The sequence below is a fragment of the Ciconia boyciana genome, chromosome 14, assembly GCF_034638445.1.
Source record: "Ciconia boyciana chromosome 14, ASM3463844v1, whole genome shotgun sequence".
NCBI lineage: Eukaryota > Metazoa > Chordata > Aves > Ciconiiformes > Ciconiidae > Ciconia > Ciconia boyciana.
In genome coordinates this window covers 10,080,324-10,191,873 of record NC_132947.1, presented here as the reverse complement: position 1 = coordinate 10,191,873, position 111,550 = coordinate 10,080,324, and the positions used below count along the sequence as shown (strand labels likewise).

Genomic DNA, 111,550 nt, shown 5'->3' with positions numbered 1-111,550 from the left:
TTTTATCTTGTTATGACTGAACTCATAGCTTTTCAAGAGACAGGTCTTATTTCCTTACTATTACTACTTAGAATAAAAACTTAGTGGAAGCTATAACACTCTGTCACGTTCCCAACATGACTATTTTCCACTCAAGTCTGACTACTGGTTCACCTGTATCAGCCAAATCTTCCCTTATAACTTGGCCATCATGTTCTCCAAGGCATATTCTTACCTATACCGAGACTGTAGATTGCAGCGCAGAAAATAAATGACTCTTGAGTCCAAGCACAATCAGTTTGTCTTTTCTGAGCTCTCAGTGTCAGTACTTGACTGTGACAGGTGATCCTGTTCTCTTTTTTTTGTGTACTATTTCTCCATCTCTCCCTTTCTAATAGACAGGCATTATTAGGGAGACATATTAAACCTTTTCTTATTTTGGATGTGCTAAATTAAACTAGCCAGAAGAAATTTGATATTGTTCCTTTTTGTCATTTTTTTGGTCAGTAATGAGGCTCTTTCTTAAGGTTTATACTGAATTTCTTGGCCTGAACAGAGCAAATTAAATTAGATGTTGCCTGGTCAGTATGATAGTCAGTGAGATACCCTGTGGAGAGGATTTGAGAGCCTTAAGTATAGCAGAGCTACAGTGGAACTGGGGGTAGGAATTAAAGCAGGCAGCTGCATCATGAGATGCACAGCGAGCCACCTTCCTAATTCCCTCCCAGAGACACACTGAATTAACCTGAAAAGCCTGTTTTTCAGACTTTGCCTTTTGGGAACTAGGTTTTGAAAACTACAATTAAACCCCATTATACTATCTGTATTTTAGACTTTAATGCAAATGAATTCAACCACCTGGCATATAAACTGTCTCTCAACCCCCTGATACCCAAAGTGGTTTACTCAGAAATGGCACACTTAAGTGATCACAGGCATACAAAGATATACAAATAAGGTTTAAAACCTTAATATGTTCACAAGCCCAAAGGCTATCATGAAATATCTCATCGAACTGGATACCCCCTACAAAATACTAGACCATGTAATGACTTAATACCTAACACTTTTAGATGTGTAACACACTTTATAAATAAATAGCAAATATATAAAATGATTACATAGCTGGTACTATTTAAAAATAGTAGCATACTGAATCCTGTTAGGAAAACACCAGGAAAAAATATGGGCTGCTTCAGCATTCTGAAATCAGCTGCATTTTTCTAAATATTTAATGGAGTTAGTTGCTACTAAAGAAGCATACATTACATGTTTCACTATATTGTGCGATGACATTAATACACAAACTATCAGCACAAAGCTTGAGGATGAAATCTACTCTTAGTGTAAAAACAATTATGTTACCGAGGGTACAAGAAGAGTGAAATCAGCACATCTATATGATAACAGGAATGAATGTCTTTTGAATAGGAGACCAGAAATTCAAACCAAATACAGGAAGAACCAGACTGTAAGACACTTTTAGTAGAAAACAAAACCTATAGTCACAATCTGAAAATATCTTCATTTTAAAAAAAACATTTAATACCCTGATTTCTACATTATTTGTCTCTATTTTTCTGATATTCCCATCACCATGATAATAGAGTCCTTCCATCTGCTAATGGATAGTACTTAACATCCAGACCAGATATTAGGAAGAATTTCCTAATTGGATAGTTAGTGAAACACTGGAGGCAACTAAGTGAAAAGCTGTTGAATCTCCTCTATTAGAGCTTTTCATGAAGAGGCAACATTCTGCCTTTGTGCTTGGAGATGGACTAAGTGATCTATTGAAGTGCTTCCCAGCCTCGCATTTCTGTGATTCTGACTTGGAATAGCGATTCATTCTGAACGTACATTATTCACTTAACGCAGAGGAAAGTTCAAGTCAGTTGCCTTATGACAGCTTCAGCTGACAGACTCTCAGAAGGACTTTAACCTTCCAACAGTGTCTCACCTTTATTACGTGGTACATTTTCTGGTAGCAGAAGAAGCAGAACATACTATTACTGTTAAGAGAACAGATATAACTAGCAGATTTTTGAGGCAGTTACACCGTGATAAATTGTGATTTAATGACAAGCCATGAAATCACACTCATATCACACCCATACTTGAACTGCTGATCTTCAAGGAAAACCCAAGTCTTCAGATACTATCAAACCTTAAAAATTGTTTCCAGTTAGAGGCCCTTCCCTGCTTCTTATCCGGCCTTGTTATAATTTCTGATTTCCTATCCCCTAACTCATATTTTTCCATACAATTGGAGTCCTCAGCTCAGCTCTGTGTGAACCAGTCCACAGAAACCTCTGGACAATAAAGGTGATCACAAAGCACCTGTCCATTTTCCCTGTGGAATAGTACTAAACTAATGCTTTGCACAGGTGTTTTGGGTTTGGAGCCTTGGTTAGTGGTTTCTAGGACAAAAACTGCAGCTCTTGACAACTTGATACTGAGGATCCATTAATGACATTTTAAAGAATTAGAGTCTTGCTGCTTGGGAAATAAGGAAATAAAATTACAATCTAGCCAATCTAATGTGCCCCTGTATTCTCAGTTAGATGTGGTTGTCTTAATTTGATGACGTCTTAATCTGATGTGGAATGACATAGAAGAGATGACTGTGTTCCAGTAATGGTTGCCAGGTTATGGTGGAGAGTGTCAGTGGAGTAAATTACCTCTACAGATTATTTCCAAAGATTACACGGGCTTTCATGGAGTCCAGAATTTGATTTTGGGTATAAGGTACCCTACCACGTAGGCCAAAGGGTAAAGGGAGAAGATGCAATTGGGCACAAGGTTATAAGAGGAGATTCAATTTCTGGGACTTGAAATTTAATTTTTAGCGATTAGTCTTTAATATACGACTTTGTCTGGGCCTTTCACATGTGTACATTCTCAGTGCCTCTTTACAGGACTTGTTCTGTGAAAGTTAACGGTGATAATGCAAATGTTGAGATGCTTAGATTAGAAGCATTATAAAAATGAGTATAAAATGCGACTTCCCTTTCAGTAATTATAACTTAACCAATATGAGTATTTGCAGCAGTAACTGTACTTGCAGTTCTTACTGATACTGAAATTCGTACCCGAGACCCAACAGACCAATTTCCACTTAAGCATTTTGCATTACAGCAAGGAACTTAATCGGGTTTTACCCCCAGAAAGTGTAGGGACAAGAAAAGGGGCCAGTTTTTTTGAAAACGCCGGGAGGAGCCCAGCGCGGGGTGTGCGGGAGCCCCGTTTCCCGGGGAAGCTGGTGATGCAGACACCCGCGCAGAGAAGCGCGCTGACGGCCATAAACAGCTTAGCAGCTCGCCAGCAGCCCGAAGCTGCGGGGCGGTGCCGTTAATTACATTAATTCCAGCCCGCCGTTGGGTTCTCCCCGGCGCGGCCCGCCGGCACCGCCCGCACCGCCGCTCCTGTCACGGCCCGGGGACGGCAGCGGGCCCCGCCCCCTCCGCGAGCCCCGCCCACCCCTCGCCGCCTGTCACTGTCGGCACCGCGGAAGGGGTCGGAGGTCACCGCGGGGAGGCGGGGGGGAGGGGGTGGTGGGGGCCCGAGTCACGTGACAGTGCCAATATGGCGGCGCCGTGGCGGTGGCGCGGTGGCGGCCGCTGAAGGAGGCGCGTCTCTTCCGGGTGATGGGGCCGCAGCGCGGCCGCAGGCTCTGAGCGCCGGCCCCGGCGACCCCCTCCCTCCCTCCCTGCCCCGCGGCGGGGCCGCCCCGCCATGCAGCCCCCGGCCCGAGAGCAGGACGCCCGCACCAAGAGCATGTTTGTGTCGCGGGCCCTGGAGAAGATCCTGGCGGAGAAGGAGGCGAAGCGGCCCCCGCACGGACAGCTGCGGAGAGCCTGCCAGGTGGCGCTGGGTGAGTCGGCCCGGCCCGGCCCGGCCCGCGGGACTCCCCCGCCTCCGCCGGCCTGGGAGCCGCGGCCCCTCCCCGGCCCGGGGGATGACAGAGGGCCCCGTGGCGGCGGGGGGACGCGATCCCGGCTCGCCCGCTGCGGGGGGGCGGGAGGCGGCGTTACCGCCCCCGCGCCCCGGGTGGTGCCCTCTGCCACGCCGGGTCCCCGGCGGGGTGCGAGAGAGTCCCGGGCCCCCAGCTGCGAGGTTGCCGGCCGGGGCCCAGGCTGAGCTCGGCACTTTGGAGTGGGGGGAAAGTTCTCTCTCTAATGCAATGTGTGCAAATACGAGGGGAAAAACCCCAGATATCTAGCTTTTTAAGTTCTGGTCTCGATATGAAATAAAAGGGGTTTGGGCTTGTCACTGTAGCACCAATTTTGAGAAAATTAATTATAAACTTTTAAACTAGGAAGCAGGCTGTTTAAGGTCCTTGACTTGCAGAGTCTGAAATCTTCCAGGGCTAGTCATCTTCTGATATCTTATCTCCAGCTCATGGCTGGACTGGCTATAAACTGCTAGCAGTGTAGCCAAATACATAGAATGTCTGTGGTGTCTTGCAGAACTGAAAATACTTTTTGTGAAGTTGGTGGACTGGTCCTGAAATCTGCAAGTACAAATTGATGATCTAGATCTCTGTGTTAAAGTTCTGAAAACATATGGTATGTCATGAAGGAGGAAAAATTAAGCTGGGTAGAGCAGTATAGCTCTTACAGTTGGAGTTCTCTATGGCCTTTCTTAATTTGCAAAAGTGACGTATCTCTTACAGTTTTGGTTGCTTTGCGCCAACGCTTTCCCTTTAATTTGGGAACATTTACTGTACCCAGAATTCTGTCCAAGGGACTGTGAAAGCAAGCTTGAAAAATAGCTGTCATTTTTATCTTCCTTCCCACAGTCCTTGCCTTCAAGAAATTTGTAGGAGTTAATTGTAGTGATAGTACATCCACAGAAAGGTAACCACACAGAAGGGTATTTTTTATTATTTAAAGTTGACATTGTGAGCAGTAGTATAACATGTGTGCCCCAGCAGGTAGAGACTACTTTTCCTACTTCCTTTTCCTGATTTCTTCCCCAACTCCCCCAATACACACTCAACCCATTTACAGGACTGGAAACCTGTTTTGCTGCTATGTAAATATATTTAGAGGGTGAGAAAGGGAACTTTCTTGAGAGATTACTAGTGAAGGTCTCTATATTTGCTAACACATCAAAGATTATGATTTTGGGAGGGGTGTATTGTGTGATAGCTACCTACTAGCATTTGCATGTTGGATTATAACTATTCTATGTCTGCATATTTTAAGGCACAGAACATTTGAGGGTAGTTAATGCTTCTGATGATGGACATTTTTTTGCTAATCTTGCTTGGAAAAAAAGGTCCATGTGCTTTCCAGGACTAAAGCAGAGGTCAGCATGAATAGATAACCTTCTGTTGCTCAACTGTCCTGCCCTAGCAGGGCCTTGATTACTGTACTAAAGGATCTCTGTTGTATTTGGTGAATGTTGTTGCATCATTTTAAGTTGCCAACATGAATGTGATTTCTTTTACTTACATGTGATATCCCCCCCTTTGTTCTGTTTAGGTTAAGCTCTTTTTTACTCAAATGAAAAAATCAGTTTTATTTACATATACTTCAATTTAATTAAGCTTATACTTTATACTAAGACTATGACTTCAGTTTCAAAAGTGTTAGCTTAATTATCAAGCCCTGCGCAATAGCAAATATGCTAGGAAACGTGGGAAGAACATTACTTGCAGTCTGAAGAATTCAGGCCAAACTTTGTAATCTACACAAACTGTTATGGATGAAAGAAGCTTCAGTGTTTTGAATAATAATAAAAAAGTCCAGTTAACTCTGAGTAAAATTAATTCAGTTTGAGAGAAATGTAAAGTTAACTTTTATGAAACTGGTAATTGTGTCAGCTGTTGTCATCTTTTTTTTCTTTTCTCCGTGTCATACTTTGAGTAATCCCTTTCTACCTCTTACTAAATTCCATTTGCTGTGCTGTCTTATTTATACAATGGTCTTTTTAATGGAGTCTTGTCTCGTACCATTTCTAAACCAGTCAACACAGGCATGGGTCATGTGTAAATGATACCTGCTCTTGGCACTAGGGAAGCCTATGATGCATCTTTTTTCTAAATAGAGAGGAACTGGTGTATGCTACAACTACCTAATATAAATTAACCTGCAACTATTCCTACAATTTCTGCTGTAGTTTTACTGCAGTAGTGTTTCTGTTAATTACATATGCTTTAAATTTTTTGTTTGGTGAGACAGAGGAAGATATTTCTAACTGTGGGAATGATGCTCTTGTTTTCTTTTACATGAGTTCTTTATTGTTTTGAATGTGTTCAACTCCTGAGAACTTAAGTAATTTACTACTGAAAATTGCTGTCATTCTTATGTAGGAAATTCTTATGGAGGTATTCTTTCATTCTAATTTTAATCCGTTCTAATTGTTTTAATCGTTCTAATTTTAAACTGTTCTTACCCTTTTTTCTCTTCCTTTCTCAATAATATACCTTTCACTGGACTAATACTATGCAGTTTTGGACTGCAAAATATCTTAATGACTTTGTAGAAATGAGAAGTAACATAGGCTCAAATAGGACATAAACACAAGAAGTGTGTAAAAAAAGGAACAAAACCAGTTCCCGGTGGTGTTTTTTGGGGTTGTTTTTTTTTTTTTTTCTCTGTCCTCCCCCTCCTTTGAAATAAACAGTGTTAATGTTGAGTAAGCAGAGTTTGAATAAATTCCTTCATTCAATCTCTTGCTTCATCAGTAGGTGTAACGGTTGTATCCTGTACTCTCAGTGCCAGTAAGCCCCAGGAGAGACTGGGAGAAATGGAGCTTTTTAAACAGAGAAGCTGTTCTGCTCTGCTTTAGAAAACTGTGTTTTTAAGAAAACTTGTTTTTAACAGACAGGCAGTGTATTGTATAAAAATAGTTGCTTAATAAGCATTTACATGGAGCTCTAGGTACACATGGTTCTTAGTAAATCTACTGAAATAATCTCTATCCTGAAAAATTTACAGAGACATTATGTATCACAGCAGTTCATACTGGACTAATGCTAATTGTGCGTTTGGGTCTCTTGTATAAACTATTACTCTTGCCCTATTAGGACTGTTTTTAATGACATACTGTGCAGACAACCTGGTTATGTGCCCTTCTTTGCTTGCCTAGGCACCTCCACATACATATCTTTGAGCTTTGTAAACATCAGAATTTGTTCAGTTAGCTTGTTAATGACTTTAAAAAAAAAAAAATCTCTTAAACCATGCCTTCACTTAGAAATCTGGTTGTGTGTTTAAGAAGTCTCTGGGTATAAATGACAGATGTCTAAAATAAGTTTGTGTCTCTTATTTTAGTAGCCTCTTGGCTAGCATGTTTTGAGAATGCTGGGGTAAAGAGGAGGTAGTCTTGCTTCATTGTGGCAGCCTTTTCTAAAGGGTTCTCTGTAGATCGATAGAATCAATAAATGCAGGGTGTTGGGTTTTTTTGATTTAAGTTTAAGGCAGCCTGGAAGACTTTACTGGGTTGGGGGGAGGGAAGCTTTTGCTGCTGATCCATGTGTTTGTATCGGCACTGCTGTCTGGTGTTCTGACAAGCTATGGAAAGGCATTGCTTGTGTCCTTGTGCTAATGCAAGCTACGCCACTTTCGGCGCAGGAACTAATTTGCTTCCACTGAGACAAACTTGACTGTATATTAACATAGGATGCATCTAATTGCAGGCAGGCAAATTTTTCCTCCATTTTAATATATAGTTTTCAATACAAGCGAACTTAAACCATCCATCTAATATAGAACAGTAGTTACTCTCAGCATGAGCTTCACCCTGCTTTTATTATGGCCAGAAGCTCTGGAAGGAATTGCTGCAAGGCCTTGCTTGTTATTCCAGTTGTGTTGCCTGGTAGGAATGCTGAAAGGCTTGTGTTGAGTGGGCAGCACACGCAGTGCCCGGAGTTGAAGATGTTTCTGACTGAAGTAGGTGCAATGTATGCCGATACATTCTGGCCTTGAAAGTAGCAGGCAGCTCTGGTACCAAAAGCACCGAGTGAGGGGTCGGTGTTGTGCTGTGATGACCGTACGCTGACCAAAATTCAGACTGTGTTCTGTAGCTGTGGAAGGGAATTGAGCTGTGCCCCTTAATCCCGTGACTGGAAGAGGAGAGTGATGGTGCAGTAGGTTTCTGGAAGCTGGCGATGCCTGGTTGGCGCTTGGCAAGCTGTTCGTGGTAACAGACTTCTGTTAGGCAACAATTTCTGTTTCACTCACTTTTGGTGGTCAGACCACCAGATAAGTGCTTCAGATGTGGAGATTTCCAAACTATTTTGATGCAATCAGTAGCAGAGGCATGCCTGTATCTTGCTTTTGTCCTTTCACTTATTATTTTCTGCCAGCATTATCTAGTAAAATACTGTTGTGGTGCAGATGTTTTTATATGGCTTTAGAAAAGCCTTTATATAAAGAAAAATTGTGGGGAACTTGGTCAGGCCTTGGTTAGATTTTTTTTTTTTTAATTCATGGGGTATTTCTGAGAGTGAAATTGTCATTGCTCTAATATGGGAAGCTATTCTTACATATTTTTCTAATGCACTATCTAATATAACTATCACTAAAGATGGGCATGATCATGTCTCCTTAAGGCTAAAATCTTTATGGAGTTTTGATTCAAAACTTTTTTTGCTATGCTGCTTTGCTAACAAACAGTATGGGGGAAAGTGATTGCTCTGAAAGAAAGTGAAATTATTTCAGTAGGATATAGAGATTTGGAAAAAAATAGCATTACTTGGTTACACCTTAAGTGTGGAAGTGAGCACTTCTGTAGCTGAGTATATCATATCCTAACAATGAAACCTTTTTTCTTGTACAGTATTAAATTTTACAAAATAACCTTTTTATTTTCTTGGGTGGACCCATTGCTATAATATTCCTACTGTAGTTTGAATTATTTTTTTTTAGAAACAATTTTTAGGTGAGGAATTTTTATTTTGGATCCCTTCCCCTTGCTCCAAGGGGCCCCCCAAGAAGCCCTCCCTGTCCACCTCCCACAAAATAGTATGGCAGAATGAAGATGGTGTGTATGACCTCCAGCTTTCCTTCTGCCAGCAGTTGGGTGCAATGGGAAGAAGGATGCCAAAATTGAACTGGATGAACTGAGACAAGTTTTGAGTAATAGGCTGGCCAGACTAGTGGACATCAAACAAGTTTCAGTTTCAGCTCGAAGATCACAAGTTAGGCTTGTCCACAACTTCTGAAGTGGCAGCTGCTGAGGAGGAGTGGGAAGCGGGTAAGTGTGCAAACAAGGAAGCCCCTAAAGAAAACTCACATTCACTGAGCTAGATGTATCAAATATGGATTTTTTTTTCTGTATCTCTGATATTCACTTTATTGATCTGCCAATGGGAAAAAAATTTGCAGCAACTCTTTTATACGTAAAATAGCTTTCTATTTTATGTGCTGTAGAAATACCTGTGAGTATTCAAAAGGTGTCTAGTTTGACTTGACCAAAACATCAAATCAAGGAAGACTTTTATTTCCAAACTACACAAATTATCATTTTTTAGTGCAAGGAGAACGACTTGTCTAACTTGGGCAGTCTTTCTGCTTTGGGAAAATAAACTTAGTTCAGAGAGTGTTGAGTTTTTGCAATTTAAAAAAAAAAAAAACAAAAAAACCAAAAAGCAAAAAAAAAACCCCAAAACAACCCAACCTGTAAACCCTAGTTCTTCAAAGTTTCTGAAATACAGAGTTACTGGTGGTATAGCTGACCACCCTGGCATCCTGTTGTACTTGGGATTCTGGCTGTAGCTAAAATATGCCTTTCTCTGCCAAGACCTGGAGGCAGGACTAAGAGTTCTGAACTTGTAAAGCTACCCAGAAAACTCTGTGTTTTAAGCAGCCAGTCCCTGTAGGCAACAGGAGTACGCTGCTGTAATAATAAGATAGATCTAAATAGGGACACAATAAATTGGTGGGTCCTTTAGTGTATGTTATTCTCAGTAGCTATGTGGATCATAATGTGGTGTTAAAGATAGGGAAAATGAATAAAATCAAGAGGACTGAATTCAAGTTTTGCTGAATTCAACTTCTGACTAGCCATCTTGTTGATAAACCAACTGGATAGTGGAATGAAGAAAACAGCGATCCAAGAAATGGTGCTGTGATAAGATTTACACTGTCTGTCTGTGTGGCATGGGAAACCTTGGTTATTTGTTATCAACAGTCTCCATTCTGTTGACTCTCCTTTACCAGTTGAAGCCTGAAGTATTAGGGGACAACAACAGTGGGTTTGCACTGTTGCAGAGCTGCAAAGTTACTTGTAATTCTGAAATCCCAGGCACCAGGGCTATGCGCTTGTCTTGGCTTGTTGCCTTGCCACTGGCTTGTGCAATATTGGCAAGTGAAAATTGTCTCTCCTTTAAAACTACTGGGCGTGGTTGTTGCATGATGGTCTTGATTAGAAAATGGTGGGCTTCTGAACAGAGCCATGATGCATTGTAGGCCTGTGACTCTTCAAATTTTCAGTCGTCTGTTCTTTTGTTGACTATAGGGTGGATAATGTTCCTTCAGTTCTTGTTACATCGCTTATTGCTAATGGATGTCATACTGCTGCTTTCTTGACTGCTGACTGTGCTGGCTTTCGTTAATGAGAGAGTATGGCAGACAGAATAGCAAGTCCCAATCCTGGATGTAGCTTATCTCTCACAGGTTGTAGATATATAGGTTTCCTCTGCATTTTGCTGCCATTTTCCCTATAAAATAGGGGTAGTAACGTTACAAAATAGGCATGCTCTGCAAGGATTAATTCTTGTAACATTCATTGAACAATAGGACTGTGAAAAACCTGTAATATGTGTTTGTTGCAGTCCTTGTTCATTAGTATGTTTTGTGTATTGATACTTCTGAGACAAAAGAAATTGAGGTTCACAGATGGCACTGAAATCATCTGAACTCTGAATGCCTAATCCCGAACAATGGTGCCTCTCCAGAGCTGTGGAGAACAAGTATTGACTGAATGATCCGTTTCTGATAACTTTGCAATTGAAACAAGTTTTGTAGGCGTGATAATTTGAAGGTGCATGAGATAGGGTGGGATGGACAGGATTCAATGTGGTTTTACAAATGATTGTAGCTGTGCAGCCTTACTGTGTGTGCTCTTTTTGATATTTTTTTGTCAGTGTTCACAGTATGCGCTTATGCTGTGTCTGGTGTAGTGTATTCTGGTCTGTATTGTGCATCATGGTGATATGTTAGAAATCCTCAAAAAGCCATACTAGGATCTTGGGGATTTGCTGCTGCATACAAGAGGAATGAGAGAAACTTTTTTTTTCCTTCTGTATTTAATTTTATGAAAAGCTCCCTAAAAGTGTAATTAAAAAAAAGCTCTGCTGGCAAAATGACATACATTTAAGATTTCTTATCTTTTGGGAGTTTGTTCGGCTGATGTCATATCGTGAGGTTTAACAAAAGCAGGCTAACTAGCATTGTAGTTAACAGGAAGGTCAGAGGCATTGAACTAATGGTTTATGCAGTAGCTTAAAGACTTCTGCAGACCTGAGCTCTCTATGATGTAGACTTACTCTTGAATAAAAATTGCATGCTATACCTGTGTTTTCTAAAGATATCTTCTGTTAAGAATGTTTGGAAAATTAGCTTTTTCATGTAGAAGTTGAGAGATAGGCCTTCCAATAAATGGTGTAACTGTCTACGGTCTCTGAAGCTGAAGATGTTACAGGAAAGGAATAGCAGATACTGAAGTGTAGTACTTCTGGTTTGAAACAGCTTTGCCTTATTACATTTTCCTTATTTGTGTTGTTGACAGTGATAAATGGTGTTGGGTGTTAAATGCTTTGACTTTTTTTCTTTCTTCCAGATGAAATAAAAACGGAGCTGGAAAAGCAAAGGTAAATTACTAATTGCTGTAAACTATGCCAGAAAACAGCAAATCAAATAATTTGATAGTGGCATTATAGCAATGAGTTTGTGAATATCCAGTTACACACCTTTCTGCCAAAAACATGATATGGCCCATGTGTTCCAATTATACAATGTTTGTGGCTATGGGTACTCAAGCCATAACTGCCTCTGAATTTCACTATGAAAAAATTGCATAACTTCTAAAAGGTGCTAGTTTTTCACTTCCTCTTACTGGGCTTAATATAGTCTGATAGGAAATCATAAAGAGCAGTAGGTATCCTCTGTTTGACAGTACAGGCTCTTAACTAGCTAGATCAAGAATACCAATTTAAATATTACTTAAATCCAAATTTTAAAACACTTTTCCAGCACTGTGCTGTGATTTAAAATGAGCCCCCAAATGTGTTTCTCTTTGCTTAGTATTCCTCATACGGGCCCTGTTTGTTTAATTTGGAATAACTTTGATAGATTTATCATCACGAGTTCCCCAGTATTTCAGGTAGTGGGACGGTGTTGGAGTGTAGTGAGGGAAGAGTTAAGTTGAAGAATATATGAAAAAGATCAGATGCAATATAAATACATGTAAAGTGTTTTTTGTGTGAGTTTTAAAGAAGATTGAACTTTCTTTAAAGAAAGTCTCTCGTGTGAGAGAAACTTGCATTACATTTGTATGCTGCTATGTACCACACAGCTTTAAATTTAGAAAAGGAGGAAGTGTAGTTTGCTGTGAAGTACATGTTTAGAAAAATTAATAACTCTTCTTAACTGACCTAGAGAAGGCACTGCTGCTCCACCAAAAGCAAACTTCATTGAAGCAGATAAATATTTCCTTCCATTTGAACTGGCCTGCCAGTCAAAGTCTCCACGCATTGTCAGTACTTCACTGGATTGTTTACAGGTGAGTGTTCTGTTTAAACTTGGACAGAGTGAAATGAAGAAACCTGCAGTTACAAAAAATCTGGTGTGCTGTTGGCATTCTTAGAGTGAAGAAGTAATACTGTCCTGAGTACATATAGCTGTGCAGATGCATAACCATGCAAAATAGGTTATTATCAGACTTGGCTGAAAGTGCATCTTGTCAAAGTCAGAAGTGTGTGTGTGTGTGTTGTTTTATAGTGAAGCAAGCCTTTACTGAAGCTCAGGAATGTGTTTACATTGTTCAGTAAAGATTTTTTGCCTCTAAAAGGAATATTTACCACTGTGTTTCTTGTAGTACTGATGTGATGGGAGGTCAGACTCTGGAATCTTTCTACCTTGTTCCTCCTTAGATTCTTACAGAAAAAACAAATGCACCTTAAGGGCAGAACCTTTCTGCTGTGAATAGGTACAAAGATTGATGTTAAAAAGTTTTGTCTCGTTATGGTAGGAAGAAATGGTCTGGGTGGAAAAAGCTTGTGTTACCACTTACTAAATCTGTTTTGTCTAGATGTGTGACCAGTCCAAGTATTTGGTAGCTAGACTATTGAGGGTTTGTGTTAAAACTGGTTAAGTGAGGTATGCTGTCTAAAACCCCCTTTTTATGCTGTACTTAACAGTATATGGTTGTCTAACCTGCATTCTTTCTACTTAGAAACTCATTGCATATGGACATATCACTGGCAATGCTCCAGACAGTGGAGCTCCTGGGAAACGACTGATTGACCGAATAGTTGAAACCATTTGCAATTGCTTTCAGGGTCCTCAAACAGATGAAGGAGTACAACTGCAGATAATTAAGGTATTTTATTTGGTTCATTTTGGTGCAATATTAATTTGCTTTCTCTGTCTTTGATTTTGTAACTGAAAAAAGATTAATGCGAAGCACTACTTAGGGCCCAGTTTCTCCATTTCTTACACTGTTAGATGTGTCACTGAATTTAGGGAGGCTGTCACCAGGTCAGAATTGGTATGTGAAATGTATTTCCTCTTGGTGAAGCAGAACATAAGGCAATACTTTATAAATGTTTGTACTTTCTGGGATGAGCCATGGCCTGGATACTTTATCTTGCAGACAGGTCGATGTTCATCTTCTAGGCTAGTAATGCCCACATTCATTAGGCCAATGAATTGCTATCAGCCTTCAACTGAAGGCAGCGTAACTGATGCAGTATAATGGCTTGCTGCTCTAGCCTGTCTGCTCTTATGTCCATTTTTCCAGAGAGATCTGCAGTATATGTTCTCAACAAGGCATAGTAGTACCAGTGGTGTGTGTTCTGGTTCTTAAATCTACTTGGGCTAACGTAGCTGAGGTTAGAAGTTGGTGAGCCTTCTAGTAGTCTGATTTGATGGCAGTGTAGACCAATTGGCCCTTTCATAGAAATGAAGCTATAGAATATAACTGTTTCATTTGGAGGTGGAAGTCTCCCTTAGTGGTAGAAATGAAGCTATAGAATATAACTATAACTGTTTTGTTTGGAGGTGGAATATCTTCCTTAGTGGAAAACTGGTTGTGATAAAACACTTTAACAGCTCAGGAGAGCACAGAGATATGTGGCAGTTCTGTTACTCTCTTTGATTTGAAATGTTGTTTCAGAGAACTAGAAGTTCCTTATAACATCTTATAAACAGATACATGTTTCATAACAAACCCACTGATTATTATGGAAGACCTGCATGAAGCATATTGCTGCCTCCTTGCTTAGATTTCATTTTTTACTGTTATGGGCTTTTTCAGGCTCTCCTCACTGCAGTAACATCTCCGTATATAGAAATTCATGAAGGAACAATTCTTCAGACTGTTAGAACCTGTTACAACATCTATCTGGCCAGTAAAAATCTTATTAATCAGACAACTGCCAAAGCTACCCTTACGCAGATGTTAAATGTCATTTTTACACGGATGGAAAATCAAGCTGTACGTAACTATTACTTTTGCTCATCTCAAATGTTTAGGCTTGACAAATTAACAAAACTTTTTAATTATTATTTTTAATAGGTCTGTCATTGTAACTGGATATCTTTTGATTTGTAACTTTAAAAAACTTCTCAAATCCTGCAGTGAAGCATACTGAAGCATACTGACTGATTAAAATATAAAGCTTATTGCTGATAACAAGGTTTCACACTGTAGTTTCTGCCAAATGGCTTTGTATAAACAAATGATGGGATGCTTTTAAAATAAGCTTGAAGCACATCTTTTTAATTTGACTGGCCAAGTGATTATATTTTCACTGTTTCTTTCTTGTTAACACGTGAATTCACAAAGGAACATCATAGACATCTGTTTTCCCTTATCAAGGTTTAGGCCTTAGATTAACTTTTTCATATTGGTTTTTCAAGATACAGGAATCCAGAGAAGTAGAAAAAACAAATCAGCAAAAATCCCAGTCTCCTGCAATTCAAGTGGTGACCAGGTCTCCAAAGACTGGTCAGTTAAAGCACAGCTATCAGGAAGGCAAATCCACTGCTCCTGTAAATGTGGAATTAACAAACGGTGAGCCTGAGAGGGCAGAAAACGGAGACGTGAAGTTGGAGCAGAATCTGACTCTTTCAGCATCAGGTGAACAGGAATAGGTTGTGTCTATTGCTTTTGGTTACAAATGTTTCTATTGGAAAAAGCTCTTTTAGGCTGTTTTGGGGAGAAGTGAGTGGGGTTATTGGCTCAAATCATGCTTGCATTTTCTCAGTGGTTATTCAGAGTATACAGGCCATCCTTAGCTCGTGTCTACAACATTATAACTGTTGAAGAAAGGCTTGTGTTTTCCCGAGAATTCTAGTAAAACTATTTCTAGTTTATATATAGAGAATTATAATGGAATTTGACTTGACTAAGTTGATAAAGGGGAAGGAAAGGAAGAGAATAATTATGGTATATGGGAAGTGACAGAATCACTTTGAGGTAATTGAAGTCCTGTGGTAAAAATAATGTGTATTATGAAGACCTTATCATAAGCATATACTGTATCCAAATTAGGAATGTAGGATACTCCAAAACTAAAAGTTTGTAACAGTTGATAAATATAAATGACAATCACTGCATTAAAAATATCAGTGCTTTGATTTAAATAATGGAAATAACATAAATGAGTATTTTTGTATGACTTCTTGGAAATGGCTTTAGAGGAGAACTACTAAAGAAAATCTATGATTTGTAATCCTTCTACCTCTGTCATGTTTGTCCTTTTAATCTTCTTCCTAAACAAAAGTACTAAATTCAGAATTGTCTCTTTGTGTGTTTCATTAGAGGAAACAACTGATGGAGGAAAGGAAATGGTTAAAGGCATTTTGGAAGATGTGGTCAAGTCAGCTGTGAAAGGTAGCGAAATCTTCTGAAGTAGAATAGATGCTTGTGTATTGCCAAACTTTTATTCCTGTGATTATAAAAACATGATGGTATTTTTTTGTCACTAAGTATCTTGTCACGAACACCTACTAAGGCAGTAAGAACAGGTTTTTATTGTCTCACAATGTTCTTTTGTTGGTAGCTGAGAAACTTTCTAGTTAACCTGTGCTGCTTCCATCCCACTTGGTTGTAGAGCTTCACAAAGTCATGGGATAAAAAAAGCTCAGTAGGTGATTTTAATCAGTTTTCCTTTTTCCCCTTCAGTGGCTGAAGAAAAGCGGGTAACAGAAACAGTTAAGGCTCTACCTGCATTAGAGACTGCAGATACAGCTCTTTCCGGCTCTAGTAATGAAAATGTACAAACAAATGGGATTCCAGATGATGGGCAATCAGTTTCCTCCACTGATAATCTGGTAAATAACTTCACTGAATGCTAATGTATATTTAAAAAAGGATAAATGTTTTTATCATGCCAACTAATACAGTGGAATTTTGGGGAGGGAAGGGACAGAAGCTTTAACGTATGTGTCCTGCTCAGCTTTGAAAAGGAAGCAGCAACTGCAATTTAAGTAGATATTGAAAACAACTGTTCTAAAACTGATTATCTTAGTTGTATTTTAATACACGGTGGGGGTAGAGGGGAAGAGTTGGTCAACATGCGTGAAAAGATCCGGATCACTTGTAGTCCTGTTTAGGTTTAGTTTTAAACTTTGCCAAATGTACCATTTTTTTAAATCTGTAGCTAATTCTCAGAGGAGCTGTGGAATCTTCCTAATTGCTCTGTTCCTTTGTCTCACTGAGGATCTAATGTTGTGTTTCTTGCTCTCAAGGAAACAGATGTATCTGGACATCAAGCTGCTGCCAAATTTTCCCATGTTCTACAAAAGGATGCCTTCCTTGTATTCAGGTCGTTGTGCAAGCTGTCCATGAAACCGCTTGGTGATGGACCACCAGATCCCAAGTAATGAGACTGTAGTTATTACACTGGCCTCTTCAGGTAGCTTTTGGAGAAAGTTAAGTAGCTGCTGTATAGCAGCTGCAGGTATTCAAAACTCACCTGTCAGGGTCTTGTTTCAGTTAGCTTGATGAATCTAGGATTGAAACTTGCTTCAAATTATTGCAAATTTAATACTTGAGGGGGTTTTTTTGTGTAACGGGCTTATTAATCTTATCAGTTGAAGTGGCCTTGACTATAGTATTTGTGAAGCTTTTGGTGGGGGAGTGGGGGGATGCTTCTTAGTAGCACTGAGTTGCATCTATGATCCTCATCTAAGATGTTAGTACTCCTGGAAAATCTCCGAATTAAGATGGTAGATGTTGTCCAAAATCAGTTGCAGGCTGATTTCCACCCCTCCTGCCCCCCTGCACTGAAATGAATTAAAATAGCAGTTATTTCTTCTTGACATGGAAGTAATGCTATAGTGCTCATGTTGAATACAAGCATGTATTCAGAAATACAATAAAAATATATTTAATGTTGAATTTTTTCTAGATCCCATGAATTGCGTTCTAAGATAGTGTCTCTCCAGCTTCTTCTCTCAGTACTGCAGAATGCTGGTCCAGTTTTCAGGACACACGAAATGTTCATCAATGCAATCAAGCAATATCTTTGTGTAGCATTATCTAAAAATGGAGTCTCTTCTGTTCCTGATGTATTTGAGCTCTCTCTTGCCATCTTTCTCACGCTGCTTTCGAATTTTAAGACCCATTTAAAAATGCAGATTGAGGTGAGAGACTTTTTATCTATCACTTCTACGGTGCTCTAGTTCTCGAATAAAAATACTTCAGTGATAAAAAGACAGCTGGAACTTAGATGTTAATGTCTTAGTTTTGTTTGCTTACTAAACTACTATATTACTACTGTAGTCAAATCCTAATATGCATGAGATGATACTCTTCAAGAGAAATTACTGAATAGAAATGAATTTGTACATTTGACATGGTTCTAATAAGCTTCAGATCATCAAGACCTTTACCTCATTTATTTTGCAGGTGTTCTTCAAAGAGATCTTCCTGAATATTCTAGAGACTTCTTCAAGCTCCTTTGAACACAAATGGATGGTGATTCAGACTTTAACTAGAATTTGTGCAGGTATTTCCATTGTTGTGAAAAGCAGCCACTTCCTCTGGCAGCAGATAAAAATTATTGTGCAGACAAATGCCACATATAATGTTTAAGTGTGAAAAATTGAATTTGATCCCATAGTGCTTGGGTTAAATGTCTGGATTCATCCCCATTGTGTGCTCCACCTGGCTGATTTCTTTTAAAAATGGTATTACACTGAATCCTAATACTTGCACTTTCTTTTATTTTCAAGATGCCCAGTGTGTAGTGGATATTTATGTTAACTATGACTGTGATTTAAACGCTGCTAATATATTTGAACGCCTTGTAAATGATTTGTCCAAAATCGCACAGGGACGAAGTGGGCATGAGTTGGGAATGACGCCTTTACAGGTAAGAAAAACAGCTTTGAAGATAAGGTACTATTTTTTCATAAATGGTGCTGTCTCTGCATCATTATTAATACTTCCAGTGGTTCGTGTTGTCTGTAACCTACTGATGTTACTTTTTTATTAGTTAGCTAATTAGCAATTGGATGCTGAAGCAGTATGAGTAATTTACTGGGTGATTTTCTGCATATTTGCATTGTAGCACGGCTTGTTCTGGGCTCTTTTGTTGGGCTGCCATGGGAGAGAGAATCAAATGAGCTTTCCTCTGCCTTACTCAAATGACTTTCCTTCTGGGGCTTATGAACCAGCAATACTTTCAACTTGTGTTTGCTTTGCACAAACTTTTTATGCTGTATCTCCACCACAAGTATTTTATTTTTAAAATTATACTTTCCCAGTCCTTAGGGGGAGGGTGGAATATAGACCGCTTTCAGCAAGAGCGGATATTTCTGACATTGGCCTTGCCTATAGCACTGTTTTTTCTAGCCCAGCCTAATGGCTTTTGGGGCTGAAGTGAACTTGGTGCCAGTGTTGATCTTGGAACTGAGAGCACCTCACACCTTCAATTAGAATTGTATCAATGCTTGCTTGATTATTCCTGCCCCCCCCGCCTCCGTGGTCCTTTGACCAGAAAATGGAAGTAAAAAACAGCAGACCTTTGTTTCACATTTTGAATAGAACCACCTACTGTACAGCTAAGGTAGTGAGACGCTTGTCTTGCTTGTGGAGAGATCTGACACTATAGAGGCTTACTGTGGATGGTCATAATTATTCCTACAACAAAGGGGCTGCATTTAGGATTTGGTGTATATTGCCCCTTGGTTGTACTCATCAGTTGTCAATAGACCATCTGCTTAAAGCAGCTGGAATGTGTTCTGGTGTCAGTTATGGTTGCTTTTGGCCCGGATTTATCCAACCTAAATAGTCAAGGGGCAGAAATTTTGTATAACCAAGAGATTTCCCCCTAACTGATGAACTAAGATTTGAGTGATGTAATGTAATGCCTTCTAAAAACTTACGGCTATACATATATTGGTTTTGGGTTTTGGTGTTGTTTTAGGTTGTTGGTTTTGTTTGTTTGTTTTGTGGGGGTTTTTTTGTGTTGGTTTTTTTTATTTATTTTATTTTTTAGGAACTAAGCCTGAGGAAAAAAGGACTTGAATGTTTGGTTTCTATTTTAAAATGTATGGTAGAATGGAGCAAAGACCTTTATGTGAACCCCAATCATCAGGCTAGCTTGGGTAAGATTGTTTCCTTACGGAGAGACTAATTTGTTTAATAAGTTTGTCCTTGTGTTTATTCAGTGTTTAGAAGCTATTCATAAGTGTGGATGCTAGGTTTTTACATAATGATTTGTTTATACAAGTGAAGTATTTTTACAAACAATTGTTAATGCTGTTGTAGTAACGGACTCTCCAAGTGTCCCGTTTAAATAAACGGGTTCTGTTTAAGAGCTTTAGCCAGGCCATTGTCTACACTGTAAAAGCTGGCTTATGTAGAACAAGATGTGACAAATCTTGTAGTTGCTAAGTTGAAGTGCAGTAATTTCTCCATAGCTGTTGCTGCTCTTCTGCCTTTTGTTGGATTATTTTAGAATTGCATTAATATAGCATCTTCATGTAGTATAAACTGCCAAAAAGTACACATGGTAATATAAGCATATTGACTTGTGAATTTCTATTTAAAAGTTTCATAACTAAAAGTTTCTGACTAAACAGGATAACTTAAGTCTCACCCTGTTTATAAACAGGTTCCTATAAACCATCTGAACAGGAAATGGCTGAAGGTAAATGCCTTGAGAGTGGAGGGAGGCGGAGTAGCGTCAGTTCCTTGGACTCCACTGTGTCATCAGGAGTTGGAAGTGTTGGCACCCAGACTGCTGTCCCAGATGATCCTGAGCAATTTGAAGTCATCAAGCAACAAAAGGAAATAATTGAACATGGGATAGAACTGTAAGTCCAGTATGACAGGAAAATAAATGTTCACTATAAAAAAACCAAACAAACAAAAAAACCCCCTATGTGTACAACCATATTGTTTCTTACGGTCTTACACAGTCAAACCTGCAGAGACACTTACAAATTGATCTTAATGCTGAAGACTCTTGCCTGCTGTTGTCAAAAGCTAAAGCTGGAGGCTATCGTAGTTAAAAGGAATTCATTAAAATCTTGGGTGGAGTGGAGGGTGGTTTCACAGCTTTCCTTTGTGCTAGTTCAGCTGCAGAAGAGAGGAAAGTGTGTGTATACCTAGAGAAATTCATTTGAGCGAACAGGCTTAATGTTGTCTTACAGCTGTTACACCATTTGTTGTCTTTTATTGAAATAGAGTTTGGATAATTAAATCATTGTCCAGCTATGCTTTACTTCTTTTTCATTAATTTGAAGATCTTGATGTCTGTAAATGCTATAAAAAGGTCTTTAACAGCAACATTTTTAACATTTCATGGAAACTCTCTAATTTTTAATATTTCAAAAGGGTCAGTTTTTAAGTGAGTTTTCAGGAATAACTTTTAAGCTTATCAGCAACTGAATGTACCTTTGAGATGTAGCCTGAGATGTGATACAGTTAATACATTTGTTGCACATTCTTTGACTTTTTTTTCTAACTGGAAAAAAAGATACAGAGCTACAGCACAGAATCTTTGGTTTAGAAGGGCTCTGTAAAGCTAAAATTTTATAGGCCGTGATATTTTCCAATTGTATGTCTCAATTTCCCGATGTTTTTGTTTGAATAGGTTTAACAAAAAACCAAAGAGAGGAATACAATATCTACAGGAGCAAGGAATGCTTGGCACTACAGTAGAGGACATTGCACAATTTTTGCACCAAGAAGAACGCCTCTGTTCTGTAAGACTACATGCAACATAAGATAATTAATATCCTGTCTTCTCCCCTGTCTTCTGATGTCTGTATGCACTCTCTCTTTAGTTCATATTTCATTAATAGGTGACTGAAAGTGTAAGGGTTCTAATGAAGGTACTTAATACCAATGCTACTTTCTATGTACTTGCTGTCCGAGGCTTTTTAGTAAAGTAGCTGTGTTTACAATAAAGTGCTGAAGGAATTCCCCATAAATGGGAACATGCGTTTTATCTGCATTAACAGTATCTTGCCAGCAAAGGAATATCATGTACTGCAGTGGCAAAGCATTCTCCGCTGCATGTGAAATTGGGCACAATTCAGCTTTCCTTGGCTCTACGATAATGCAGATCTTGCCTTGGGGAGTGAGGGAAGCAAGAATATGCAGACTAAAGGCATTTTCTAATGACACTGGTTTCTTGTCGTCCCTCTAACGGTTGTTCTGCCTGCTCAGTGAAGCATATCAGTCTTACAAAACTGACAGCTGTGCAATTCTTGTACTATAAACTTTCTTGCAAAGCTGGCAGTTGGATTACACAGTAATAACTGTCTCTTGTGTTTTTAGACTCAGGTAGGGGAATTTCTTGGGGAAAGCAACAAGTTTAACAAGGAAGTGATGTACGCCTATGTAGACCAGCTTGATTTCTGTGGAAAAGACTTTGTCTCTGCTCTACGTATATTTCTGGAAGGTTTTCGTCTGCCAGGTGAAGCCCAGAAGATCGATAGATTAATGGAGAAGTTTGCTGCTAGATATATTGAATGCAACCAACGGTAATTCAAAACCTTTGTATTGAATAAGTGCCTGAAGAATGGCTGTGTTTGTGGCCCTTAGGGGCAAGGTGCAACTCCTATCAGGTCAGGAACTTCTACAGGCTTGTGTGAGAAGCAGATCTTGTCGCTAATATTGGTGCTGAACCTCTTCAGCAGCTAGGCAAAATGGAAACTGTGGATGGAAAGTATACTGATGCTGGCATTTCATCAAATCCCAAATACTTGCTAGAAGGAATTGTTGGAAGAGGGAAGCCCTAATTATGTTAAATTGTCTTTGTGTTAGCTGTTCTGTTTTAAAACATGTAGATCAGTCAAGTGTAAACAACAGTAATAAGCGGCAGCAATTGCTAAAATTAAAAATACATGGCATAAATAGCTAACAAGATGTTACACATGTTTTTGCTTGCCCATTAGATGTTGAACAAAATGTATATATGTTAGTTGACATCAAGTAGGCAGTGTTGCTATTGTTTCTAATGCAATAAATTAGCACTGAAGTATAGCTAGGTGTTCAGGCTTAATTGGTTCCCATTCCTTAGTCCAGTTGGTGCATCACTGTGTTGGTTTTGTGTAATTCTTTATGAAACCCTGGGAGTGAAAAATAAGCTGTTCTTTAGCTTTTGTAGGATTACCCAAAGAAGGATAATGTATAATCTGTTGGGAATGTACTTGAAAATTCCAGTCATCACTAGTTTTCAACATTGTGAAGAAGATGCTTTAATATTTTTCCCCTTTTTATTTGCATTTTAAAACACTTGGGGCTTCATGCATTTCTGAAGACTAATTTTAGGCTCTAGTAGCTCTTTGGTTGAATGCATAGCCCTTCTGGGTATTTTTCTTGCATGTACAAATAGAGCTAATGGATTGAGGAATTAGGGCTCTAAAAACCTGTTTTGGTTTTTTCCCTCTCTTAGGCAAACACTGTTTGCTAGTGCTGACACTGCCTATGTTTTGGCATACTCTATTATAATGCTGACTACAGACTTGCACAGTCCACAGGTAGGAATTAAAAAAACAAACTTGTGTAAGTTCAAATTTCCCTGCAACTTGCATTCGAAATCTGATATCCAATTTCCATTCGTCCTTACAGGTAAAGAATAAAATGACAAAGGATCAATACATTAAAATGAATCGAGGAATCAATGACAGTAAAGACCTGCCAGTAGAGTATTTATCCACAATCTATGAAGAAATAGAAGGAAAGAAAATTGCAATGAAAGAGACAAAAGAATACGCAATTACAACCAAGTGTAGTAAACCAAGTAAGGAGGAACTAGAAACTGGAAAGGTCACAGTGCTTTTGAACTATTGCAGTAACTTTCAGGATGGTATAGTGGAGTTCAGATCCCTTTTTGAAAACATCTTTGTGCAATACATAAGTTACATTTAGAATGGCTAATATAGATACTTGGAATGAAACTGGCTCAGTTATTACTTAATACAGCTACTTCTGTGATGGAAACATAGTAAGTGCCTGTGGCACCATTGCAGAGAGGCACTGGAAACTACATTTGGGGTTTTTTTGAAACAGAATTGTGGGGAGAAAATGGTAGAATAACTGAAAGTGGCACTTACTTTGCAAGTTAACTTCTTGGTTTTATGTGCTAGACAACACGTGGGTTTTCGGTTTGGGTTGGGTTTTTTTTGTCTGCCTATCAGTAGTAGCATGTCATAGTTCAGAGGCTGGTAAGTGACATAGTCCTTGTGATAACGTTTGAAAAAGAGAGAGATCAGAAAGTTTGTCATGATCTCTGTAGTCACCTGTCCTCATCTAGACCAAATGAGGACTTCCGTGTGTAGTGTGCACTAGAAACCAGTATCCCCAGCTGTACTCTGCTTTTACTCAGAATAGCTGGTATTAATTTAATTCAAATTGGTGAATTCTGAATCTTCAGCATACTGGTTTTTTCAGTGTTTTCCTGCTATTTGCAAGTTTCCTAGATCAAAATTAATTTGCTTGAAAACTGAAGTTGCAACCTTTAGTATAAGGGTAAAGAAACACAAAGTTATTTATTTATGAAATTGGTGAGGGCTCGTTTTGTTTTGAGGATATCAGCCTAAGATGATGAAGGCTTTTCCATCCGTTTTGACAGGCAGAGTGACTTAATAGAGTATGCTTCTCTGGCTTCCAGTGATTAGGTCATAATGTGTCATATAATAAAGGGCTGAATTAGTTATTTTGTATAAAATAAAGTCTTAAGTTGGGGTGTGGGTTTTAGTGCTGGAGTTCCTTGCTTGCAACCTATGACAGCCTCCTGAATTCTAACATTCTGGAAGATTTTTATCTTTAGATTTCATTTGCAATACCTTTATTTAACGTTTTGTGATGCTGAACGCGAAGACATGGAATATGCTCTTATAAAAAAGAAACCGGTGCAACTTTGTGGTGTTCCCCTTAGGTGTAGCTAATGAGAAGCAGCGAAGGTTGTTGTACAACTTGGAGATGGAACAAATGGCTAAAACAGCTAAAGCCCTCATGGAGGCCGTAAGCCACGCAAAGGCTCCTTTTACTAGCGCCACTCATCTGGATCATGTCAGACCCATGTTCAAAGTGAGTGCAAAGTTCTCCTTGTCTCTTCGTTGCTAAGAATTTTAAGCATGGCAAAAAAGTGGAAAATTTACTCTGAAGAGTTGGGTAATGCAACAGGTGGACTCTTTGTATATATCTGGTTTCAGTTACTTAGTGTTTTGGGCTAAAATCGTAATAGACTTCTGAACTTAGTTTCTTCCTTTCTTTAGCTTGTATGGACTCCATTGCTGGCAGCTTACAGTGTTGGCTTGCAGAACTGTGATGACACAGAAGTTGCATCCCTTTGTTTGGAAGGAATACGATGTGCAATTAGAATAGCCTGTATCTTTGGAATGCAGGTTTGTATAAGACTTAGCATGGGGCTTGCTAAGAGCAGTGTAGGCTCTGGGAAGGAGATGAAGAATTACAAACAACTTATACATAGAAAATGAAGCGTCTCATCTACTTTCTTGAAATGGTAAAATAAAAGATTACCATCTTGTTTTAGTTTAAGATCTTGATATCATCGAGCTTTTCTCCAACTCTGCTTTGCTTTTATTGCTGAGTCTTCTATTAAGAGCGTTTGTGAACTTGCCTCCTACTCTCCTTCAGCTGCAAAGTGCTCTAATAGTGCCAAGTATACACAGAATGAAAATTGTGTAGGCATGCTGGACGAGTAGCACTCTCTACCTCTTCAGGGACTTGATTACAATGCTTGTTTCTCTGTCTTGTAGCTTGAACGAGATGCTTATGTACAAGCCCTTGCTCGTTTTTCCTTGTTGACTGCCAGTTCCAGTATTACAGAAATGAAACAGAAGAACATAGATACCATTAAGACACTTATTACAGTCGCTCACACAGATGGCAACTATCTTGGGAACTCTTGGCATGAGGTAAAAACTGGATTAGTTTAAATAGTGCAACTGCATTGTCCTCTGAAAACTTGCACAATTTTGTTCATCTACTACTTTCAGTCTTTAGTAACTGCATTAGCTCCCAGCATGTCAGAACCCTGTTTAAAATGTGGATTCAAGTGCATTATTTTTAGTGGTGTTTTTTTAATATCTGTGTCTGTGTGTGTGTAGGTATATATATAAAATAATGCACTGCATTTTTTTGGCAGACCCTATAGACACTGTGTGACCAATATTGTAATTTTTGTAAGTGCTTCTGGTATGGAATTAAAACCATATTAAAATTGCATTTAACTTCAGAGAATTCTGCATAGAAACCATTGCATTCTTGTTCACATAAACAAAAATATTCTAGCTCACAGGTCCAGACTTGTCTCTGCAGTGTTTGGCAACATTTATACCACGATCACATGAAAAATTAGGGCTAAGATAGCTTATCCTTACCTATCCCCCACCAAGTTATCAGGATCATATGTATTTTCTTAAAGCATATTTTCCAGGAGCTCTCTAATCAGATCTAAATCTGTGCTGCTAAAGGGACATTCCTGCTGCATTATGTTCTCTGGCAGTAGTCTTTGGCTACATGATAATATGAGCCAAAACGTTCTTTAACTGACAAATTACTTGGACCTGACTTACAGCATACCCTCAGAAATGCTTGTGCCAGTCCAAAGGATCTCACCGTAGGGGAGCAAGAAAGAAGAGATAGTCAATTTTGTGCTGATTGCAAGGCACGATTTTGGCGTTTTCACTGTCTGCATTGGAACATCGTTACCCAAAGTAGTGGCTGCAATAATTCAGTCTTTTTTCATCTCTCTGGGACAACGAACTCTCCAGAAGATCAACTCCAAGTTGTTTATAGTTTTGAAGGTTGATGCTGTGAGAAGTAATAAAGGTTTCCTCTAGTAGTTAGAGATCCAAGTTAGACTTTTGGGTACTGTTTATTTTTTTTCTCATGTTGGAATGATTTGTGGCAGCTGGTGATCTTGAATGAATCACTCAACTTTATTTCCCGTTGTATCGGTAATGTTTCAGCTACATCAAAATTACTGTTGTTGTCAAAGTTGTTTTAAAGGTTAGAGAACCTGGCAAGGTTATAAATATTAAATATGAATATATGTTAGGAATAAAAATATAATGGTGTCCAGAACACAGTGTTTAAATATATTTTGGTTTTAGATCTTGAAATGCATTAGCCAGCTGGAACTAGCACAACTTATAGGAACTGGAGTGAAAACTCGGTATTTATCTGGCTCTGGGCGTGAAAGAGAAGGAAGCATTAAAGGCTATGCATCTGGAGGGGAAGAGTTTATGGGCCTGGGATTAGGTAAGATTAATAAACTTGAACCTCACAAAGATGCACGTATAAGTGTGATGTATGGCTAAGAAGTATGATGGCTAAGAAAGCTCAATGTTGTAAGACATTAAAACATATTTACTTGCTTCCAGGGGAAGCTATATTGGATTAACGAAACTTTAAAAAATGGAACTGTATATTTCAAGATGTATTAGTAATTACCAAATATGTTCTAACTTTGTAATTAGGTTAAGCTGTTTAACAAAACTCCTCCAGATTTATTTGCTGGAACATGTTGTTGTCAGAACTGTTTTGCCATACTTACTAAGTCATGGTTTTGTTACCAGTATTATCAGTTCTTTCTTTTTACACTTGTTTTTAATAGTAAAAACATAAACCATTTACCTTTAGGAACTAATAGAAGTTTCAATGATCGATAATTGGTTTTCCAAAGGAATTTCTTATCTCTGCATGTTGGGCTTGCTGTTCCAGTTCCTATTGTTCCTGCGTTATGTGCAAGAAACAAACCTTAGATTTTAAGCTGTAAATTAGAGGGACAAAGAAAGTTGCCTTAATCTTTGGAAAACCATCAAGGAAACCTTTCATTTTGAAAATACTCTGGAGTTGACGCTATACATGATGATGATGCTGAATATAACAGAACTGTGCCCAGCATTAACTACTTGTATCTGACTTAGAGTTAATAGTTTAAAATAATATTTTATCATTTCCAATTTTTATTAACAGCATTACATCATCTTAACTTAATAAACATGATGGTCGAAACACAATGCCCTAAGGGGGAAAAAAAACCATACTTACTGGATGTTTAATTTTGTAATAATCTGGCACAGATCTGGCAAAGACACCATCTGCTCCATGTAAATTACAAGCTAATTGGAAGCAGTAGTCACTTGTCTTTGTCTACTTGTATAAAGTTGGGGTTCATATAAAGTCACCATTTCATGATGCTAAATACTGGTTTTAATGGCTTTTATTGCAGGTAACCTCGTTGGAAGTGGAGCTGATAAACGGCATATGGCGAGCATTCAAGAGTCTGTGGGAGAAACCAGTTCACAGAGTGTAGTGGTAGCAGTAGACAGGTACTGACAAGATAATCTCTTTCTGGGGAAAATGTGAGCTGAAGTTACTGACCATCCTCACTTTATCTGCAGATTCTGACAGGGACTTTTGTTCTTGAAGCCTATTTCTCTTGTGAGAAAGATGCTGATACTTAGATGCTTTCTCTGGACCCAATAAGTATATCTCTTTAGGCATGTAATATTCACAAAAGAAAGACTGTCATTAAATAGCAGTATAACTAATGTAGCATATTGTGAGAAGGGGCACTGTATGTATGTGGTTTTATGCCTTTTCTTTGGAGTAAGTCAGTGAAGACCAGAATTAGGGTGGTATTACCGTATTTAGCTATTTTTGTTTTACAAATCTGTCTGATAACTGTCTCTAACTTATGTGTGTGTATTCTGTGTATTTGGGTTCCCCCCCCCCTTTTTTTTTCTTTGATTTAGCCTGAACAGGACAGGTATCCAAAATGAATTAATGCCCTTATTCTATTAAATCACCCAATTTTCTTTGGTCTTGTGAACTTCAGTATTTCAGCATTTCTTTAGTTGCCGTTCTTCAGCTCTGTATTCATTAGTCACTGCATTGTTGTCCAAATAATTATCTTTCTCATCTTCCTTCTAAAGTGTTGTCTAAAGAGATGCTTCTATCATAAACCATGTGTTGGAGGGAGACATTTTTATAATTATTGAAACTATTGGTCAAGTCTGTAGAATCATACATTCAGACTTGTGGTATTTATGGTAACATAAATATGTCTATTACCATATCAAAGTCTAAAAGATTTGGGAACATTCTCCACTTATCAGTGTTTTGTATGAACCATGATCGGTGGTCTGAAGTCCTCTCAAGACTCTGAACAACTGAAGGGGAAGAAGGGACAATGGTGCATCCATAGTCTTTCTGCTATCTGTTTTGACGGCCACAACTTACAGCATTCTTGAACGGAGTAAAGATCAAGGAGGTGGCTGGCATCCAGTAAAGTCCTGCAGCAAAGCTTTCTTAATGTGTTTTTATTCTCCCTATGAAATTTAACGTACTGTCACCCAAATGAGTGTTCCAGCACCACTTGCCCTAGATAAAAATGTGAGCCTGTGCCCATTTCCTGCAGTAGGGAAGGAGCGTAGTAGACTGACTTGCAGCAGGGAAGAACATGCTTAGACTAGGAGAAGGACACGAATTGCTGCCAAGGAGTAAGAATAAAACAGTTGTAGAATTCATGGCATGGAGGATTGTAAAGTACCTCCAGGAGATGTGCTGACATTTGACTACAGCACTAAGATGTGATTGACTCTTATGGATGCGCAGCTAAAACTGCAACTCATTTATTTGTTCCATAGGATATTTACAGGATCAACTAGGCTGGATGGAAATGCCATAGGTATGTATGCTGGCCATGTGGTGGGTTACAGGAACTCTTGCAATGCAACATCCTGAACTTACAGTAGTGTGTTTTAATGTTCAGTTGACTTTGTCCGATGGCTGTGTGCTGTTTCCATGGATGAGCTGGCTTCCCCACACCATCCACGCATGTTCAGCCTGCAGAAGATAGTGGAGATATCGTATTACAACATGAATCGCATTAGGCTGCAGTGGTCAAGGATTTGGCACGTGATTGGAGATCACTTCAATAAGGTATTTTTTAAAATCAAGTTACAGAACATACATGAACAGCAGAACTTCTTTAATCAGCTTTTTCCTTTTATGTTCTTAGTGGTGTAGGTTGTGATGTTTTTTAAAAAAAAAAAGATCCATTAAAGGCACCTAAAGGAAACACCTATTTAGAAATCTAAAGTATATAAATAGAAATGGAAATGTTTATGGGAATGATCTTTAATCACTTCATTAGATGATTTTGTATTTGTAATTTTTCTTTATGCCATTGTCTTACCTTTCTGATCAAATGCCAAGTTAGTTTTCCTCTAAAAATATACAGATGATTCTGGAACAACAAAGTTATGTTCCTTAGGAAACTGGCCCATGTTTGGGTGTGGTTTTTAACCAAAGATTTTTTGTGTGTGTCTAGCTTGCTATTAGTTCTGTACTTGTTGCATACTAAATCCATGGGTCTGTTTAGTTGGACCAAATGACTGAGAAAGCCCTCTCTGGAAGTAACTCCCTATCTTCTAAATATCTGAAAACTAGAACATCCTAGTGATTTTTAGCAGACTGACATGAAACTTGAATGATGAATTTGTTACTCATGTAAGTAATAATGCTAGCTGGTAAGTGTTTGAAAATGTGCTTTTCTTCTAGGTTGGATGTAACCCTAATGAAGATGTCGCCATCTTTGCAGTAGACTCATTAAGGCAGCTGTCAATGAAATTTCTTGAGAAGGGAGAGTTAGCCAACTTCCGCTTCCAGAAAGACTTCCTAAGGCCTTTTGAGCATATTATGAAGAAAAACAGGTGTGATGCACTGCAATTTCTGTTAGCTTGCTTTAGTCCTACTTAAAGATGTTACTTGGTGTGGGTTGGATTGTCATGTAAGTGGAAGTGGCAGTTACTTTGTGCCAGTGTAAAATTGTGCCACTTGTGAAAGTCTTACTTGCCTTTTTTTTTTTTAAGATCTCCAACTATTCGGGACATGGTAATACGCTGTATTGCTCAGATGGTGAACTCTCAAGCTGGTAATATTCGTTCAGGCTGGAAGAATATCTTTGCAGTCTTTCATCAAGCAGCATCAGACCATGATGGGAATATTGTAGAGCTGGCCTTTCAAACTACAGCACACATAGTTAGTAAGTAATGCTTGACAGGTGCAAGTACCCAAATTAGCTTAGCTGCTGTGATTCTGGTTTAAAAGGCCCATCTGAATAAGACTTTTGTATTTCCAGGTAAATAAACACAAGATCTTGCAGCCAGACTGTTTAAACTCTGCAGCTAGGTCTTACCCGTTAAGTCTCCTGATTGCTATGGACAGGAGAAACTAGATATAGATATCCTGCTATAGAACTTTGGAAGTTTGGAATAGATTCAGTAAGTTTGTATGTTGTCCCATCTGTCACAATAAGTTGTTCTGGATTAAGGAACACATTTCACAAACTTCCATGCTGATTCAGTATCATATGGTGGGGATCATAAAGCTTGTGATGCTGATATGTGACTGCTTGTAGAGTTTAGTTCATACAGCCTACCTGCTCTAAAAGTACACTTGAACAACATACTGCTGCCACTTTTGAAGGAAGACAACCAACTCAAATATTCTTGACATGGACCTTCAATATTGATTGTAGCTTTCTTAAATGTCCTGAAACTGCCCTCTTCCCATTAAATAGCATGGGGGAAAAGAACTATGGACAGAATTAATAAACACAAATAGTAACAAAACCTTTTTTGCTAACTTGAATTGCACAGATCTTGGGAGTTGTAATTTTTTTCAAAAGCTTGTACATGTTGGATTTGTTTTGTATTTAGTCTGTCCCTGACGTCTGAAATCTAACTGCTTTTTCCTCTCTTGCTACAGAATAGGAATAATTACAGGCTTAGATAACTTAAGTAAATTTAGGTAACTTCATTCACAGCAGGGAAACTAACATCAAGCTTTACTCCTGTTATTTCTCAAAATATTTTAAGAGCTTTGGGTTGCATATGCTGTGGGAGGAAACTGAACCATGTAAGAAGCCATTAAATAATTACCTATTTTATAATCTAGGATTATCCAACCTAAGAAAATGTGATGCTGACAAATTTGGGTGGTGGGGTGGGATGGGGAAGAATGCAAGACAAGACAGAGAACCATATTTAATCTAGAAGATATGTTTGTCCATTTGGTAGTGGTATACCATGGCTGACATCTATAGATCAATGCCAGTTTATCTACAGATTTTAATATCAGTAAATTTTAAAAAGTGTATTTGTTTGTTCTTCACAGCAAATATTTTTCAACAGCACTTTCCAGCAGCAATTGACTCATTTCAGGATGCAGTAAAATGTCTTTCTGAGTTTGCCTGTAATGTTGCATTTCCGGACACCAGCATGGAAGCTATTAGACTTATTCGGTATTGTGCAAAATATGTTTCAGAAAGACCACAGGTATTTTCTTTTAATTTTTACCCTTGTGTATTCTTACACTATCTTCTACTGTTAAACTGAGACTAATCTTGTAACTAAGAAAGAGCTTTCAGACTCAAACTTCAGTCTCCCAGCAGCAAGTGTTTGTATTAAAAGCTTATTCAGAATTAGGAGTCATTTGGGTATTATGTAAGCAGTAAACTAGGACTAATTAAAAAATTAAGTCTCATCAGTCCAAATTGGGAACAACTGAATGAAATACTCCTTTTTTTTTATAGTGTTAGGATGACCTGGAAAACAATACTACTTGTTCTATCACCCTAATTATATCTAGTTAAATTGGTTACAAACATGCATATTTTTCTACATCAGTCTATTGTGTGAATACTTAATATAATAATCACTTTGCTGAAAAGAGCCTGGAGTTAGATTGCAGTTGCATGTTACCATTGCAAGATGTGCATGCGGTATCTAGTATGCCAGAAAAGTGTAGAACTGGTTTATGCCAAACTTATATTTCCTTATTACCTATATTTATATAACTGTTGCTTGTCATTGTTAAACTTGCATCCTAAAGTCCAAACCTCTGCAACTTGTAAAGCCTTTAGCAGTCCTTAAGTAAAATGAATTTAAGTATTTATTTTCCATATTTTTCTCTCAGTATTTTAACGAATAGATGTCTCATACTTACATTTTACAGGATTTGAGTGTTACGGTAAAAACTAAGCTGACTTTTCAAGTCTGTCTGTGCCACTAGTAGTATCTAAATCTGTCAGAATTAAATATTTTTGAGATTTTTTTAAATTTTTTTTTTGTCCTGCCCATCTCCAAGGTATTAAGAGAATACACGAGTGATGATATGAATGTTGCTCCTGGGGACAGAGTATGGGTCAGAGGATGGTTTCCCATTTTATTTGAACTTTCTTGTATCATCAATCGTTGCAAATTAGATGTTCGAACAAGGTAATAAAGCTTTTCTTTTTTTTTTAATCAGTTAGTTAAGAGATCACAGGTATGCATTTTAACATATTTTTCTTTATTTGTTTGGGTTTATTTATAGAGGCTTAACAGTGATGTTTGAAATAATGAAGAGTTATGGCCATACCTTTGAAAAGCACTGGTGGCAAGACCTGTTCAGAATTGTGTTTCGGATTTTTGATAATATGAAACTCCCTGAACAACAAACAGAGGTAAAAACAAAACCAACAACAACAAAAAAAAGCAAGCAAATGTTAGAGTTGTTTTTTAAGAACTCAAACAATCAAGGCAGCAGTTTGTATTGTTTGTCTTGTCAGTGTGTTTCCAACCCATGCTGTCTCAAACGTAATGATACGTTGTTGTATTCTGTGGCATGGATGAAACTTGTCAGAGTATCCAGTGACCTGTCTGTCTGAATGTTTTCAAGGACAATATTTACACTTTGTTGTGAAAATGTATAGTTTTCTGGACAGTATTCATGTGGCCAACTAAGTGCTTCTGACAAGACATCTGCAGTAGTGAGGCTCTTTAGCTTTATCTAAATTCTACTCCTCTCCTCAGAGGCCACGTCCTTTGTTGAATAGCCATGCATAAGCCAAGTGCTATCATCATAGAGAAACCCACATAAAAACAAAGACTCTTCATTTTTTTTCTCATAGAAATCTGAATGGATGACCACTACATGCAACCATGCACTTTATGCAATCTGTGATGTATTTACACAATTTTATGAAGCTTTAAATGAGATCCTTCTTCCTGACATACTTGCACAGTTACACTGGTGTGTAAAACAAGGTAGCTTATTTACTTGTATCTTTTGATTAATGTATTTTTTTAGATGCTCATTACTTAAGAAGGAGAAAGTTAACTGAATTTTGGAAGAATAAAAACTACCATTAGGACAATATGCTATGTAATAGATGAATGCAGTATCTTAAATATTTGAGCATCATTCTGTTTAATCAGTTAGTTAATGTGTTTTATAATGTGTTTATGGTGCTATTGTGACAGAGCAAAAGCTTTTAAAGAGTTGCGTTAACCTTCTGCCAACAACCTTTCTCCATTTAGCTGCATGGATAAAATACCTCATTTATTCACATACACATGCATTCTGATTTCCCCCCCCAGTACTTTTTTATATATGATTTTCTGAAGAATGTGTTTTCTTTTGGGTTCCAACTCTTATGCCTGAAATCCTGTATATTGCTAGCATGGAATGTGGGGGGACTACCTTGCAGGAAATCATAAGTCTCTAATTGGTGCTTTTGCTTCCTTTGTCTTGCTGTATGCTTCCTTTTTGCTTCTCTCCTGTCCTTATTCTTCTCTGTTTGGATTTCAATCTCATTAAGTCTATTTTTAAATACTATTTTTATTCAGTAGGTTCCTAAGCTTGATATTATTGTAGTATACTTTATAAGTAGGCTTTGAGCTAAGATTTCACAATATTGGTAAAAATGTTTAATGGAGCAGTAATAGAGAATGCTTAATTTTTCATTGATATTGTAGAAGTTGATAAATATGGAACATTTCTTTCACAGATAATGAGCAGTTGGCTCGATCAGGTACAAACTGCCTAGAAAACCTGGTAATACTAAACGGGCAGAAATTCAGCCCTGAAGTCTGGGGCCAGACATGCAATTGTATGCTAGAAATCTTCAAAACTACTATTCCTCATGTGTAAGTTCATAAATTTAATTCTCATACTAATACCCGATTCCAGAGCACCAATATTTACCTTTTTTTTTTTTTTTTTACTTTATGAAGCTTGCTGACATGGAGGCCTGTGGGAATGGATGAAGATTCAGCTGAAAAACACTTGGTAAGAGTTAATTCAGTGCAGCAAACTAACTTGAAGGGTTGTGTGTTAGGTTAGCTTTCAAAATATTTTATTGTAGTAAGTTACACTTGACAACAAATACTGGAATTGTCAGTAGCTTGTATTTGATGTCATTGTAAAATAAGATATAAAAAATGGATGCAGGAAGCCTTTGAGTCTAAGATTAATGAAGCCATCTGAAAACAGCTGGTTCACAGTTAGTGTTTTGGATTGCTAGAGTTGTTCTGCATTCTCTTCTAGGATTTAGACCTAGATCACCAGTCTTTAAGCAGCATGGATAAAAATGCTTCAGAAAGAGGACAAAGCCAATTTTCAAATCCAACAGATGAGAGCTGGAAAGGTGGTCCTTATACAAGTAAGGAAAACATGCAAGTTTATTTAATAAACTTTTATAGCCTCCCTTAGTCCACTGCTGTAGTCTTGTAGAGAAAGTTTTTGGGCACTTAAACTTGGGGTACATCTTACAACTTGTGTTTATGCCTTGCAGAGAAATTTGTCTTTATAAGATAATTCACAGCATCACTAAATATCAAAATGCTAATAGTAATGTAGTGTTTTTGCTAGCTTGTTGTACGTGAATTGTTATAAGTTGCTTCTGAAACTTGTGTTACTCCATTTCATTAGACCAGAAACTATTTGCTGGCCTCCTTATAAAGTGTGTGGTACAGCTGGAATTGATACAGACCATTGATAATATAGTGTTCTATCCGGCAACAAGCAAGAAGGAAGATGCCGAGCACATGGCTGCAGCTCAGGTACCATCAGACTTATTTATAACCTTGTTGAGGCAGTAAAATACAATGACTATCGAATGCTTTGAAGTTTGTTTACAAAATAGAGTATATAGCCTCTTCCTTTTTCCAACTCTCAGCACTACACTGAATGTGTCATTACTCTTAAGCTGTGGTTTGGGTTTTTTTTTTTACTGCCTCCAGTGTTTCCTATCAGTCTGCCTGTGGGATTATTATAATTCTATTACCATTATTTTTATTATCAATATAATATATTATGATTGTTTTTATAATGAATACATACTCATCAAGAATGTTTTTTCTTTGTTTTGGAGAGAGCATTCTTTTCTGTTGTTTAGCCTCAGTGTCTTCATTTAGCCACAGTTGAGGCTTTGCTCAGCTTCTAGGTGTTTACCCAGGAGGAGACGCAGGGTTAACAGTCAAGATTTAACTCATTACCTGCCTCGGGGAGGTCCTTGTCCCTGAAAATCCTGATTCTAGGGAATAGTGCAAGGTAGCTCTTGCTTAGCTATGTTAATAAAGCCCTAGGCTAGAAGTTTGGGCTAGCGCATTCAGGTAGTGTTTTGGGGATACTATAGTTAAATTCCTAATGGAATTAGCTAAAAATATTGACCAGTTTTAATGAAACTTGATATTAGCCAAAGATGGTCAATTTCTATGCTATGCAACATTTAAACTTGCACTATTTTTGTGGTTCATTTTGATGTTTTTCAGAATTCAGCAGACCTACTCAGCTCCTAGGGGAGAGGAAATGTTCTATATTGTATTGCTATGACTTTTATGCCTTAATAAGGAAGGTTCTTCCCTTGTTGTTCTTGATTTTTTTTTTCCCCTCTTATCAATAACTAGGATAGATCATAACTTCTCTCTTTTAAAATATCCTCCTGAAAAGAGTACAACTCAGATATTTGACAAGACCATTCTGCTGTGTTGTATTGCACTAATATTTCACTTGTACCTAAAAATGGAATCTGGAGTTAGTGGTATATGGTCTGTGAAGTATCAAAGTCACTTAAGCTTATATAAAAAGAATATGTTATTGATGCTCTGCTCCCTCTCCCTCCTCCTTTAGCGAGATGCATTGGATGCAGATATCCACATTGACACAGAAGACCAAGGAATGTATAAATATATGTCTTCACATCACCTCTTTAAGTTACTAGATTGTCTGCAAGAGTCTCATTCATTTTCAAAAGCCTTTAATTCAAATTATGAACAACGAACTGTGTTATGGAGAGCAGGTGAGGCTTTTATTAGTTTGATAAAAATACTGAGCTCCATTTATAGCTTTTAGCTATCGAGATACAAAAGTATACCATTGCAATAATTTCTACAGTTAATCTGACAGTGTTGCGTGCTTTTATTACTTGTCTCCTTCCTGATGACTTGAATAATTCTGTTTGCTAAATTATCTGCTTTTTTGATTAAAGTAGAGCTACACAGTTGGTACTACTGTAGTTAAATATCTTTATAAATAGATTAGGTCTCAGTCAAATTCAAGGAGGAGGAAATACTATCTGGACAAGAAATCATTACTGTTCACTAGTGGAGGTGGTGTTGATAAACTTTACCTCTTGGCTAGTAGCTACAAATGTGAATGTTCCCTCTCTCCCTATGTGTAATTGATTTCTAGGGTTCAAGGGTAAATCAAAACCCAATCTCTTAAAACAAGAGACCAGCAGCTTGGCTTGTTGCTTGAGAATACTCTTTCGAATGTATGTGGATGAAAACCGCCGAGACTCCTGGGATGCTATACAACAACGACTGCTTAGGTAAGAGTATCAGCTTGTTCTGGTGCGTTCTGTTTTCAGCCAGTATGGTGTGTCCCTGGATACAAATGTTCTGTTTTAACTTGCTGAGCAGAGCGAGCAAAGTATAAGAAGATATAGATTTATATATAGAGAGATACATATATATGACCACTCTTTATTAAAAGGTAATTTAGCAATAAGGAAGCAATCTACAATAAGAAAGCTTTCTTGCCTGACATAAGCTTTTCTTTACAAAAGTGGTGGTGTATGAATACTTTTCACATTTGAGTACATAATGACATTCAGAGGCATAATAGGATATAGTAATCTAAACAGAGTGCAGTATAAGCTGCTGTATACCTGGAACTTAGGTAAATGTAGAAAATGATGCTAAATTAATCTAAAAAGGTACTGGGGTCCCCTGTATTTGAAAAGTGAGTTGTTGGTACATAAAAGTTCAGAGTACTAATCTCTAATCAAATGTGAAGAACTCTTAAACTTGCTGTTGGCACTAATGTGGTGGATTTCAGTAGCATTCTGATTTATCAGCATCTATGGACATATTAATCTTTTTAGTGTGTAAAAGGGGAGGTTCCATTCCTTCTTTAAAATAGCGCCCCAAAAAAGCCATGGTAAGTGGTACAGTTTGTACCTGGTGTTGACAGTCTACAGCAAGTACCAAAAACTTATTAATACAGTAGTAATCCCTCTTTAATCTGTGATACTGAGCTCTGCAGATCTTCATTAAAGCAGTCTAGATTTGGACAGAGAACTCTTTCATGTTGCTGTTGCCTAAGCTGTCCCAATGTAAGGATCAGGAAATAATGTTTGCAGGTTGAAGGTGACGACACTTTAATTACAGAATGTTTATGAGGAAGATCAGACGCTTCCAGCTCTGACTCCATGGTTCTTTGTTGACAACATGAAAACTATTTCAGTTCAGTTATCTGTAACAACTGCTGTAACAGAAAAATCGAGACCAATTTGTGCAATTAATGTCATTGCATGTGATTGAAAACTTTCCCATGGAAATGCATCTTACTTCAAAACAAAATACACTGAGAGGACGAACGGTGCACATTATGAAAACATTTTTGTGGGTTTTCTTTGTTTTTTCTGAACTGTGTCATCTCTTTAGTGTATGCAGTGAAGCCCTGGCGTATTTTATTACCGTGAACTCAGAAAGCCACAGAGAAGCTTGGACCAATCTCCTGCTGTTGCTTTTAACAAAAACACTAAAAATCAGTGATGAAAAGGTAAAAATAGGTTGGAAGTCATGTCTGTTTGCATTCAGGTGTTTTTTCATTTCTGCTTCTGTTGAATTCAGTCTTTATTATCATCCGTATTGCAAGGTGGCTCGCTTATTCACATAGCGTGTACTCTCCTTGAAATACAGTAATCATTACATCTCCATTTTTTGCAAGCATTCCACATTGTAAAATATCGGACTGCATCCACGAAATCCACAGTTGTATAGAAATACTGATAGAATTACTGCAAAGCTTTCATATAAAAGCACAATGAGTGTGCAATAAAGGATGGGCTTGTGCTGTATTACAGCTCCACAAGAATGGTAAAGGTAAACTTCACTGCTGTAAAACTGGAATTCTGGTTCCTTGACAGTGATGGCAAAAACTAATTCTCAGGATCTCTGCCCTTTAGAGGAAAAGGCGAATGCAAATATTCACTACACTAGAACATGCAGAGAAACTTTCAGAAGTTGCTTACTTCTTAAAAGTTTTTTCTAATACTGTTGAGCTTCATCTTGTTTTTAAAGTGTATTTTTCGTGGTATTTTTTTTTCTTTATTGCAAAGTGTGTAACTTCACTTCACTCTTGTGTAGTTCGGGATGTTTTATTGCAATTTACCAATATTTTAAGAAATTGGTAGTAGTGCTGGCTTGGCTTCTCCATGTAGCAGCAATTCAGTGATGTCCCTGTGATTATGGTGTGTTCAGAGAATAGTCTTAACTCTTTGTAGCTAAAAAGGTGACTTGGCCATTCCTTAGTACAGAATCCTAATATATTTTTTATAAAAAAGTTCTTGGTGAAAGTGTTCCATCAACTTTCCCTGTAACTAATACTGAGCATTATTAGGAAAGGAATAGAGGACAAAACATATTTCTTGTTGTGTAAATTCATGATAGATTTGCATCTTGAATAGTTTGCAGTTCTGATCCCTTATATCAAAAAGGGTGTAATGGAGCTGGAAAAGGGTTGAGAGGGTGTAACAGGAATAAGGGATATAGACTGGCTCCCATACATGGAGCTGTATGTAGGTTAGACTTTTACTCAGTTATCTTTTATCTGGAAAATAAATAAAAATGAGAGGTGCATAAAGTCGTCATTAGCATGAAAATAGGGAAAGGACTGATAATTCTTATACTGGAAGAGGCAGCGAATGAGTTTTGGACATGGCAAGTGACTGGAGGGGAAAAAAACCCAAACAAACACATAATGGAGATACTTCTTCGTGCACTGGTTCAGCTGTGGAAGGCTTTGTTATGTATTGTGTATGATATTTTAAAGAGGCTGGAGAAGCAACTGGACAAATTCACATCAGAGGGGGGTGTTTCTACAATTGGTCCCTGATACCACCTCTAGCCTGAGAAATCCCTGAGCCACAAAATAGTCTGACTGTTTTAGGGAAGTAATGCCAAATGTATGCTCTGTGTATAGTTTCCTGTAGGCATCTGCTAAGGCTGCTGCAGAAAACAGACACTGGGCTTGATGGCCCTTTGGCCATCCAGGGGGGCCTTTGATCGGGTGAGACCTTGTGTTTTAACAAGTTGGTGTACCCATGAGTGTAGAAAAACTCTGTGCTTTCCTATAGTTAATAGAGAATAACGTTCTCTTTTCATATCTTCTTTGATAGTTTAGGGCACATGCTTCAACATATTATCCATACTTGTGTGAAATCATGCAATTTGACCTGATTCCTGAGCTTCGAGCTGTGCTACGGAAGTTCTTCCTGCGTATAGGTGTTGTGTTCAAAATCTGCGTAACAGAGGAGCAGATACGGACAACTGGGATGAACTTACCTTCATGGTAGCCCTAAGTAGGGCTGGTTATTTCGGCTTGTACATAAAGCTATGTTCCAGAGATGGACTAAAGTGGATGGGGAAAAAATGGGACCCTGGTGTACCAACACAGCAGCAAGTTACTCTTACCACAACGGCATTTGGGGAGGAGAAAAAATCCTGTTCTGTCCATCCTACAAAACTATCAGCAGTTTTATTTAAATTATTGCTTACAGAGTTAATACAATAGATGTAAAGTCTCTTTGTTTCAATGCTAGTCATCCTTATGATCAAGTCTGTCTCTTCTAGTCTTTTATCAATTGTTCAGTCTTGCATCCCAGCTAAATCTGATAAATCAGCTGGATTCCTCAATAGAAATTATGCCCCTTGGAAATAATGAATATAGTTGTATAGCCTTGTGATGTTAGCACATGTGTTCATAATAAACTATACTGCAGTGGCTAATGACCACCTAAGATCATTCTGGGTTTTTCTTTGTGTGTACATGAGTAGACCAGGCAGTGTGTTATGGTTTTTGAAGTGGACAGCCTGTAGGGTATTTGGGGAAAGGGTTTTCCTCCTGTTTAGCAAGTAATTTTTAAAACTTTTTTTTTATATCAGTGCTTCATCACCTGAGACTTATTTTTGCTTTTATGGAAGGTTTTACATCAGGAGCACACAATAGCATCTACTCTGTTTAGCTTGTTAGTCTTGAGTTAAACGCATTTTAAAAAAAAAACTTTAAACTTTCCATTTAACTTTCATACATTGCCAGATCATGGACAGAGCATATACAGTAATATTAAAAACAAGGTTCAGAACAAATAAAACCACCTTTTTTACCCATGACTATAATGTATTTAGTAGTAATTGTGTCTGTTTAGCAAGAAGTCCTGTCCTTAACACAAATCAGGTTCTGTCTCTCTTTACTGCAGATCTGCAACTTCTGATTTGTCTTTTTGTGCAAATGATTTTTGTTCTCAACTATTAGTTCCTATTGTGATCTAAAAGAAAATTGAATTCCCACGAAACTGCTCTAGCAAAATTAAACTTAAGTTAATTCATGTACTATAAAAGTTACCAATGCATTTCTATGCTTTGAAGGTATCTGTGAAGCAAATGTGACTTAACACTACAGCTTTGCTTGCCCTAGAGATTTTTCTTTCTTTCTTTGAAATGCATCAGTTTTCTGTGACAACTGTTTCCATGATAGAATACCAGTTTACAGTTGAAGTCCTGCAGGGCTGAGGTCTGTCCTTTTGAACTAATTTTAATTTCAAGTTTTAAGACTTCTCTAAACTGGAAGAGTATGGCAGGATATGAGGAGAGGTTCTACTTCCTAAAACAATGTAAACAAAGGTATTATATTACCTGCTGTGCTATGCACATTAGCCAAACCTAAAATATAACAGTATTTTTAAAAAATAACAAAACAAAACAACCTACTTGAATGGCATTAGGTGTTTAACCTGTTATTTTGCTTTTTAAGTTGAGTTTCCTGGGAGGGTGGCCATAGTTGAGGTTGTCTTGGGATATTCCACTTTCACAGCTGTTGGGATTTTTTTTTTTCTTTCTTGTGAGCTATTTCCAAAGGGTTCATATGGTGCTCTTCAGTAAATCAGCTTCTAGATAAGCAGTTTGGGAATGGTTTAGCAGTCAATAGTAGTGATAAGGCTTTCACACTTCTATTTTTACTTTTTATTTTTAACCAAAGAAAAATACATGGTGGCTGTCGCTCTTTAACTTTTAAATGCCCATTAGATTAAATCTATACAGTAATATTTAGTAGAAGGGAATATATGGCTATATTTTACAATAGGAAAAGACTGAAAAATAAGCGATGCTGATATTTAACTTGCTGCATTTGAAATGTCCTTTTGTGTTGCATTTAGTGTAGTTGCTCATTCCCTGGTAATGTCACTTCATTGATTACAGTAAAAATGAAGTATTTATTTTAATTCTATTTAAATCTGTAAGAATAGGCTATTCCTTTTCTTCTGGTCCTAGATAGTCCTAAAGAAATTATTTGAAACTTTATTTTTCAGATTTTGAATGTGTCACTGCCACATTGAATGTATACTTTTATCTCCTATTGAAACACAAACTCTTTAAAGTTGCATGTTTTTTCAGTATTTTACAGTTTTGAAAGCCTTACAACTCATGTCTTGAAACAAGTCTCTTAATTTTCAGATCTTAAATTACTTTACAGTTGCATTGTGGGCTTTCTTTACTGTAATCTGCAACATCTGTACTATCTCTGCATATAGAACAAGGGCCTTTAATCAATTATTTCCTTCAGCCTTAGGTCTGAGACTGTTCTTTTACTTAAGTAAAGCTTTTATTGTATTTATACCATTTATAAACTGCTGAAATTAGGTATGTGACATCAAAACATCCTAGACTCCATAGTGTGTGAAGGAGAAAGGGGACTGGAATGCAATTGGATTATAACAGCCTTATTCCTGTCAATTTTCTGAAATTGATTGTACATGTTAAAGCAATAAGAATGGTATGTTGTATAATACCTGAAATGTTTGTATTCGCATCAGCTGTTTGTTTTCCCTTTATATAGTCAGAAAGATCATAACCCATAGACATCTTAATGAAGCTAAAAACGCTGAGCCAAAACTCCTGCAGTAGTCACTGCTGGTTCCGACCCTGTCCTGACTCTGCTGACACAGACTTCATCTGCCTGTGGTGGTTTTATTGGCTTTAGTGGAACTATGAATGAGAACAAGGTTCTGTGCCAGCATATCCTGGTAGATATCGAGACATCTGTGCAATACATGGAGTAATAAAAAGTAACCTCTTAGACTTTTAAAGTAGTGTTATGCAACAAATTAAACTGATTTACCTATAATGGTATAAATATGGAGACTGCATGATATTTGTTATTAATTATTTTGGAACCCTCTAGGAAATAGGTAGGCAAGGGGAGGATGCTTATGAAGAAACACCTAAAAACCTCCCTTTCATGTTGGTTCTCGTGTGTCTTACAGTACAAGAAAATGTTATTTTTACAGTGTTTTGTTATCCATGTCTCATCTCACGTTCCAAATTGTAAATGGAACAATCTAAAACTACATCCACTAATACAAGCAACCACCCCACCCCCCCCCAAATTTTAGCTCAGTCTTACTATTAAGAATGAGAAAGATTAAAAGTATTTAACTTTCAGTCTGGAGTAGAACTAAGCTTTTTTTTTTGTCAGAAGTGCAGCTCCCTTTAATATGTAAATTGAGTTTGTTCAGCACCTTTAATGTTGTTTAAAATGTATGTTTTCACATATTTAAAATGCTTAAGTTTTTTAAGATCTCCATATTAAGTGCATTTAATATCAGTAATTTAAAGAGCAGTCCTTGCCCAGTGGATGTATACATTTTTGAGAGAATACCAAAATTATATAATATGAAAAACTATGTAAAGTTTTCTACATGAAAATACTATGTATAATACTGTTATAATATTCCATGCTTTAATCAAGTGGTAAATCAATAAAGTTTTAAGAAGTGTTGCTTGTTTTTTCACGTAGTTTATTAGAAGGCTTGTGCACCTACAGCCTGCTCTATGCAACGTGAGAACTGGCCACTGGTGCTAACCGTGGCGCTTTCACTTCCAGGGCCTGGGGGGGGGGTCGTTGTTCTGGTTTTTCAAACACACCCTACGTGCCTTCCTAACTCCTTCCGCCTCCTCTTTTCCCTTTTTTTCAACGACTAAAAGGACTCCAGCCCTCCTGCCGCCCACGCCCCCCCCCAGCCCCGTCCCACCGGGCCCTAGGCCGCCGCCTCGTACCCCCGGCCCGGCTTCCGCTCGCCGCGTCCCTCAGGAGCCGCTCGCCCTCCCCCGGGCCGCCGCGGCGCCCAGCCCGCTCAGGCCGGCGCTCGGCCGCCCCGGGGCGGGGGCCAGGGGCCGCGTTCCCGCGGCGCCCCAGCGGCTCCGAGAGGCGCCCCAGGGCCTTGTGGGAAGAGCCTGGCCATTGGCCGGCCGCCCCCCGCGAGAAGCGCGGCAAGGATTGGCTCACAGCGGAGCGCGTGGGGAAGGGGATGCTGTTGATTGGCCCGGCGGCCGAACGGTGTCACCGCCCTGCGTGATGCGGTCACGGTGCCGCCGCCGCGCCCTCTCACCGCGGTTTGAATGTGAAGCGCAGCCGGAGCTCTCGGAGCCGTCGCTGCTGCCGCCACCGCCGGGGGGAGTCGCCAGGTGAGGCTGAGCCGCGCCGCCCGGCGATGCTGGCGGTGAGGCGGCCCTACAGCCCGGCGGCCCGCATGGCCCGCAGCCGGCGCCACTCCGCTCCGCGCTGGGCTCGGGCGCTGGGCCCGCGGCGCAGCGAGAGGCGCAGCTCACCATGCTGGGGTGCTGCGGCCCGCCTCCCGCAGTTCGCGATTGGCCCGCGGCCGCTGAGGCTGAGCAGTGTCCTCCCTTCACTGGCTTCTGCTGCCGCCAGTCTGGAGGTGGCGGGGAGGGGGAGGGGAGCAAGTTAGTCTGAGAGCGGTCGGTGCCGTTCGGGGCTCCCCCGCCGCGGCCGCCAGCCCGCGCTGCCCCCGGCCCGGCCTGGCGGGGGTGGGCGGGCGGGCAGGCAAGCAGGCCTGCCCCTGGGCCCGTCTTGCGGGGGCCGCAACCGAGGCGGGCCGCCGCCGCATGAGGCAGCGGGAGCACCGCCGCGGGGGAGGCGCAGTCTGGCGGCGGCGGGCGGGATGGAGCGGCCCCGACCCTCGGATAGACCGCCCGGCTGCTTCAGGCCGCACAGGCGGCGGGGATGGGACCGGGGAAGCGCCGGGGTGTGCTGGGCTGAGGCGGCGGGAGGGGACTGGGGCGCCCCCGTGGCAGCAAGAGCGGGGACAGCCCCGCTGGTGGCCGGGCCTGCAGGGCTCCTCTCCCCGTCCCTGCTGAAGGGCTCCCGGGCGGCCGCCCCGCGTCACGGGTGGCCTCGCCTTTTGGTCTGCAGGGAAACGGCGTGAGTGGGCCGTCGGGGGGGTGTGATGGGGTCTCGCTCCTGCTCCCGTGGCCAGTCGGTCTCCCGACCCCTGCGGTTTGGTGAAGTGGAAAGTGAGTGTAAAGATCCTGCGTAGCAGTCTGGTGTAAAGATAATCTTTCCCATAAAATCCGGACCATAAACATCCTTAGACATGTCGATGGTGTTTGGTAAGTGCTGTAGTGAGTGAATGCAGGAACAGAGTTCTCTGAAGTTCTTCACAGTGTAAGACTTGGAGGACAGCCGCTTTTGGGGTTTTTTTTTCCGTAAGTGGTCTGTCATTAATTTGACTAAAGTAGTTAATGCATTAAGCACATTTTATGGGTTTTCTTCTGGAGACGTGGTCTGAAAATACTCTCATTTTCTGTGGCCTTTTCAGGAGGCATATCTCACAACGTAGTAAAAAGCATTGTATCACTCTAGCAAGTACCACCAGTTTTTTGTAGTGGAAAACAAAAAACATTAACAGAGGAAGAGAAGAGAAGGAAATAAAAGTAAGCAGGTAGCAGGTGAAAATATTTATCCTTTTGTATGAGGGATTGAGTAATGGATTCAAATCTTCATGTTTGGCCTTCAAAGTAAACTCACAGTCAGCTTGAGGTGTATATTTTTTAATATGGGCCCCTATATTACATATGTATGTGAGGTATTTGTAAAAGGCCATTCAGTTTCCCATTTGATTCAAGTTTAGTCTTCATAAATGATTTCTGCATGGGTTTGCACCTCAGCCTCACAAACTTCCCTGGAGCAGATAATTTATATTTTTTTAATTCTGAAAGATTTAAGTATTAGTTTCAACATCATAGTAATGATGCACGAGGCCGTTTTGTAGAACAGTTGAGCCAGCTATTATTGGTGCTGTTTGCTTATGCTGTACTTTATTGGGATTTTGTTGGTTGATGTGAATTGGTGAACAAGACTTAAGACGAGTAAACCCTCAAAAGGAAGGGGGATGAAACATGGGAGGCAGGACTCTAGGTGGATTTTTACTTTTTGCAAAATATGTTGGGATCTCAACTACTCATTAACGTTCATTTAATTCAGGAGGATACTGTTGCTGTCTCTTTTAATGATACAGGTGCCATAGTTAAAAGTAAAAATTGTGTCATTAAAACTCACTGCCTTTGCAAGCGTGCTTAAATAGTTTAAATATAGTTTATATTTATTGCACTGATAATCAACATAAAACAAATCCAAAGTGGGACAGACAAATTTCAGTCTATCTTACTAATTAGAAACTCCAGAGAAAAAATGGAAATCTTTGCTTCCTCATTACTTCTGTAGTGAGGGAACTGTGCTGCTGGTGGTAAGAAAGATGGGCAGAATTGATGATGATGTCCTGAGCAACAACATGTCCATTAAAGCATGTCTTGCTGCTGTTTTAGTGTTACTGTAATTTTAATTATTCCAATTAAAGCTGTGAAGTTAATATATCACTGTGATAAGTATGAGAGTGTGTGTGGGAGGATTACTAGAGAGGAGTAATTTAGACTTATTGCACAGAGTCATTCTGTAATAAGCATTGCAGTTTAAATTAACTCCCACCCTAATCTAAGTTAATTTTACAGGGTGGACAAACCCTCTGGCTTTGTACAGTCTTTTGTCTCTTTATAAAAAATTAATTTTCTGTTGAGAGTTTTCTTTGAGTATTTATTTTTAAATGAGCCTTGACTCTCCAATACACTTTGAATTGTTCTGTTTACAATTATGTAGGGCAGGACTATTCAGCTTTTTCAACCAGGAACAGGTTTCTGGGGCTGACAGAAGTTCTCAAAAGCAAAAATGAACTCCTATTGTCCTGAAAGGGCAAGAGATCATCTTTTGGCTGTATCTGGTTCATGGTTTGCTGGATGTGTGATCCTGCTCTACGAGTTTGGTTTCAATAAACTAGACAATAGCAGTTACCTGTAGTTGAAGAAATGGAACGTTTTCTATTTTGTGCTTGGTGCACACTAGCTGGTGTTTTATTGGATGAGACATATAAGACAGGACCATGTTTTGTGAGGTATAGTCAAAAAGAGCTGATGTGTGTCTTCTGTGGAATCTGGTTTTACATATGTGTAGCTTATAGGATAGATTTTCTGATATGTATTTATAACAAAAGTACTTGTGGGTTTTAGGTTCTGCCAAAATGGAGCTCAGTGATGCCAACTTACAGACTTTAACTGAGTATCTAAAGAAAACGCTAGATCCAGATCCTGCTATAAGGCGTCCTGGTAAGTGATTCTCATGAGTGACCAAAAAAGTTTAGTTTCTTTTTGGCTCTTCTGTCTGTGTATAGCAAATTCAGTGGATGTTTATGCAATAACCTCTTTGCAGAAGTTCTCAGTATCCTTTTAAAACAAAAAACTAATGAACGACGGATATAAATATAAATTTATTTTGTTTGCTTTTTGTAATTTTTTTCCTTGTATTCCTGATTTTTTTTTTTTTTTTGTACAGTTGTACAAATTTAAAACAGTGTTGTCATTCTCAATAAACCAGGATTTACTTGTAGCAGGTTATGGCTTTTAAAAACAGTGAGGAGGCAATATTTCCACATCCTGCTTTGAATTGAGAGCTTTTGTTAATAGCAAAAGCGTTAAAGAACTTAGTAGTAAAGAAGCTACGGTACTTTTTGTCAGACTTGTTCTGTATTTCTGTTCTTGTGAAACTCTGGGGAAATGTTCATGTGTTGATTATTTTAAATAGACACTTGAGGAATCATAGGACTCCCATTAGAAAAATCAGTGCAGCTTTTGCTAACCTTAGTATATTTTCTTACAGCGGAAAAGTTTCTTGAGTCAGTTGAAGGAAGCCAGAATTATCCATTGTTACTCTTAACGCTGCTGGAGAAATCACAGGAAAATGTCATCAAAGTTTGTGCATCTGTAACATTCAAGAACTATATTAAAAGGAACTGGAGAATTGTAGGTATCCTAGTGAGTAGTTGTGCTAAGATTTAATAATCCTTGTAAGGTACTATCAGATATTCTGCAGTAACCTTGGAGAATGTGTGTATGTCTGTACTCTGTGAAATAAAGTAGATGATTCAGAGAACAATCACAAGGTGTAATTTACTGATGAGGGACTAAAACTTGGACTGTTGGAGTCCATTCTGTTAAAAAGAACTAGAGCTGGGTGATAAAATGATGAACAAATAATTTTCTCTAATATTATATGCATATTTTGCAGAAGCACAATATTTAAAGCTCATTTAACTAGCAGTAATATTATTTAAACTAAAATGATTGTGAAGTGTCTATAGACATGAGCTGGCCAATTTGGCCTGTATCTATTGTCATAGTGTTACAAACATTTCAGGCCAGCTCTGCAGCTGAAAGTGATGATACTAGCTTCTCTTTCATGTAAATGCTTCTGGGGCATAGAATATTGTGGGACAGTTTATTTTGGTGGCCTTGTCAGTTTAACAATTAGAAGTATTTGTAGACATCAAATAGAAATATTGCCATTTAAGCCCATTTTATCCTTTGTTTTGAAGAGGTCAGAAACATTTTTGATTCAGAGCTTTCAGCATTCATGAAATTTAATTTACAGTAGAAAGTATTACATTTGAGAGCTCAGCTCCTTCAGTGATGAGAGGTTTTAATTGACAATATTTATATTTTGTCTCACTGAAAGTACTGTTTGTATCTGAAAAATATCAAATGTATAATGTTGCTTTACTACAGGGAAACTGGTAAGTATTTCATCATTGCATCTTAGCTGGTACCTATTTACAAATTTGCATGTGATTTCTCCCCACACACACACACTAATATTAAGAAGCTATAGCAGTCCTGGGTCTGGTTATGTTTGATAAGATCAGCGCATTCAGTCTGGCATGAAATTTCTAGAACTTTGTTTCTGTAATACTGTATTCTCAGTCATTTCTCCCAAATTGCATCTTTATCTGTAGTATATTGTAAGTAGAAATAGTGTTCTGTTATGGAAAAATTTGTAAGTGGCTTCCTCTTTATGGGTTGCTGATGTAATTCAGGATGAGATTTTGTTTTGGAGTAGGTGGAGATGCTATGTAGTAAGTGCATCCAGAGGACCATTATGATTGCTATGTGGCTTCAAGCACATTCCAAAATTGAAGCTTTCCTTTCAAGAGCAGCTGTACGAACATAAAATACAGTCATAAGGCTAGCTTACCTAGATCACATGGTTTAATTTAGCAGCCTTGGACTTGACTGATACAAAGCTCAGTGGAAGTAAAAGGGTTTTGCTTACTCAAGGACGTCAATTTGGTAGAGCCTGGAGAGCTACATGTACAGGGCACTTCTGGAGAGAGGGAAGAGTTTGATTTTTTTTTTTAATTTATTTTTAAAGTATCTACAGAATACTCACCTATGTGCTGCCTCTCACGTCTTGTAAAAAGGTCTCATTTCTTTGAAAAAAATCTCATAACTAACTACACGGTAGGATTTGTTGTTGCTGATCACCATCTTTGTCCTCATCTATCTAAATGCGTAGCAGTGAGTCCAGCCTCCCTACATGGAGCTTGCCTAGTACAGTTATTGCTGCCTTTCACATCATAAACTTGTAAAGCTCAGGTTTTAAAGATCATCTTGTTGTGGTTTTTAATGTATATGTAATGATTCTGTACATTCTTCTGATTCAGTGCAATCTGATAGAAGCAGAAAAGCAAGTTCTTTGTGTCTTATTTTTTGTAACTGCTTGTTTAGAGCTAGGCATAACTCTTGAAATTTGGAAATTACTAAACTTTTTTTTAAGTTTATGGGAAGATTATGGAAGGGAGGTAAGAAGGACGGTAGTAGTGCCATCTGGTTTAAGCATCTTAAGATCATTGAATTATTCTCTGGAGGTGCTGACTGCTTAATTGCTGGATCATTTCTAGGTTTCTGAACTTCGGTGCTGTCATCACAGATAATGTGACTATCACTGCTGTCACTAGTTGGTGACAAGCCTCGTTATTATTTTATTTCTTTAGTAGAAATTTTGTAATTTACTACCACTTGGCACTATTGACTGACTGGACTTTGAACTGATTGATATTTTGAACTGATTAGATAACTCTTAAAAGTCGATGTATGGTTTTGATGGTGTAACCTGCACCCATCTTCATGTACAGTTTCTAAAGTATGGCTTGAGGCAGCTTGCACAAAATAAATCTTTTAGGTTGGCAGAAGTGAGGACAGAGGTGTGGTTTGGTGTGGTGGAAGAGGAGACTATTGGTTAAAGTTACGTATGGTATTGGCATATGCACCCACCCTTATTATGGCTGAATTGCGCATTTGAAAAGTCACTGTTGGAGAAGGAGAAAACTAATTCAAGATTTTACAGAAAGATGTAATTTCTTTCAGCTTTTTTCAGATACTACTGTCACAGATTCATTGTAGGCAATATCTTTAACAGATCTTCTTCTTAGTTTCTTTAACTATGTAATAGTTACATGAATCAATATAAGCAATTGGTTTCTGAAATACTGATATTTGCCCGTTGCCTAGAGTATGCTGATATGCCCATGACTTAATTATTGTTTTAATTTTAGGTTGAGGATGAACCGAACAAAATATGTGAATCGGACAGGATAGCCATTAAAGCCAACATAGTGCCCTTGATGCTTAGCAGCCCAGAACAAATTCAAAAGCAGGTAATATGTCAATTCCTGGTTATGTCCATGAGAGTTTTGGAATATTTTAAGTATGTCTAGAGGCTCTGGTTATTGGCAGAGCTCAGTTCCCTTACCAGTGAGGTCATCCCAATCCAAGTAACTTGGAGTATATTGTCACAGCTACTTCTGCCTACTTTAATTTATTTTTTTTTAAAAAAAGGCAATTACGTTATAGCTAAGTTCTAGCATTAGGCAGTTAAATATAGTAATTCCAGAAAGTGAGACTGCGTGTACACATTGGATTTAAAGTGAGATTTGTTTATTTGTGGTGAAAACTAGTAGATACTTAACCAAATGATTTTTTGAATCTCACACGAATAATAAGCATTTTCTTTAGATATTTGCAACATCTGGCATGACTGCTGTGTTTTTTGTAATGAGGAGCCTGCTATTATATCATGTAATGGTTATGTTTCCTTTCCAGTTAAGTGATGCTATTAGTATTATTGGTCGGGAAGACTTTCCTCAGAAATGGCCAGACTTACTGACAGAAATGGTGAATCGCTTTCAAAGTGGAGATTTCCATGTCATTAATGGCATCCTTCGCACTGCTCACTCTTTATTTAAAAGGTACTGGAAATAAGGGAGTTAGTATATGGATTGTAAATTTCTGTTCAACTCTAAATTCTTACCATTAGACTTAATTTTGTAGATTTACAAAGTCTACAGTTGTGACTTATGCTTATGCTTATTGACTTTTTAATAAGAATTTAACTGGTGGTCAAATCATACACCTTGCATGGTATTGAACTATGTTGTTTATTTCTTGTTTACCTGACAGTATTTGTTTCAAGGTTCAGCACAAAAAAATTAATTGTATGCAAGTTAATTTGGTAATAAATGTGAAGACTGTATTCTATTTCTCGTGTATTTCTCTTTTGCTTGTCAGGTACCGCCATGAATTTAAGTCAAATGAATTATGGACAGAGATCAAACTTGTCCTTGATGCCTTTGCTTTGCCCTTGACAAATCTCTTTAAGGTATTTCTTTTTGAATAATTTCTGAAACAAGTTTAGCATTCTGAATTGCTCGTTGTGAATGCCTGCAAAATGAAAACTTAGGAATAGTTGCTTTGAAACTGTTAATGAGGTTCAAACTAAAGCCATGAAGTGAGACATGACAGGATCAATAAAGGGAGGAAAAGGAACTGTATTTTCTGGTTTAAAAAAAAAAAGTTACATGACACTTTTCAATACCTCCTGTCAATGTGGTTTGTCTGTGTGTTACTTGACTGAATCTTATGTCTTTTTCTAGGCAACTATTGAACTTTGCAGCACACATGCAAATGATGCCAGTGCTCTGAAGGTTCTCTTTTCTTCTCTCATTCTAATTGCAAAGCTGTTCTACAGTTTAAATTTTCAGGTGAATATTCTAATCTTTTGCTTTGATCTCACAAAACTGTTATGCTCTTATTTATAGGATCCATTTGAGGCAGCCTTTAAGGCCATGCTTTATCACAAAAATAAAAGTTGACAGTCTGCATCAACGCTGGAGTAAAGGCACAGTAAGGATGGGGTTAATTAACGTGTTAGCTTGGCCCTGTCTAAACAAAAGTTCAAGAGAGCCTAAGCTCTTGTTGTAGCAAGGAGGTGTTGTACGGGTAGCTCTCTGAGTATGAGCTTTGAAAGACAGAAGTCAAATGCCTGAGTTTGTACTCACTGTGCTCCTTTATAAATATGTCTGTACTGACATGAACTCAGTCATGTAGATGACAGTCAGGTAAAACTAGTAGCTCTACAGCACTACAGTAGCAAGTAATTCTGGTAGCAGTGTGGGGTTTTTCATTTTGAAATCAGATCTAAATTTCTAACATTATTAAATAAATGCACTATATGAAAAATAGTAAAAAGATACTTTGCTGAAGTGACATAGACTTAGTGTCTCAACACAAACATAAATCTGTTGTGATGATAATGCCTTGATTGCTTGGGCTGTTCTTCCATATTGGGCAAAAGATCAAGCTGGAGTTAAAAGGGAGGCTTGTGCTCTCTTGTTCTGAGAGTAAGAGGCAATAAGGTTCTTTCTTTATAAAACTGTAGGCTGTATGGGGTGTAAGCAACTAGTTTATTTGGAAATAGTGTATTCCAAAGCCTCTGTCTAGAGGGTTTTTGTTTGGGAGGAGGAGGGGCTAATGTTTCATCTTGAAGATTGTTTTCCACACTTTGTTGTCCCTCAGTAGATTATAAGGAGGATACATACTACTTCCAATGTAGATATGTTATCTAAGCAGTGCAATCAGAAACTGAAATATAGATTTATACTTTTTCTTCACAGGATCTTCCCGAGTTTTTTGAAGATAACATGGAAACATGGATGACAAATTTTCATAGTCTTTTAACTTTAGATAATAAACTTTTGCAGACTGATGTAAGTACTGCATAAACCTCCTGGTTTGCCTCTGTGTAGTGGAGAGGGTTGACTGAGAACTTAGGTCCAACTGTGACAATGCAATGTTTTCTTTGCTGGGTAAACAAAGGAATAGAATTCCTATAAGGCAATGGGGTTTAAGATAAGTTGCCCTGTTGTCTAAGAAATCTGAGGTCCAGTTCTTAAAGTTCTACCTCAGTTGCAGGTATACCCAGCTGTGCACAGAAATCAAATTACAGGTAGTCATCAATGGGTAGATTCTTTCATGGACACCTACTGAAGTAACCTGATCATTAGAGAGTCACAGTGCTCAAGTTTTCTGTACCTTTAACTGGTTAATGCACTATGTTTTAGAAAACAGGGTATCTTAAAGAACTTGAAACTGTTGGACGTAGAAGGCATGACATCCCTAAGTACTTTAGTTTAGCATTTGCTGACTTTGTATAATTATAAGAATTAGTTTCACAGGTGAAAGATGATACCAAGTCATCAAAGCTCAAATTAATTTTGTGCATGCTTTCTGCATTTTAAATGCTGATGTCTTCCAGATACAGTACAACAGTTTGCCACACGATGGAGCCAAAACAACTCTATACATTTCTTTACAATACCTAGGGAGGCATGTTAAGTGTATCCTGTGCTATAGTTTCACGGTTGTTTTAGGCTAGCATTGCTGCTAAAAGAAGTTTTGCTGCTCTTCTCTTGTGTCTGTGGGCTGTTGCCCAGCACAGACATTCATGGAGCTGTGTGCTGTGCTGAGTCAGGAAGTGATATGCATTAAAACTGAAAGAGGGGGGACAGAACTGGGGTGGTGTTTGGCTGTTGTTTTTTTTTTAATTCCAGCTCAATTTCCCAATTCACTTTGGTTTGTAGCTCCACAAGCATCTGTGCTGGTATGGGCAAGAGGAAGGAACTACTTTTACAATTAATCCAATTTAAAGTAGCAAGATAGAATGTTGTCTAAGCATATTTTTTCAACAGCTTGTGTTATCTTTCTCCTACTACATTTGTAAATTAATTTCGTGTCAAACTTTATCAGGACTAAATGAATTAAAATACATAGTACTTTCATTTGAAATGTAGGTATGATTTATAAATTGCAGTGCAGTTCCAGTACAAATCAGCAAAATACAGTAATTCTAGGGACATGAGGGGGATTTCTTTCACCTATTTAGAACATGGTAAAATAATAGAGTAAATATTTCCTTAAAATATGTAGATACTTTTAATATTAAAGTAGTGTTGAAGTTTGGATGTTTAAGTTCTTAGTTTTGTTTTATGCGAGGATGAAGAGGAAGCTGGATTACTGGAGCTCTTGAAATCACAAATTTGTGATAATGCTGCTTTATACGCTCAAAAATATGATGAAGAATTCCAGCCCTACCTGCCACGTTTTGTAACAGCAATCTGGAATCTGTTAGTCACAACAGGCCAGGAAGTGAAATATGACTTGGTAAGTTGTTATAAACTGATCCTGTCAAGTTTAATAATGAATTATAAATTGGTCAGTCATGCTAAAACTGTATGTGTTCTGTTTGTGTTGTTCTAGCTGGTTAGTAATGCAATCCAGTTTCTGGCCTCAGTTTGTGAGAGACCACATTACAAGCATCTGTTTGAAGACCAGAATACATTGACAAGCATCTGTGAAAAAGTTATTGTTCCCAATATGGAATTTAGAGGTAACTTTTTGAGACTTTGAGTTCTCAAAGACACAGTAAAATCTAACTGTAATTATGATATGTGGACTAAGAATGGAGGATTGCCTCTTGTGTACTTTAGTACTAGATCCAAAACCAAGTTTCTAGAACAGATTGCTGTCTTATGGGCTTTGTAGAATTGTATGAATATATCTAATAATTATTCTGTCTTACTGGGATCTCAAATTGAAAAGTATAGGAAGTCTAGTTCATGTGCCACCAATAACTTTTCATGCTTAAAGTGGGTATCAGAATAATTCAAGGAGCCTAAATAGGCATGGATATCAGGCTTACTAAATTGTAATGTGTATTTCTCCAAGTTTTGATGGGCTCGTATTGATCCTAGTATCTAAAATGTGGTGAAGACGTATTGCAGTGATAAGAAGCTTCTCTCTCTTAAGTCTATGACTCTGGAAGCCTCTTTAAATACACTTAGTGTTGAACATGTCCTACCTTTTTTCCTTTCTTTCTTTTTTTTAAATCAGGAATACATCAGCTCATGAGTATGAAAGACTAATTGGTGGGGCAGCAGCAAGCTAAACAGGCTGGTCTGGCTGGATATTTCTGATTAATTTCTGCTAATGTTATAGAAAAGTACTTGAAAAAAAATAGCAAGTTGATAATAATACACCTTTTTACCATAAAAAACAGAGATCTCAGTATTTAAACTTCTATATATTTTATGTTTGCAGCGGCTGATGAAGAAGCATTTGAAGATAATTCTGAAGAATATATAAGAAGGGATTTGGAAGGATCTGGTAATCCACAGATTTATACTAAGAATACTTGGTCTTTAAATATAGCTCTAAAGAGATGAAGCAATTTACTGAAGCTTTTCTAACTTTTTTTTTTAATTGGGAAGGTTTCCCCCCCCCAAGAGATTTTATCCAGTTTTTGATCAAGTTTACTGTCACAATGTGCCCATCACTGTGTCTTTTTGTTTTGAACAATGTTTTTGTAGGGTTTTTTCCTTAATTGGATTGGTATGTCTCCTGCACTGCACGCATTCTCATTTCAGCAAATATAGCCTGTAAGTCAATGCTGAATAGTGGCCACAGTTGTGCATTTAGTTCCTATGTGTAGAGTTTTAAATAACATGGAGAGACTGTGCCTGTATTTAGTAGTCTGTCATGTTTAAACTGAAATTCTGACCGGTGTTGCGTACAAATCTGTGATCAAGCCAGCTGGATGCCAGCCAGCCCTTGTATGCCGGCACTGTGTTCAAACCAATACAGTAACCGTCCTAAAAACACAGTGCTGTGCTAACAAAACTACTTGATTTTCTGGTTGTAGCTGTCTGGTCTTCAGCCAGGTCAGAGCACAAATGAACCAAATCTAGATCTGTATGACAATTCTGTATATGCTATTCTGTGCCACTAACAGTTTACTGACTGACACTTTTAGATTAATGATACTTCATAATAGATTTAAGAAATTACTGTATGCTTGCTGTGGAGGACAAAAATTGGAGGAAAATGTTTTTGAACTTTTTTCAAGCAAAAATTTTATCATTCTTATCTAGGATTGCTGCATTTTAGGTATTTGTGAAACTTTTATTTGTTAGCTACTGCTGCTTTTGAGAATTGAGGCAAGAAGTATTTGTGTTCTTCAGAGATTACTTTTTAAATGCAATAGAGTACATTTCTATCAACTTGCTTAATTTTCCTTCTGTCACTTCTGTTAGTATGTTGTATTAAAGGCCAGCTGACTTTCCTTGTTTCAAGATGGGGAAAAAAATGTTTACAGATTTTTATTTATTTATGTATTTAATTACAAAACTGTACTGATTCAGTGTGGTGGGGCAGCAGCGAAGCACCACACAGCAGCTTGCTCATTCCCCACCCTGCTGCAATGGGATGAGGGAGAGAATAGGAAGAGTAAAAGTGAGAAGACCTGTGGATAAAGACAGTTTCAGTGAAAGAAAGAGGAGGAAAAGAGAAGGGGGGGAGGGGGAAGTCAATGACTCACCACCTCCCACAAGTAGACTGAAGCCCAGCCTGTCCCTGAGCAATGGCTACCTCCCCAAAAACCCTCTCCCCTCAGTTTTTATTGCCGAGCATGACATTATATGGCATGGAATATCCCTTTGGTCAGTTTGGATCAGCTATCCAGGTTGTGTCCCCTCCCAGCTTCTTGCGCACCCCCAGCCTACTCGCTGGGAAGGAAAAAGAGAAGCCTTGACACTGTGCAAGCACTCTTCAGCAACAGCCAAAACACTGGGGTGTTATCAACAGTTTTAGTCACCAGTACAAAACACAGCACCATATGGGCTGCCACGAAGAAAATTAACTCCATCCCAACCAGATTCGGGTGCATAATTGTCAACGTAGTAAAAAGCCTCCCCCTGCATGCTTACTGAAACTTTCTTTAGAGGGCAGTAAAACCTGTGAATACGCATGCGGTATTGGTAGGTGTCCATTCCTCTTTTTGTTGTACAAATAGTCCCTATTATGACAGTAAGTAAAAGACTTAAATGTGTTCTTGCACATCAGTGTGGAGGATTGCAATAATTAACATAAGGTGTGGCTGTAACTTGAGAAGCTGTGTATCATTAATATATTTATTATTATGTTTATTAATATTAAAAGCTTTATACTTTCTCATCTCCAAAGAGTCTTTGGTTCTCATGCAGATATTGACACCAGGCGCAGAGCAGCTTGTGATCTAGTCAGAGGCTTGTGCAAATTTTTTGAAGGGCCTGTGACAGGGATTTTTTCTGGATATGTTAATTCTATGCTGCAAGAATATGCAAAGAATCCATCTGTTAACTGGAAGCACAAAGATGCAGCTATTTACCTTGTTACGTCTTTGGCATCCAAAGCTCAAACACAGAAGGTACTTTTACATTCTATTCATTTTAATCCATATGCATTCAAATATTATAGTGTATATAAGAATTGATGCAATTAATTTTATGCTGCTTCAGAATGGGAGTAACTGTATTTGTAGTAGTTTAATGTTGATGAGGTTAAAAGTTGTCCATTATAGAATCCTGTCACAGTTGGTAATTTGGTGGTATCTGATCTTCAGATAGATTGGGTAGAGTCAACAACCATGTGTGACCACTTGGCAGGTCTTATTAACATGTGCGAAGCAGCCATACAAAGAAACAAAATTAGCTTGGGTCTAGAACCTCTGAGCTTTTAAATGGTACTGAGCCAGAGTTTGTAAGCCATGGAAGGCCAAATTTAGCTTTACGGAAGATGATCAGAAGTGTTAAGCAGACTAGAAGGAATCTAAGTGACTCTTAAAGTTCTTGTCATTATATTTCCCAATGTTTCCTGTTACTTTTGAGTGTTTATGATTTGGACATGGCATGTGAATGCTAATGATGGCTGGAAATGGATCTCATTACTTGTTTGGGAGAAAGCAACTAATAGGCTGGATACATTGAAAAGCCACACCTGAGCTAAACTGTATTTGGAAACAGTAGCATTGTATCAAATGTCCTACAGAACAGATTTTAATATACTAATAAATATTTTAAATGTTATTACAGTTCAAATCTTAGTGGCTTTACAAGGCAGATTTGAGGCAAACATAGTAAAACATGTTGTACAGCATCTTTATGCAATTTTGCTGGAGGTTCCCAGTCTTTTCCTGAAACTCTAGTTGTATACTGCTTCACAGCAATTGCTAATAATAGTGAGGCGTAGTGTGAACCAGAGTCTTCTAGCAATTAGAAAACTGCTAAGTTGTACATCTTTCTTTTTCTGTGCTATCTAGTGGCAAATATGGGGTAACATCACTTAGAACACTTGATTGATAAATATCCATCTGAAAATCCTGTTTTAAAAATTAGTTGCATTTTTCATGAGAGAAAACTAAGTAGTCATTATTTCGCTGCTCTAATTCAGAATTGGAGTTTGAGTCCTAAACTTTTCCTTTTTAAAAGGCCTATCACAAAAAAAGTATCAAGTTAGTAAGATGCTGATATCTTCTATCTAAAATTTTGGTTGATTATTACTGTGTTACGTGCTATTATTCCTCAATTCTGGTTGAGGTAACTTTGAACCTCAATAGTGCTACAGCTGAAACCTAAACACTTAAAACATTAAGAAAAAGAAGTTGGATGGCTGTCTGCTAACGATGCAATTTCAACAATTTCATCATGTGCCTGCATGCTTTAGATTCCTTTTATTAAAAGCACATAAAAATGAGTAAGAAAACGAGCTGAATGTCAACATCTAAAACCAGAGTTGGTTTGTTTTTTGTTTTTCTAGCATGGAATAACACAAGCCAATGAACTTGTTAATCTGACAGAATTCTTTGTGAATCACATTCAACCTGACTTAAAGTCTGCTAGTGGTAAGTTAATGTTAATTTTGATATGGCATTTTTTGTGATAGATCTGCAACCATGACAGTGACCATTGTTTCTTAAGGCTCAAGCACTCATGTATCAGCATAATCTGAGACAGAAGACTGTTAACACCTGGCACATGGGAAGTAATTCAGATTTGTTTGGCCAGCAATGAATCAGCTTTTAAACAAAGGTGAATTACCACATGCTATCTGCAAGATCAGAGCATGTACGCACATGGTTACTACATGCTTAAACTTGTTGAACCAAAGTAATTTGATTTCCGTATTTGAGACCTTATGGCAAACTTCAATGCTACACAAAACTCTGAGAAGTTAAAATACTAAAGGCTAGGTCGTAGCCTGTATCAGCCCATATTGATGAGGTTACGGATGTCTAGATTTAAGCCACATAATTTATTTTATGCTTCAGCAGTTATTTTAACGATATTTGGAATGAAGTGGGTTGTCTTGGCATATGTAATTGGAGGCTGTTAAAATCAGAGCCAGAAGGGGAAATTTCACGTGAAAGAGTTGGACTGTACACTTAATGGTACTGGCGTGTGATTTGTACCTAAAACTGATATTCTGTCTAACAGTGCCCATACAGAAATGCAGAAACTAAGCAACATAGAAAAACATTGTGTGTATTATTTTTGAGGGGAAAAATCATGACTTAATGTCACCTCTATGGGGAATATATGTTCAGTAATCACATTTATATGAAAAGTATCAACAAAATGTGCATATTTTTCTATTGCAGTGAATGAATTCCCTGTGCTAAAAGCAGATGGTATCAAATATATCATGATTTTTAGAAACCAAGTAAGTTTTTCTTTTACTTTCATGGTAAAAACATATTGTAGCTTGTTACTTTATACTTGCCAAGCCTAATTTATCTTACTTGGCCATATGTTAACTCAACAGGTGTTTGATAGTCATATATAACACTTCATGCTGAATTTTTAGTTTTGAAAGTAACTGATATTGTTATAAATATCCAATTAACATGTAGTCTATATGCTATCCATATGCTGTGGGAGCACCGAACATCTTAGCATGCTTACTTCTGTGACACACTCAGACTTTTTCAAGTGAATGTTAGTCTAAATATACTTGATTGCTCGTATCATTGCAGTAGTTGTTAAAGAGAGTACAGCAACTTTGTCCTTTACCTTTTCTGATTTGTGAGACGCAGTAAGAAAATATATTGAGGAGTATTTTTAAATTTTAGATTACCTTTATTCATCTCTTATGAAATATCTGTGGGGTTTTTTTAAAGCTTGATATTTTTTTAATTGCCTGTTAAGACAAAGTAAAATTAAAAAAAAAATATACATTAGGAATATATGCACTTGCAGATGATCAAATGTAACATTGATGTTTGGGAGAAGTACACAGGCGATGACAGAAATAGGTACCTCTTGGTTGTCAAGGTGTGATTTAGCAACTGGAGGAGCCTTCTAAGATTTCTTCCTCTGCCAAGCTTTCAGTTTTGTAGCTGATGAGCTCAGAGTGGTTATGCTCTAGTGTTGAACCATCTGTATTTTTATGTAACTTATGTGTAATTTGTTGCTATTTTTTTGTAGGTACCTAAAGAACAACTGTTGGTATCTATTCCTCTCTTAATCAATCATCTTCAGGCAGAAAGTATTGTGGTCCACACTTACGCAGCCCATGCTCTTGAAAGACTGTTTACCATGAGAGGGACAAATAATACTACCCTGTAAGTTTTCAAGCAGAAATAAATTCATCGCTACATAGGTTTTGTCCATTAAGGATGAGAAATATCTGTAGAGGATCTTTTATTTCTTAGTATTACAATATTGTAAAATGTTTGTGGTTTGTTAATGATGAAAGATATTCAAGAGCTGTGTTTTACTTAACAGCATTACAGCTGCAGAAATGGCACCATTTGTAGAAGTGCTACTAACAAACCTTTTTAAAGCGCTGACGCTTCCTGGCTCATCTGAAAATGAATACATTATGAAAGGTAAATGCTTTTTGAGTTCTGCAATATAAGAGTAACTTTGTTAACTTGAGGTAAAGCCTTGTAGTTACAGGCTACTGCAATTTTTATTTAAAAACCTAATTTATCCAAACATGATAAAAGAGGTATGCGCAGCCTGCAGTTATTTACTAGGCTATATTAAGTCATCTTTGACTAAATTTATGGTAGCAAAGAGAACCACTAAACATAATGGTATTATGACAAATTATTTCTCAAATGGTAGTCTTCGTAGTCAGGACAGCTACATGAGCAGTGTCAGTAGGAGATCTGAGTGGGTAATGGCTAAGATTTGAAACTTGGCCAAGATAAATTATGGTCTTTGTAAAGTTGCTTAATCTTCTGTGCTCCGTCTATAGAATGGGAATAATGAGGCTTTGCTTTATCCTTTGTCATGATTGTGGATTGATTGCTCTTGCAGCAGGTGCTCTTTCTTACTGTACCTAATTCCTTGGATCCGATTTAAGAGTAAAAGGTAAAGGATTTAGGCATATGATGGATGACAGAAGTGTATGTTTGTCTCCAGAAGATAATACTTTCAATTTATTTGCAGCCATCATGAGGAGTTTTTCTCTGCTACAGGAATCCATAATTCCGTACATCCCTTCTGTTATCACACAGCTTACACAGAAACTGCTGGCTGTCAGTAAGGTAAAGAAACAGGCTATCTGAGCAAAATGTTCACTTTTTACCTTTTAGAGCAGTCTTTCTAAAGATTTATGTATACCTTGTTGTTTGTGTTCTGTTAGAATACTGTAAATTGTTCAATATTTTCTGACTAAAATAAGTTAAAACAGCCTTCCAGTGAAGTACTGTCTTTCTTTTAGGACATACTTTACTTTTAAATCATTCTCCCCTGCTCTCATCTGAAACTTGGAAACAGCGTATGAAATCTTTTTGTAATACTAGTTTGTTCTAGTATAAATGTTCGCTTGTGCAGGGGTCACCATTACAATAATCTGGTTTTCTCACAACTCCTTTATTCTTTGTTCTTGAAGCTTCTGAGGCTAATACTAAATTTAGGCACTGAAATGTGGGATTAAATTAAATAAATTACCCTCCTGCTTTTGGTGGGTAAAAGTGTCTTAGTTTTTTGTTCAGGCTGGGCTAATATTCTTAATCATTGACATTAGGGAATGCTTTAGAATACCTTCATCAACTATCGAAAAAACTTCTACTATGTATAGTTTAAACTTAGCTGCAGAGTATAAGAAGTGTTCAATAAAGAATTGACTAGACACTTATAGGATTGAAAAATAATTTTTTTCCAGCTTTTGTCATACTTTTAACTGCTTGCTAGTTTATGTAGAGCTTCTGAAAAACACTTGTTGTCTTTAAAATATTTATAAAAACCATCCCTCCTTTATGCTTTAAAGGCTTTTATGTTTTCTTTTATCTACAGAATTAATTTCATTAGCATATGAATAAGTAAGTCATAAGTATCCTTATTCCCAATTGCTAGTTTAGACTTCAGTTGAAATAAAAAATATATTTTGCTAAGTAAGTGACCTGGCTGCAAGTTTGGGTTGATTTGTCTGTTTATAACTTGCTTTTAGAATCCAAGCAAACCTCACTTTAACCATTACATGTTTGAATCAATATGCTTGTCGATAAGGATAACATGCAAAGCAAACCCTGATGCAGTTGGAAGCTTTGAAGAGGCTTTGTTTATGGTATTCACTGAGATACTACAGAATGACGTGCAAGGTAAATTAAAATCAGTAAGTGCTTGTGCTCTCTCTCTACTATACATGGTTGCTATGCTTTACCTCATGGCAGTTTTTTGGTAACACAGGAAATTCAAGTGAGAACGCAGCATGTTCACAGTCCTAATAAACACTTTTAGGAAGTGTCTGGATTGTTCCAGAGGGTACATCAACTGTATTAACTTACTTTTAAAACAAACTATTTTTAAAATACCTGACAATCACTACTCAAAAGCCTTTTATTGTTGTTCTTAATTATATTGCCTTGTTTCTAGTAGTTTGTTTTCCATGTTCTGAAACATTAACAAATAGAGGAAATAGAAATTGTATACATACAATGCTTGCAAATTTTGGGAATAATTAAATTTGGGAAGTGACAGATTTCTGCAAGGTTTTATTTGTTGGAATCTTTGTGTTAATATCATAAAATTGTAGGTTCAGTCAATAGATATGTGGTTCCTAGGAACTGACAGTGACCGTATTTGCTGAATTTGTAAATGCCATTGTTTCTTTTCCAGAATTCATTCCATATGTGTTTCAAGTGATGTCCCTACTTCTAGAAATGCATAAAAATGAAATCCCATCATCCTATATGGCATTGTTTCCTCATCTACTTCAGCCAGTATTATGGGAAAGGACAGGAAACATTCCTCCTTTGGTCCGACTCCTGCAGGCTTATTTAGAGCGGGGTGCCAATACAATAGCAAGTGCTGCTGCTGACAAAATTGTAAGTTGGATTGATTGAGTCACAGTGTATACCTCTAGGCATGTTGATTTAAGATTAAAAATTATGAGGAACTTTTTCCTTTAGTGAATAGCAGGATTTGTGCAGAATTTGGGCTTGTACTTTAAATTAATGGTGCTTATGTAGAAAGACAAAAAATACTATGAATGCAGGCTTTTTGGATGCTTTTCCGTTATGTGGATAAGATAAATCCTAGACTGTCATGCTTTTGTCCATTAAGATGTAAAATTCCTGCACTTAGTTTTTGCAAGCAGGTAAGTTTCCACAATTTTCCTGTCTCGTTTGCCTCATGTTGAACACTGTGGATCAGGAAAGCTCTCAGATGTTCTGTTCAGAACAGTCTTGAGAAGAGTGAGTGAGGAGAGCCAAAATGTTGGGAGAGCTGAGGATTAGTGAATTCAGTGGGAGATTTATTCTGCATACTTAACTTCTGTTATTTCTGCTGCATGATCTGCTATAGTCAGACTTGATTAGACAATGACATTGATGAAGCAGACATGCATGTTCAAATTGGCTTTGGTGTTCATTTGATCAAGGTTAATCTTAATGCTCAAAGGAACATCACTTGGTCCCGATAGAAATCTGTCTTCCTTGTCCTTAACTGCAGGAATCCTGTTTTAGGTTATGAAAGCTTTTGCCTTTGTGTATGTCTTAGATGATAAGGACCAACTTTCTGGTAGGTCACATATCAAGAACTGTTGTATAGAGTTTTATATCTGCTTTGCTTACAGCCTGGATTGTTAGGTGTGTTCCAGAAGTTGATTGCTTCTAAAGCTAATGACCATCAAGGATTCTATCTTCTAAACAGTATTATAGAGCATATGCCTCCGTGAGTATGAGCTGAATTTACATTCAAAACTAATTTCTGTAGACTTTAATATTTGGTATGTTTGTACACTTCATAGTTAAATGTTTAACAACTGAAAAATGTCACAGTTATCTGTAAAATAGATTTGAACAATTCTATACATGTTTTCTGTGAAGTGACATTAGTAAAATCCTAGTATGAATTGAATAACTATTCTTTTAAATTTCCAGTGAATCAGTTGACCAGTACAGGAAACAGATCTTCATTCTTCTATTCCAAAGACTTCAAAATTCCAAAACAACAAAATTTATTAAAAGTAAGTTCCTTGGTATATGAAAAGCTTCAGCACCAGTGATGCCAACAGTTTAGAACATGCAGCTGTACTGAATAAGTATCCTATCATGTCCTGTGATTGTGCAGATAAAGGGATACTAGCAACTCTTAACATCAGTGACTTGCTTCAAATTATTTGTGTAATCAAGGGTGGCATATAGGGCAGTTGCCACTGCAAGTGACACCTATTTCATGAAAACTGAAGGAATGGAACTAAAATAGGGGAAAAGACTTGTGTATTCCTCTTACTTTCTTACTCTGTGTGATATCATTAATTATCTGAAAGTGTCTCCATTTAATCCTTAACTAATACCAGCAAACTTTCATGGAACACAATAATACTGACCACACTTTCTTTTGTTACATGTAGTTGTGTGTTATTACTGTTAAATAGTCTATGCATTTGTGTCATTCTGCCTTTGTGTGACTTAAGTTATTGATAAGGTTTTATGTTAAACTAGCAAAGCTGTGACAAATTTTTGAAATACATATTCTGGTTATTCCCACTGTAACAGGAAGATTATGGTCATACTGATTAAATTATTTTAATGATACTATCACTACACAAATTATGCAATGTCTGTTACTTAATCCTATAAAATCTGATTAATGCCACCTGCTAGGAGCAAGAATGATAAGATTGCTTATAATGGTCTTCCACAAACAAAATTTAAGTGGCGCTTTTAATGCGTTGCATCTGTGCTCTGGTACAAAGGCCATGCAAAGGGGTTCACAACTGCTCTGAAAAACTGCATCGCATGAAGTTTTTTGCTAAAAAGCATTGAAAAGTTCTTTTGGTCCTTGATCCGAAAGATTTGCAAATAGCTTTTCTAATGCTTTATAACTGCTGTAAGGGGAAACAGGACTGAATCTTTTCTTAGTTGTCTTATCCCCACGTTTTAGTGTGTTGCAGTACATGAAAAGATCAGCAGTTGTTAGACAAACTTCAAGGCAGCAAGTCAATGCACTTCACTAAAACTGAACATTTATAAAGATTGCCATTTCTATCCCCTTGAAAAACTTGTTAGAATGTATTTTGCTGCTGACTCTAAAGCTATTCTTTTGTTTCCATGTTAAGTTTTAATTTGACCTTTTTCTTGTTACAGGTTTCCTAGTCTTCATTAACTTGTACTGCATAAAATATGGGGCATTAGCTCTGCAGGAAATATTTGACAGCATACAGCCAAAGTTAGTATGATTATTTTTTTATTATTATTTGACTGCTGTGTAATTTTTATCTTTTAAAGTAGGAAATAGTTGTCTCCTTTAGCTAAAATTACAAACTGCATTTGTCACTAATTTGACTAGCCAAATGTTTCTTCTAATGTGGTTGATTTATTTGTCTAGCACTCTTTCTGATTTGCTGCCCACAGTTCCTTGTTGATAGTTCAAGATATTAATCTCCTAAGCAGATCATTAAAAGGAAAGAGTGATGTTTTTATTCTCCCTTTGTGGAAAGCTTGTATGCTTAAATTTCTACCAGCCATCTACTGTGACAGGGCAGCATCATAACAAATTATCTGGTTTTCTCTTTTTCCTAGTGCTTCATATTGTTTCTAAGGCTGACAAGGCTTTCTAATACTTTTTCTTTTAATGTCATAATAGGATGTTTGGAATGGTTTTGGAGAAAATTATAATTCCTGAAATCCAGAAAGTGTCTGGACAAGTTGAAAAGAAAATCTGTGCTGTTGGCATTACGAAAATATTAACAGAATGTCCTCCTATGATGGACACTGAGTACACCAAGCTGTGGTATGTAGAACACTGCTTCAAGTTCTGTTAGTGAGGCTATTTGATTTTTTGAAAATGTGAGCTATCGTCAAAATATATTCTTCAAATAAACTCTGTGATTTCTTCAGGCCTGCTATTGTTACAATGCTGAGTTTCAGGCTTTTCATACCACTTGCTTTTCTCAACAAATAAAACTGTATTTTCAAAGCAGATGCCAGAACTGGTTTGAGATTTTTGTGATGGAGATACCACTGGCTGGGCTAGCTAGGACTGCATTTAAGAAAGTACACTACTTTCTTTTAGCTTGTATTCTTTCTGAAAGCCTAGGCCCAGTTTTGACTTATAACTGTTCTATTAGGCAGGAGACCTGAGCATAGATACTTATAACCTGATGGAGAAACTTTAAGATCTTAGCTTGACAGTAGAATTTTGGGGAAAGCTATCTGGGAAGGTTGTAAGCCAGTCTAGCACTCTAGGATGTCAGGTAGTCTGAATTTAATGACAATAACTGGATCCCTGAACTAGAACTTTTTTTTTATGTGCTTAGAGGAAAGGTGTAATCTGGAGAAGAATTGCTTTTCTTAGGTATGTTTCATGAGAATTTGACCTGATAAAAAATAAATATATTGTTCATGCTTTTAATATGAGCATCTACATTGTGCCTGTAAAATACACAGATCCACAGTTCAAGTCCAGCTTAGATTGGGCACTTACAATTTCAGTAGCTATGCAAGTACCTGCAAGGGCTACAATGTAAAGGGTTCTGAGTAATTTGAACATTCTTGTACAATACACCCTGTCCTGATGTATTTTAAGCACTCTGATTTTATCCTCCCCTCTTTACATATAGGACTCCTTTGCTGCAGGCCCTCATTGGCCTCTTTGAACTGCCTGAGGATGACACTATCCCTGATGAAGAACACTTCATTGACATAGAAGATACTCCAGGATATCAGACTGCATTCTCTCAGCTAGCCTTTGCTGGAAAAAAAGAACATGATCCTGTAGGTCAAATGGTGAACAATCCTAGAATCCATCTGGCACAGTCTCTTCACAAACTGTCTACAGCGTGCCCAGGCAGGGTAGGTGACTTTCATGCATGGCATGCTAATGCTAAATTATACAGAGAAGAAATGCTTTTTTGATAATGGGTCTCTTTTGCTAATGTTTGATAATCAGCAAAATGAAGTATGTTGTAACCAGAATGCAAGGTATTGCTCTCTTTTATTCTTTAATGGAATATAGCTTTTGTAAGTTTTTTTCCCGAGTAACCTTAGAAAGGCTGTACTTTCACATTACTTCAGCAATAAGCTTAAATATGCCATTTCTTAAATGAAAATTTATCCACTTGTCGTTATATAACTAATACTTCTCTCCAGTTCAATTGTATCTACTCAGGAAATTTCAGGCAACTCATGTTAAATTAAACAAGTTAAGTTTACAGTTAACTATTTTAACCCGTAGCGTCTTTGTTTTGTTCAAGATTTTGTTAAGTAAAGGTTGCCTGAGAGATCTGATGTTTGCTGCATCCAAATATCTGCTTTAATACCTGAAGGTTTTCTCTACTCTCCTTTCATATTTGATTCAGATAAGTAGTACGTAAAACTCAGCATCAGGAATTGTAATTCCAGCAACTGCTTTCACAATGAAAAACTGCTGCTCTCAGGATGTTGTTTGACTTTGTACCATATGTTGACACAGTGATTAACAGGATATAGCAGTAGTTTAATGTATACACACATTGACACTTCTGCTCTGTCATATGTTTTAAGGTTCCATCAATGCTGAGTACTAGTCTGAATGCAGAAGCGTTGCAGTATCTCCAAGGATACCTCCAAGCTGCAAGTGTGACACTGCTCTGAATTGCATATACTCCACAAGCAAGATCAAAAGCTGTTTTGTTATACAGAAGGTTGACACTGACTTTTTTTATAGCAGAGCTCGGACAAAATGAAAAATGCTACTTGAAAATGTATTGCAGAATCCATCTTGTAAAAGATAAATGTGGCTTTAAGCAGAAACTGAAAGAATTTGGTGGTTTGTGTACTCATAGATAAAAGGTGGCTAACTTCCATTCCCAGTTTAATTTCAAAGGGAATAGTCATAGCGGTTTGTTATAGGGTTTATTTGAAATCTGCATCTGCAGTGTTTGGATAACATTTTGAAATGTATGGAGAGCACTGGCTGTAGAAACTCACTTCAGTCACTAAAATTCCTTTTCATTTTGATGTTGTCCTTTGTATTTCTTTTGTCTTTCCTTAAACTTTATCTAAATTGTGAATAAATAAGAAGTACTTGTTTAAAATGCCTGTCACTGTGCGCTTACTGTTTTAGAAGAATGTAGTTGGTTTAAAAAAAGATAATGCTTTAAACTTAGGATAGAATATAAAATAGTGGGACTGTGAGGATTTTTCTTTATCTTAAGTAATAGTTTAAATACACTGTAGGATCATACAGAGCAAATCTAAAGCTTTGGCAGAAGATCCAAAGCTATTATCACTCTTGATATTCGTCAACAGGTGCACCCCTTCTCTTTGAACAAGACATGTCAGTATAGTGCAGTAAAAGCAAGTAATATACCCTCTTAGAGCAGGTATCAGTCTTCAGGTGGATTCTTAGTGATGTATTAAAACTGAAGCAGTGATCTTAGAGTTAAGTTTAACTCGCATGTTCTCCCTGTCTCCTCGTAAATACACTGATGAGGTTTGGTAGCCTTGAATTCTAAGTGCATGAGTTTACCTTGTAGTTATGGCTGTTTAAGTGACTAGTGAAATGCCTGAGCCTTACTGTGTTCTCAGATGGCCTGGGTGCCAAACTACAAGACCATAGGCTTCTAGAGCACTGGTACTGCAGGGATATAAATAAATCTAATCACAGAGACTGAAAAACTCCTGAGTAAGAGTGAAGTCTCAGATATATGTGTTATTAAGCAATGGCATACATGACAGATTTTTTTTAGTTACTTGTCCACAGAAATTCTGCAGATGACTTGAATCAGGACTGGGTTTTTGTAGTTAGAATGCCTGTTGAAGCTGGGCCTTGTATCAAGAAAGTTCCTGGATTTTACTGAGGGTGAAACATAGGGCAGAATCAGCTGTCTTTCAGTTCTTCCTCGGTATCTGTGGCTGCTGTGTGAGAGTGCATGCTGACCATATCTCTTAATATATTAAGAAATGAGTTGCTTGTTAGACAATGGATTTAAACTACTAAGTGCCTAAAAATGTATTAAATGAGTCGGCAACAACAGGTTTTCTTGAATCTGGTCTGTCATGCAGTGTCCAACCCTCTTTTTTCATAGATATGAAGTGAAAGCAGTTCTCAAGAGTGAAATAATACAGTGGTGATCATGAAAAGCATCTGCCTTAATGCTGATGAGAGAGACTGTGATGTGTGTTACAAGTTTGTCGAAGCGCCTTGCAGAATGAATTTCAATAGACAGGCTGAAACCACATGGGAGACGTGTGACATTTGCAAGGAACTGAATGCCTACCTCGAATGTCAGTGTTAATTGAGCTGTGGTCATTCAAAACCTGAAAGCCAAAAGGATACTCAGAACTCTGTCTGCTCTGCAGCTTTGTCTTTTCCTTGGATAATAGGGAGAACAATTCTACAGAGAATGTGCAGACCTTTTTTTCCTGTCAGCCTCAAAGAACCAAAATTAAATTGGTACTGGTGGTCATGTAACAGTAATTTGACATGCTACCTTTGCATCTATTCAAGTAGACAGCCTATTATGCATGTATGCTATATAATCTTGTGCTGAAATGGGGTTCTTCAGCACTATGCAATATTAAGGGGCTCATATTAGACCATCTTAGTTTTGCAGTTCTAAGCAAGATTTCTTTTGGGGACAGGTTGCTGAGATATGTAAGTAAGTGAACAGATGTTTCTTATTTTACCAGTACCAACATAGATGGAACTGGATATGATTTACAGCAACAAGCCAGAACCTTTTTAAGAGGTAGCCAAAGAAAAATTGGCTCTTCTGAATGGAAAATTAGCAGTGAATCTTGATGTTCACTATCTTGCACCTCCTGCAACATGTGACTTTTTGTTGTTGGACAGACATTCCATGTGAATAAGTGCCTATGTGACTTCAGATCAACAAATACTAGTGGCATACTTGTCCTTTAGTTCACTCAGAGTTGAGTAACTTAGACTTTGTAGACATGGCTGTGACTGTGGCACTGTTAGTGACATGTTATTTAGTCCTGACATATTCTGCAGATTTCATAAGGCATGCAAGTGTCTATACAGAGCACTTACCCTTTCAGGGAAATGAACTTTTCAAGTGTAGTGCAGGCAAGCAGATGCATCTCTGCTTCAGAATACAGGCAAATGTTACTGGCAGTGCCCTCACCTTTATTTAGGTGGAGACCTTATTGCTACTTCTGACAACCCCCATTCTCAAGATTCAGAAGGCAACACGATGTTCCAACTATGTTTATCTGTTAACTTTAGTGGAAACTGATGCAAGCAATGTCGTAACAGTTTTTCACAAGATTGTTGAACTTCTCTAGGCCACCCTTCGGTGTATTCCTTGTTAAACAGTTAGGCAAATACTAGTTTCTTTAGAAAGCTCAGGCTGGAAACACCTGGTATCAATGGATCTCCTGAGGACTTGGGAGCACTAATTCAATGTTAGACAATTAACTCCTGCCCATCACCCATCTGAAACACTTCTGAAAATAAGTATCCAGTTCTCCCTTGTAGCTGGTAATAGTAGAAGGGGGAAAAGATTGCTTGTTCCTTGTTGAGTATGAAATGGGCAAAGGGACACCTATTTTGGGATCTTTTGACACCATGGAATTCTAATCTACTGTCCTTTTTGGAGCCTGCTGACTGACTTGTAGTTGTCAGCTTCTAAATAACGTTCTGAGGCTTTTGTAGTGGAATAAATACCTTATTGTTGGTTTAAGAAAAAAAACCAAACCACTACCCTCAAGACCAGTACATATTCTTGTTTTCTTGGGTTTTGAATGGGCCACGATACTACCAGCGTTCCTGCAATAGTGGCAGCACATACTAAAGCAAAGTTCTATTTCTCTATTTCTTTATATAAATATGTGCTAAGATAAGAGTCATCCTCTCAGTGAGCCAGACATTTCATTCTAAAAATTCTCTGATGAGGCCAGAGCACGTTCTTTCTCTCGGCTGACTTCTGCTTTCAGAAAACTTGATTTTCTTTAGGCTCTCAGTAGCTTGCTTGAATGTGCTTCCATTAGGCTGCACTTCTTTGATTGTTGCGTGTACTTTTTTTCTCATTCCGTGACCTTTCCATGAGAACAGCCTTCCTGAGAGCTGTAATATTGTCAAGAAGGGGTAGGCCAGATTAAAGCTGTCAGAGCCTGTCTTTGTACTGTCACCGGCACGAGTTAACCATAAGGCATCATGTGAGATTCCGGCTCAAAGCTGTCACAGCAATCTATTTGTTTACAGTTCTTCACCCTTCCCTGAAGTTCACTCATTCTTTTACAGAAAAAGTTTATTATTCAGTGAGCCTCCCTTCATCAGTCCCAAGACTGCATGCTTCAGGCTGTCAAAAATGCTGCTAAAATGCTGGCAAATCACTTTGAAAACATTTTGACAAAACTTTGGAAGACGTTTGCAGCGCAGCATCTATACACCTGCGCTAACCTGAATAATAAGAACAGCTTGGCTGTAGCAGTATGGAGATTTAGGCATCCAGCTATATTTGGTGGAGTAAATTGTCTCACCTGACAAACAGAGCTGTCTCTGCCAGACTGCACGCAGTAGTTCATGGAAAGCTACTTTGGATCCAGCTATACCCCATGCCCCAGAAGGGCTTGGCAGTTTTCTTGTCCCACAGCTCCCCGTGTCAAACCTTGATTTTTGTCTTAAAACAGCTTAATCCTTTCTTCACAGAAACAATAGTATTTCTCAATACCTGTTACCTGTTTTGTGAATTCCATCAACAAAAAAAGCTGAGAGTAGAGTCATGCGTGTTCTTTTAGCCCTCAGCAGAAGTATTACAAAGACATTTTCTCCTGGTTCAGGCATTTGCTTTTAAAATTGTGCAGTTGTTAACTGACAAAGATATCCTCCAGGCATGACTTCTCTGAAAATTTCAATCTGCCTATAAATCTACCTAGCTATCAGAAAGCAGGATAAATGCTTTATTTTCCCTTAGCTTTCTACCCTTACTTATTTAAATCAAGTCATTATTGCCTTTAGTATAATTTAGAGGAAATTTGAGGTGTTCCTGGGGAATATGGGCTGTGATAGTAAGTACCAGCTAGTACATGAAAAGCTCAGAGACTTCTGTTGACAGCTAGTTGCAAAGTGACTACAGGCTTTAAAATTTTCTCTCAAAATAATAGTCTTCTAATTCACGTGAGGTCAAAACTTATGCTGGATTTACTGTATCGTATTCAAGATGAGAATAGAAGAAAATACCTTAATAATAAAGTAATAAATCTTAATAGAAAGTAAAAGATATTTTGTTACAAATGAGTAACATGTCAGAAAAGCAGAATAAAGGGGTTTTAGCACAGCTAGTTCATATATTTAGCTTCTTAGTAAAAAGTTTTCATTTTCAAAAGCTGTGAAGATAAATTCACGCTCTGTTTTTGTGCCTGATAGAAGGGGTATTTTGAAGTAAGTATTTAACAAAGAAAATATATTAATAATAAATATCAGATTTCTACATGAACATCTGAAAATACTGTAATTACAGTACTGCTTCCATCATAAAACAAAATGAAAGTTTCAAATATTTTCAAATTATTAGCTAGAAATGGGTGTCTGTCCTGTTTAAGCTGCTGCATAAAGAAGAGTGGAAAAGTCTTTTGTAACATTTTTAAATAATTAATAATCATACATATACTAGAGAAGTAAATATCCTTCAAATGAAAGGACAAACATGTTGGATATTTGAGGTGGTGTGCCAGGTCTTCCTCGGACTTTTGAATTGCATATGTGTTTGCTTAGATTATGTTCAACTTTGTAATCTGGCTGCGGATACTTTTTGTCCCAGTCGTGCAGATTTTACACTTACCCAGACGTTCATAATTTTCTGGAAAAAGAACATAAAACTGAATTTTAAATGTAACACAATCTGGAAAAAAAAATAGATAGCTTTGTAATTCCCTGTCTCCACCTAACTTTCTACAACAAACCTGCACAAATGTTGTTTCTGTTATAGACAACATTAAGCCTTGCAGTAATGATTACACAACAGTTGAAATTTCATTTCCTTCTGAAATGTAACTGTGGCAGGCTTGGAATAATTAAAGCATCTAACAGCACATATTATTATGCAACAGACCACAAGAACATGAATAGATGTTTAGATGTGATATGGATATATATCTATATACTTATATACTGGAGAATGTCTTTTAAATGCTATATTGTCAATTGATTTTAAGTGTATGATGTATTTTCTTTATGGTATCTTTGGAATCCATATCAGTATTAAATACAGAAATGGATATGGAGCTTTAGGTATATTGTTTTTTGTTTCTAATTTGGTTTTGCTGAAATGTTGTAGTTGTGATTCTCCCCACTAAATATGAAGGCTTTTGCATTTACATGTATTCGGTTAGTAAATGTTGTGGGCTGGATGCCATGTTTTTTTGCCAAACAACGGCAGAAATTACTGACTTGCAATTTAATGATGCCATAGGGTTTAAATGCAACCTTGTAACTTAAAATGTATTTTTACCTATTAAGAAAGATAAAATATTTCTAAAACAAAAAGTTCTCATAGTATCTTTTTCTGACAATGGATTGACCTATTCTAGCACAACTGGGGACTGTTAAATATTGTACTGTAATTTTTGCTAGCTTCTTTGCTAGTGCAGATTTGTTATAAAAAGCAGTTGTATTGCTTTAAGAAATCATACAGGTTAGGAAAAGTATTGTCTTTAAAATACTTAATGATCCTTAACTGTAAAAAAATTAGTGATGGCATTTATTTAAATCTTGTAGGGCATTTTGATTGCTACAGTGACCCAGGAAGGGAAACTTCCGCTGTGTCAGAAGTTCACTGGACAGCTGCATGCTACTGTTAACGTAGTTTTCACTCTTCTTTCAAGAGCTATGGTATCTGAAGCAACATAACAGTATTTAAAGGCTCAATGTATATGACAAATCTAAAATTACTAGAAATTATAGACTTCAGTAGTGGCGTGCTGGAATTTTTGCTTTCTTAATGCAAAATAAATGCATTCGTATCTTGGTTTTGACTTAGCTAACGTACATGGATTCACTCCAGGTAGTAATTTCAAGAGTCCAGCAAAAACAATCACAAAATCACTGAGAGCCATGGTTAAGGTAGTGGCCGCTAATTGTTGGCAGCGGGGGGGAGCTTTGGGAAAGGGGGGATAGATGCAAAGAGGGCAAATTAAAGCTGTGCATAGGAACGAAACACATTTAGCTTACATGCCTTTTACATTCAAATGTAGATCTTGAATTTAAATGCAGTTAGCTGCAGAGTTAAATAACGTCAGTTGTGTGCAGCTGTACACACAAGTTGTGGAATTTTTTCCTGGCAGCATCTGTTCAAAGGTTTTTGCGTGTATGTAGTTACTGGTTTTACTTGCGTGTCTTCCTAGGTTCAGCACAGTTTTTCCTTCCCACCCACATGTGCTTGAAATGTGAGACTTTTTTTTAAACACTCTTTCCTAGTTCTGTTGCCTGACATTCGCTATTAACTCCTTATTCGAAAATAACTGTACTCCGCTGTTTAACCCGAATGCACCCGTGCAGAACGCAGACACGCCTTCGGCCTCCTTTCCTTTCTCTCTACAGGCAGACCGGGCTCCCGGGGGGACCCGCGCAAGTTCCGCGTTTCTCTGGGTTCAGCTTTTCCTTTCCCCAGAAGCGCAGCGATGGAAGCAGGAAGCGGTATTTCATGTCCGCGTCTCCGCTTCACCTCAGCAGCAGCGAGGCACCGAGCACACGGCGGGCTGGAGGCGGCGCGGGGGGAGCTCCCCGCCTCGGGGCTGCGCCGTGCCGGTGGGCGGCTGCGGCGCGCCCCGCTCTCGCCCCGCGGAGCCTCCGGGGCTGCTGGCCGGGAGCTGCGGCCTGGCGGGACCCGCCGGCCTCTCGCCGCGCCTCAGGGGCCTCGTACGCGGTCGCTTTCCCCGCAGCGAACGGCGGCCGGTCGCCGCTCGGGCTCCGCTCCGGCGGGGCAGCCGCGGGGCCGCGCACACGCCCCCGCAGGCGCCGTCGGCCGCGGCCCGGCCGTGCGTGCGAGCGCTCACGACGCCCCTCCGCCGCCCCCCGAGCCAGGGCCCTCGGATCGCCCTCGCCCGCTGAGAGAACGGGGCTGCCGGTCCCCGGAGCGGGAGGGGCGGGGCGGGGAGGCGGCCGGGCGCCAGGGGCAGGCGGCCGGGAGGGACCTCCATCTTGGCTGGGCACGGCGGCGCTGGCGCGCGCGGGGCACGCCGGGAGCTGTAGTCCCCCGCCCCGAGGCGGGCTGCTGCTCCTTCGGCGGGCACGCCGGGACTTGTAGTTGCCGCGAAGGAGGCGGTGCTCCGGGCCGGCCCCCGCGCCCGTTGGCTGACAGCGCGGGGGAGGGCGGTGCCCGCGGGGGCTTGACCGCTCTCGATTGGCTACCCGCCTGCCCCGCCTCCCGGCGCGGTGCCGTCACTTCCTCCCCGGCCGGAGCTGGCCCCGCTCATTCTCTTTAGTGTTTGCCCTGTGCCCGCCGCCTCCCTCCGCTGCCGCGGTCGCCCCCCGGTCCCCCCCCCCCCCCCCGGGACCCGGCCCATGGACTGAGCCGCCCGCTGGCCCGCACCACCAGCCGGCCCGGGAGCCGCAGCCCAGGCAGCCAGGTGAGGGGGGAGGCGGCCCGGGCTCCCCCCGGCGCCGAGGCAGCGGGGCGGGGGGTGGCGGCGGCGGCGGCGGGGCCTAGCGGGGGCCGTGCCGAGCCGTGCCGGCGGGGCTGTGGGGAGGGGACAGCCCCCGCAGCGGGCGGGCCCGCCCTGCCTGCTCGCCCCCGCCCTCCCCCACCCGCCGCCGCTTCCTCCCCCCCCCTTCCCCCCGCACGGAGCTTTGCCCGGCTCCCGGGGGCGGCGGCGGGCCGGGTGGGCAGCCCCCGGCCCTGTCCCCACCGCCTGGCGGGGGCCCGGCGCGGGGGAGCGCCCGGCGCGGGGGGGGAGCGGGGCAGGTCGCGGCGGGCGAGCCTCGGTGGGGCCGCTGGCGGGGGCAGCGCGGGCCCCTGCCCGCCCGAGCGGCCGCGGCGACGCCCCCGGGCCCGAGGGGCGAGTGGCGGGGCGGCAGGTGACTTGGCCGGCCCTGGCGAGGGGAGTGACAGCGGCGGGGCTGGGCTCCCTGACCGCCGGGAGAGGAGGCTAGTGGCAGCACCAGGCACCCCGAGTGCTCCAGGCAGGTGATGCTGGCAACCCTTCTCTGCCCAAAACCCCCGTTTCAGCTTGGAGGGTGACAGCGGTGGCTCCGGGCCCCCCAGGAAGAGGGGTTGGTGGCAGCACAGCTGGTTAGGCTCTCTGAACCCCTTGGAGAAAGTGGCTGCAGCCATCCTACCTCTCCAGGTTGCCCAGAGTGGGTGACAACAGTCACAGACTTCTGCAAAGTCTCAGGGGTGCGTGATCTCGGGAGCAAAACTCCCGAGACTGAACTAGACTTGCCTGACTGTTCTGATAAAAGGTGTAGATATGGTGACAACAGCAGGAGACGCCCCCGGCCTTCTCCTTGTACAGATTACAGTGCAAACACCGAGACAGCTGGTATTAGCAGCATTAGCTTTCTTTCTGAACACTGGCACCATCACACTTTCTCCTCGTTGCCCACGGGGTTTGGCAGCCATCACTGCACCAGGCTCACTTTTCTTTTCACTGTTTTTTGATCACAACGCTAGTTTTTCAGGGGATGTAACAGCAACAAGTTCCTTTTAAATCTTTACACTGCTCCTGTCTGTCCTAGAGGTTATACAGGGTTTGATTCATTTGGGTTGTCCGTCGAGGTGATACTATAGCTAGTATGTTGACAGCCGTTCTTCTGATTTTTTCATCTGTTGGATATCTGTCATTGCTTTTCTGGCAGGTTTGAGGCAAACCTGGGAGGAACATCATTTAGAATGTAAATGAAGGCTAGGTGTATATTTAGCAGTGAAATAAAATATCTGAATGAAGTCCTTTGTCTGCTTTTGGAATAGTATATTTATACAATCTTCTTTCTTCTAACTAGAACATGCAAGTGGACTACATAGTTCCTTAGCTCAAACTGACAGAAATGTATTTTGTTGAAATACTAGTGAACATCAAAACCTGAGTTTTAATGATGGAGCTATAGCTATGATGTAATAAAGTGATCTCTGATTTGTCTATTGATCATCTCATATATGCAACAAATTTGTATGTTCAAACTTTTACAGAGATACTGGGTGTCTGTCACATCTTGATGAAAATTTAAAGAGCCAATGGGTTGAATTTTTTACTATAGTTTCTATTTTCTGATGTTGGATCAGAATCTCATTTCAAAACTCTCCTTAAAGGATGTATGCAAGATACAATTATTTTATTATCATTTTAAGCAGCCATTCCTTCTTTGTTTGAAATTTTTCATAACATTTATCATTAATCATTTTTTCACTATCAGTACCAGTCAGTCGAAGTATTAGGTGTTTTGTGGCAAAATTAAAGTATTCATAGGTTGAAATAAATTTGGGGCGATGTAACTGTACAAAGTCACAGCAAAATTGAAAACTGCTCTGTGCCTTTCAGATCTTACTGAAGAACAGCAACTTTATTCTGAAGACATATGAACTTTCCAAAAAATTTTTTTAATTGCTTTGTCTAGGATCCTTGCTGAGGGGTTGATTGTTTTATTAGAGTTCTTGAAGATGCAACTGGAACAATAGGGGAGATCTGTGCACTGATTACCGTGTTAACTGTAATCAGTATCAGTGGACTTTTTTTGTCCTGTTCTACTGGAAAAATCCGTTCTCTTAAAAAAAAATCACAGTAGTAACTAATTCAGCTACAAGTAAGTATTTAAGTGTTTATCTTTATTCATGATTGATATCACTTTCTGGTTTATTATTTTGCATTATGTTTGGAACTGTCTGGTTTATGTGTACATCTGCTAGTTCCCTCTTTTCCTTCAGATTTTTACTTTCAAATTTTAACTATCATTACCTGTTCTCTTATTAATAATCCATGTTTTAGCTCCCAAACTAATTTGCTTAATATTTAGCATTTCTGCCCTTGAAAATTCATCTTACCAGTACTCAAAAAGAGCATCACCTTTTTCTACAGTGAATGTTGCCTTTGAGATGTACCTTGTCTTGCCCAAATATTATAGAAAAAGATTTATCTAAGAAGAAAACATTGTTCAGCCAGTGTTTTACATTTTGTGTAAATAGCCTTACGTCTGTAAAATTTGTAGTCTTTTTTTAATCTTGATTGGTAGTGAATATTTATTTAGACTTTCCTATTGTAAATAGTTAGATGTTGTTCTTAAATGCTGTTACAGCAGTCAGACACTTTAGAACTTTGTGCTATGTATTACAAAGCTACCACTGATGTGGGTTTTTCAAAGGTATATTAGGAAACAAACCATCTCAACAAACCTCCTAGAATTTGTGGAAATTTCTTGTTCATGCTCCAAAATGGTCGAGTGTGGGACAAAAGAGACTCAGTCACCACATTCGAGTTACTTAAAACCCCTTTAAAAAGGAGGAGAGAGGGACTCTTTCTAACCAATATTTTATCTAGGTAACGAATGCACTGTAATATTCCCCAGTCTGCAAACAACAGGGGAAAATGTTGTTGTTGAACAGTGGGTCTGTCTTTGATGGCCCATAAATTCTGATTTGAGCTGGGGGAATTCGCCTCCTCTCTCAGACCAGCTCAGCAGATTGTTCCTGCGTGGCAGATAAGTGCCGCTGCAATGCCGCGCTTTTACCCAAATGAGGGTTGGTTGGCATTGAGTGGCAACAGAGCTATGGGCATGTGAAAATACAGGTGACAAAGGGGTTAGTGAGTAAATGTTGTGCCTTCCACAGTTCGTTTAGTTGTTTCAGTTCTGCCTAGCCCCCCCCTCGGATACCTACATCCTTTTGCAGGGATAGGACTTGGGGTTTGTGTTCTAGTTGCCCATCTCTGAAATGGGGATAAATGAACTTTCCTGCTTTGAGAACACAGTTTGTTGTGATAAGGAACAATTAATCTTCCTTGCTACGTGACTGAAGGGTCAGTAACTGTTCAGATGCACTATGTTATGAAGCATCTGCTTTTCAGAAATAAATTAATGCTTAATTTAAAACCTCATTTCCTATAGCTAAAACTTTTTCTTGGATGTTGTTTATGACATGATTTTTAGTTGGTGATGTCAACAAGTCCTTGTAATTCGAATCTTGATGGTTTTGTCTGGTATCAGTTCTGTTTCTCATTCTGCTCTGTTCTTGTTCCATAAAAAGCCCTCCCTGCCTGGTGCTGGTGGGTCATGAATGCAAAGAAAGTTTTAATGGGGTACACATGCAAGTTCATAACAAGTAGCATAATGAGAATGTCGTAACTTCCAGCCTTCCGAATGCGCGCATCCTAAGGAATAGGACACCTTTCCATATTCTGGTCCTGACAATTAATAAAACCTATTTCTTTGAGGATTTAGTCTCTTGTATTTTCAAGAGGTTTATCAGAGTTCGGAGCTAGTCTGTGGTGGGACCCATGTGAGATCCCTCTTTTTGCCAAACGTGGTGTTTAACAACAAGGCCGTTGTCTTCCTCTGATAAGAGACGGAAATGTGCAGTTACAGTCAGGTACACAAAAGTGTGTTCACAGCCATGGGAATCTGGGCTGGGAGGGACTGCAGGGAGTGAAGTGGTCCATCCCTCTGCAGTGTCAGGTATGGCAGCCTCATTCTAAATGGATGTTTATCAATTACTTAAAAGTTTGCCAACAGCGAAGTCACCTCTGTCACCCAAAGCATTGTAGTTCATTGCAACCGTTACTATCAGAAAACATTTTCTTGATGCCCTTTTAAGCCTCTTGCCTCTAGTTCTGTCACTTTAAGCATGAATAACAGATTATTCTTTTCTACTCCAAAAGACTTTTACGTACTTGAAGGCTGCTGGTTGTCAGGCCCCAGCCAGCCCTCTACTCCTCAGCATATAAAAGCCCAAACCCTTGAGTGTTTTTCTTATGAGTTATATTTCTCTAAAGCTGAGTGTTTTCTGCTTCTCCTGCCTTGTTTTTGCTAACTGGGTCCACATCTGTCTTGAAGCATGGTACCCATGTGTGGGTGCAGCGCTCGAGCTGAGGGCTCAGTAACACTGAGCACAGAGTAGAAGGACTACTGCAGATATCTCTCAGGCTAATTTTCCATTTCTGCATCCGAGTATGATGATTGCTTTTTCTAAAACAGCCTGGCAGCATTGGCTTGTGTTAGGTAATGATGTTCTGTTGGTTGTAACTCTTCTTCCACTCTGGTGTCAGTTGGTGGTTTTTCTGCCCTGTGTTTGATCAGCAGACAATGCCTGCTCAGAACCTTGCACGTGCTGACATTAAGTGATTCATTTTTGAGCCTGGTTAGACCACCAGAGATGGCTGGAGAAAATTCAGTTGTCTTTATACAACTTGGTTTTCATCCTGCCTTGGAGTATTATCTATTTCTTTGTTTTCCAGGTGCTTAATTAAGCCTCCAGAAAAACTTCTAGAAGAAAAGTTGAACTGATAGGACTGTAATCTTCTCATCTCCCTTCTTCACTCTCCAGTTAAAAAAATAGGCACGATGCCTGCCTTTTTCAGGCTCTGTATCCTCATCTGTTCTGCAGGACTCCTCCAAGATAACTGAGAATCTCTAAGATTCGTTGTAGGATTTTGAAATGGCCGTCTGAAGTAAATTCAAGAGCTTGTTTATCTACGTCCCCTTCTAACCTTAAATCAAGATTGAGATCTTACCCATTTTGGGGCTGGTAGTAGTGTTGCTAGCATCTGCACGCAGTTGGCTTTAGTCATGGAAAAGAAGGATTAAACACTTTGTGCTATATTTGTAAGCAGAATAAAATACGTTTTGATTTCCATTTAAAGCAGTCCATGCAGTGACAGGTTTCATATTCAGTACTGAAACAATTTTATTCTAAAATGATTTTAGCTAGGTTGATTTTTTTATATGCCTATTTATGAGTGAAATCATTAGACTGGAAATGTAGCCAAAAGGTAAAATTTATATCAGATTTTTGCAGTTAATAGCTGCCAGAGTTTCTCAGGTTAGTGGCTTGCTTTTAGTTTGGCTTTGTGAATTAAGGTCTGGGTCTAATTTCAGTAGCTGATCTCTAGGGCTGTTAGGAGGAAGGTTAACTTCTACGGAACTGGAAGCCTTACTACAGAAGGAAAATTTGCAAGTGACTTTTATAATCCTGCAAAGAGCACTATTGTGAGATTCCGCTGTTTGTGTAAGAAAAATCACTTTGGTTTGGGAAAAGAGCAAGGAAGGAAGATTCTTGGATCAGGCTGGGATTTCTACTTTGAAAAACATAGCTCCGTTGAGCAGTCTGTCAGTGAGAATTTAATGGTCATACAAATTCTTGTCATCCAAACGGATGAGGCAAACTCAATGTAGTGGTGAGACATTTACTACAGAAAATCTTTTTGTAGCTTTAGGAAGCAAAATGCTAACTCTCTGTTTTTCCTTTTAGGAGTTCTCCATCATAAATATCCTATTCAGAACTAAATCCAAATCTTCACTCTCTGGATCTCCTAAAGGTACAGGAAACTTACTTAAAACATTCAAGTTTCTTACCTTTTATTTGCATCATATTAAAGAAACCACAAGTTGTGGTAAAACATGATTATCCACAGGAAGTGTCTGTTTTTTGTTTGATCCTCTGGCTTCTTTCTGCAACACCTTTGAGAATTATGACACAAAAAAGCCCCAAGAGAACTTTTATCTGAAAATGCTACATTCTTTCTTTCATATAGGAAGATTTTAATTTATTTTTGGCTGAGTGGACTGAGACTGTGTTCACATCTCTGTGCATTTCTTTGCTTGCCTTTTGGTTACCTTAGTGACTTCTGAACTTTGCATTTTCATGTATTCAAAATTTCTGGGAATATTCCAGGCATTGTTGCACCAAAAGAAAATAAAAATCTAAAAACTGGAGTGGGGAACAGTGCTCTGTCATCTGAAAATCCATCTCTCTAAGTTTATTATTGTCCATAGGTCATTGAATTGTTTGATGGCAGCCATTATCATCATGAGGATAATATTCTAGTGCAACACTGTCTCAATAAAATTTAAAATATTAATTTCTGAGCAAAAAGTAAGTGTGGAAGGGTAGGAAAGGAGCAAGTTATGTGATTAGCTGCTGGCTAAGATGGTATGAGTAAAACGTTTGTTCATTCACCTATCTTTTGATGTTTGTGAGTGGTTTTAAGTTCTAGCAATGCCTCGAGTATGGTATAGGGGTCAGTTATTTGTACTAGTATTTGCCTTGAAAAGTTTGAAGTAGCTAACCCCTGATTATATGGAAAAATCACCTGAAATACTGGCATCTCTTTGTTTCTCTATCCACTGAAACAGCCTTTATAAGGTGTTAGCCTCAACTTTCCAGATTATGGTGCTTTTTCTTGGATAGTTAGGATTTTGTAAGCTTGTTATAGGGTAGAGGGCATATTACTTTGTAAAAGCACTGTAAACCCTTTTATAATCCCCAAATAACCTATAATTAAATGTGCAGTGATGGACAGTGAGTTCTTATACCCCAGTGAAATACTTCATACAAATCAACTACAGTATCATAAACTTCACAGGTAGCTGGAAAAATACAAACAAAATTCCAGTTTGTTTTGTCAGACTGTTCTTTGAAGTTGCTTGTCAAAGTCCGAGCTAAATGTTTTTAAAAAGAAAACATAATATATATTTGTATATATAAACTTGTAAGGTATAATCTTGTAACTTACTACCTAGTGTCTAAAATTGTAAGAAATTTGTGAAGTGGAATTTCAACAATTCACAAGATGTTTTTAATGCCTACTTTGCTTTGGTTCTGCCTGAATTCAATCTAATGGACTCTGAAATAGTTCTGAATTGGTGGTAACTTACAGGATGTAAGTTCAACTTTTGATCTGAATATAAAACCATGTGAGATTGGTGTATTGGTGAAAGAGAGAGAAACATGATGATGTAGCAATTTATGTAGAAACAAGCATTATATTCACTTAGATTAAAATGATACATTAATTGGAAAAGTTTTATTTTCATTGCAATTCAGTTCTCTCCCTGATAATACATTTCTATCCAGCTGTGGCAAAAGAGTGGCAGGCCCAGGTACTCAGCTACTTGAATGTCTTGGGAATAAACCTTGAACAGCAGTGTGTTCTACAGGTTTCAGGTTTCTATTTCAAGTAAAGATATAGCTTATTGATTCCTTAAAATTTCTTTTTGGTTAGGCATTGCAGCTTTTCCTTCCTCTACCTTTAGAAACTGTCATGGAAAGGGTCACTCACACAGATCGGTTGAATACATCTTTTCTTTCTTGCTAAATTAATGGCTCCAGAGGCCAGGTAATTTGGTCATCAGATCATGGCTACACTTGTAATTGCAAAGCATTTGGCAAAGAAGAGTAGGTGGGATTGTTACCATCTTACAGATGCATAAAGTAAGCTGTGCTTAAACTCTCAATACTTGGTTTCTTGTGAGGTTGGAAGTCTTTTGGATTCCCAGAAGGTACATAAAGGCTGAACTCTTCCAGTTTGTTGAAAGATTGGGGGAGGACATGTGGTGAATTCCAGCGAGGTGTGCTTCAAATGCTTTCCTAGGTCCTTACTTAGGCTGTTTGGAGGTGACTGAGCAGCCAGGCTGCCAAAGAAGTTGGGCAGTTGGTCTCTATGCTGAGAATAAGCAGGTTGAGCTATGGATGTGTCTGCAGCATTTTTTTGTCTGGTCGTGGAATGTGCACAGCTGAAGTCTATTCAAAATTGGATCGGTTTCCAGAACCGTATTGTTTCAAGCACTCGGATGTGACCTCAAGTCTCCACAGATTTTTGTGAATAATGGCTGAATTGTCTGTCCTGAATATTATTCTAACCAGAGGTGTTTGGAGAAAAGCTTTTTCAAGCTGAACGCTGATGGTTATAACTCTTGATGGAGAGAGATCTGGGTAGAGAGCAGTCTGAGTTGTACCGCTGTGAGGTTCTGTAGTACTCTGCCGTAAATATAGAAAGTGAACTAATAATATCCTTGTCAGGGACTTCCTTTCTTGGGGGGGGGGGGGGGAAATTACTAGGGATCGGTGTACTGTTGTTCCCTGCATTTGTATGATAGTTGACTAGGAAACCACTTTAATATATGTATTTTGGAGCTGAAATTCCATGTTTCCTAAAACCAGGTGATGGTAAATCAATGAAGGATAGTGCCTTGCTTTAAAAGCAAAGTGCTTGTAGGCAGAGGTTTTTGAGAAGAATTTCAGACTTCCTTTCCAGCATGATCTGAAAGATCCTGATGTTACTGACTTTCAAAATAAAAAAAATTGGTGTCATCTGCTCAAAATGTGTGGATTAGAAACTGTTTAACTTCAATTACTTTGAAAGCCATTGCACTTCAGCAGGAAGGGAGAATTAGCTTTTTTTTAATTGCACTGCAAAACTTTATAGTCTTTTCCAGGCAATTATTATTGTTGTATTATGTTTGAAAATTTTCAGTGTTTCTAGTGATGCTCCTGGGAATGAAACTTAGTGATTATAAAATTATTACCCTGGAGGATTATTCTACACACTATTCATCTTTGTCTTAAAATTTCTTGGAGCTCCTTTAGATAGATGCCCTAATAGCCTTTTCACAGTTATAATGCAGCCAGTGTGTAACTTCTGCAAGTTTAGTTGTCAAATAGAGGATTTGTTTTGAGTATAATCTACATATAGGTCATCTGAACTAATTTTGCACTCTAGTAAAAAACAAAGTTGTCCGACTGGTAGTATGATATGCCTGACATGTTTATGATGTTTTTTCAAGTGAAAATATTCCAGATTTGTTGGTGTATCTGTTGTTTCCCAGTAGCTTCTTTCCTCTTATTTAATAAATAAGTAAATCTTTGTATCCATGAATGTATTAACCTAGGTTCTCCTCTTAGGTTTGTTTTGTCAGTAACTAGCTAAAAACTTCACTCTGACTCATTGCTGCTCCTCTTACATTTGGAAGTCCATTCACAGGTTCAGAATTTGAAGCTTACAGAGCACTAGTGGAGTTGTGTTGCTACTAATAGCTCCCTGGTGGTATCTGGAGCAGTGATTTCTCCTTTTCATCTATAAATTATGGAATAATAAACCTTTGTTTGCTGCCCTCATAAAATCTGTAGGTGCCCAGTGTACGTGTACATATGTGTGTGCCTTTGTGTGTGACATGTATTTACTTGGCTGTAAAATTTATTTTTAATAAATAAATTGATATGTGGATCGTAAGCGGATATGGGCAGCTGAGCTCTGGCAGCAATGATAGCCTTCAAACTGGCAACCTGTTAGTGTATATTTAGGTTTAACTGTCTAAGCATGAAGATAATGTTGCATCCGTGTGTAAGAGAAATCTAATACTAATTTGTCGGTGGAGGAAAGACCTCTCGCAATACTTCACATTGACTGGTGCAAGTTAATCGCTTGGAGGTGTTTTTTCTTAAATGAACATGGATGCCTATGAGCACTTTCAGCACTTATTTACAGTGTTGCAAGGCCAGATAAATCTAAATTGATGCTTGAACTGTGACCGAGACAAATTCTGACTTAAATAGAAGTAACCTTCAAAACGCATGTAGCTTATAAAGTTTATGAACTCTCACGCCTTTGCTTTTCCCAGTCATAGCTACTTCAGCATTTTCTGCTGGGCACCAGTTGTGTTCTCCTTATAAATGGCTAGGCATTCTTCTTGGTGATCCTGGGGGAAAAAGTATATGATTATAATAAAGGGTGCATGCTCTAAATAGTTTTTTTGTAAAGACTGCATTTATTGCTTGCCCTTCCAAGTTAAAAACTTTAACTTCAAATGCATGAAATGTAATCTGTTCATGAAAGTTGCTCTCTGTTTAGTACATAAGCAGTGGCTATCAGTTTAAGTAACTGGATTTGCTTTGTAAGTGGATTCAGTGATGAGGAAAACAGATGGACAGTTATCTTAAATGAACAAGCATAAATAAAGCTTCTATACTACTTCCCTTTAATAAATGAAAGAAATGTGAAACTCAAATGATAGGGCATATAGATTGAAATACGCTGTTAAAACTGGATGCGTAAGTGACTTATTGCATACCAAATGGAAACAATGGATGCTTGATTTTCCCCTTTTTGCTGGTGAAGAAATAATTTCAATAGATTGTTAGAGAGTGCTAAATATTTAGTATAATCTTTTTCTCATCTTTATGTTTTAGGTCAGCAATTTGGCTTTATCACACTGAGTTTGCCTGCATTCAAAGCTGTTTACCTACAGTAATTTGCTCTGGTTGGAAGTGAACATGTCTCAAGTTCAAATTCAGAATCCTTCTGCTGCCCTTGCAGGGAGCCAAATATTGAATAAAAACCCATCTCTTTCACAGCCTTTGAGTATTCCTTCTACTACTAGTTCTTTGCCCTCTGAAAATGCAGGTAGACCTATCCAAAACTCTGCTTTACCCTCTGCATCAGTTACATCCACCAATGCAGCTGCAGGTAAGATTGAGTGTCTGTTAATAAGTGTATATATTCTTAGTGTTTATAGTTTGGCATGATATATTCCTGATGCCTTGCAGCTACAAATACTTTAAAAATAATATTTATCCAACTACAGTTGTACTTGTAATGCTTTCTCCCTGTCGAATGAAATCTGTTTGAGACCAATAAAGCATACTTTTCCATGAAGTTCTAATAATTAATTTAAATGTTTGTAGTAGTAAGGAATATTTAAAATTGTATAACATTGGATTTTTAAAACATTGTTATCCATCTTTTCTACAACGTGTTGTTTGAAATAGTTTGTTTAGTTCTATTATCTTTAGTTCTTTTATGACCAGTTTAATGATAAATACATCGTGCTAATAAAATATAACAGAGTGAATAAAAGGTAATAAGTAAAAAATAGATAACAGGGAAAAATAGGAGAAGGAAAAATAAATTAACTGACTTTTTGAAATTATTCAAAGCAAGGGACCATGAATACTTAGAAGATTTGCTCCTTGAAATGTACTATATAAGATGCAAGCTAAATGCGGGAGTCTCCTAACTTCATACTTCTGGCTTGCATTAAAACATTAGATTTAATGATGCTGTCCTTTAGGCATGCGTATTGCTTGGAAATCCCAAAGTTCAGTAGGTTATTGCCAGTTTGGCTAATGGGCAGAGCTGCCTCTTCCAGCAAATCTTTTCTGAGAAGCGGTGTATTGCAGACAACTAAATGTTAAGCCAATGAGATTTTTTTTTTAAATTAAAAATTGTAGTAGATTTCATAGCTACCTGTTCATCTATCTAATTTTATGTCACTTTTCAGCTCCTTCAAACATGGCAAACCCCAAAGAGAAAACCCCAATGTGTCTTGTGAATGAGTTAGCCCGTTTCAACAAGATTCAGCCTGAGTATAAGCTTTTGAGTGAGCAAGGTCCAGCTCATTCTAAGGTAAATATTCATATAAGTTTCATATTGCTGTTGTTCATGCTCTTTCACTTTAATCAGTGGAAAGGCAAAGTATATGCTTTTGGTGCAAGATAATACAGAATAACAGAGAGGAATGGGAAGCTCACCAAAATACCCGTGGTAGGGAAGTGTGAAGCTGTTACATGTGTACTGAAAAGTTGGTTTCCCAAAGTACATAAAGGTTGAACTTACCTGTTACTGAAAACTACTTAGCTTTTTTGAAGAGTTATTTATGTTATCTCCATTATGAGATGCTTGGCTTTGACTTTCATTTAATAAAGCAAGGTTTGTTCCTTGCACTCTTTGCTAAAAAATTTTGTATTAAATATGGATGATCTTTATACAATCACTTTTTAGTACGATGTTAAGCTTTTGTTCTACATCTTGCCTGTTCTGCAGATTTTCTGTGTTCTTCCTGTGCTGCATTTTAATATTTTGAGATTAATCCCACCAATTTTAAAAAATTAAAATAGTTTATTAATTCAAATTATCCCATGAGATGCAGGAAGATTTATGGCGATTATGTTTCTTTAGGAAAAATGCTTCATAAGGAGTTGTAGTGCTTTTGTATCTATGTAGTTGGCAAGGTACAAATCTGTATTTGTTGATATGCCCAGAGTAAGTTTTACTACTTAAAATTAAGAGTTGTTCTCTTGTGCACATCATAACTGAATGTTGCTTTGCTGTTGCTCTGTTTTAGTTGTAAAAAAAAAATATGAACCTTTCTATTCTAATTGCCCGATATTTGGAAAACAAGGATCTTGGTAAAAGTTCTTTAATGCCTGAAGTACAGTGTGATTGAACAGCACTGAACATTCTTCTGTTCTGGAATAGTTACTTTAGGAAAAGAATCTTTGGTTCTTCACAGTGGGAATATAGGAATGCCTAGGGTAGACCAGCATGTGGTGTGCATCCCATATCATGGCCTATCTTTTACAATGTGTCAAAATCTCAGTAATATACAATTCCTTTGGTGTTCTGTTCATATGCAGAGAGTGAGTTTTTCAGGAATACAGAAAATATACAAGCAGTTTGTGTTACTTCAAAGAACACTGAAGAAGGGAGTTTTAGCATTATTAAACTTTTTAATCCTCATTGAAGATCTCTGTTGTATGAGAACTGAGGTCAAGGCATACAACGAAGATCAGCCTGGGATGTGTCTATTTAATCTGACATCGTCTCCTTAAGGTGTTTCCCAGAACAGTGTTTGTTGTATGTTAGAGGAATTGCCTTGGAATCTAATAATATTAAGACTTAAAATCTTTTGTGCAAAACATGCGTAATGGCAGCTTCAATGTGCAAAGGAGGCACTTTTACAAAAAGTATTGGAATAACATTCAGAGCATTTGTTCACTTGTGTTTTCACTCTGATTGAAATTAAACTTCATTTCATTACCAGGGAGACCTTGGCTTGCTGTTGTCTCATTAATTTGTGAAAATTTAGGGCAATATATATCCTTCCTTATCCCACATACTTAAAAAGAAGTTCCACAGAGCTTTGCTCTATAATCAAATAGGCTTGTGCTCACCTGTGGGCATGTAGAAGCTTTTATGGTGCAATGTGAACTTACCTTTCTTCAAACTGCTGAAAAATATCATTTAAAAAAAAAACCAAACCACAGTATTAAAGCAAGAATTGAGTTATGTGGAATAAAAAAGTCTGAATTTCAAGGCTGCTGTTCAGAGTAATGCTGGCATACCAGCTATCCATGTAGCTGTCACCTCTATGCACATTGTGTCTTTTGTTTTTTAGCCTATATGATCTCATGCAGTATGCAGGATAGTTGCTAGCTACAATTATTGGGAAATTCTTAGTTCAGTAATCAGGGAAATCCTATCGATGTTCGAAGTGATTAAAATCTGGAGATGACATGGTAGTTGAGGAAAGCTTTGATTACCGTATTCTCAACTTTTGCATCACTAAAAGACTCATTGTTTTGTGTAAGAGGATCTAATAAATTATGTGAATTCTGAAGCAGCTCGTAATCAAATTCATGTTTTCTATTTTTGAGGTGTTTACAGTGCAACTGACTCTTGGGGACCAGCACTGGGAAGCTGAGGGAACTAGTATTAAAAAAGCGCAACATGCGGCAGCTGCCAAAGCTTTGGAAGGGACAAAATTCCCTAAGCCTACGGCTCGTCCATCTCGTAGTGAAGGCAAGAATCCAGGTATATGCCACAACAAACTGATTAAAACAAATAAACAAACAAAAAACAAACCCCACACCTTTCTAGTTTTGGTATGTATTTTAAAGTTGCATAAGGATGAATAAAAACAGTGATTCTGCATATTTAACAATGGCAATTGTCAGGTTTTGTGAGAACATCATCTTGATTTAATCTTGGATCATTGTAGGTGACATTAAAAAAATCATATTAACAAGTTAAAGTATAGGGTTTTTCCATCAAGTCATTCAGGCTAAGAACCCTCTGGTTAACTTACCATTTAGTATTGTAACACTTGGTGGAATCCTGGAAAAGATGTTTATCCTGCTCTTAAAAAAAAGAAAACTAAGTAAAAAAAAAAATCTGAACAAAAAAAACCCCATGAGGAATTCAGTCACAGCAAAGAATAATCTTTTGTGTAGGCAGATGAATGTGTTTGGTAATTCTGATAGGATAATTCAAAAGCTTGACAATAAAGATTTCTTTGGAAATGTAAGTTAAAAAAACCCCCACAAAACAAACAAAAAACCCCCAAACCCAAAACTGTTAACTTTGTGTTGAGGGATTGGATCAGAACTTTGGAATTTGCATCATTTATACTTCTTTAAAGAGAAATAGATGTTGACTTGTATAAAAGCATTTAAGGTGTAGTTAGCTATGTTTAGGGAACTTCTTACTTTACTAAGATTGCTTTTAAGATATATTTAAAATGTAAAATTAAGTATGAACTAGCTTCACATCTCAGCTGCATGTGTGATTATTTTGCATTTACTCTTAGTCACTTGAATGCAAAGCTATTAGGATAGCAGTAGTATGTTCAGCAAAGGTTAAAACTTATCTTTTGTGCCAGTTGTATTCTGATACCACCTAAATTCCTTCTTTAGAAACACTTTGTACAGTCAACAGTGAAAATATTAGAAGCTAGCAATTACTTATTTTGTCTGTGAATCTGTTCTGTAATTGCATTTTCTTTTGGCAGTTGCCTCACACTGATTTTTGAGCCACTGAGGTCTGTGATAGAAAAAATGACCATCTACGTGACTTACGTTCTTTCTCAAATGAGAATAGTCAGTAGTCAATTCTTCATCCACACGGTATCTGCACTGAGAGAAATGTTTATAGCCCTCAGTAGCAATATACCTTCCTTTTGAAAAGCCAAGTTGCAATTTGAAAGTGAAGAGTCCTAAAAACCCTTCTTAGGTCATTGAGTACAAAGAGAAACGTTTGATCATTCTCAGTAAACAACAGAAACAGAAGATATGTAGTATGTCTGTTAATTTAATTTAGAAGTATTTTTTGGGGAACAGAAATTTCTGTTCTGCAGACCACATTGTTAGATACGCTGTAAAAATGAATAAATTGGTAGCACCACAAGTTTAAAGAAAAATAATAATAAAAAAGCCCCCAGCAAATTCACTTTTTTGTAACAGGATTTGTCACAACTGTACTAGGCTGCTAATTTAATATGCATCCTATAGACTTATTTTCTTTGTGTTCACTAGGATATCTATTCAGAATTCATACATTTAAGGTATGGCATATCGCAAAACTTGAGCTCATTTTTCCCTGCTTTGAGACAGCATAAGAGTTTAGATTGTTTCAGTTCCTTGTGACAGCGGGACAACTCTCTTTATATTCCTTTTTATTTAGACAGTGTAACCCCCACAGTGGAGTTAAATGCACTTTGCATGAAGCTGGGAAAGAAACCTATGTACAAACCTATCGATCCTTATACGGGGATGAGATCCACTTACAACTATACTATGAGAGGTGGTACTTATCCTCCACGGTATGTATTGTTTAATTTTTTGGTTTTGCAGTCTCATATCTTTGAACTTCCACTCTCATCATCCGAGGGCTTTGATGCTATCTTCTGAAAACTAGCTAAAAATACAATGTCTCTTAAAGGGATATTCAGCTTTAAACATAGCCAGCTTATGAGGCAAAAGGTTGTGATAAGTACACCCCATTAATATCTGTAATTTGTCTTATTTAAGTTTTATTTTTCTTTGGGGGGGAAGGGAAGGGGAGGAAAAAGGGAACTGAACCATGATGAAGTGTTTTTGAGGGCATTCAGATATAGCCAGCTTCATGAAGCAAATAGCTAAATAATTTGCTAAATTTCTTGCATTTCCTTTCTGTGTAAAAGTGAAAGTGAAGCAAACAGTTTGATGCTTTTTCTAAAACTATTTAAATAAAAGCTTCAGTTTAAGGAATTTTATATGGGCACAGGAATTGAGAATTCAGAACTTACTGGCCTGCCCAGTGTATAAAAGCGTAGTTACATTGTGTTGCTCGGTTCTAGTTGGTTAGAAATGTGTTCCTATAATAAAACAAGAAATGTTGATACTCTGTTTCAAAGGTTTCTCCCTAAAATCTTTTAGACTTTAAATCAAAATTTGGCTTTTTAATACTAGTGCTTCAGTGCTGAGTCATGGTTACTGATATCCAAGAGATTCATCCACGTATAACTTATATTTCTGTTTACTTTGTAGGCCAAACTATTTGCTTATTTAAATCTCTCTCTTTGCAGGTACTTTTACCCATTTCCTGTTGGGCCCTTGCTTTATCAAGTTGAGCTTTCAATTGGAGGGCAGCAGTTTCATGGGAAAGGAAGAACAAGACAAGCTGCTAAGCATGATGCAGCCGCTAAAGCACTGAAAGTTCTGCAGAATGAGCCCTTGCCTGAGAAACCAGAGGTGGGAATTAATCTTAGTGTTGTACGCATAAATTGCTAAGATAAACTGAGATATTGTTGTAGATTTTTTCCTTATTGAGAGGAAGATGACGGTTGTGAAATTTAATTCTGTGTAGTAGCGTTGACTACTTGTGTCAATAGAAACACTTTGATTTAAAAACATAAATTTTTATGTAACTAGAGTTTTCCCAAATGAAGTTATGTTAATTCTTTTGCTGTCATATTTTTCCACAGCAATGCTATAGACCTCTGTCAGATATGAGCACTGGAAGCATAGATAGGAACTAATATCTTATCAGGTACAGATAATATACAAACTTCTGAAGAAGTGTGTAAATGGGGTACTTGCATTCTAGTATGGGCAACATAGAAATCAGACATGGGTTTGCTTCCTGGACAAAATTCCTACATGATTTTGGAAAGAACCATGGAATTTCTAGAATAGCAGGCAGTTCATGGAAGTAGTAAACTCATACACACATTTTGATATGAATATAAGAAGCAAATTTTTATCCCTCCATATTTTTATGGCTGCCCAGCACTTTCCACTCCAAGACCCTGTCATTGTTTTTTTCATGCTTTTTTGTTAAGTTGCTTTAGGCAGAAGGTCTCATTGTGTGCACACAAGTTACTCATAGCTTCTGGGGCTGGTTGACTGCGTGCACCCTCTCTATATGTGTTGGCTGACTGCTTTGGCCAAAGACTCCTACAAAGAGTATATTTAGTCTTTCTTTTATGGGCTCATTATACCTGTCTGAGTTATGAGGGCTTGATGTTAGAACTAAGAGCAAGAGATCTATTGATGTACTCCATGCTGGCATCTAGATTGTGTTGAGGAGGCCATGCAGTACAAACCTAGAAGCAAGAGAGACTAGGACATTGCCAGAGAGGTAAAGAACAGGATTTGGAGTTTAGACTGATAACTTACAATCTGGGGAGCATGAGAACTTGCTGGATACGGAGTCTGGCTGTGTGCTGAGAAAGAAGGAAAATGAAGAATTGGGCAAGAAGGTAACAAGGGGTCTCAGACTGGGGAAAAAAAATAGCTGGGAACTACCAGGAATGACAGAGCAAGAGGATTGAGGAAATGTGTTGTGAAGCCAAGGGACATTGAATTAAAACTTCTGAGTGTGTTTGTGGGAGAGAGCATTGCCCAGGTAATTAGGCAAAAACACTGGATCTGATGGTTCAGGGAAGAGGCCTAGGAGACACTGATGGTAGTGGTTCAGGTAACAGAAAGCTCTCCTGGAAGAATGTGGATTATTGAATGATGGAGGCTACTAAGAGTCAAGGGATTACAAATGCTACTGGGGAGAAGAGAGTGATGCTGGGAATAGAAGCTGAAAGAGTGGAGATGAGCTCTGCACTGAAATCTAGAACTGGTGATAGGCAGTGTGGTCAGGGACAAGCTGGAGGTCTTCACACAGGAGAGGTCAAGCCTGAGGGGGATATTCCCCTTCAGTGCAGGGGAACCCCAAATTCCTGAGTATTGTTGTTCTGTGTCAGTGATGCGTAACACCCTCTTTTTGCACTCACTCTCGTAAAAGATAACCTACTGTCATCAGCCATTTTTCCCCCTCAGGTAGCAAAGTTCTGTGTACTGGACCCAAGGAGTCCAGCTCTGCAGAAAATTATAGGATCACATGTAACTGAATTATTTTCTGTCCACTTTTTTAGAAATGCTTCTGTACAAGTGACTTTCTGAATATTTGTAGAGTTGTGTTTAAAGTTGAGTCATATGTGGTCTTCAGGACAAACACTGCAATTGTCTTTGTGACCTTTTCTATAGGATGTCTCATTCAGTGTAAGGGGTGTAAATCGAGAGGTAGAGGAAGTAAACCTACAGAGTCTCTCCTTTTTTTTTTTTTTTTTTAATAAGGACATGATAAGGGAAATACTATTGTGAATGATGCAAGAGATTGCAGGAAAGGAGAATTATTTTATGAATAAAACAGTTGGAAGCTTGCTGGGAGCTGAATGCTGTCTTGACCCTGCTATACATATGCTGGGCAAGTCACTTAAATGTTCACAAGAAACATGCATTTGTCATCTTATTTTTCTATTTATGTTTGACTTGTCTAGACAATGAACAGTAAGAAATGCAGCTATGCTTAAGGAGAGCAGTCCTTTGAACAGAGAGTACTGTTTTATAATAAGTACTCAGATAAATCAGATCTTAATTTAAATTTTGGTACTTAAATTCTAAGTTCACTAATATTTGTGGCTTCCAAATATTGTGGTTTTAGGAATGTCTGAGGGAACTGCTGTTTTTGTATCAGCATTTTGCACTACACAAGATGAAGATAAAATAAGGAAGATTTTACCACTAAGTGAGCACTGTTCATTCTTGTGTTCAAGTGAGGCAAGGTCCTTGAAGGATATGGTAGTGTAAGATCATAAGAGATGCTATTATAATGCGTGTATACAATGGAGGAAAATTAAGATTTCACAAGCAGACATAATCCTGATACTTCCTACCTGTCATTTGATGTTGCCAGTCATTTTCCTTTTAAATGTAGTTATTTTTGTGTATCCCATTTGTGTGTGTGTGTGTAAACAGAATATGTTTAAGCTTGAACTCTTGGGTGTTTTTTGGGGGGTGGGGGTAATTTTGTAAATTTTTAAAAATTATTTTTATTTTACAAATTTTCATATTTACAGGATTTTACTCTTGTATTTTTAAATTGGAAAATATTCAGTGCTTAAGAAGAAATCATTGAAAAAAAATTATTAGACTTTAAGGGTAAGAATGACCATTTCCCACACCTTCTCAGACTACAAATCTAGAAGCAAGTGACAGGAAAAAAATTTAATAATAATAGCTCTCAACTGGACAAAGCCCTGCTGAAAAACCCAATTTAATTTTGAAGTCTGCTGCTTTGAGTGGGGGGCTGTAGTAGGAGACCCCCAAAGGATCCTTCTAACCTAAGTTAGTCTGACTGGAGTTAAGACACATTGACAAAGTTGCAGTACCGGGTTACTTTGCGTATTCAAAGACAGAGATGATAAAGCATCAATTTAAAGCTTAGAAAACGTAGGAAGGTACGCTTTCTGGCACAATTCTTCGACAGAAATTCTAACTTTTGCCTGAAAGTACTAAAACCAGAATTGCTTCTGTTTTTTGCCAGCTTATTTGGTAAATATCAGCTGCTCTTTATACCCTTAACATGAAAGAAAATAGTCAGACTGATAGCTATGTTGAAAACAATGTAGTTGTAATCAGCCACTCCACTGATTTCTCTTAATTTGCTTACAAGCAGTCTTTGAGGAAGTGCATATTGAAAGAGTTCCTAGAAAAGGGCGAGTCCCTCTTAAAGGAGTATATTACTTTGGCAATTTGCTTGGGAGTTTTTAATCTATCACTTTTGTGACTGTTTTTTTCTCTTGTTAGAGGTGGATTTGAACAATTTGATGAGAGTGAAGAGTGGTAAATGCTTATATTTGTGGCCTCATTCTGACTTAGAGGCATAGATTCCTTGGAGAGTTTAGTCTATGCACACATGCAAACTACTTTAAAAGGAGTTATAGATCATCTGCCTTGAGGTGTGCAGGGAAAGAGAAAGGGGGAGAGCATGTGTGTATGATTATTTTTGATTCATAAAATAAACTGATCCAGAACTCAAGTGGAGGCAAAATAATTGGTAAAATAGCTAGTCTGTTAATCGTTATTTTGCTATTAATTTGTTCTTTTTAGATAAAGGTATTGAAAGAAAGTACCTGTGTTTCACACCGTGTGAACAGACTTGGAATATGTCAAGAATTTACACTGTAATGTAGCAAGTAATTCCATACTATTTATTTGTATTCTCTTGAAAGGATATTAAATGGGAAAAATCTAATCCAATAAAGAGAAGTCCTGGTGACCTTCACAAGGAAAAATGTCGGAATCTGAAAAACTAGAATATATCTGAAATTACAAGGAGGGGAAAAATATTTGTAATTAAAGTGATTGTGCTAATGTTTTGACAGTAAGGGTAGTGACAGATCATTCCTAGAGATGCTGGTACTAAACTTGCTGTAATACCTAGACCGTAATAAAATAAGACCTTAGTAGTTCAAATATTTTTTTCTGGGTATATGATGCTATTTCTTTTGAACTTACCAATTGCATTTGAAATAGGTTTTAGAATATGATGATCAAGACTTTTGACTCCTGTATTCAATCTTGGTTTTGCCAATTTTTACCTGCGTTGTGCCTTCTGCTGAGGTATAGTATGGTTCCTCTAGTGTAGGTGTTGCCTCCACGTTTCTCATGCAGTCTAATGCACAGTGCATCTACCTCGCTCCTGTGGGAGTGGTGCCATCAAGTGGTCTCAGTTTTCGCAGACCTGAAGATTGCTTTATGTAGACCTCCGCATAGAGGTTGGAGACTGGATGTAGTAGTGGGATCAGAAGTATCAGATGTTTTCATTGTAAAAAGGATGTTGGGCTATAGGTGCTCTTCTGAAATGTTTGCAACTTGAACCTGAAATACAAGGTCAACCCATAAGAACAGTGTGAAATCTGATGGGACAGTGGGAGGAGTGAAAACCACAGATTAATTTTACACATATTTTGTTCTGAGATGGGAAGAGGCTGCTTTAAGTGGTGGAAAAAAAAATTTGCTTCATGTTTTAATCTAACTTTTAGTAACAGACATTGGGGATGCTTGCTACCATCAAAAATATTTTTAATCAATGAGAGCTCTCTAGCGTATTTCTGCTGCTCCAATAAAATATTTAAATCATTTTTGTTACCTGGTTGCATAACTAGTATTGTGGCATGATATAATTGGTGAAATTGTTGCTATTCATCTTTATCGTAATCTTTCCAATATCACTGTTGGACACTTAGTCTTAAAATTTCTCTGTTGCTGTTACCATGCCTCTTAGTTCATGTTGAGCCCAACATCAGTGAAGACATTTTTGGAATCACAATCAAAATTTTACCTGCAGATACGTAGAAGTGCCTGTAGGTAAGCTTCACCTGGCACTGCTGTCCTCTTAGCAGGTGTAAGTTCTCAGAGATGTACACCATTTGATTTAAGGCAAGTTCCTGATAGTATGTTCTTCAGATGAGAAAAAAATCTGTAGATGAAGCACTTACAAGGGAGCATGTTAAAAGACAGGACTATGCCAGGGTCTAATTAGCCATCCTTTATTCACATTGGTCCCATTCTCAGAATCTTTATTTTTCCTTCCCTTTCTCTTATCTGATACTGTCTTAGTGCTTTTGGTACAAATGTCCGATCAGCGTATGAAAACTGTATTTCATAAAGGTACTTCCATTTGGAAATCAGTTCATTTAACACTTCAGTTTGTTTTTCTATAAATAGATTTTTAAACCTATTGGCCCTTATTCCATTTGTTCTTTCCTGTAACGAGCACATGAAACTATGAAGGTTTGCTAGCTTTTACACATACATCTTAAATGAGCTTCTTAAGTTTCAATTCTGTAGTATGTGTGCTGCATTTCTACACATTCACGTAAAATGGCAGTAAAGGTTAGATTACTTAAAATTTTGAGAGTTCAGTAAACTGGTTGGATGGATAAAATTCAATTTAATAGGATCTTTATTTTAAATAGAGTATGCTTCTTTTAGGTTAACGGAAAAGAACCAGATGATGAAAATCTCAATAAATCTGAAATAAGCCAAGTTTTTGAGATTGCACTTAAAAGGAACTTGCCTGTGAATTTTGAGGTATGTTTATTTTACAAGCTCTAGATTTGTTTTTATTAGAATATTAAGGGTACACATTAAGTTGAGTCTCTTCTAGATAACCCAAACAACTGACTTTTAACATGTCTTGTTAGTTGTGAATACACTTTTACCTTTGACAGTCACCCTGATTGTCTTGGAGTTTATATGGTAAAGTGAAGAAAAAAGAAAAATCCACCTGTTCACAAATTCATGCACTAAAATCAGAACATGAGTGAACAGCTACGCTGTGGTTGTCTGTGCAATCTTTTTTCCAAGCTTTTTGAAAAATCAGTATTACAGTGAAGAAACAAAACACAACCCCACACTAATGGTTAGAACATTGAAGTGCAGAGTCAAGGCAAAAGAGTATAGCTCGCTCTGAAAGACATTTATGGAAGTATTTGTTTAATTAAGCACTGATGTGGACTACTCGCAAGTTGCAGAATCTCACAAATAGGTTTCTTTTCTTGCCATGAGGTGACCTCATGTGCATCTTACTTTCCTTTCCCTTTGGCCTGGCTGCTTGCTGCCTCTTTGCCCCTCCTTGATCATTTTAGTTATCTTAAATCGATAGCTTCCATAGGAGCATCTCTGTTTCACTAAAATATTAATTTATCATGCTGCTTTCCTGAGCTGGCAGAGTAACATTTAAGTCAACTATATGAATTATTATAGTAAGAAAACACAATTGTGCGTAACTAAATTGCTTCTAAAACTGTTCTGTGAAATTTTACATGAAGCTTTTAATTATTGCAGATTAGCCTGAGCATCACTGGTAAAAATATACTGTCACACAAAGCCAGTTGTGGGTGGAAGTTCTTAATTCATTATTACTTTTTGACTTTATGGATATTTTGAAGTATGATGTGTTATGAATGGAGTTAAAAGACTAAATCTGTAGTAGGCAGCTATCTTTTAGATGTCTCCAGAATTCTTGCTTTCTGAACTAAAATACTGGATCCTAAAGAATTGCTTTCTCTGTAATGTTTTATTACCATAACATGGTGTATTTAATGAGGTGATGTTACCTGTGTGGAAGTACACACTGATGAAATAGAACAGTCATATTTTAATATTGAAAGAGTAAATCAGTAAATTAATTAATGACTTGTATGTAAATGCTGTTTACTGCTTGCTGCATCTGATCTTTTTAACGTATATGTTTATTTGGGTGGGACTATGTTATTAGAGTGAGTATGATTTACATCTTTACTTTCTGGATTGTATGAGAATCTAAAATCTCTTTATCCGTAGTTCTTGAGAAGTTTGCTATAAACAATGTGCCCTACCATTTTTAATAAGTGTTTATCACGCTTTCACTCAGTTTTTCCCTCTGAAACAGGTGACCAAGGAAAGTGGTCCTCCCCATATGAAGAGCTTTGTAACCAAGGTGTCAGTTGGAGAATTCATGGGTGAAGGTGAAGGAAAGAGCAAGAAGATCTCAAAGAAAAATGCTGCAATAGCGGTCCTAGAAGAACTGAAAAAATTGCCACCCCTTCCTACGGTTGAGAAAATGAAGCCACGAATCAAAAAGAAAACAAAATCAATAGTGAAGGTAAGAGACAAACACATTGGAAATCTGACTGTTATAAATAATCATCAGATGAGAGATGTTTCTGAGTTAATTATAAACACTTTTCAACTTCTCAACTTTTATCAGCAGTCTAGTACTACAAATGAAATGGTATTTTGCTCCCACAGTGGGGTTCTGACACCACTTTTACAACAGTTACCAGTAAATTCAGGATGAAAGAGAAACCTTATAAAAGAATGAGTGGCACATAAAGATCAAGCTCTGACTTTCAAGCCTTAGACTTTATAGCTTCAGGTTTTGCATGATTTTGCTTGTGCAAATTCTCCTGCAAGCCTGTCCCTCCTAATATAGCAGGATTAGAACTTGTAAAACTGTTACCAGTGGTAGGTTATATGTGGTCAACTGTGACAAATAAATTGAGTGTTTCTCTTTGGCTGTGACACTGTTTCATTAAGCAACTTTTATTTCAGTGTTTTTAAATTCTAGAGATGAATGAATTCAGTGGCACGCTGCATTTGTCTATTAAACCAAATATTCACAAATTTTGGCTTATTTCCTAAACATTGTTCTACATAGCTGCAGACAAGTCCAGAATATGGTCAAGGAATGAATCCCATTAGCAGACTTGCCCAAATACAGCAGGCCAAGAAAGAGAAGGAACCAGAGTACATGCTTATCACAGAACGTGGTCTTCCAAGGCGCAGGGAGTTTGTTATGCAGGTTTGTATGTTAATTTGAGAAATCTAGTTGCATGGGTGTGATGTCTTTTTTGGGGGGTTTTTTGTTGTTTTGTTTTGGTGGGTTTTTTTTATAGTAATCAGGTTGTCACGATGATGTGCAAAGTTAACAGGATTACAGCCAAATTTCCATGAAATTTATTAAGAAGTTATCTAGCAGGCTACATTCAAGGAAGATAAAGGTTCAAGAAAAGTGATCTGAATCTTGTTTAAAAAAAAAAAAATTGCATAGGGCACCAGAAGTCTGTGTTGTAACTGCCTAATGTTTTAATTAACAGGAATGTTAATATTCTGTTAAGAGATACTGAGCTGCTTTTATTTTTTAATGTAGAATTTATTAACACGAACCTGAGTATCCTTCATTTCCTCCTTCCCCTGAGTTTTCGTCTGTTGCTTTAGAGTGCAGCACTTTCTGCACTCTGCATTGCAAATCCCAATAGCATAGTAGTATTTTTAATACGAGTATCTACTAGCCTCTAATAATTAAGCGCATTCTCCAGACCTCTTTCCTATCCTGGCCAAGACAGGAAGGTTAGTTGCTTTCTTTCCATTACATTAGTAAATCTGTTAAACCTGTAACTTCAGCTTGGAAAATTTGTTTGCTGTGATACCAGTTTGGAGCATTTAGGCTGTTGCCAAGGTGAGATGATGAAATATAGTTGTTTGTGTGACTTCTGTTTGGGTTTTTTGTGCTTGGAGGCCAATGATCATTGATAATAGATGACAACTTGCTTAGAATAATGATCACTTGAACTATTTCGTGACTCGTAGCATGCTTGAGACACAGATCACTAATAAGTGAATCCTCATACTACTGTTTAAGAATTGATTTGTTTTTTCTTCCTCTTTTGTCCAGGTGAAAGTTGGCGTACACACAGCTGAAGGAATGGGCACGAACAAAAAAGTTGCTAAACGCAATGCAGCTGAAAATATGTTGGAACTTTTAGGTTTCAAAGTCCCTCAACCTCAACCTCCAAAGCCAGCATTAAAGACAGAAGAGAAGGTTAGAGTCTTTAAAAATCAACCGCTGTTTGATACTATAGCAGAAGTTGAGTTGAAACAATAGCAGCTTTGCAAGGCAGTAACAGTGTAGTAAATTCATGCTTTCTGCCCTAGCCAGGAAGGAGGTGTATTCAGGTGACTGTCCGCTAACTAATAGTGCATTTTGGATACATTAAGGTTTCCATTTTGCAAGTAAATCAAAGTCGCATCAGAAGGCTAAATGAATGTATTTCTTCTTTATAGAATGGCTCAAAACCTGTGATAAATGATGTATTTGGTCTTAGAAGCTTGCAGACACATAGGTTATAGGACTTTGTGGTAAGAATAGTTTTACATAGCCTTATCACCAATTGCAGTCGAAAGTTTTTGTTATAGGTCTCTTTCTTTGGTGGGTTCCTTAGCAGGGAAGGAGCCTTGCATTCTTTTATTGATTCAGCAGATGTTACTAGGGAGTTAAAATAGCAAGTCTGGTTTTAATTTTCTCCTTTTCCGTGTATATGCTCATTTGTGTCCAGTACGTTGTCCTCGACAATACTAACTAATGTTAGTTTAACTGGCTTTATTATGGTATCTAGTTCTCAATATCTCTGTTCTTAATACCACTTCACTAGTCTGTAGATAGTTTTAGTCATTCAGTGCGTAAGAATCACTGAACTTGTCTTTTCTTGGTAGCTGTGTAATAATTGAGGTTTTTGAATAATAAATTCTTCAGTAAAATTTTAACGAGTCAGATCACCTACATCTTGAAAACTTTAAAACTTGGGGGGAAAAGAAGTTTTAAAGGGATATTGTGGTTTTGGCTTTTTTCCCTTTCATTTTTAAGACACCGATGAAGAAACCAGGTGATGGAAGAAAAGTAACCTTCTTTGAGCCGGGCTCTGAAGAGACTTCAACTAGTAAGTAACTTTACTGAAAGAAGTGCAGCCCTGTTGGCATGTGTGTTAGCATATGTAAGCATATGGCATGTGTTGGCATATGTAAGATATGTTTCTCAGTCCCTTCAACAGTGCCATTTAGCACACTGTAATGAGCAGAGGTATCCAACTGCTGGCCTGCAGACTAAATCCACCCCTTGGGAGGGTTTTGTTCACTGAATCTTTCATTCAATAAGCAAACTTTGTCTTGATGATGCTGAATCTCTGACCCACCAAAGGGTGAATCAAGCTCACTAAGTTTGTTAGTGCTTCAAAAGCAATTTGAAACAAATTATTTTCTTCAAAAATGGCTTTTGATGCCTGTATATGCCTTCATGTGCCTGCAGAAGGCCTCATAGAAATAGCTAGCATCTGTTTAGTATGTACCTCTCTCTTCTCAGGTAATAAAGAAGATGAGTTTAGGATGCCTTATCTCAGCCATCAGCAGCTTCCCGCTGGAATTCTTCCCATGGTCCCTGAGGTTGCACAAGCTGTAGGAGCCAATCAAGGACACCACACCAAAGAGTTCAACAGGGCAGCCCCAAATCCTGCCAAGGCTACAGTAACAGCAATGATTGCTAGAGAGCTATTGTATGGTGGTACTTCTCCTACTGCTGAGACCATACTAAAGAATAACAACTCATCAGGCCACGTACCCCACGGACCACTTACTAGGCCCTCTGAGCAGCTGGACTATCTTTCCAACGTTCAAGGAATCCAGGTAAATGTTCAGCTTTGCAAGATTTCTTCCAAAGCTATCCAAACTGGTCCAACCTGTTGTTTATAACAAAGCTTTTTAGTTCTGCTGGTGACTGATGTATTCTGAGGCTGCCTGTTAAGCTGAAATTAAAGTAAATGTTTTACTTTACCTATGAAAGATACTGAATTTTACAGCTTTTTAAAATTTAGTTTTCAAATGTACATTTCTGTACTGCAGCCTTAATTCAGTGCTACTATTGGAAGAATAAAATTGAAAGTAACATTTCCTGAAAATTTCCATGATGTATGAACATAATATAAACTTGAACTTGGCTGATCTGAAATAATGTTTTTTAATAATCTTTCATATATTAACATTTGCAGGCTCTACATTTTCTTGTGTTTGGTCCCTTTAATCAGAATTGCATAAAAGTTCCTATATTACTACATTAGAGGAGCTCAGTGGATTAAAAAGTATAATAGGGAAAATTTTAAATGCAGATAGCTATAATCAGAATAAAGGTCCCAGCAACAATCATTATTACGTAGCCACTTTTATTCAGAAGGCTTGCAGAGCTCTCATGATTACTAAAGAACGTTGCAAGTGAAGTCGGACTTCAAAGTAAATGGTTCCACTGGCTGAGAGAATGATTAAAAGTAAGGTTCAGCTTGATATATGGGCAAATAATCTATAGCAATTGTGATATATTTCCTGTACTTGGTGAACTGAAAAGAACTAAATCTTTCTCTTTTCTTCAGGTTGAATATAAAGACTTTCCAAAAAATAACAAGAATGAGTTTGTATCTCTTATAAACTGTTCCTCTCAGCCACCACTGATCAGCCATGGAATTGGAAAGGATGTAGAATCTTGCCACGATATGGTATGATGAATATTGCTGAAATGCTTTCTCTTTGGCCTTCAGTGAACTAAGGGATGCAGCGGATAGACCAAGGTTTCCTATTACTGCTGGATAGCAATGAATTAATGCTGTAAAATTCCCTGGCTAATTTTTGTCTAATATTTCACAGGTTGCTGAAATAATGGATTAATAATATCAGAATCTAATCTAAATAACCTTTAAAATGCTTCATTTATGCTCACAATTTTGTTCCACAAAAAAATGCATTTGCTTTATCTTGATATTATTTGCATGAGCACATATTAAAGAAAATGTATGAAAAGGAACTTTCAAAACATAAGAGCATATCAGCATATTTTCTGTAACAGAATGGGCTGATATTTCATTGTGAGCTGTAATACTTGGGTTCACATTACCAGACTTTCTGCTAGAACGGAATCCAAAATGGTAGAAATGCAATTCACCATTAGATAGCAGGAGACACTCTAGATTTGTTAAGCTCCCTTTATAAATAAGATTTTTATTCACAGTAGCTGAAATATTTCTTTGAAAGAATGAGTCTTCTAGCCTGTAAACTGTAAAGGACTTTGTCTATAAAAGACATTACATATTGCTAATAATATGTACACAGTCGTCTATAATTTGAAAAGAGCTTAGTTCTTTTGGCATCCAGTGGTGACCTGAGTAGTGACTGCAAACTAAAGTAATAGTTTGCAATATGTAAATACACTTAGGAAAACCTGGGTTTACTGATTTTTATACAAAAAATTTTTGCAGTAATTTTCTAATGGCTATAATTTGATAGAGATTTCTTTGATCTTTGTCACTTAATTTTGACATTTTCATACCCATCTCTACATCCTGCTGTAAAGAGCTCCTGTAAGACTAAGCACACAAGTCAGTGCTGTAGGTAGAAGGGAAAAGGACAGCCAGTTCAGAGCTTAACCATTGCGACTGGGCCAATGTGAGAACCTTCCTCTGTTCAGATATTCAGCTTTCACTAACGCATGTGCCATAACTAATTGGGGATATTCTGAAAAGGCGCACCTGAAATTGATCTGAATAAAATTGAAAAACAATTTCAGTTCTCAAAGGAGGTGACTTACTTCTGCATTAGCCGTGTCACAATGACTCTTCTTTTAAAAAGTCACATGTGCCCTATCTGTGTTGTGTTTTTGATTCTTGTGTAACTTGTTTTCTTTTTCTGCAAAGGACTTTTTGGTTCTGTGTATTTTAATGTCCTTTATCTTAAGCTCTGTACAGTTTGAGCCATTACTAATTTAGAGTCTTTTTCTTTGATATTAATAGTGCTGCTGAATTAATTTTCCCCTATTGCTAAAACAAATGCAATAGGAATCCCCTAGCCACAGCACCATTCTATTGTTTAATGTAGCGAGATTAAATTCTACACCATTGCACTTCTTCTACCCTAATTATGCGTCTTAAAAAATATATTACCAAAATTTGAACATTTACTTTGTTTTAAGTGAGTCCCGGTCCTGCTTTCACTAAATTAATGAAATGGACTCAGGTTGAATTGCTGCATGCTCTCTCTTTTCCTTAGGCTGCGTTGAATATTTTAAAGTTGCTGTCTGAGTTGGACCAACAAACCACAGAGATGCCAAGAACAGGAAATGGACCAATGTCTGTGTGAGTGTGACCCATTGACTTTCCCTTGCACTAATGGAAACCTCTAACCCTATGATGTACTATAAACAAATAAAATGTGAGGGGTTTTTTTCTTTGCCAGAAAAGTTAAAAAGCCGAGGGCTGTGTCTTCTTCAGAAGGATGAGAGGGTAGGCTTTATGATCAAGCTGGTAATTTTCATGTGTCAAGTGCAAATTACTAAGCAGGAGCAAGTGGATAAAATGTAATGGCTGTGATACAGAGCAATTCTGACTGTGATCCCTCTGCTTACACTATTTGTTTACCTATATTTGTAAACAGTGTGACTTTTCAGTGTGTTTAAGTGCTATAGCTGCTTCTCTCTTTCTAGAAATCTTCTGTATGTAAACTGTAAACAATGTATAGGTTTCACAGCTTGCTTTCAGCAGAAACATGGAGGGGTTGCAAATCACTCTGACCAGAAAAAAAAACAACTTTATCCTCTCATTTAGATAATAAGCTGTCAAAATGGTGGAATTAACAAAGTGCTAATTGATTAAAAACAGAGGCCAGTTACATGGAAACAAATTGTTATATGCACCTCAAATTCTTTGTATTCAATTTCAAAGCATCTTATTCGTGGAAATAGTGTTTTTTCTCCTAAGTAACAGGTGTTTTCTCATTTGTAGATGTGTGAAACAAGAAATGGAAAGTGACCCTCTTCTCAAACCGGCTAACTCAAACACTTTGGGACAAACACTGGACAGCACTGCCTAAAAAAGGCTTTTGACTGGACCCAAACCTGAAAGCACCAGAGAAAATCAAATGCTTCCTATTAATGTAACCTAACTGTTTTAGAGTGCTACAGTCTTTACAACCTACTGTAGTGTCTAAATCATAACCGTTGCTTTTTCTTCAAACAGTGATAAATTTTTAGTTTCATTATGTTGTTTTGATTGAAATGACACTATAAATTTTTCATTTAAAAGTTTCTTAATTGTATCTAGAACAATAGCACAGTTTAGAAACTTTGTCTTCTGAGACTGACATGTTATCTGTGAACTAACTTGGGAAGATCATATCCATGTATGTGGTTATTTTGTTTTTATTGAAATAGCAAAGTTTCACTGGAAACAAATTGTGTGCCCACCATTTTAAAAAGTCCAATATTTTCACAAACCTAGCTTAATTATCCAACGGTTGAATGAATTAAAACACTTTAGGAATTTTAAACTTTGTTTGATCATTTTTTGTTAATTTCTAGTTTTCTTGAGTGGGGGGTAGGGGAACTCGAATGCAACATGACTTTAAATATCTCTGATCTATGTTTTAAGGATTGTGTGTATAGATGGCACACAGCTCACTACGTTACAGGATATGATCTCAATGTAGTGCATATAAAACCGCAGATTGATTTTCCTTGAGTGCTTTATACTGTTTAATTACATCTCCATGTAGGGCTGAAAAAAATTACCTATGTTTATATATAAACTGTGTTGCTTTTGATGTTGTGTTATTGCGCACTGAACTGTGCGCAATAAAGTTTTTTGCATATGGTCCAGGTAAAGCACGATAGCCTTGCAAGTTAAGTACCGCTTCAGTTCATTGTTTACGCTGGAATTTTTTCTCCCCATGGAATGTAAGTAAAACGTAGTGTTTGTCACCAATAAATGGTAATACTAAATTTTTTTGGTTAATTTATTCTTGTATGCCACTACAGGGGCTGCTTTTTTATAGGATTTGTAATGCTTGTGATATAGTACGGGCAGTATTGTAAAGCTATGGAGTAACTGTACAATGGTTATCAATTACATATAAATAACTACTATTTAGTAATGTGGAAGATGTGAAAACCTGGCAAGGTCAAGGAAATTCAAAAGTAATGTGGGTACATTTTGTTATTTGTGCCACAGTGTGTTAGTGCAAATGTATTAATGGGAGCTTAAACTAAAGTTATGATTATGACAAGAAACCTGGCACAACAGGTTGGTATGATTTCAAAGTTTAAGTCTCTACTTTTAAGTTTCCTTGTTTGCTTGTAATTTGAGTCATAACCTTGCCTTGCACTTAGTAATTTTTGGGGGGTAGTACTTTCAAAACAAAACTTTCCCTCTAGCAACAAAAACTGGCACCGTAGACTGACACATGACAGTGTATCATTTGGATGTGAACTACGTTCAGTGTGTACTTAACTGGTAATGTGTAGCAGCACTTCCTAAACACCTGTTTGCAGTGGGTGTAGTAACTCTTGTCACAGAAAGCAGTTACTGCATATGCTGTGTCTCAAAGCTAAATGTCTCGGCCATTTTATTTGCATTATCAAAAGCAATTGGGCCACATTAACTGCATACCAAATTTTATTGAATCAAGTTGGTTTTGATCATTATAAGCGCAAAAAACATTGTAAAGTTTTTTGGTTTTTTTTGGTTTTTTGTTTTTGGTTTTTTTTACATTTGTAGAACTAAAATGCTGTACATTTAAAAATTAAAAGAAACTTGCTAGGCTGAGGCTTTGTATTGCAAATTCTTACAACTTAGAAACTACTTACCAAACAATTTATATTGCAAAACATACCACATCGATAGCGGTGTAAATGGTCTCCCTACGTTTATCTGCTGCTACTCAGGAGTTTTCTCTTTGGATGGGACCAGACCCTATTCTTCTGACTATTTTGCAGCATTCATTTGTTGATAATCTTATGTTTCATATGAACGTTAATTAAGGTACTTTGCCATAGATATCTCTGTTTCAATACTCTTAAATGCATCTATCATCTTAGAGGTGCTATGTAAGAGAAGGTTCTTTTGTCAAAGACCTTGTAATCAGCTTCATGATGGAAGACTTCAGGTCACTATGTGGATTCTAGGTAAGCCAAAGGGAGTTCTAGATAAAAGTGTGTTTTTTCTAGAGCACTGGAATCACTTGCTTTTCCTTTTGTCTCCTCTGTGCTTGATGCAGCAAAGGCTAGGAAGAACCTGAAGGCTTTATATGATGCTTTTGTTCAAGAGATACTAAAATGTTCTACAAAGAATACAAATATGAGAAAACTGAGGTGAAGATGAAATTCTCTCACTGCAGTAGACTGGCAGGCTAGTACTCGTATAAAGCATACATTTCTGAGTACTAGGGAAGTGCTGTCTGCAAGACACCTCACCTTTTTGGATTCTTTCTTTGAATTTTTTACTTTTGTTTTTGATCTTAAACCCTTTGACTGCAAGTGAATGAGCTGGAGCTTCTGAATATGAATATCAGTGTACATTAGCTTGGGCTTCATGCCACACATCTCAGTAATGATCCCATTATAGAAAATTTAAGTATAGGGTCTGTTCCAAAATTACTTTCTCATATTCAGGTCTTAATTGGTCAGGGTTGTTCTCCCACAAGCAGATTTTACTGAGCATTTTTTCTCCCCATTATCTGACTCTGCTTAAATTATCACAAACAGTTTAGTAAATTAATGCATTTTTCCTATGTTTCTCCAAAAGTATTTGACAGTATGGCAGTACTAATCTGAGCATTCCAGATCTGCTGTACATCTAGTAAATTGTGAAATTTTGCACTCAAAATATTCAGTTCAGCTACAGAGAACTTCCCTTTAATCACTTTCAAATGGGAGTAAGGAAAACAAAATATTTAGTCTGATCTATCAGGCTCCAAACTATTGTGCTAACAACAACTTGAGACAGTGATCTTGTTTCTTTTCAGAATTTACATTATCCCAGCCTCCCAAATCATATAGCTGGTGTTCTGCAAGTGGGGCTGCCCTTAGGCCACTGCTTCAAAGTGCAGGAGGAAGCAGGTCTGATCCTAAGGGGCTTCCACTCCTATTTAGTGACTTGTAACTGAGGACGATTCCTGAGGAGGCAGATCACTGGGGGACAGGAGATGTGATGTGGCAGAACAAGTCACTGAATTTCAGTGCATTTCAGTCTTGTTCATTCGGACCTTTTTTAATGCCTGCCCATCCTACTTCCAAATGTGGAGCATGCAAGCTCAAAGGAAGTAGCTGAGGAGTTTGGAAACCAGATTCTGGAAATATTATGTTCATTTTCCAGTAGTTCAGCTTGTAAATAAGATCAGCAGAGACCAGACAGTGTAGGCAATACATTTCCCTTCACCAAAGAAAATGCCCTGTCTGCCTGTACTCCCTCACACGTCTAGACTTTGACAGACTCCAGTCTTCATGTTCTTATTTTCTGGTATTGGGAAGAAAGTACTCATTACTGCTTTCTCAAATTTCAAAGCCTTAAGCCAACTTCTAGCAGCTTTTGCATTGCTTTCCTTCAAGCCTTTTCTTATTCTTAGAAGTATACAGCTGCACTTAACAGTGGCTTTTGTCAAAGGAATGATACTGTGCCACTGTTCTTTGAAGAGGTGCAGTCAAATGTCTCGTTTAAGAACCTGGAAAGTGGCTTTGTAGATGTGCTGCATATGAAAGCTGACAGATGAAGCCTTTTCCAGTGCTGTGTTACCAAGCTTAAAGACTGCTGCTCAAGTCTCCTATTTGAAGTAACAGGTTGCACTCTGAAGTTGGTGTACAAGAAGGAAGGTAGTCCATGTGCATCCAGGGATTTTGGAGTATTATCTGCTTGCTTGAATGGGTCAGTTTGCTATCCTTGAGGCAAAAAAACCTGCATCACATGAAAATTAAAGGGGAATAATGAAAATTGGTCAGGGATTTTTTTTTAAGCAGATTTTATTTGTTAGTATGAAGTCCTGACTCCCCAGAGGAAGAAACATGACTCTTCATGATCCATCATTCTTGGTTTCAGGATGGAGGTCTTAAAGAAAAGAAGGATTTGTGCAAAATTTATTTTTGGGGATGCTAACCTGGAGGATAGCTAAAATGTGCCTACAGAATGAGAAGCACCCTGGATTCACTGCAATACCTGTTTGTTCCATAATATTAAAATACATTCCCATAACTTGTTGTTGTTTTGTTTTAGGATATAGACAGCTGATATTTCCTTAGGATAATCCTATTTGAAAGGACTCAGTTGGGGAATCTAGAGTCAGCAGGGTAGTCACTCTTGTTCTCAATTCTCTGGCCAAATTTTAGTACCATACATCAGAGTTAAATGTAGCTGTACTTGGCATTCCACTGCAATTATGATGTTACCTAAGGAACAGCCAAAATTCTGTTCTAACCCACTGATCAAAGTTAAAAATAGTTTTATTCTGTCCTAATGTATAAAGACAAATGGTGGAGGTTCCCAAAGTGCCTAACTGCAGGAAGGGATAGGATGTGTGTATACCACTTCACTAATCTTCTTGTTCTGTGAAGCAACCACATCATTGTTTGCTGCTTTTATTTTGAAAGTCTGCAGATAGAAACCAACAAAGTGTGAATCAGTGTAGTATCTTCCTTAAGGGCTTCTATATTTAAGTGATTTTATTTAGATGACTCCTCTGTTTACGCTCAGACAAAGAAATGCTGCTCCAGAGGTGGTTACAAATCTGAAAATACTCAACTT

At 38.1% G+C, this 111,550-nt stretch overlaps 3 protein-coding genes across 14 annotated transcripts; all 3 read left to right on the top strand.

Annotated features, from left to right (window-relative positions):
* Window positions 1-3,555: 3,555 nt before the first annotated feature.
* ARFGEF2 (ARF guanine nucleotide exchange factor 2) lies at window positions 3,556-43,819 on the top strand. Of its 2 annotated transcripts, none has more exons than XM_072878767.1 (39): window positions 3,556-3,853; window positions 11,773-11,803; window positions 12,591-12,714; window positions 13,387-13,533; window positions 14,470-14,649; window positions 15,081-15,294; window positions 15,979-16,050; window positions 16,342-16,490; window positions 16,908-17,038; window positions 17,570-17,804; window positions 18,070-18,169; window positions 18,396-18,535; window positions 19,664-19,772; window positions 20,282-20,483; window positions 21,266-21,377; window positions 21,955-22,160; window positions 23,075-23,159; window positions 23,251-23,422; window positions 24,560-24,711; window positions 24,900-25,028; window positions 25,404-25,562; window positions 26,763-26,910; window positions 27,884-27,983; window positions 29,304-29,344; window positions 29,429-29,598; window positions 30,220-30,371; window positions 30,531-30,703; window positions 31,837-31,997; window positions 32,809-32,939; window positions 33,037-33,166; window positions 33,614-33,749; window positions 34,493-34,631; window positions 34,719-34,773; window positions 35,032-35,146; window positions 35,416-35,546; window positions 36,616-36,784; window positions 37,177-37,315; window positions 38,433-38,550; window positions 40,169-43,819. In XM_072878767.1, exons 1-39 carry the CDS (start codon window positions 3,715-3,717, stop codon window positions 40,343-40,345), a joined length of 5,373 nt encoding a protein of 1,790 aa, XP_072734868.1. In that variant the 5' UTR covers window positions 3,556-3,714; the 3' UTR covers window positions 40,346-43,819. The 2 variants fall into 2 exon arrangements, with proteins under 2 accessions (XP_072734868.1, XP_072734867.1); XM_072878766.1 differs by having other exon boundaries at window positions 15,075-15,294.
* Window positions 43,820-44,371: 552 nt separating this feature from the next.
* Window positions 44,372-68,906, top strand: CSE1L (chromosome segregation 1 like). The gene is made up of 25 exons (XM_072879125.1): window positions 44,372-44,513; window positions 47,406-47,501; window positions 48,052-48,194; window positions 50,783-50,884; window positions 51,330-51,475; window positions 51,795-51,885; window positions 52,160-52,267; window positions 53,180-53,272; window positions 54,558-54,725; window positions 54,822-54,951; window positions 55,662-55,727; window positions 57,602-57,804; window positions 59,193-59,277; window positions 60,034-60,095; window positions 60,860-60,996; window positions 61,160-61,263; window positions 61,832-61,929; window positions 62,835-62,985; window positions 63,503-63,711; window positions 64,461-64,558; window positions 64,768-64,853; window positions 65,977-66,058; window positions 66,476-66,622; window positions 67,452-67,683; window positions 68,374-68,906. Exons 2-25 carry the CDS (start codon window positions 47,417-47,419, stop codon window positions 68,461-68,463), a joined length of 2,916 nt encoding a protein of 971 aa, XP_072735226.1. The 5' UTR covers window positions 44,372-44,513; window positions 47,406-47,416; the 3' UTR covers window positions 68,464-68,906.
* A 7,371-nt stretch (window positions 68,907-76,277) lies between these two features.
* On the top strand, window positions 76,278-108,554 carry STAU1 (staufen double-stranded RNA binding protein 1). Of its 11 annotated transcripts, XM_072879059.1 has the most exons (17): window positions 76,319-76,404; window positions 78,389-78,574; window positions 82,230-82,296; window positions 86,946-87,222; window positions 88,037-88,161; window positions 90,192-90,348; window positions 91,996-92,134; window positions 92,879-93,044; window positions 98,625-98,723; window positions 100,048-100,278; window positions 100,834-100,977; window positions 101,851-101,997; window positions 102,820-102,892; window positions 103,312-103,631; window positions 104,369-104,491; window positions 106,035-106,120; window positions 106,766-108,550. In XM_072879059.1, exons 4-17 carry the CDS (start codon window positions 87,030-87,032, stop codon window positions 106,851-106,853), a joined length of 2,091 nt encoding a protein of 696 aa, XP_072735160.1. In that variant the 5' UTR covers window positions 76,319-76,404; window positions 78,389-78,574; window positions 82,230-82,296; window positions 86,946-87,029; the 3' UTR covers window positions 106,854-108,550. The 11 variants fall into 11 exon arrangements, with proteins under 11 accessions (XP_072735162.1, XP_072735165.1, XP_072735164.1 ...); XM_072879064.1 differs by lacking the exon at window positions 78,389-78,574 and having other exon boundaries at window positions 76,285-76,404; window positions 106,780-108,554; XM_072879063.1 differs by lacking the exon at window positions 78,389-78,574 and having other exon boundaries at window positions 76,286-76,404; window positions 100,066-100,278.
* Window positions 108,555-111,550: the final 2,996 nt, after the last annotated feature.

Excerpts from the sequence above, each read along its gene's own strand:
- ARFGEF2 (XM_072878766.1), top strand. The coding sequence starts at position 3,715 with ATGCAGCCCCCGGCCCGAGAGCAGGACGCCCGCACCAAGAGCATGTTT. Across the intron at positions 25,029-25,403 it reads CCTGTATCTTTGGAATGCAG|CTTGAACGAGATGCTTATGT; the intron begins GTTTGTATAAGA and ends TCTGTCTTGTAG. Across the intron at positions 37,316-38,432 it reads ATACAACAACGACTGCTTAG|TGTATGCAGTGAAGCCCTGG; the intron begins GTAAGAGTATCA and ends TCATCTCTTTAG.
- CSE1L (XM_072879125.1), top strand. The coding sequence starts at position 47,417 with ATGGAGCTCAGTGATGCCAACTTACAGACTTTAACTGAGTATCTAAAG. Across the intron at positions 53,273-54,557 it reads ATAAACTTTTGCAGACTGAT|GATGAAGAGGAAGCTGGATT; the intron begins GTAAGTACTGCA and ends GTTTTATGCGAG. Across the intron at positions 54,952-55,661 it reads TCCCAATATGGAATTTAGAG|CGGCTGATGAAGAAGCATTT; the intron begins GTAACTTTTTGA and ends TTATGTTTGCAG.
- STAU1 (XM_072879067.1), top strand. The coding sequence starts at position 87,030 with ATGTCTCAAGTTCAAATTCAGAATCCTTCTGCTGCCCTTGCAGGGAGC. Across the intron at positions 103,632-104,368 it reads CCAACGTTCAAGGAATCCAG|GTTGAATATAAAGACTTTCC; the intron begins GTAAATGTTCAG and ends TCTTTTCTTCAG. Across the intron at positions 104,492-106,034 it reads TAGAATCTTGCCACGATATG|GCTGCGTTGAATATTTTAAA; the intron begins GTATGATGAATA and ends TCTTTTCCTTAG.